The sequence below is a fragment of the Gorilla gorilla genome, chromosome 3 (genome assembly GCF_029281585.2).
Source record: "Gorilla gorilla gorilla isolate KB3781 chromosome 3, NHGRI_mGorGor1-v2.1_pri, whole genome shotgun sequence".
Classification (NCBI taxonomy): domain Eukaryota; kingdom Metazoa; phylum Chordata; class Mammalia; order Primates; family Hominidae; genus Gorilla; species Gorilla gorilla.
This window is the reverse complement of record NC_073227.2, coordinates 46,634,516-46,778,694: the sequence shown is the minus strand read 5'-3', so window position 1 is coordinate 46,778,694 and position 144,179 is coordinate 46,634,516. Positions and strand designations below refer to the sequence as shown.

At 42.9% G+C, this 144,179-nt stretch overlaps 1 protein-coding gene and 1 long non-coding RNA gene across 2 annotated transcripts; one reads left to right on the top strand and one right to left on the bottom strand.

Moving 5' to 3' along the window:
- Positions 1-45,571: 45,571 nt before the first annotated feature.
- On the bottom strand, positions 45,572-82,473 carry KLF3 (KLF transcription factor 3). The gene is made up of 6 exons (XM_031010254.3): positions 82,041-82,473; positions 65,837-65,932; positions 57,448-57,934; positions 56,633-56,783; positions 51,675-51,835; positions 45,572-49,524 (listed from the first exon to the last, which is right to left on the bottom strand). Exons 2-6 carry the CDS (start codon positions 65,891-65,893, stop codon positions 49,343-49,345), a joined length of 1,038 nt encoding a protein of 345 aa, XP_030866114.1. The 5' UTR covers positions 65,894-65,932; positions 82,041-82,473; the 3' UTR covers positions 45,572-49,342.
- A 9,133-nt stretch (positions 82,474-91,606) lies between these two features.
- LOC129533084 (uncharacterized) lies at positions 91,607-110,552 on the top strand. The gene is made up of 3 exons (XR_008679115.2): positions 91,607-91,910; positions 93,612-93,705; positions 110,489-110,552. It is a non-coding gene; the product is annotated as an uncharacterized lncRNA (long non-coding RNA).
- The last annotated feature ends 33,627 nt before the right edge of the window (positions 110,553-144,179 follow it).

Below are 144,179 nucleotides of genomic sequence, written 5' to 3'. Positions count from 1 at the left end.
GTCAGGAGTTTGAGACTAGCCTGGACAACATAGTGAAACCCTGTCTCTACTAAAAGTACAAAAATTAGCCAGATGTGGTGGCATGCGCCTGTAGTCCCAGCTACTTGGGAAGCTGAGGCAAGAGAATGGCTTGAACCTGATAGGCAGAGGTTGCAGTGAGCCGAGATCATGCCACTGCACTCTGGCCTGGGCAGCAGAGTGAGACTTTGTCTCAAAACAAAACAAAACAAAACAAAAAAAATGGTTTCATAAGGTTTCGTCTTTTTTTTTTTTTTAGACAGTCTCACTGCGTAACTCAGGCTGGAGTGCAGTGGTATGATCATAGTTCACTGCAGCCTTTATTGCCCAGGCTCAAGTTATCCTCCCACTTCAGTCTCCCAAGTAGCTAGGACTATAGGTATACACCGCCATGCTGGCTAATTTTTGTATTTTTTGTAGAGATGAGGTCATTATATTGCCTAGGCTGCTCTTGAACTCTTAGGCTTAAGCAATCCATTCACTTCAGCCTCCCAAAGTGCTGGGATTGCAGATGAAAGCCTCTGCGCCTAACCAAGGTTTCTATTGAAAACCAGCAGACCTCTGCATGCCCTTTTCCATCCAATTTCCTCTCCATGGAGGCAATTACTTTTGTTTCTTATAGCTGTTGCTTCTGGAGTTTGCCCCCATATTTCTAAATTATATGCTTATATCACTATTTTTCATATTCTCATCCATTAAATGGGTTTTAAAACTTCATAAGGATAGTGTGAGCATTAAAAGGAATTAATTCAGTTTGGGTGCGGTGGCTCATGCCTGTAATCCCAGCACTTTGGGAGGCCGAGGTGGGTGGATCACCTGAGGTCAGGAGTTTGAGACCAGCCTGGCCAACATGGTGAATCCCTGTCTCTACTAAAAATACAAAAATTAACTGGGCATGGTGGTGCATACCTGTAATCTCAGCTGCTTGGGAGGCTGAGGCAGAGAATTGCTTGAACCTGGGAGGCAGAAGTTGCAGTGAGCTGAGATTGGACCACTTCACTCCAGCCTGGGTGACAGAGCGAGACTGTGCCTCAAATAAATAAATAAATAAATAAATAAATAAAACAAAAGGAATTAATGCATTAAAAATAAGTACTTTTAACAGTGCCTGGCACTACTGTTGTTATATTGACTTTTCAGTTTTTGTTATTATCTCTTGTCTTTTTATTATAAAATAATTATGATTCAGTTTTGTTACACCATTTACACATCTTTCCCTGAACACCTCCTCCTGCCATCTGACAATATACCTCTATCATAAAGTAAGATTAATATTTAGTGTTTACATAACTATGATTTTAAAAATATCTATAGCTGAGCCACATAAAACATTAAGATATTTTCTTTCTTTTTCAATTATGTGTTTTCACTGGAGGTTGTCATCTCATTTTTTTTCTTTTTTGCTTAGTTTTCTATGTACGACAATCCCCCTTATCCATGGTTTCACTTTCTGTGGCTTCAGTTACTACATATTCAACCCCAAAAATATTAAGTGGAAAATTTAAGAAATAAAAAGTTTAGGCCGGGCGTGGTGGCTCACGCACCTGTGAGATCCCAGCACTTTGGGAGGCTGAGGCGGGTGGATCCCTTGAGGTCAGGAGTTCGAGACCAGCCTAATCAACTTGGTGAAACCCCGTCTCAACTAAAAATACAAAAATTAGCCGGGCGTGTTGGCGCATCCCTATAGTCCCAGGAGACTGAGACAGGAGAATAGCTCGAACCTAGGAGGCAGAGGTTGCAGTGAGTCAAGATCACGCCACTGCACTCCAACCTGGGTGACAGAGCAAGACTCTGTCTCAAAAAAAAAAAAAAGAATTATCCACAAGGTCTGTGCTCCCTGCCCGTTGGTTGCTTAGTAGCCATCTTGGTTATCAGATCAACTGTTGCAGTTATCGCAGTGCTTGTGTTCAAGTAACGCTTATTTTACTTAATAATGGCCCCAAGAGTACTGTGCCTAATTAAATTTTATCACAGGTCTGTACATATAGGAAGAAACATAGTATATGTAGGGTTCAGACTCTCTGTGGCTTCAGGCATCCACTGGGGGTCTTGGAACATATCCCCACGGATAGAAGGAGACTCCTTACCTCTACTGAAATCATCCCAAACCCTGCTTCAGAAATGGAAATCTCCTCTCCATATGTTCTGCCAGCGTAAACTCTTTTTTGGAAGATATCCTTCCTGGAGCTCTCTCTCCCCTTACTGCAGTCTGGACTGGCTGCTCTCAAAATCTGCCACCCAGCTGTCACCCTGGGATTTCCTTTTCTTAACCTCAAAATTCCTTTCAGTTCTCCTCTGTATTGGATCCTCCTTTTTTTTTTTTTGGTCCCATGACATCCCGTTTCTCATTTTACATTTTCATTTTGGGTGAACACATCCTCCTGCAGCTTCCAGATCATGAATATCTATGCAATTCTTTCAACCTCATACATGATTGATATTGGACTAGGTTTAGAATTCTAAATTGAAAATATTTTTTTCTTAGAAATTTAAAGGTGTTGCTCTCCTAGCTTCCAGTGCAGCTATTGGGAAGTCTGATATTTTACCTGTTTAATGAGGCATACTATTTCCTTTCTGAATGTATTTAGAATCTTCTTTTTGTCCTTGGAATTCTAGCGTTTTCTAATGATGTGTCTTGGTGTGGGACTTTCTAAACCCCTTATGTGGGAGACCCTGTGACGCCTCTCAATATGAAAACTCATGTCCTTCAGCTCTGAAGAATTTCCTTTTTTTTTTTTTGGAGACAGAGCCTTGCTCTGTCACCCAGGCTGGAGTGCAGTGGTGCGATCTCAGCTCACTGCAACCTCCGCCTCTTGGGTTCAAGTGATTCTCCTGTCTTGGCCTTCTGAGTAGCTAGAATTATAGGCACGCCACATCATGCCCAGCTGATTTTTGCATTTTTAGTAGAGGCGGGGTTTCACCATGTTGGCAAGGCTGGTCTCAAACTCCTGACTTCAGGTGATCTACCCGCCTTGGCCTCCCAAAGTCTGGGATTACAGGCATGAGCCACCATGCCCGGCCTGAAGAATTTTCTTGAATTATTTTTTGAATAGTTTCAACCCTTCTATTTTCTCTGTTCTCTCTTTCTGGAACTCCCATTTTATTTGAATATTATAGTTCTTCATCAGGTCTTTAATTTTTTCCTATATTTTCCATCTCCGAAATATTTTTTTACTTTCTCAAACTCTGAAAGAGTTTGTGTAAAATTGGTGTTATTTCTTATGGGTTTTTTTTTTTTTGTGTGTGTGTGTGTGTGTATTTTCCATCTCTGAAATTTTTTTTTACTTTCCCAAACTTTATCTTCTGACATTTCTACTTCATGTAACTTTCTAATTTCCTTCATTTTTTTTCTCTGGACACATCAATTATAGCTTTTTGAAATTTTCTTCTGCTTTTTAAAAATTATTTCTGCTTCTACTGAGCTCTTATAAAAATCTTATTTGTTTTTATCTCAGTTTTTCTATTAGAAAATTTCTCAGATGTTTGGTCATCCTTGACTCTTTTCTCATATTTAAAAGTGAAGCACTGAAAAGCTGATTGTAAGTTGTGTAGTGTGTGTGTGTACATGCATGTGTATATGTGTGTGCATATGTGTGTGTGTGTGGTGTGTGTGCATGCACATACATGGTGGTGCTGAGAGCTGGAGGGAGCTCGCCAATGGATGAACTTTTCTGTACAGTGATCTTGCTGGGCTGTTTCATTGGGAAAGTCTCATTTTGTAGTTTCTTTTGGTCTTTTCTCTTAATCTAGACAGTTTCCTCAAATCCTTTTTGATTTGAGAATTATAAACCTGACTGCCAGCATTCTGAGACTGGAGTGGAGGGAAGGGGATGAGCCCCACAGGGTGTAGAACTCCAGTTGATCCCCAGTTTTCTATATGGTGCCCTGCCGTGATGTCACTGAGGCTGGAGTCTCTCTGGCTAACCCTCTTTGGAGGGTCAACTCTGGACTTCTGAGACGGGAGATAGCGGTTGGCAGATCTGGAGGCATCTATGCGTCTCTGTTTGCACAGGCTTGTAACCAGTCTTCTGTTCTCAGCCTCAATTTCACCCTGGGCCACCAACTCCTGAGCCACAACTTTCTGAGGTTCTGTGTCTCAAATCATCCCGCTTCAGGCTGCCCCCAATTGGTTCTAGCTTCCTTTGGTCAGCTAAGCTGGTAATCACTTGTTCCGTATGCTCTCCAGCTTCCAAAATATTTCTTTTTCCTTTCCACTTTCTTTTTCTCTTTGTCCTTGTTAGTTAATATCTTTTTTTTAAGCCACTCTCTGTTATTTTGGTGGGACTGGTGAAGCTGGGGGCAAAACTGTAAATGATGTTTTTATTTTTTTATTTATTTTTATTTAGTATTATTATTTTATTTTTCATTCGGAGTCTTGCTCTGTTACCCAGGCTGGAGTGCAGTGGTGCCATCTTGGCTCACTGCAGCCTCCACCTACGGGTTCAAGCAATTCTTGTGCTTCAGCCTCCTCAGTAGCTGGGATTACAGGCATGCACCACCATGCCGGGATAATTTTTGTATTATTAGTGGAGATAGGGTTTCACTGTGTTGTCCAGGCTGGTCTTGAACTCCTGACCTCAAGTGATCTGCCCACCTCAGCCTCCCAAAGTGCTGGGATTACAGGTGTGAGCCACTGTGCCCGGCCTGATGTTTTTAATTTATCAAATTTAATGGGTCTTTTTAGTGATGGAATTCAAATAATGTAATGATGAAATATAAACTGAGCTGCATTAATTTAATTCTAATTAGATCCAGGTGACGGAGCACACGCCTGTAGTCCAGCTACTTAGAAGGCTGAGGCAGGAGGGTTGCTTGAGCCCAGGAATTCAACACTGCCATGTGCTTGATCACTGCTGTGAATATCTACTGCACTCCAGCCTGGACAGCATAGCAAGACACTGTTTCTATGATAAATAAATAAATCTAGCTGGACACAGTCTTAACTTTACATTTTTCTTGGGATGCAAAATTTGGTTGTTGTTATAGGATTGTATATTCCCATAAGTGTTCTATTTGTGTCAAGTATTTAGAATAGAAAAAAGAAACGCTAAAAATCAATAAGCCTGAAGGAATTAGAAGACAAACAAAAAATTTTACTTAAAGAAAGTATAATAGAAGAAAGGACATAACAAAGATTTCTTTCAAAAAGCCAAATGAACTAGATGACACTGTACAATTCAGCAAAGTGAAAAGTAAAGCCTTCATGAGGATGATCATGAACAAACCAGAGAAGGCTTACATCACCAATGCTGGAAACGGAAAAGGAAACTTCTCACCTTAGATGCTGAGATAGGAGGATTGCTTGAGCCCTGGAGGTCAAGGCTGCAGTGAGCTGTGATTGCACCACTGCACTCCAGCCTGCACAACAGAGTGAGACCCTGTAGTTGAAACCATGATGCTTTTTTTTTTTTTTTTTTTTTTTTCCAGCATAGGTCTTGCTCTAAAGAGCAAGGTCTGCTTCTGGAGACAGACAAACAGTTCTGGGTTCAATATCCATGTTGAAAACTCACCTGAGTCACTTTGGTCAGACACAGCTCTTGGTTTCTTTTGTAATCTCAGAATAGATTTGAAACGACTCCCTTCCTCACAATTATGCTTCCAGGTTATAATTCTGCTACATTTATTTATGTAGTTGCTTGTTTATTTAGCAAACATTTATTAGCAAGCAAGTCCAGAGCCATTTCTGCAGCTGGTTCTTTAAGGCTAAAAGAAGCCCCAACTCTCTGTCACTTTAGGTGCTTCGTCTACCACATTGCATGACAAGGTCATCCAAAGCAGACATGCTGAACCTTTAGAGACAGGATTCTGTTACCTTGACAGCTGGCATTGGATGGAGAGTGAGCTGTGATCCTCTGAGTCATGGCTTTACATGGAACCAGTTAGGGCTTTAGCCCAGAGCTATAGCTCAACAGTGAAGACGACAGGAGTCAAAGGTCATTATACTCTATTTGTGGAATTGTGCGAGTATCTGTAAAATACTTTAGCCAAGCCACAACACCTTTAACGCCCAAATTAGAGCCTATTTCTAAAATCCATCATGCTATTTGACAAGTCATTAGGATCAGAAATAATAACCTGTGTCTGACATTCCCTATGCTGATTGGCAACACAGTAGCTGTTGGTCAAGATACAAATAACTGAAGCATGTATAGCAGCTGCTGCTTGGGCACAGACTTCCTGGGTCGATTGCCCCATGACCACCTGGGTTAGAATTCTTGCTTAGAATTGACAACCAGGGCCTCGCACAGTGGCGTTTGCCTGTAATCCCGCTACTTGGGAGGATGAGGCAGGAGGATCACTTGAGTCCAGGAGCTCTAGGACAGTCTGGGCAACATAGTGAGACCCTATCTCTAAATACAAAAAATAAAAAGAGAATTGACCACCTGGGTTGTGGCTTAATGAAAGCAATACATATGATATCACACAGTATATATGGAAATATTTAAAATAAATTGGAGATATTGGAACAATCATCTCTGCCACATCTTAATTAATAATCTGGACAAGTTAGTCAACATTCCTGCACTTTCGATTATTCATTTGTTCATGCACATAGATTTTTAGGTCAATAAAATAATGTACATAAAGTACTCAGAATCATGTCTGATATAGAAAAAAAAAAAACCCACCCAATAAGTGGTAGCTCCTCTTACTAACTGTGTAGTGCATACCACTGTACATCTTCTACTTGCCTCTCAGAAAGCCTTGGCTCTTGTCCAAGTTTGGTCAACATGGAAAGAGAAAACTGAGGTCCACCCAGATATGCTACATGCTAGTACATGCTAAGCTGACACAGTACAAAGGCAAGCCCTAGGCTTACAAACTGGAAAAATTCATTTTCCTCAGTGTCCCCAGAGGTTATGCATGATAAGCTCCTTAGAGACTGATGTATAAATCAAACTTTCAATTTATAAATTATCATGAGCAATTTAGTTACCAAATGTATTGGGTATTTTAGTTCCTAGAAGTAAATGCTAATATCTTTAGGATGAGTTTATTTTATACAATGAATACATTCCTGAAGACTGCATTATTCAAAACTTATGTAACTCAAAGCAATTTTTCCCACATTAATACATTTAAAGTATGAAAGAGTAGATTTCCAGTGCACATAAATCTACACCAGTTGGGTACATAATTGCTTCTTAATGGTGCTTTTCATTTCTTCGGCATGATCTCTGATATTTTGCAGAAATCAATCTGCTGAATTATAAGCATATCATATCATAATGGCTGTCCGGTCTTCTGCAAAGCCTTTTTATGACATCTAAAGTGCAGAATAAATGCACTGCTTCTGGTGCTTTTCTGTGCCATCACATTATGAATGCTCACATGACATGGCCATAGGATGTTAACAAAGTATTTTCAATTATAATAACATTTCAATTGTCAACAAAATCACTTGGAGTCCTGAGCTATGTGAACAACGGCGTAGTCTATGAGATATCTGCAAAAGGAAGAGAGGATTTCTGTTTTAGAACTGAAGTGGCACGTTTACAATTCACTTGTCTGAGCAACTTTGACATGAGCAAATCTTCATTTTATTTTAATTTGGGGGATTTGCACCACTTCTCATTTTGAGCACAAAATGAAACCTTCTAAATGTTCTGTATTACACAATTTCAAATACATGTAACTCAAATTTACCTAAAACATGACTGTGTTGTACTGACAAATTATTGCCCTTTCCATCTTTTCTTTGTCAAGGAGGATTGCGTAGGAGAGAGACCTTGGCTTTGGAGCTACCAGGGAGATGTGCATCTAATTTAGTTCTTTGTCACTTACTAGTTGGGTGGGACTTCGTTTCCTTATTTGAGAAATGGGAATTATAAATGCCTGTCATAGAGGGTGATTCTGAAGATGAATGATACTATCAAACACTTACTAGGGACCTTCCTATAGGCCACCCAATTTATTTTTATTTTATTTATATATTTTTTTATTATTTCACTTTAAGTTCTAAGGTACATGTGCACAACGTGCAGGTTTGTTACATATGTATACATGTGCCATGTTGGTGTGCTGCACCCGTTAACTTGTCATTTACATTAGGTATATCTCCTAATGCTATCCCTCCCCTCGCCCCACCACCTGGCAGGCCCCGGTGTGTGATGTTCCCCACCCTGTGTCCATGTGTTCTCATTGTTCAATTCCCACCTATGAGTGGGAATGGTGTTTGGTTTTCTGTCCTTGCGATAGTTTGCTCAGAATGATGGTTTCTAGCTTCATCCATGTCCCTATAAAGGACATGAACTCATCCTTTTTTATGGCTGCATAGTATTCCATGGTGTATATGTGCCACATTTTCTTAATCCAGTCTGTCACTGATGGACATTTGGGTTGGTTCCAATTTATATATATTATTGCATTAATTTTACTGAAATTCCATGGAATAGACATTATTATTCCATAGAGAAAATAGGGCTCATGGAAGTTAAGTAATCTGACTCAGGCCAGATAGCTAATAAACAGCAGAACTGAGATTCAAACTCAGGTATGAACGGACTTCTTTTTTTTTTTTTTTTTTTTTTTTTTTGAGATGGAGTCTTGCTCTGTCGCCTAGGCTGGAGTGCAGTGGCGTGATCTTGGCTCACTGCAACCTCCGCCTCCCAGGTTGAAGCTATTCCCCTGCCTCAGCCTCCTGAGTAGCTGGGACTGTAGGCACGTGCCATCACGCCTGGCTAATTTTTTTTTTTCTTTTTTGTATTTTAGTAGAGACAGGGTTTCACCACGTTGGCCAGGATGGTCTCGATCTCCTGACTTCGTGATCCGCCCGCCTCAGCCTCCCAAAGTGCTGGGATTATAGGCGTGAGCCACCACGCCCGGCCAAACTGACCTCAAATCAAGACACACTCCTTCTTACTGGAACTAAATGAAATCATGTCTATATTATGTCCAAGAGTAATATCTGACATGCTAGCTGTAGGATCTTGTAAAAGAAGAAAGACAAAAATTTATAAAGAATAATATCTGTCATAAAGCAGAAAATAATAAATGGAAATTAGTATTACCATTATTATGGAAACCTTCTTCCCCATGTCCAAAACACACATACACACACACACACACACACACACCATCTGTACACTAGATTGCCTTAATCTTCTTCTACTCATTTTCCCACACAGAATGTTTATATACGTACACATACATATACACATACCTGTACATACATAGTATTGACGAGAGAAATGAAATTTCTCAAGGCCTTTCCAGAGAACTTACAAAGACAAATACCTACTGCTTTTCATCCCAATCTCTGCCTTCATCTTCACGTGTCATTGTCCATTTCCCTGATGATGTCTCGTCACATCATCTTCCCTCTGTGTGTGCGTGTCTTTGTGTCTGAATTTCTCTCTTTCATAAGTCCCACCAGATTAAGCCTACCATAATGACTTCGTTTCAACATGATGACCTCTGTAATGGACCTATTTCCAAAGAAGGTCACATTCTGAGTTACTGGGAATTAGAATTTCAATGTATCATTTGGGGGGGACACCCAGTGTGCAAGAGGGTTTGTGTGTGTGAGAGAGAGAGAAAGAGAGAGACAGAGAGAGAATACACGTGAGCAGAGCTAACACTGGACAAAAGCATTGTAGGAGTTGATATGGATTTGTTGTTGAAGCCCATTTACCTGCTAGAATCTCTCTTGGTGTCTGGCATGTTGGATGTGTTAACTCATAAATCTTAGGATTGCAAGTGACTCAACTTGAACTAGATTAAGCAAAGAGGGAATATATTGGGTTATATAATCAAACCATAGAAATGGCAGGGGTGGCCGGGTGCGGTGGCTCCCGCCTGTAATCCCAGCACTGTGGGAGGCTGAGGTGGGTGGGTCACTTGAGGTCAGGAGTTCGAGACCAGCCTGGCCAACATGGTGAAATCCCATTTCTATTAAAAGTACAAAAATTAGCTGGACATGGTGGTGCATACTTGTAGTCCCAGCTACTCGGGAGGCTGAGGCAGGATAATCGCTTGAACCCCAGAGGTGGAGGTTTCAGTGAACCGAGATTGCGCCACTGCACTCTAGCCTGGGCACAGAGTGAGACTCTGTCAAAAAAAAAAAAAAAAAAAAAAAAAAAAAAAAGAGCTAGGGAGGAGTAGCCTAGCCTTAAAGAGCCAGGGACTTGAACACTGTCATTGCTGTCATTTCTCTCTTTCTTTCTCAGCTCTTTTCTGTGTGCTGCCTTCTTTCTTCTGGCTTTCTCCATTGAGGGTGCAGGCATGATGTCAGACCACTCCTCACTTCAATCCTTGCAGCCCTATAACCAGACAATTAGGAGCAAAGCCTTCTTGATTGGTTAGGGAAGCATGCCAATATGCTCTTTTAGGATCACATGACCTTCCCTAAACTGATCCCTGAATGCCCACCCTTAAACCTGAGTCATATGCTTACCTCTAGCTAGGGGTCTAAGAATACTAGGATTGGCATTATTGAAGTTCGAGAGGAACAGTTCCCAAAGAAGGGGATACAATAAACAAGGCTTTAGGCATGTGTGCAGCCCAAGATAGAGCTTCAAATTTTGACTTCCTCTAAGCTTACCTACGGGGCTACTATACCCTAGTGGAGGGCGGAGCTGGGCTTTTGCTGTCCTGGAATCTCACTGCTGTCCCCAATTGTTGGGTATGGGTTGTGGTGGAGATTGCCTATCTTCACCAAACTCATTGCCTCCTTTCTCCTGGCACAGAGCTGCACTGTATTTTGCAGGCTCTGTTGAAGTTACATCGCTGGTAAGCACTGGCCAAGTAATTGAGTTACAGCCAAAGCGTGATTAGAAGTGACGTGTGCCACCTCTACATCTGATCCACAAAACCTCCCATTCCCCCAGGCTCTTCCTTGCTGCCAGTTCGAAGCAGATGAGTGTGGCAGCTTGAAGTCACGTGCGAAGTTGATGGTACCACAGGATGGAGGGAGCACAGGTTCCTGAATCTCTTCTTGGAGAAGGCCCATCTGCTCACCAGGAATCCCATTTGAGACTTTACATGAGAAATACACGTCTATTGTTGGAGCAATTACAAATTTCAGAGTTTGCTATAGCAGTGAGTGTTTCTCTAACCAACAGAATTTCTTCCCTTTTTCATCAATCCTGCTTTCCCAAGTAGCCACAGGGGATACTGGAGCCAACAGAGCTGGTTTGAATCCTGACTCTGTACTTACTAGCCAGCCACTCCGCATCTTTGAGTGCAGCCTTCTTCTTTATAGAATAATCATGCCTACTTCATAAGGCCAAAGTAAGCTTTGAACACTAGAGGGAAGATGCATGCTGTCATCGCAGAGTAGGTGTTGACCGTATTGTGTTTTTCAACTACCACAGGGTGACTTCATCCAAAATGACTTCCCATCTGGCTAGGGCTGCCTTGGAGAAATATCTTCTCAGCTAGGAGGTTCTTCAGTCTCAAGAGGCTTCCTGAATCAGAATGCTTTATGTCCTTGGGCTATGATAAAGTGCCATTGCCACTGATCCGTCATTCTACCAGGAGGCAAACCCCAGCAGATGGTAAATCCCCAGGTCTTGCTCTTGCTCTCTGGAGCTCCTCAGGTAGGAATAATTCCCAGTTCCAGGCTTGCAGCCCTCTGACTCTTTTTTATTCATTTACTCACTTATTCATTTTTTCATTCATTCATGCACGTGTCCACCTGTCTGCTTATCCATTCATCCATGCAACAAGTATTTACACTGTGCCAACTTTGTGCCAGGCAATGTATTGAGAACTAGAGATGCAGAAGTGAAAAGGAAAAGCTCTACTCACTCTCATCGAGCTTCCATTCTACTGAGAGGTCAGACAAGAGAGCGACAGACACTATGGTAGGAGTGAGTGCTACAGGGTGCTATGGAGGCTCAGAGAGGGCACTTAGTCTAGGGCTCGGAAGAGGCGTGCCACAAGTAGTGATGCCAAGCACAAGTTTTTCCTGGCAAAAGAATGGCAAAGCTGGTTCTACCACAACCACCAGCTACTCTTGAAATCAACTTTTTGGGATCTTCTACTAGCCTGCTGCATCATGTAGATATACCACCACCACCACCACATCTACCACCATCACCATCACCACCACCCCTACCACCACCACCTCTACCACCACCGCCACCACTGCCATCACCACCACCACCACCACGATTACCAGCACCACCAGCTCCACCACCATCACCACCACCTCTACCACCACCACCACCACTGCCACCACCACCATCACCACCAGCTCCACCACCACCACCACCAGTACCACAGTCATCACCATCACCAACACCACCCCCACCTCTACCATCACCACCACCACCACCAGTACCACCACCACCAGTACCACCACCACTGCTACCTCTACCATCACTGCCACCACTGCCACTACCACCATCACCACTAGCTCAACCACCATCATCACCACCACCTCTAACACCACCACCAGCACTACCACCACCAGCACAACCATCACCACCACCAGCACCAAAATCACCACCACCAGCGCCACCATCACCACCACCACCAGCACTACCATCATCACCATCACTACCACTGCCACCACCACCATCATCACTACCACCACAACTACCATGATCACCACTACCACCACCACCATCATCACCATCACCACCAGGACCATCACCACTGCCACCACCAATACCATCACCACTACCAACAGCACCACCAGCACCATCACTATCACCACCACCACCACCATCACCACCTCCATTACCACCACAACCACCATGGTCACCACCACCACCATCATCACCATCACCACCACCACCATCACCACCACCACCACTACCACCACCATTGCCACCACCAACAACATCATCAACACCACCAACACCATCACCGCTACCACCACAACCACCAGGATCACCACTACCACCACCACCATCATCACCATCACCACCAGGACCATCACCACTACCACCATCAACACCATCACCACCACCACCATCAACACCATCACCACCACCACCAGCACCATCACTATCACCACCACTGCCACCATCACCACCTCCACTACCACCACAGCCACCACGATGACCACCACCACCATCATCATCACCATCACCACCAACACCATCACCATCACCAACACCAACACCATCAACACCAACACCACCACCATCACCACCTCTGCTACCAACACAACCACAATGATCGCCACCACCACCACCATCATCACCATCACCACCAACACCATCACTACCACTACCACCACCACCACTACCACCACCACCACCAACACTACCACCATCACCACCTCCACTACCACCCCAACAACCATGATCATCACCACCACCACCGCCACCACTGCCTCCACCACCATCACCACTACCACCAGTACCACCACCATCACCGCTAACATCACAGCCTCCACCACCATCATCACCACCAACACCACCATCCCACCATTACCACCATCATCATCACCACCACCATCACCACCATCCCACCATTACCACCACCATCATCACCACCACCATCACCACTACATCACCACCACCATCACCATCATCGACACCACTACCACCACCACCACCATCACCTCCTTTTCTGAGCTGTGCCCTGCTGAACTTCCAAATTTCTTGAGAATATCGTCCCCTGGGGAACCCTATGGCTATTTTTACCTCTTCCATGTGTGCCTTCCTCCCCACAACCACCAGTATTCCACACAAAGGGGCATAAACATCTATAAGGCATTCTGTATGTATGTGTTTATACAGTCTTTATTTTTTTTTTTGACAGAGTCTTGTTCTGTCATTCAGTCGGGAGTGCAGTGGTGCAATCTTGGCTCACTGCAACCTCCGCCTCCCAGGTTCAAGCAATTCTTGTGCCTCAGCCTCCCAAATAGCTGAGACTCCAAGTGTCCGCCACCATATCTGGCTAATTTTTTTGTGTTTTTAGTAGAGATGGGGTTTCGCCATGTTGGCCAGGCTGGTCTCAAGCTCCTGATCTCAAGTGATCCGCCTGCCTCAGCCTCCCAAAGTGCTGAGATTACAGATGTGAGCCACCAATCTGGCCTATATAGTCTTAAACATGCTCACAATATATATGTTTATGTATCTTTGTAAGCATATGCCTAATGCCTAAAATGGAATATAGATGTATACATGTTTGCACAAATACACATATGTGTATATATACATAAGGCATATGCATACACTTGAAGAGACATATATATAATCTTCAAATTCTCAAGAAAACAAATTTTTAAATTGAGGTTACTACCTCAGAAACCAAACTTTATTAAATTTTCCCAAAAGCAGAAATAAAAGGCAGTCTATAGATTATTTTGCTATCAGAGACAACCAACAAGCCCAACAACTTTGGAAGTGCCTGGCTGATATGAAAGTTATTCTACCTTTTTTCCTTTTCTTTTTAATTAAAATTTATTTATTTATTTATTTAGAGACAGTGTTTCACTCTGTTGCCCAAGCTGCAGTGCAGTGATGCAATCACAGCTCACTGTAGCTGCAAACTCATGGGTTCAAATGATCTTCACACCTCAGCCTCCCAAGTAGCGGGGACCACAGGCATGTGTCAATTTTAAAATTTTTTTGTAGAGGGGGAGTCTTGCTAGGTTGCCTAGGCTGGTCTCAAACTTCTGGCCTCAAGTGATCTCCCACCTTAGCTTCCCAAAGTGCCAGGATTATGGGCATGGCCACTGTGCTTGGCTTACCTTTTTTCTTTGAAGAAGATGTTTTTATTGGAATAGAGTTAGCAGTTTCTTCCCTCCTCTTAGTATCTAGAATAATGAGCCTAGTGCGGTGGCTCATGCCTGTAATCCTAGCTCTGGGATTGTTAGAATTTCTGATGCCCGTGAAAGTGACCCTTAGGGTTGAGAGAGAGGAGAAAAGCTTTCTCTTAGATTTTATTAATAACCAAGAGAATTATGATGATATTAATAATAGCGATAATTAATATATAATTAATACATAACACTCCCTATGTGCCAGGCACCATTCTAAGTGTTTTGACATGTTGCCTTGTTTGTGCCTCAGTGTTTGAGATGTTATCTCGTTTATGTCTCATAAGTACTCTCTGAGGTAGGCTCTAATATGATCATCCCAACTTTACAGATGAGGAAGGTGAGGCACAGAGAGGTTTAATGACCTGCCGAAAGTTACAGAGCAGTTGCAGAAGCAGGATTCGAACCCCGGCAATCTGGCTCTAGATTGCCACATTACCCTTAGCAGTCCTGCTCTCACGCAAGGCAGCCCTGGAAGGACAGGAAGAAGAACCCTCTGAGCCGCGAGAAGGTGCTCCGAGAACCCTCAAGAGGACCCCGGCCCTGAACTAGAAGCCCCACGTGCCTGGGCCTCCCTCTCCAGCAGGGGGCGCACACAGCCCGCATTTTCTGGGCTCCTCTAACCACAGATACCTCGGCTTATTGAGAACTGGAACTCCTGACCTTTTGTGGGAAAGGCTCTGATCTCAAAACTTTCTCTAGCATTCTTGAAGTATTTACAGTGTACTAATCAAAGGAATGATCCGGTACATGGACATAACCAAGGGAATGATTCAGGACCGTTCTTGGAGGACCTACAATGTGTATCAATAAGCAGAAACCCAGGAAGCCTGTATAGGCCCCAAGCTTATAACAGCGCTGCCTGATTCCAGATGAACCACAAACACTCCAAGCTGGGGTTTTTCTCACCACACCCCGAAGACATTCTATTAAAATAGCCCTGCTCGTGGGTGGCCTCCCATGCATGAGTCCTCTCACATGGTCTGCGTGCTGATGGGGCTGTGCTGAACTCACCGCATTGGCCCTTTGGAACACGTGCTGAGGTGTTTTCTCTCTAGTGACCTTTGTCACATCCTTTGCAAGAAATTAGCTCAGAGGAGCAATCCCTGAAGGCCAAACCTCAACCTGCACCAGAGGCAGAGAGGCCAGGAGACGAGGTTTGGTAGAATTTGTACCTCTCACGGTGGTGGGAGGAGGAGAATGGCTCTGTGAAGCGCCCCTTCCACCCTTTTAATGCTGTGCAATAAAGACTGAGTTAGGGGCTCAGGCCTGTAATCCCAGCATTTTGGGAAGTCAAGGTGGGTGGACTGCTTGAGCCCAGGAGTTCCACACCAGCCTGGGCTACATGGCAAAACCCTGCCACTACAAAAAATACAAAAATTAGCCAAGCACGGTGGCGTGTACCTGTAGTCTCAGCTACTCAGGAGGCTGAGGTGGGAGGATCCCTTGAGTCTGGGAGGTGGAGGCTGCCGTGAGCCGTGATTGTGCCACTGCACTCTAGCCTGGGTAAGATCCTGTCTCAAAATTTAAGAAAAAAGAAAAGACTGAATGAGGGGGCTAACTTTGAATGGGGACCTCTCAGACTCAGAGCAGGAACAAAGTTGATTGCCCTGGGACTTTAAAAGTTTCTTCAAAATCCTATACATTTGTCAGCTGCTCTCAGGAGCCTTAGCAGGCTTCAGGGGTCTCTCATCCCCTCTGCTATGGTCTGAATGTTTGTGTTTCCCTAAAATCCATATGTTTAAATCCTACCCCCTAAGGTGATGGTATTGGGAGCTGGGTCTTTGGGAGGTGATTAGGTCATGAAGGCAGAGGCCTCCTGAATGGGAAGAGTGCCCTCATCAAAGATGCCCAAGAGAGACCTCCCACCCCTTCCACCTTGGGAGGACATGGTGAGAAGGCACCATCTATGAACTAGAGGGCAGAACCTCGCCAGATGCCAGCTCTGCCTGTGCCTTGATTTTGGAGTTCCAGCCTCCGGAACTGTCAGAAATGAATTTCTGTTGTTTATAAGACATCCAGTTGGCCGGGCGCGGTGGCTCATGCCTGTAATCTCAGCACTTTGGGAGGCTGAGGTGGGAGGATCACGAGGTCAGGAGATCGAGACCATCCTGGCTAACACAGTGAAACTCCATCTCTACTAAAAAAAAATACAAAAAATTAGCCAGGCGTGGTGGCGGGCGCCTGTATTCCCAGCTACTCAGGAGGCTGAGGCAGGAGAATGGTGTGAACCCAGGAGGCGGAGCTTGCAGTGAGCCCGAGATCGCACCACTGCACTCCAGCCTGGGCGACAGAGCGAGACTCCGTCAAAAAAAAAAAGACACCCAGTTTATGGTATTTTGTTATAGTAGCCAGAGTGGACAAAGATACCTTCCAAAGTGGTGTCCTTTCTGTATATACTTTGGCATAAGACATCGATTCAAAATTAAATGAGAGGGACCATAAAGAGAAATACTCCATTGCCAGCTTGCAGGGGAGGGCCATAGAAGATCGCTTGGGTTCAGACTCTAGTTCTGCCTCCTGGGGGCTGAGCAGCCCCTGGGGAAGCGATTTACTTTTCTCTGTACCATGGTTTTCTCACCTGAAAAATGAAAATAATAAAATCCATGCCACAGGGTTGTTGAGTGCATTCAACGAACCCATGCGTGTGGTCCTAAGTGCAGCGCGTGGCCTACACAGGAAGCACTCACTGAATCTTAGCTGTTGTGATTTCACCTATTCATGCAGGCCAGGACTCTGAGGAAAAAAGGAAATCTCTTGCTATTGTCATCTTTATTGATACTGCCACACTTTTTTTCTGCTCTGGGTGGCGCTGGCAAACTTCCTGTCTTCCCCAGGATAATTTGATACCCCTGCCCCCACCTCTCTCAAAGGCAAACACCCTCCTGCCAGGTAGCAACTGGATGCCATGCAGAAGTATTCTCTCCTGGAATCACATTCCTGGGTATTTGTCCTCAGGACCAGCCAGCTTGGAGTTGAGGTCAGTTGAAGTTCAAGAGGGCGTTTATTCTGACTTTTACTGTTTATTGATTTGCAGTACTTACAAGCCAAAGTGTTTGTCCTCCTGGCCTTCAGGGCCAAGGCTAAGGCCACAACAATGCAGCCCTTCTTCAGTGGCCCTGTTACCTTCCGGGAGCAGGCAGGGTGTGGCAAGAACCTCTGGGTGGCAAGAGCTCCAGGGTGTGGTGAGAACTCTGGGTGTGGCTGCCCAGGGCAGGCCTTGGAGAAAGCAGTTAAGAAACAAGCAACAAGGCTTGGTACCCCAGGTCTGAATGTTGGAGCCACCTGTGGTTCTGGCTCTGTTATGGAGTAGCTATGGGGATTCAAGTTCTCTGCCCCTCACTTTCCCCGGCTGTCCAGCACAATGGCAGCAGCAGTAACAGTAACAGTGTACTTTTACTGAGTACTTACTGTCCACACGTGGGACTTCGTAGCTCTCCCTTAACGGTTAAGACCAGCCACTGCATCTGCAATCTATACCCACTCTTACTAGCTTCGTGACCTTGGAGACACCGCTCCAGCCCTTGTTCCTCAACTTCTTAATCTGTAAGAAGTGGGGCAGTTAAGAGTGCCTTCCTCTTTGAATTGCAAGAGGATTAAATGAGAAAGCCCAGGAATAGTTCCCAGCCCAAGGTAGTAGTATGAGCAATACTATGATAAATTTCACATTCATGATCTCATGTCATTTTCATAGCAACAATGTGAAATAGGTTCTCTACAGGGGAGAGGCTCAGGGCACCCAGAAAGAAGCAAGCAAGGCTGAGATTTGACCCCAGGATTATATGGTTCTGAGTACCACACTCTGGATCTGAAATCACTGGGCCTTACTGCCTTTCATTTGCCAATGTCACCTGAAGAAACACTTATTGAGCAGCTTACTAGGAGCCAACCCGTTGTGACCATATTGAATTGGTTGAAAGTTCCAATTGAATACAGTTCTTAAGCACTAATGGAGCTTCTTCTGACCAGGCACTGGGCTGGGTCCTGGCTCTATTGCAGTGACAATGGGGAGTATGTAGGCCCACAAGAAGATCCCAGGCAAATCTGCAAACAAATAACAGCTCCTGTTAAGATCGAGCACCTTTGTAAGTCTCCATGATTCTCTCTGCTTGCAACTCCATTTGGAAAATTTCTTGAACTTCCTTATCTCCTTTGAGGGCCTTAAATAAAAACATCTACCTTCTTTTGCTTGAGATTCCCATTTCTAGATTGAAGTTTAAAATGAACTGTGGGCCGGGCACGGTGGCTCACGCCTGTAATCCCAGCACTTTGGGAGGCTGAGGTGGGTGGATCACGAGGTCAGGAGATCGAGATCATCCTGGCTAACATGGTGAAACTCCGTCTCTACTAAAAATACAAAAAATTAGCCGGGCATGGTGGCGGGTGCCTGTAGCCCCAGCTACTCCGGAGGCTGAGGCAGGAGAATGGCGTGAACCCGGGAGGCGGAGCTTGCAGTGAGCTGAGATCGCGCCACTGCACTCCAGCCTGGGAGACAGAGCGAGACTTCGTCTCAAAAAAAAAAAAAAAGAACTGTGAAGGCCAGGCATGGTGGCTCACGCCTTTAATCCCAGCACTTTGGAAGGCTGAGGCAGGCAAGTCTTATGAGCTCATGAGTTGGAGACCAGCGTGGGTAACATGGCAAGACTCTGTCTCTACAAAAAATGCAAAAATTAGCTGGGTATGGTGGTGTGCACCTGTAGTCCCAGCTGCTCAGAAGGCTGAGGTGGGAGGATGGCTTGAGCCCGGGAGGCAGAGGTTGCAGTGAGTTGAGATTGTGCCACTGAACTCCAGCCTGGGTGATAGAGCCAGATCTTATCTCAAAAAATAAAATAAAATAAAATGAACCATTAAATGAAATGACACAAATAAAGAAACTGGAGAGCTGTGTATCAGTTTACCCTTGAAAGACTAGAAAGATTGGCTGGGCACAGTGGCTCACACCTGTAATCCCAGCACTTTAGGAGGCCAAGGCAGGCGGATCACCTGAGGTCGGGAGTTTGAGACCAGCCTGACTAACCCCATCTCTATGAAAAATACAAAATTAGCTGGGCGTGGTGGTGCGTGCCTGTAATCCCAGCTACTCAGGGGAGGTTGCGGTGAGCCGAGATCGCGTTATTGCACTCCAGCCTGGGTAACAAGAGCAAAACTCCATCTCAAAAAAAAAAAGACTAGAAAGATTTGATAAGGGTTCAAGGAAAGGAAAGGAAAGACCCTTATTGGGTATATACTGCTCTGTGTAAGGGCCTCCTTTAGGAAATGGGCTTTGGAAAATTGCTTCCAGATTCTGGAAAAGAGGTCAGGAAAATGTCACTCACTGAGAAACTAGGAAGAAAGCAGTTAATGAGGTGGACTATTTGCAGGTATAAACCACCCCCAAGATGAGTTGTAGACTGATGCCCAGAGGAGACTCAAAATACCAAAATCAAATCCATGCATTGATGAAACATGTATATTTACAGAACACCCTGTAGGTACTGTGTTACTTAGGGTTCTCCAGAAAAACCAAACCGTGAGACTAAGGTGTGACTAAACTGCAGTGAGTGGCATGCCCAAATTTAGCACTGTCCACCTGGGATCTAGTGACCAGGGAACCCAAACCACGAATGAGGAGGCTCTTCTGGTGCCTGTAGAAAAATCACTAGCACTGTGGGTAAGAACACGGACCCGGCAGCCAGATTGCCTCTTACTGTAGGAAATGCTCACCTTGAATAAATGCTTTACCCTCCCAAGGCCTCACATTTTGGAGCTCTTGGGGCGGCGGGGGGTTAAGTACATCTACTCCATAGATTTGTCATGAGGATGAAATGGGCCATCAGGTGTAAAGTGCTTAGAAGAGACCTGGCACATAGGAAGCCTCTATAAGTACCAAAGTGATAAAAAAATAATTCCCCATTTCTGGAGAGGCCTAACAAGCTGATATGGTTTGGTTGTGTCCCCACCCAAATCTCATCTTGAACTGTACTCGTATAATTCCCATGTGTTGTGGGAGGGACCCGGTGGGAGGTCATTGAATCATGGGGGCGGCTCCCCCATACCATTCTCATGGTGGTGAATAAGTCTCATGAGATCTGATGGTTTTATAAGGGGTTTCTGCTTTCGTTTCTTCCTCATCTACTCTCTCGCTGCCGCAAGAAATGCCTTTCGCCTTCCACCATGATTGTGAGGTCTCCCTAGCCATGTGGAACTGTAAGTCCATTAAACGTCTTTCTTTTATAAATTGCCCAGTCTCCGTTGTGTTTTTATCAGCAGTGTGAAAAAGGGCTAATACACAAGCCTAAAGGGGTTTCTCTGGTCCAGCGGGGGCTAGATAAACCTTGACCCATAGACCCACTGAGGATCAATGCCTGCTTGTAGGGCTGCATGCTGCCCACATGCTTTCGTGCTTACATCAAGGCTTTAGACCCTCATTTCAACGTGGACCATGTATGTAGGTTTCCCTGAGCCTGACAGCTTCTGTGTGCGCACAAGAAGATCAAAGTCCCTGCTAGGACATCAGAGGACCAACCCCCAAAGCAAATGACCCAGGTTTCCATCAGAAAACGGATGGTCCAATATCACATAGCAGCAGAACCAGGACCAGAATTCATTTTTCCTGGCTTCAGTCTTGGTCTTTTTACACCCAGAAAGGAAAATAAAATACTTCAAATGCACAAGAATAAAGTTTCGAGAATGTCAAGCTGCACTTAGAAAGACTTATTTTATTTTATTTTATTTGAAATAGTCTCGCTTTGTTGCCAAGCTGGAGTGCAGTGGCACGATCTCGGCTCACTGCAAACTCCATCTCCCGGGTTCAAGTGATTCTCCTGCCTCAGCCTCCTGAGTTGCTGGGAAAACAGGCGTGTGCCACCACTCTGGGCTAATTTTTGTATTTTCCTTAAAGACAGGGTTTCACCATATTGGCCAGGCTGATCTCAAACTCCTGACCTCATGATCTACCTGCCTTGGCCTCCCAAAGTGCTGGGATTACAGACGTGAGCCACCGCGCCCGGCCTTAGAAAGACATTTTTAAAGTACCCAGCAACTGCGGACTTCCATTTAGATTTTTTCTCTCTATACGGTCTTCACTCATGGGGTGTGGGCTCCCCCTGGATGGGACCCCAGAGAGGGTGGGTGGTCCAGGGTCTAGTGAGAATGGGGAAGGTGGGCCCAGAGGCCAGGCAATAAGACTGAGAGTGGACAGGCCTGGTTTTAGAATCTGGGGCAGGGGTTTGAGAGCACGTGGACTTGAGGAACCTGCAGGGCTTTGGAGAGATTGAGAAATGGGTTGAGTTAAACAGAAACTGGATGCCAGGTAGGCCCTCAAAACAGGAGCTCTTACACTTTTTCTGTTAGAGCTGCAAGGCATTCTGTGGTTAGGGAGAGAAGGGCCTGGAGGTGCTAGTTTGGGTGTGGCCTGGGAGATTAGAGGGTTGCTGATAAGGCTCGCAACCCCACCCACTTCCAAGACCTGGAGGTGTTAGAGCAGGACTCAGAGGATGCCATTCTATCAGAAAGGAGCTTAGGTTTGGTCCTATTGACAAAGCCTTAAGGGAACAGAGCCTCTGGGGAGAAAAGGGGCCTCTAGAATCCAGGAAATCTGAAAGAGCTGGAAAGCTTTCACTGTTCATATTCCATTCCATTCATTCCAATCCAACCCAACACATATTTACTAAGCATCTACCGTATACCAGGCCTGGGAATGCAACAACGAACAAGATGGACAGACTCTTCCTGCCCACGTGAGGGTTATAGCATACGCAGAGAGACAAATAAAAATGCAATGAAGCTGACATTTAATGACAAATTGCAGTGCAAGCCCTGAGACAGTTGTGATGAAGAATAAAAGAGGAAAGCTGGCCTTAGATGCGGTCATCCCAGGAAGTGACTTTTCCTCTGCCCAGTGGCAGGATGAGGGGCCCCCAGGGGATAAGTGGCTGCTAGTTAGCAACTCACCTCTCTGCAGTTCTCCTTTCTCCAGAGTGGGGCCCTTTCTAATCCTTTTTGCTTCGCCCAGCCCTCTGATGCATTTAAAATATTTTTTTCTTTTTAAATTACCGTAATCTAGATTTTCCAGTTTTTCTTGGCAGGATCTTTCATTTGCTGTAGGTTACTCCATCCTACACCGAAGTGGTAGGTTTCTTTTTCTTTCTATTTTAACTATACAAATTGTACTTGAATACAGGATTTTTGCAAAAATTAATTTTAAACAGGAGTATATACAGTAAATTGTGACAGTTCTTTTTCTCCCTTTTCACCAGACTTCCTGCCAATATAGGTAACTAAACCCTTTCACCCTCCTTGGTGATTCTCCCCAGTGTGGAGTTGTGACACCCTGGCCTCTCTCTCTGACTTTCTGCAGTGGCTGAGAGAGGAAAAAGGTGGTTTAACCTGGTTGGCAAATTTGGGAAAAATACTAGGTGTGCTCAGCCCAGGGTTTCCCTTTCTTCCTCCTGGGAGTGAGCTGTCTGCAAAAAACGCAAATGTTCCTCAGCCTCTACAGGCCCTCCCTAAATGTTACCAGCTCAGCCCCAATTCCCCAACCCCCAGTAGGGAAGGCCACTGCCAGTCCTATGCTGCCCTGACTGGGGACAGGTAGCCTGGCTAGATCCTGGGCCTCAGTTATTAACAGTAGGCCATCTGGACCTCACACTAAGCACGTCCTTCATCTTAGCCTTTATCAATAAAAAAGGGGAATATTTTGGAAATTATCTGATGTGACTTTGGTGGGACCGAATTCTCCCTCCAAATCTCAGCTTCAAGAGAAGCTAGGGAATGTAATTTTTAGTTTTCTAGACTTTGCAGTACAGGAAGATAAAGGATAGCAGAATTTGCCACCCCAAAATATGCCACTTGGGCGTAAGGATTCTTTCAAGCTAAAGACAAATGAGAAGAAGATACATGAAAAGCTGTCATCCTTATCCCTATTTGCCTAAAATCAGGACATAAATTTGAACAACAGTTAATCACTGACAATCCTAGAACCTTATCAGTGAAAAGACAGCATCAGAACATTCATATAACAAATTTTACTGACTGGTGCTGACCTTCCATATATTTACCTGTCCACAATTTGCTGCCCTAGAAACTCAAAGTTTTTCTGCTTTGTCTTGTTATGCCTTTGAAATTTATTGTTTTTTTTAAAGGTGCTATTAAGTCCAAGTTCTAGCCACCTGTTTGGGTTACTCATCCCTGAATTTCTCCTATGTGTATGCATATGTTAATAAACCTCTGTTGTTTCTCTCCTGTTCACCTGTCAGAGCCTCAGCTGAGAATGTAAAAGGGTAGAAGGAAAATGATTTTTTCCTCCTCGACAAAGGTATATTTAGAAACAGTAGTTTGGCTGAGCACAGTGGCTCATACCTGTAATCCCAGCACTTTGGGAGGTGGAGGCAGGCGAATCACTTGAGTCAGGAGTTCGAGACCAGCCTGGCCAACATGGTGAAACCCCATCTCTATTAAAAATACAAAAATTAGCCAGGCACAGTGGTGCGCACCTGTAATCCTAGCTACTTGGGAGGCTGAGGCAGGAGACTCGCTTGAACCCAGGAGGCAAAGGTTGTAGTGAGCTGAGATCACACCACTGCACTCTAGCCTGGGTGGCAGAGTGAGACTATGTCTCAAAAAAAAAAAAAAAAAGAAAAAGAATAAAGAAGAAAAAGAAAAATAAAAAAAGAAAGAGGTACCGAATTCATCATATCCGCCATGAGCATTAGTAATATGTATGATAGTTTATCTTTCGTCTCTACACCGTAGGGGCAGTTAGTATTTGAAGTGGCCTCATCAGGAGCCCACAGTTGAGGTGTGTGGCTCTTTGTGTTAAGGTTGTATCACTACCTCTAGTCACTGCAGTCAGCTGAATTTTACCAAGATAATCTGACAGTCGCTGCCCAGTCAAATTAGTTTAGATCCGTCTGTAACAGGTTCCTAGAAATTAGATATGTACGGATTAAATTTTGGATAAACACTATCAACTTACTTCCTAAATGATCTTTGTCAGTCTTCCTATTCTCAGTGTTTGAGAATGTCCTGTAGGCTCAACAACCATGGGCTCTCTTTCTTCTTCTCATTTGCATGTCCTTCTCATTCATTCTGAAAGTACAAATAGTAACATAGTGAAAATATTAACTGATTTGTTGAGCAAATTTCAAATATTACACTAGGCATTTTACAAACACAATTTCATCCAAACCTAACAGCCCTATCAGCTAGTTGTGAATTGCTCCTGTTTTGCAGACCAGGTAACTGAAGCTCAGAGAGCTTACATAGCTTGCAAGGGGGGCATAATGGTAAGGAATAAAACAGGAACGTGGACAAAGGCAGTCTGTTCTGAAGCCTGTACACTTAGGCACAAAGATGTCAAAAAGAGAGACAGATTTAATGACAAGGGGCCAGGCTGTAATCCCAGCACTTTGGGAGGCTGAGGCAGGTGGATGACCTGAGGTTAGGAGTTCGAGAACAGCCCGGCCAACGTGGCGAAAACCCGTCTCGACTGAAAGTACAAAAAAATTAGCCAGGCCTGGTGGGTTCCTGTAATCGCAGCTACTTGAGAGGCTGAGGCAGGAGAATCACTTGAGGTGGAGGTTGCAGTGAGCTGAGATCACGCCACTGCACTCTAGCTGGGGTGACAATCGACTCTGTCTCAAAAAAAAAAAAAAGATTTCATGACAAGGGCTGCTATTGTTTTTAGAATATTATTTAGTTAGTATTTGACTGTTCAAATGGTATCTCAGGCTTATAATTACAGAGTCTTTTACCCTCCAGCTGTGCAGAAATACTTATTTTTCAAATGGAAAGTTATTCTTAGGATTTAAGGAGCTTCCTGTGAACTCTGGGTGGAGTGGATTGATTTAATTTCTCACCTGAACTGTCTGCATGGGAGATGAGTGGAAGTATGATTGCCTCCGTTCTAGAACACAAAGAGAAGACCAATGATTCCCAGCTTCCAAGTGACCAGTTCCAGATTCCAATCAACAGGTTCAGCTCCTGATTTAATATTTGCCCTGATGGTAGTAATTTAGAGGAAGACACAGGTGTGTGTGTGTGTGACACATACACATACTCATGTCCCTTATTTAAATACAGTCAGGGCCGGGTGTGGTGGCTCACGCCTTTAATCCCAGCACTTTGGGATCCGTCCGCTGAGGCGGACGGATCATGAGGTCAAGAGTTTGAGACCAGCCTGGCCAACATGGTGAAACCCTGTCTCTACTAAGAATACAAAAATTAGTCAGGCATGGTGGCATGCACCTATAATCCCAGCTACTCGGGAGGCTGAGGCAGGAGTATCACTTGAACCTAGGAGGCGGAGGTTGCAGTGAGCCGAGATTGCACCACTGCACTCCAGCCTGAGCGACAGAGCAATACTCCGTCTGGGGGGAAAAAATTTTTTTTCATTAAGGCCAGGCGCAGTGACTCACACCTGTAATCTCAGCACTTTGGGAGACCGATGCAGGTGGATCACGAGGTCGGGAGTTCAAGACCAGCCTGGCCAAGATGGTGAAACCCCGTCTCTACTAAAAATACAAAAATTAGCCAGGCGTGGTGGCGGGCGCCTATAATCCCAGCTACTCGGGAGGCTGAGGCAGAGAATTGCTTAAACCTGAGAGGCAGAGGTTGCAGTGAGCCGAGGTCGCGCCATTGCGCTCCGGCCTGGGCGACAGAGCAAGACTCTGTCTTAAAAAACAAAAACAAAAACAAAAACAAAAACAAAACAGTCAGAATAGGAGTGCAAAGGGAGAGGCAGGATGTGTGTGCTTGTGATGGAAGGGCAGCAATAGCAATTTGGAGAAGTTGGCCCTGGCCATCATTTCTTGAAATACCAGGAGACTTTAAAACAGGGGTGCTCAATTTTTTGGCTTTCCTTGGCCACATTGGAAGAAGAATTATCTTGGGCCACACATAAAATACACTGACACTAACAAAACCTGATGAGAAAAAAAAATCCTAAAACATCTCATAATGTTTTAAGAAAGTTTACAAATTTGTTTTGGGCTGCATTCAAGCCATCCTGGGCTGCATTAGGCCGGCGGGCCACAGGTTGAACAAGCTTGCTTTGAAAGATGATGGACAGGCCGGGGGTGGTGGCTCACGCCTGTACTCCCAGCACTTCGGGAGGCCGAGGCAGGCAGATCACTTAAGGTCAGGAATTCTAGACCAGCCTGGCCAACATGGGTGAAAGCCTGTTTCTACTAAAAATACAAAAAAGCCGGGCGTGGTGGCATACGCACCTGTAGTCCCAGCTACTTGGGAGGCTGAGGCAGGAGAATTGCTGGAACCCAAGAGGTGGAGGTTGCAGTGAGCTGAGATGGCGCCATTGCACTCCAAGCTGGGCGACAGAGCGAGACTCTGTCTCAAAAAAAAAAAAAAAAAAAAAAGATGGAGAGTTCACAGGGTACTAGGACCAGCTATGAAGAGAATGATTTTAGAAGGCTCAGTAAGTTCCATCTGTCCTCTCCTCCCTCCCACCTCCATGCACACCTTACCCAACCCTCTTAGCTTCCAAAAGCACCACTTCCCTTTTCACTATTGAAGCAAAATCTCCAGAGGTGGGGCCTTTGGGTCCGTATTTCTCTAATAGGGCCTGCAGATGAGTTTGATTATCAGCCAGGTTTGCCCGCCTCTTGGGTCAGAGGTGGATTTACCCTGAAGCTAATGCATCTGCAGCTTTGGGGCTTTCCAAGTCCTGGCACGAGCCCCCATGCTGTGTTCCTTTGCCACTGAGGTTTGTGAAATCTATGGAAGTACAGCAAGTCCTCACTTAATGTCATCAATAGGTTCTTGGAAACTGCGACCTTAAGCGAAACGACTTATAATGAAACCGATTTTCCCATAGGCTCATAGATAAAAACAAGAATTAAGTTCCCATGGCATATATCTGGTTAGAAGAACATCATCAAACTTCTAAATAAAGACCAAAACACCTCTAATATTAAACACTGAAATAAATGTGAGCTATACATGCATTTAAGAAATATGAATAAAACCGGCCGGGCGCGGTGGCTCACGCCTGTAATCCCAGCATTTTGGGAGGCCTAGGCGGGCAGATCACGAGGTCAGGAAACTGCGATCATCCTGGCTAACACGGTGAAACCCCGCCTCTACTAAAAATACAAAAAAATTAGCCCGGTGTGGTGACGGGCACCTGTAGTCCCAGCTACTCGGGAGGCTGAGGCAGGAGAATGGCGTGAACCTGGGAGGCGGAGCTTGCAGTGAGCCGAGATGGCGCCACTGCACTCCAGCCTGGGCCACAGAGCCAGACTCCGTCTCAAAAAAAAAAAACAAAAAACAAAAAACAAAAAACGAATAAAACAAGTGAAATAATTATTTACCTTATTATTCCAGCTCTGAGTTGCAGGTGGTTGAAGCTGGTCCCGGGAGGGTAGGGCACACACGGTGGGAACCGGGGCTGGACAGGAGGCCATCCCATGGCAGGGCAACTCACAACCCCCGACACTCATTGATCTGGGGACAGGAGGCCATCCCATGGCAGGGCAACTCACAACCCCCGACACTCACTTGATCTGGGACCATGTAGATGCCAGTTAACCCAGTGTGCACAGCTTTGGGATGTGGTGGGGAAGCAGCGTGTTCGAAGGAAACCCATGCTGATGCGAGGAGATGTGCAACTCCTCCACACAGGCAGTGGTCCCGGCCAGAAATCCATTTTTTTCTCTCAAAGTGATATGGAAACAACGTTGAATGAAATGGTGTTATTTGAGGACCTGCTGTTCAATACTGAAACTGCACATTGGTTACGACTGCCCTCTCTTTCCTTTCTGACTTCCCCAAGTGTGAAGAGGCCTGGAACAGCTGTGCGCAGTTTGGGGAGGTCATCTAAGGGAATATTAACCTGGAAATTTCATTTCGTTTGGGTTTCGCAGGATATATTCGTGTGTTTCACGTCACTTCCATGCTGAGTTCTTGTCAGTTCATCCTGGTGTGGGAATAATGTCCAGGGAATACTTTCATCGCCCACTGGGTTGACCTGACCTGATTGGAGACATGAAGCTGGAGGACCAGAGGTGGTATGGTGATAAGAATGTGTCCTGTGACACCTCACCCAGATGTGCCAGTGGAAGAGAAACAAGGATTAAAACATGCAGGGACAGAGGCCAACCCAGAGAACACTCTGCCAGGCATCAGGCACGTACAGTGGTAAGCAGGGCACTCAGTTCTCATCAGCATCTGATTCATGCAGAAGTTCTTTCCTGTCAAGAATCTACTCAATAATGCAACACACATAATTAGAAATGAATCATATGAAATAGATGTTATCAGCATTTCTATATTTACAGGGCACAAACCTGTAGCAGTTCTATAAAAGTGAGTAAATCTATGTGTGAAATCATGTATTTTATGAATCTGATTATTAATAACAAGAAAGTGTGCGCCAGATGTGGTGTTCATGCCTGGCATAAACTTTGGTGTTCATCCCACTGGCATGAAATTTGGGAGGCCAAGGTGGGAGGATTGCTTGAGGCCAGGAGTTTGAGACCAACCTGGGCAATATAGCAAGACTCTGTTTCTACAAAACACACAAAAAAAAATTAAAAGAAAGAGTAACAAGGATGGGCGTGCTGGCTCACACCTGTAATCCCAGCACTTTGGGAGGCTGAGGTGGGCAGATCACCTGAGGTCAGGAGTTCGAGACCAGCCTGGCCAACATGGCGAAACCCCATCTCTACTAAAAATACAAAAATCAGCCGAGTATGGTGGCGTGCGTGTAATCCCAGCTACTTGGGAGGCTGAGGCAGGAGAATAGCCTGAACCCGGGAGGTAGAGGCTGCAGTGAGCTGAGATCACACCACGGCACTCCAGCCTGGGCGATAGAATGAGAGTCCATCTCAAAAATAAAAAGTAATAAAAAATAAATTTTAATAATCCATGCTATGGAAAGATTAACTTGTCTTTGTATTCTCTCCATATAAAAAACATTATAAAATTGTTGTCACAGAAAAAGGCTATAAAGGCTACACAGCCAAAAAATATGTAGAAAACAAATATTGTAGAGATGATCAGACAAGTCATTAAGAAACATTATGAGATTTGTCTAGATTTTGTTATGTTTAACACATCTATCATGTTTTAAAATTTATAGTTTATTCAGACTTTTTTCTCATTTGATATAAATATAATCATAACTGGTTTCATATTCATATTTTAATATTCTTTTCCTTAAATCTTTTACTCCTCTCACCTGCCTCCACCAAATATGTAGGTGTCAGGCCCCACAAAACCAGGACCTGTCCCTAAGTAAATTACTCTGTACTTCTGAAACTCATTTCCAGTGTGACTTCCCACCCATCTCCTTTCCTCCCACCCCTTCCAATAAAGTTGTGTTTCTCCTTGATTTTTTCATTATTCTCACTTAGCAAGATAATCTCTTATTGAATCCCAGCCAACTTGTGTTCCCATGTATTAAATTCTTGTAAAATCAGTGGAGTGATTTTTGCGATGCCTGGCAGGCAAAATACTTGTAAGCATATTATATTGGGTCTAATTAAAAGCTCAAATACAAGCAATTGTTCACTCCATTCTTTAAAAGAAATTAGCCAGATGACGCCTGTCTCATTTCAAATACTCAATTCAGCATTTTGCTCAACCGTTTTATTTTTAATAACAAGGAAGTTCTGACTGGTAAGGTTGAAAGCTTTTGCTTATTAAAAAAAATACAACAGATCGACTGGGCGCGGTGGCTCATACGTGTAATCCCAGCACTTTGGGAGGCCGAGGTGGGTGGATCAGGAAGTTAGGAGATCGAGACCATCCTGGCTAACATGGTGAAGCCCCATCTCCACTAAATATAAAAAAAAATTAGCCGGGCATGGTGGTGGGTGCCTGTAGTCCCAGCTACTCAGGAGGCTGAGGCAGGAGAATGGCGTGAACCTGCGAGGCGGAGTTTGCAGTGAGCAGAGATGGCGCCACTGCACTCCAGCCTGGGCAACAGAGAGAGACTCCGTCTCAAAAAAACAAAAACAAAACAAAACAAAAAAACAGATCTAGGCTGGGTTGCACAATGTGACATGGATTTTCACAGTAGTGTAGAAGTGTAGGAAAGCAACTAACATAACTATATGACTAGCATGTGACGGTACTAGATAGACATTTTACAAATGTTTTCTGGTCTAAATTGTTTTTTCTGCTGAGAACTGAGTTACTCATGGATAGACTAATGATGACCTTACGCTCTGAGCTGAGGTGTAAGTCTCTCTTATTTTCTTTTTTCCCTTCTTTCTTAGCCTCTATTCCCTTTTTCTTATCCCCGTGCACACCAGCTTTAATGTGTTTAAGCTGTGACCTTAAATATGCCTGTGTTCTTGTAAAGCATGTAGCTTTGTACATATATGTGTTTCTAATTTATATGAATGATGTGTGATATTAATACAATAGTCCCCCATTGTCTCTGGGGGATATGTTCCAAGACCTCCCATGGATACCTGAAACCTCAGATAGCACCAAACCCTATACATATTATGCTGTTTGTTTGTTTGGTTTTATGTTTTTTTGATCCAATAGCCTAGAGGGCTACTAAATTAATAACGGGTGGGTAGTGTAGACAGCATGGATAGGCTGAACAAAGGGATGATTCATGTCCCAGGCAGGAGAGAGCAGGGTGGTACGAGGTTTCATCATGCTACTCAACATGGCATGCAATGTAAAATTTATGAATTGCTTATTTCTGGAATTTTCCATGAAATATTTTTGGGCCATGGTAACTGGAATTGTGGAAAGCACAAAACTATGGATAAGGGGAAACTATTGTATTTTTTTCTAGTTTTCTTACTCAATGCTGTTTTTGAGGTCATTGATGTTGATTTACTTGTGTTCTTAGGACAGTCCTTGAATAGATATTGGAAACATCTTCTCCTACTCTGTTAGCTCCTGCTAACTTTTTCTGCTGAAATAAATTAATTTTGATATAGTCAAACCTATCAACATTTTGCTATGTGGTTTATACATTTTCAGGCTTGTGGATATCTCTCCCCACTTGGAGCTCACAAGGATGAATGCCTACATTTTCTTCAGCTAGGTTTCAGTTTATTTCTTTTACACCAGACATCCATCTTTGCACAGGAGATAAGGGAGCAAATCCAGCTTTGTTTTTCCCTAAATAGTGATCCAGTTCTTTTCATGTCATTTCCTAAAGCACTTCTGTTTTTCTCCATTAATGTTTGGCACCACCTCTCTTACATCTCAAGAGCCCAGAGGTGCAAGGGTGCACAGTATTTCTCAGTTGTCTACTCAGTCCTATTGGTCTATTTGCCCCTACCTAGTATATTACTCAAACAAAATCTCAGACACATGGAAACTGGATAAAATGCTACTAAGTAACTCCTGGGTTAACAAAATCATAAGACAAATAAAATACTTAGGGCTGAGCAGCAGCCCCACCTCAGGACTCTCACTATCCTACACGGCATCTCTGTTTGAATCAGACAGAGGCACCTGCTTTGGACAGTCACAACCTTGAGGGTCTATAAGGAGAGAGCTAGAGGTCCTTTTCTGCAAAGAAAAAGCTTTTCTTCCTTTCGACAGAGAGCTCTTCTCACCAGCTCATCCAGACCTTATGCAGTGAGCAAAATGGTTCACTCTGTGTGGCTGTTCTGCCTGCATGAATGACAAAATTTAGGGCGCCAAATAAAAGCAGAAATTAGAAAGACATTTATAACTTGATATGGTTTGGCTCTGTGTCCCCACCCAAATCTCACCATGAATTGTCATAATCCCCACGCGTCAAGAGTGGGGCCAGGTGGAGATAATTGAATCGTGGGGGCTGTTTCCCCCATACCGTTCTCATGATAGTGAGTAAGTCTCACGAGATCTGATGGTTTTATACACAGGAGTTCCCCTGCACCAGCTCTCTTGCCTGCTTCCATGTAATAAGTGACTTTGCCCCTCATTCATCTTCTGCCATGATTGTGAGGCCTCCTCAGCCATGTGAAACTGTGAGTCCATTAAACCTCTTTTTCTTTATAGATTACCCAGTCTAGGGTATGTCCTTATTAGCAACGTGAGAACAGACTCATACAGTAAATTTAAATACATTTGGTGCGGCACACCAACGTGGCACATGTATACATATGTAACAAACCTGCACATTTGCACATGTACCCTAAAACTTAAAGTATAATAAAAAAAACCCAAAAAAAACAAAAATTCTAAATACATTTCTTAAAAAAACCTCATGAACCGGGTGTTGTCTGAAAAATAAATAAATAAATAATCCAAGGAAGATTGAAAACAAATGAGTTAGGAATTATCTCAAGAAATTAAAATATATAACAACAATGCAAACTCAAACAAGAAGAAAGAAAATATAAATTAATGTATTAGATACCAACAAACAAACATAAAGCACTTTAGGATATTAATTAAGAAAACATGTGGTTGTTTGAAAAAAATTAGGAAGATAGACTTCTGGCGAAACTGATCAAGAAAAGAAGGAAGACATAAGTACACAAAATATGTAATAAAAAGGAAAACAGCTATAGACCTAGAGATTAAAAGAATTGTAAAATGCTATTATGACTGTTTTATAATAAATATGATAACTTAGATGAACCAGATACATTTCTGGAAAAATATAAAGGGCAACAATTGGTGGAAGAATAAGTAGAATATTTCAATAGAGTAATGATTATTTTAAAACCTCAAAGGGTAAGCAAGCACCCCCTCTGCCCAGAATTTGGCCCAGGCAGTTTTTCAGAGGAATCTTACCAAACTTTCAAGGAAGAATATCTGCCTTTTATAAGATGTTCCAGAAAACTGAAAGAGTGAAAGTTGTCCAACTCAGTTGAAATGGTCTATATAAACAGACAATGGCCAGGGTATATATAAAAATAGAACTCTGCCCCACAATCTGCAGCAACTAGCCCAGGAAGCTAACCCATTACCTACAGTAACTAGCCTAGAAAACCAGCCTGCAATCTACAAATTAGACTTGGAGGAAGTCAGACCACTATCTCTAGCAAACAGTCCAGGAAGCCAAACAATAACCCTTGTAACAATCAGTCCAAAATAGCCAGGACTTGATTAATAATTGACAGCATCCCTAATTTTTTTTTTTTTTTTTTTTGAGACAGAGTCTCACTCTGTCACCCAAGCTGAAGTGCAATGGCACGATCTCGGCTCACTGCAACCTCCGCCTCCTGGGTTCCGGAGATTCTCCTGCCTCAGCATCCTGAGTAGCTCAGAGTACAGGCACCCACCATCACGCCTGGCTAATTTTTGTATTTTTGTAGAGATGGGGTTTCACCTTGTTGGCCAGGCTGGTCTTGAACTCTTGACCTCAGGTTATCTGCCCGCCTTGGCCTCCCAAAGTGCTAGGATTACAGGTGTGAGTCACCATGCCTGGCCAACATCCCTGATTTTTGTTTCTGCTTCCAACCTACGACCAACCAGAGAAAGTTAAACATGCACCCTAGCCAATCACATAGGATACGCTGCTTCGAGTTAACCTGCTTCCGAAGGCTAACAGCCTCCAATAAGGGCTTACCTGTAGCCTTCCCTTTTTCTGCTCTGAAGCTTTCTCCCTCTTTTCCCTGCCTTTAAATCTCTGTCAAAATGCAAATGCTGGTGGCCGACTCCCTTACTAGCAAGCTCTGAATTAATTGCCTTTGTCTGTTCTCATTTGGTTGGTCTTCATTCATTTGCACACGGTTTATGAAGCTAATGAAACCTTGATCAAGTAATTACAAGCTCATTTCAGTTATTCCCATGGATATAAAATCCTAAATAAAACATCAGCTAGCCAAATTTTACGTTTTATTAAAACTACATATTTATATATCCTGTGAACAAGCAAGCTTTATACAAGAAATGCAAGGATGGTTCTACATTAAAAAAAAATCTATCACTGTCATTTATCATATTAATGGTCTAAAGGAGAAAAATCCTTTATCTAAATAGATGCAGAAAGAGCATTTGTTAAAGTTCAATACCTATTTACATGAAAACACTCAGAAAACTAGAAAAAGAAAGGAACCAGTTTTACCCAGGTAAATGTTATATGACAAAAATCCTATAACAGAAATCATGCTTATTGGAGCCATTTTAGACACACTTCCATGAAGATCACTATAAGACAAGGATGCCAGATGGTCGCTACTAATGCTTAATATGGTGTTGCATAATTTAGCCAATACCATAAGAAATGAGACAAGCATAAAAGAAATGAAGATTGGGGGGGGTTGGGGGAAAATTAAATAGTTATTACTGTAGTTATTACAGGTGTTAAAAACAATAACAGCAAACCAATAGCATCATCAGGCAAAGTAATAGAATTAATTAGCCAGCTCAGCCTGTTTGCCAGATACAAGATGATATTATAAAACCAATAATGTTCCTCTATACCAGAAACTAGAAAATATAATAGAAATCAAGAAGGAAGGGCAGATTTACTCTAAATATTTGTGGGACCTGGGGCAAGAATACAAGGGAAAATACCATTATGTATTTAAATATCTACAATTTGAAATCAAAGATACTTAAAATGAATTATAAATTTATTTACACGTTTGTACATTTAATAATAGTATCTATCAGCAAGCTCACCATTTGCTTGTCTCACTATACCAACATCTGAAAGAGGAGGCAGGGGGCCGTTTCTTTCTACCTCTGTGCCAGTTGGCACATGTCTAGGTCAGGTTCCCTGGTAATACATTCTGAGACAGAGATTTGCATGCAGGTGGTTTAAAGGGGGGAAAAACATCTGCAATAAATAAGTCTTGCGTGAAAGTGAGGGGAACAGGATTGGGCAGAGGGAGAAGCTAAGAAGTTTTATTTATTTTTTGGCAAAAATAAAATATTAAATGTTTTAATACAAATAAAACCACTTACAATTCTACTATTTAGTATCTATCTAGTTGTCGATGTAAAAATTCAATACCGTACTTCATGCAGGTTATGCCTGACCCCTCATTTTTTTATTTGTCTAGTTTTCAGCAGTTTGATTATGATATATCTGGGTAGAGATTTCTTTGGGTTTAATCTTTTGGGAGTTTGCCGACCTTCTTGAACCTGTAGTTTTTTTTGATCTTTCAACAAATGTGAGGAATTTTCAGACATTATTTCTTCAATATTTTTTTAGCACTGAACTTTCTTCTCCCTCTTTGGAATTCCGAATGTTAGATCTTTTGGTATTGTGCTACAGGTCCCTAGCCTGTGTTCATTAATTTTTCAATCTATTTTTCTCTCTGTTGTTCAGATTGGATAATTTGCATTGATCTATCTTCATATTACTCTTTCCTCTGTAACCTCCATTCTGTCATTAAGCCCATCCAGTGGGTTTTTTATTTTGAATATTATACTTTTTGGTTCTAAAATCTCCTTTTGATTCTTTTTTGTGTCTTGTACTTCTTGCTCAGATTTTCTAGTTTTCCAGTTATTCCAGGAGTGTTCATAATTGCTTTTAGGAGAATTTTTATAATAGTTACTTTAAAACCCTTTTCAGATAATTCCAACGTTTCTGTCCTTTGAGTGTTAGTGTCTGTTGATTTCTTTTCTCATGCAAGGTAAGATTTTCCTGGTTCTTGGCTATGCTGAGTAATTTTGGATTATGTCTTAGAAACTCTGTGTGTACTGTTATGAGACTCTGGTTCCTGTTTAAATCTTCTATTTTAGCTGGCCATCCACCCATTTAGATTTAGAGCACACATCCTGGCCCACTTTTGTGGGCTGTGGTTTGAATGTTAACTTAAATTTTGAAGGTTTGTAGTATGATTCTGGTCAGCCACAGTGTGCACAGAGGCCAGTTTGAAACATGGTGATATTCCATGCTGCAGTTCAATTCTCAAAGCTTCTTCTGTGTTGATTCTGGTCAGTTTGATGCTTGGGCTACCCACAGATGAGCCAGGGACTTCAGACGTGGGTTTAAAATATCCTTTCCTTCTGCTCCCTGCTCTCTATAATCCTCTCCCCCATTCTATAATTGAAAGCCAATGTGGTGGCTTATGTGCAGTAATCCCAGCACTTTGGGAGGCCAAGGCAGGCGGATGGCTTAAGTCCAGGAGTGCGAGACCAGCCTGAGCAACATAGCAAGACCCTTCATCTCTAACTTAAAAAAATTTTTTAAAACACTGTTGGCTGGGTACGCTGGCTCAGGCCTGTAATCCCAGCACTTTGGGAGGCCGAGGCGGGCGGATCACGATGTCAGGAGTTCAAGACCAGCCTGGCCAATATGGTGAAACCCCGTCTCTATTAAAAATACAAAAATTAGCTGGGTATCGTGGCGGGTGCCCGTAGTCCTAGCTACTAGGGAGACTGAAGCAGAAGAATCACTTGAATCCTGGAGGCGGAAGTTGCAGTGAGCCGAGATCGCGCCACTGCACTCCAGTCTGGGGGACAGGGTGAGACTCCATCTAAAAAACAAAACAAAACAAAACAAAAAAAACCACTTTTATACTCCAGGTAAACACTGTAAGAGGTGCAGCACCCCCCTCACCCATTGCCCAAAAGACCAGGAAGAGAATGGCTCTGTAGGCTGGACCCCTTTGATATAACTGTTATAGTCAGCCAGGTGCAGTGGCTCATGCCCAGAATCCCAGCACTTTGGGAGGTAATTAGCAGAAGGAATAGTGTGGAATGAATCCATTTATTAATATTGTGACTGGAACCCTTTTCCAGAAAGCCATTTTCTTAGGGCTTTGATTAATCCTGTTATGTCTTTAAACATACTTATAGTGTTCTGACAGTTCTACCATAGGAAATTCTGGTGTTGTGGTCTTTGCAGCATCTGTGCTTTTGCTTGTAATATATGTTTCTTTATGAGTTTTGTTAGCTTGGCTTGTGAACTTAAAGTAGAGCTTTCTCTGTGAAAATTCTCTGTGTCATGGGTTAAGTATGTTCTTCCAGCAGTGTTTTGTGTTTGCTTATGTTCAGAGATTTATGTAGAGGGTCTCAGTTTTAACTGTCCATCTCATTCAAAGTCAGGACTTGTCATGTGTCCCTCTATGACTGCTAAACTCAATCCCTTGCACAGAACAACAACAGAAACCTTAAGTATAAATCTAATTAAATATGTCCATAACCTGTACGCAAAACCTATAAAACACTGATGAAAGAAATCAAAGAAGACTTAAATAAATGGAGTAATAGGCCATGTTTTTACATGGAAAGATTCATTTGTTCTATAAATTCAATGTAATCCCAAGCAAAATCCCAGCAGGCTTTTGTTTTGAAAGACTGATAAACTGGTCCTAAAATTTAAATGGAAGCCCAAAGGTGCTAGAACAACCAAAATAATTTTTAAAAAGAATAACGAAGTTAGCGAATTCATACTAATTTGAAGACTTGTTGTAAAGCTACTGTAATTAAAATAGTGTGGTCTCGGTGAAAAGATAGACACATAGATTAATGGAATGCAACAGAGAATCCAGAAACTGACTCACACATGTATGGTTAGTTGATTTTTTGACAAACATGCAAAATCAATTTAATGGAGAAGGAATAGTCTTTTCAATAAATGGTGCTGGGACAATTGGACATACATATGAACCTTAATTCATAAATTATATCTATGTGCAAAGATTAAGCCCAAATAGGTCATAGATGTACATGTAAAGCCTAAAACCATAAGAAATCTAGAAGGAGAAAACAGGATAAAACGTATGTGGCCTTGGGCTAGGGAAAGATTTCTTAGAACACAAAAATTATGATTCATAAAAGAAAAAAATTGATAAATTAAACTTTATCAAAATTAAAAATATCTTCTATTTAAAAACCACTGTTAAGAAAATGAAAAGACAAACCACAGACTTGGAGAAAATATTAGCAAAACACGATGCATATCTAGAATGTGCAGAGACTTCTCAGAATGTAATAATAAGAAAACAAACAACCCAATACAAAATGTGCAAAAGATTTTAAGAGATTCTCCACTAAAGAAGATACAAGGCTGGCAAATAGGCACATGAAAAGATGCTCATCATAAGTCATGAAGGAAATGCAAATTAAAACCACAATGAGATACTGCCCCACCTATTCGGTTGGATAAAACAAAACAAAACACTTGACAATACCAAGTGTGGGTGAGGTTGTAGAATACCTTGGAATTCTCATACATTGCTGGTGGAAATGCAAAATGGCATAGCTGCTCTGGAAAAGAGTAGGGCAATTTGTTAAAGAGCTAAATATTTACTTAGCACACAATCTAGCAATCCCACTGTTAAGTACTTACCCAAGAGTAAGGAACACAAAACCCAAAAATTGAACAAAAAAGTTAATAATACCTGCACATGAATATTTATGGTGGCTTTATTCATAATTGCCTCAAATTGAAGATAATCCAGATATTCTTCCACTGGTAAATGTATAAGCATATTGTTGTATATCCTTATTCAATCATTAAAAGGAAAAACTTACTGATACATGTAACCACATAGTTGAATCTCAAATATGTAATGTGAAACAATAGACACCAGACTCAAAAAGGTGACACACACATATGTAAGAGGTGAAAGTACAGGGAAAATAAAATAGGCCTGGAGGACGGGTAATATAAAGGAGCCTGAGGGAATTTTAAGAAGGGATGGAATTGTTCTATGTCTTCATTGTAATGATATGACTGAATGTACACTAAAAAGAATGATTTTTATCTAAAGATACACTTCACCTGACATAAAAAAAAATAAATCGAGACCAGGCACAGTGGCTCACATCTGTAATCCCAGCACTTTGGGAGGCCAAGGCAGGTGGATTTCTTGAGTCCAGGGGTTCAAGGTCAGCCTGAGCAACATGGCGAAACCCCATCTCTACAAAATATACAAAAATTAGCTGGGCATGGTGGCACGTGGCTGTAGTCCTAGCTACTCAGGAAGCTAAGGTGGGAAGATCACTTGAGCCCAGGAGGCAGAGGTTGCAGTGAGCTGAGATGACACCACTGCCCTCCAGCCTGGGCAACTGAATGAGACGGTGTCTCAGAAAAAATAATTTTTTAAAATATATATATATTTATATACACATACACGTATACATATATACATATACATATGTAGATATATATTCATATACATATAAGCATATATATATATGTATGGGATGCCCAGCTAATTTTTGTATATTTTGTATATTACAGGTGTAATCCCATATATATACGTATGCATACATATATACGTATATATGTATGCATACATATAGACAAGTATATGTATGCATACATATAGACAAGTATATGTATTTGTATATCTCAAACCTCTTATTTATAGAAACCAGCAAATTTCCCCCTTCCTTTACCCATTGGGGATTTCTGGCTTTGCAAGTACTGAAGAATTAGCAGTATTTTTCTAGTGAAGGGGTGGATGAGTGTGGCCTAGGATGGAGGGGGAGGATATCCCAGCAGATGGCTCAGTACAGTAAAAGTATGAAAAAAATTCAACCCATAGCACACCTGGGTTGAAATTTGAGAGGAAGCACGAAATGTCCTGAGGGCCACCAAGGCCAGAGACCCATATAATAGTTAAGACAGCAGGTTCTGGACATAGGAGGCCTGAATTTGAAGCTGGTTCTTCCGCTTCCTATCTTTGTGACCTTGGGTAAATTACTTAATCTGTCTGTGCCCCAATTTCCATCTGTAAAAAGAAAATGATAATAGTTACATGCTTTACAGTGTTGAGAATTAAACTAATTAATGCCTGCAAATTGCTTAGAATACTGCAAAATATATAGTAAGTGTTCACTTAATGTTAGCTATTAGTACCCATTCGCTCATTCAACACACCTTCCCTAGCACACTTTCCAACACACACCCAGGCATGCTTTGTGCCTGGTGCTGGGGATTGGATACTGGACACCCAGAACAGGATCATATTAGGGTGATCTGAGATCTAGGGAGGGAAGGAGACAGATGGACTGACCATGCAGGGTGATAAGTGCTGAAAATTGAGGGAAACTCAAGGATTATGTGGTTACAGAAAGAAGTAGGGAGAGAGGGCCAGGCGCAGTGGCTCACGCCTGTAATCGCAGCACTTTGGGAGGCCGGGGCAGGCGGATCACGAGGTCAGGAGTTCAAGACCAGCCTGACCAACGTGGTGAAACCCTGTCTCTACTAAAAATACAAAAAAAAAAAAAAATAGCCAGGCATGGTGGTGTGCACCTGTAATCCCAGCTACTCAGGAGGCTGAGCAATCGCTTGAACCTGGGAGGTGGAGGTTGCAGTGAGCCGAGGTCACGGCACTACACTCCAGCCTAGGTGACAGAGCAAGACTCCATCTCAAAAAGAAAAAAAAAAAAAAAAAGAAGAAGTAGGGAGAAAGTATCTCTGCAGAGAGGGTGAGTGGAGTTCATTCAAGGAAAGCTCAAAGAATAGGTAACTTTTGAGTGGGATTTTGACAAATGAGTAAGAGTTTTGTAACTCCCTGAATGCCTTGTGCACCTATCAAACTCACTGAGTATGGGAAGTGTTTGAAGGTTCTTAGAAAAAAGCAGGAAAATGAAAACAAAAGTTTAATGATAAATGATGAGGCTTTAAAGGGGGTAGGGCTGAATTAAGAAGAACCAGCTTCAGTACAGTGAGGACCATGGAAGGATTCTAAGCAGAGGGGCATAACATGGTCAGCTCTTAGTGTGGGAAAGATGGCTTTGGTGTCTGGTGGAGAATGATTGAAGTGGGAGAGTGAAGACACTTCTGTTCTAGCCCCAGTGAGAAACACAGGAGCTCAATGGCAATGGACAGAACAGAAAAGACCGAGAAGTGGCCTCAGAAGCGATTAGCTGGCTGTGAAGGGGTGAGAGAGAGGTTAGGGTCACAGGTAGGAGCAGAACTCAGGCTCACCTATTCCTTAAACTGAGATGGATCACCAGCTTCTCTGAGGGGCCTGTTGGGCCCCCAAGAATGGAAATAAAAGAAATTCTTGAGTTCCTTTAAGGGGAATTCCAGGCACCTAGCTAGCCATGAGAAGTAAATGAGCAACTTGATAAGCAAGAAGGTAATAGTAGCATTAAACAATAGCCAAGGAAGTTAGAGTTACAAGATGTTTGTTTCCCTGTAGAAACTAAAGATAACATTTTAACTCATGTCCCTCAGTTGCTTTTCAGAAACCCAGAACTCCACCAAATGGAAAATGCCATCTGCTGGCATGTAGACCTCAGATAAGGGGGAACTAAAGACCAAGCTCTGACCACAGCTCTTTGTTCTAAAGTTCTTCCTGAGGATCCTGGAGGAAGTCACACCCATGGGCCAGACCTAATATTCATTTCTGCTGACCCCAAGTCTTCAGATAAATCTTTCCTTCCTTAATCAATTGCAAATCAGAAAATCTTTGAATCTCCCTATGACCTGTACAGCCCCACTGCAAGATATCCCATCTTTTTAGGCCAACCCAATGTATAAACTCCATGGATACATTTAAGATTTTGCTTATAACTTTTGCTTTCCTGAAATTTACCTTTGCCTTTAAAACCCTTGCTTAATTAAAAGTCACGGGGAAGGTTGGGTTTTAAGCATGAGCTGCCCAGTTCTCCTTGCTTGGTGCCCTGCAAATAAATGCCCTCCTTTCTCCTGCTGCAAAACCTTGGTGTGGATGTTTGGTTTTACTGCACTGGACTAGTGGACTCTAGCTTGGTTTGGAAACAAACTACCATCTAACAATGTCTTCAAAAAGACGAGCAAGTCCCAGCTCAGCCATGAGGATCTCATTCTGGTGGTGAATGTGTGGGTGGGATATTATTTTAGTTGAGGGAACACATGAACATAGCTTTGGAGATGTGTAACTGACAGGCAAGCTCTTGTACTTTGCAGCAGGAGGTGATACCTCTTCTGGAGCAGATCAGCAAGGCTTGAAAGTCCCCAAGAACCACCTCTCTGAGTTCTTTAAACACCAAGTTCTTAGACTGATGGAGTTCCTGAATCATGAGAAAAGGAAGAAACATCGAATTCATTAAGTGTATGCAGTGTGAAACAGCCATGATCCAGGAGCCTGAAGATCCAGCTTCCGTTTTCTATTCTTAACCCCACCACTCAGGGTGCCTGTAGGGAATGCAAAACCAGAGATATAATGAGCAGAAGCTCTCAAACCAATAAGCATATCTGGACTTGGTGAGAATCAACCTCCCACTTCCCCATGAGTCTAAAAATAATTCTAATTTACAGCACATGTTATTCTAATTTCGGAGTCACTCTCTCTACATACTGCACTATTACTAACTAGTGTGACTATGATCTGCTCAGACAATAGGAAATGGTACCAGGTTCCGTTTACATTCTTAAAATGAATGTACACTTGAAGGAAAATTCATTGTTGAGTTTTATGCGTACACACCGGTAAGTCAGGTCTCTAGTAGTTTAACTTTTACATGTATATGTGTATGTATTTACTTCCATCTCAATCCATTGTTTTGATAATTGAATTGGGAGATCATTAGGCAGAGACCGCTCCCATGCCTTGGTTTCCTGTGTAAGCAAACCAAAGCCCAGATCAGAGTGAATGATCATAGCCTAGGGAAACAATCTTAACCAATCAGAAACTGCCAACTAACCTCTAACTACAAACTTTCAACTTCAACCATCAAATAATTTGTTTTGCTTCTGAGAACAGCTTATTCAGTCTCCTGGAATCAGGCAACTGTTTGCAACTGGTACTGCCAGATTCATGAATTGCTGTCTGCTCAAATAAACTCTTTTAAGATTTTAATGTGCCCAAGTTTATCTTTTAGCAGCATCCGTCCCTGAACACAGCCATTTCTTCTCTTTCAGATTAGAATTGATAATCTTACTTGGCCCCCAGTAAGCCTCCTAATCCTGCTTTCTTAACCTGATAGCATTTAAAATATAGTCATCCCTCGGTATGAATGGACCCCCAGGGGCACCAAAATCCTCAAATGCTAAAGTCCCTTACATAAAATGGCATAGTATTTGCACAACTGATGCACATCTTCCTGTATATTTTAAATTCTCTCTGGATTTTATACCTAATACAATGTAATGCAATGTAAATAGCTATTATACTGTGTTCTTTTTATTTGTATTATTATTGTAGTGGTTTTTTTTATTTTTCCTGAATATTTTCTGTTCGCCCTAGGTTGAATCTGTATTGGGGAATCCATGGACACAGAGGGCTGACTGTAATGGGAAATGGTTATATATATTTTTTTGTTTGGAACATCTTAACTTTGTTCAACCATTTTCCCCAAAGAATTTAGTTTCTCATAGAATCCACATTTGTTACCATCCTGATCATTCACCCGGGCAGAATCCAGCTTGTAACAATTCTTCCTAGAAGGATGGATCTTACTTTGAACTCAGCAAGTGTCAAGTCATGCATAAGAAATATAATGAAAGGATTGGCTGGGCACGATAACTCACTCCGGTAATCCCAGCACTTTAGGAGGCTGAGGTGGGTGGATCACCTGAGGTCAGGAGTTTGAGACCAGCCTGGCCAACATGGCGAAACCCCGTCTCTACTAAAAATACAAAAATTAGCTGGGCATGGTGGCGCGTGCCTGTAATTCCAGCAACTACGGGGGCTGAGGCAGGAGGATCGCTTGAACCTGGGAGGTGGAGGTTGCAATGAGCCAAGAACGTGCCATTGCACTCCGGCCTGGGCAACAGAGCTAGACTCTGTCTCAAAAACAAACAAACAAACAAAAAAGAAATATAGTGGAAGGATTACAGCCAGTCAACTGGACTAATTCAAGCCAATATTCCATTAGGATTTATAGTCATATACACTTGCTTTTGATCTTGCAATCAACTATATTGGTATAAAAACAGAGAAGTTCCCCAGAGAAGGCTGGAGAGTGCCCCAAAGGCTGAACTTAGCCTTCTCCCAACCTCCTTTCATCTCCAACCTGTGAAAGTAAGTCATGTGGGAAGTGCTGGCCAGACATTATCTTGTGTTTTGCTAAGATGAAGTCCAGGCTGGAGGAAACTGCTGAGATCTAACAAGCTAGCCTCAGTTTCAATTACATTGCACGGATGCAGAGGGAAGAGGAGAGGTAATTACATTTTGCCTTAAACAAAAGAACTCTAAATCCTTGGCTGGGTGCAGTGGCTCATGCCTGTAATACCAGCACTTTCTGAGGCCAAGGCGGGTGGATCACTTGAGGTCGGGAGTTTGAGACCAGCCTGGCCAACACGGTGAAAACCCATCTCTACTAAAATTACAAAAATTAGCTGGGCACAGTGGCGTGCGCCTGTAGTCCCGCCTACTCAAGAGGCTGAGGCAGGAGAATCGCTTGAACCCAAGAGGCAGAGGTTGCAGTGAGATCACAACATTGCACTCCAGGCTGGGCAACACAGCGAGACTGTCTCAAAACAAAAACAAAAACAAAAACAAAACAAAACAAAACTCAACTCTAAATCCCTATCGGAAACTACTTCTTCTTCATGTGATGCTGGAGAATGCAGTGTCCATGAACATGGTTACTAAAGGCTTGAAAAATAATTACTTTTATCCAGAATTATTTACTTTAATGCGTTATTGTTCTGTTCCTCATTCCCCACTCCCAAACATGAGAGTCTTGATATTTTACTCTAAAAGTTTAAAGTATTATACACATGTGTCTTTTAATACAAAACGCTGCAAGTTCTTTTTGGAAGCAGGCAGGGGGTCATAAATAACAAATACACGAAGTATTTCAAGAATGAACTAGGTGAGTTTGTAGATTTTTGCTGGATTGTCTGCAGTTTTATGATTTCAGCCTAGAAGACTTCCTGTTGGCTATTTTCAGAAAGCGAGGGACATAGCTTGAGGGCTGAGTTAATTCCGTTAGTTCATCTTCCAGTTAGATCTATTTTTCTGTCCCTCCATCAACAATAACTGCCCATCAGAGTAAGTAAAGTTCTAAGCAAGGGTTCTTACATTGCTCTGTAAGTTTTGCTCTAGTGATCACTGCATATGAAGTAATCACATGATCACATTTAATATTCTGATGGTTTTATTAACAAGTATATAATATATATTGCATACTGTATATAGTATATGAGGACTGTACAGTACAAATTTATGTTCACAGTTTGACATGACAAAATGTCATTACTGAATTCCCATTGGACTACAGAGTAGAAACAGAGAAGGTACATTAAACATTCACATCTTTAGTAAGAAAGATTACCAAAATGTTTCAGTATCTGCAAGTATACTAATGCATGCTAAAAACCTTTACCCATTCAGTCTTATTAGCTTATAAAATATATTACACTTTATTAAAAATTTCTGCATAGTTTATACAAGTATTAAAGTACTGTAAATGTAATAATCCTGCTATATTTGCAGGTATGGTTTAAGAGATGCTAAGCAGAAAGATTATTTTGACCCTCTAACACTAAGTACATAACAGAAAAAAAGTGCTAGTATTTGTAAAACAATATTGTTGTAGCCCTCGTTTAATGCATGTAAAGATGGCTTTGTAAATGTATTGTTTAGGTGAATTTGCGATCATTTAGCAATTGTTAACCTTGACCAAGAAGAGAATAAAGACAGCTCGGAGCAACTTCATGTATGACAGCAATTCCTTCAAGACAACTGTATATTTTCAAACCAAATTATTTTAAAACCTTAGATCTTTCAGATTGTCTTTACAACAATCTAATCAGGAATGATGCGCATATATACAGTATCAGCAAAATAGTCTTTCAAATTCCACATTAGTGCAATACTGATAGTGCAGATGGGTGTTTAATAAAATATACATATACATATATAGTTCCCCTGTAATTCTGTTCCAAGGCTCTTGAAACTTCTGTGTATTTAGCATCTCCCTAGTTGAATATAGCTATGCTGCTAACACATTCTCCAAACCAAGCAATTTAGAATGTTAATGCCCATTTATGATGTAGATTCACATAACTCTAAAATACGATGGATTCTGATTCTTCTGACTTCTCTAGGATGACACTTGGGTAACAACTGAAGAAACTCTATAACAAACAGAATTTACGTAATAGCAACTTCATGTTTACAAATCATTCTCATTAATTTAAAATATTGCGATTGAAATCACCATTGATAGTAACATAACACACATCATTAAAACATGTTCAAGGGCATCTAATCTTGTATTTGAGGTCTTCCACAATAACAGCTAAAAATGACTAAGAGGCTAAATTTCTCAACTATCATAGTAAAATACAAATATATATATAAGAAAAGTTTGGTAAGGGCCAATTGGTAATGAAAGCATATTGACCAGCATGGGAATAGAGAATGGCCGCTCTGGGTTGCTTTTGTTCAGAGTTAAAACGGATCTTTGTTAAATGAACTGTTAACACAATCTAAGCAAGCTGAACAGTAACGTTAAGAGTCTTTGCAAGGTCTTGCTTAAAATCTTTTGAACAAAATTTAAATATGCCACAGCAAATGCATCAATTCCATGAGATGCCCATGAGGCTATTCACTGAACTCAGGCTCAAAGCTGATCCCAGATCAATCTGATCCTTTCTCGCCCTTTCCCCACTTCTCTATGGATTGGAACACACATAAACTGGTTACCTCGGTCAAAACAAAAAGATTTTCCTTGCATTCCATCTTGATTCTTGTGTGTTGTGAAAGAACCATCTCAAGAAATAAACATTTTGCCATGAATATGACTAAGCATTTACAATACAGACAATATCTACTTTTCAAAGAGCCATTTTATCACTCAATTCATGTCATAGTTGCAAAAAAGAAAAACTTCAGCTGAAAAAAAAAATTCTCTTTGCCTTTAGCTGAAAAACAAAACAAAAAAACAGCCCAATTAGGATGTTTTAGTATCCTAAAGAAGTTTTGCAGTGCTTTAAAAAAAGGAAAATCAAACCCAAGTGCCAAGATAACACATTTCTTTGCATTTCTTAACTACATTTCTTTACAGCTGGTTCACAGGGCAGATGAGTGGGACCTCTTAGCCTCTTAGGTGCACAGTCCCTACAACTTTTATTAACATAGTGCCATCAAAGTAAGCTCCCCACACAATTCACAGGCCTCCGGAATCACTCATTCACAGATGTTTTAAAAATGATCAAACAATGTATTCCTCCCAGTTAAAGTTGTGTTGGATCCTGAGTTGCGGCTGGGATGAATCTTCAGGATTTCATTCTTCTCTCTTCTCCTCCATTCTTGATGAAGGGGAATTTGGTTATATGCACCCACATTTAACTACTGTTGCTCACTTTCTTCAAATTCAGGACCAATGACATTTCTATGTATGAATTATTTTTATTGGCATTTAGACTATGGTGCTCAAAAGCCTGCTTTTGAATAACTTCCCCCAATAATGGTGCTATTTATCTTCAACATAAACACGAGCCATTATTTTCAGTTTGTTCTGACACTGAAATAGTGATAGGAAATTGCCAACTCTAACAGTAAACTTTTGGGAATTTTTGAGCTACATATATGAATCCCTGATCTGTGGTTTTCTATATTTTTTCATAAATTCCCAAAATAAAGGTATGTGTGCTTCACAACTAGTTATATTTACAAATAGTGTCACTCAGGTCTTAATTGAATCAATCCATTAAAGCATTAGCAGATGCTTTATGGTATGTGTCATGAATACAAATGACAGCCAATTTGGCACCTTAACAGCTCACACAGAAGAGTTTCTGTATAAAAGCTATGTGATTAATTTGATAAGGGAATACAAGTACCACTCAACATTTCCCTGTTTACAAAAAAAGCTATAAGCAGATTGGGTAAAAGAAGAACCATCCATACTCTTACCCAAAAGATTTCTTACCATTACTGGGCAAATATTCCATGGAGTCCCTACTATCAATGTTTGATGATCTCATATTAAGGACATTGTAGGAATGGAGATAGTTGCATGGATAACCCCATCGGTATATGGCTTTGCAGCATGGTTCTACAAAGCTGAGTATGCACAGAGACTGAAGCTCTGGGAATGCTGCACACAGCTAACAAAATGTTGAAACCTCACTGACAACCCCTAGCCCAGGAGGAATTGCCTCTTCTGCTCCCCCTGCTAAATGGCCCTCTCCTCCGACTCCATGCTATGAAAACACAGCACCCTTCCCTTGAACTGCTACACATCACCCACCTAGATCGAAAGTTTGGGCTCATCTCCCATTGATGGCAAAGACCTCCATATGAGCTGCAGGCACAAAGGAGGGCAAAGAACTCGATTCAGATGAAGTCTAAGATCCAGGTTGACAAGATTTGTGAAGAATGACGGAAGAGGTGACTGCACTAGCTTGAAATCTGGCTGTACTTCTGGCTAACCGGTGCAAGGGGCCACACTTGTTTTCACTGTCAAGCATAAAATATTATCACAGGGCAGAGGTAAGAATGTCTCTGGCAAGGACTAGCAGTCTGGATACTGTATTTCTAATACATTTACTCTGACATTCTTTTGAGGAATACATGGAGAACTGACAATTGGTTATGTTAGTTTACATGTTCCCTTGTTCTTATTACATTAAACGTATCTGTAAGAAGGGTTTGCTTAGCATCCCCAGAAAAAAAAAAAAAAAGTGTTCACATTCTTTAGGTCTGACCCGTGGTAAGGAGAGGGAGGATTAGAGAACATCTACTACTGACCATATGGAAGTTTTGGATGATATAAATTCAGAGATTCAGACCAGCTGAATCAAATTAAAATGTACATGTAAAAAATGTGTTAGATAATGGGAGGCAGGACAGAGAGAGAGCCAGGTGAGTGGGGAGTCACGCTGAGGCAGGACACAGGCAATCAGACTAGCATGTGGCGTTTCCTATGGAGGGCAAGATGGTCAGAACGGGAGAAGCTGCGGTCACAGTCCGGGCACTGGAAAGGTTTGATTCCAGTATGTTTTCGGAAATGTCTTGTTAGTTCATCAGACCGAGCAAACTTCCATGTGCACCCTTCCCATGTACATTTGTAGGGTTTTTCTCCTGCAAAAGGAAAAAGAAAAGAGCTATTTTTTTTTCTGTAAAGTTAGTAAAGATCTTTGAGCTAATGCTTGACAAATATTATTTCCAAGATATGTTCATACATTTGTTCTTCAATAACACAGTGCATTATAAACTACTGCAAGACAAGCAAGAAAAAAATGAACTAATACCGTAATGTTTCATTGGCTCTCTGCCAAAAAAACGGGAGGAGAATTTTAAGAGTTCTTAAAACACTGAAATCCATTCTGAGGGACTACCAAATAGTGAATGAACACATGGTGATCTGTATTTGCATATCTCCCAAATCTTAAACCTGCTTGGGAGCTTAATTATATGCAGTGCTATTCATTTAATGAGATAATGAGAACTCCAAATTGAAAGTTTGTGGGATTTTCTTAAACTTTTCAATAGTTTTCCAAAAATATGAAGTCTCTAACAACTGAAGTATCTGTTAGGGATTAACATCTTATTTTCTTGTTTAGTCAATAACAATTATGCCTAAGTATAATGCTTTAATTCAGGGGTACTAAAATATACGAATTCTTCCCCATCTGTCCTGAGCCAGGTTTTCACAACCCCCTCCTGTAGGATAAGGATCATTTACAGATGAGGAACAAAAGCTCCTTGTGAGAAAATGATGGGGAGAACCAGGATGAAGGGAGACCCTCACAAATAAAAAGGCTGTTATGGCAATCTTACATTTTAAATTAGTCATAAGGGTCATAAGTATGACAAAATTAACTCCCATTTAACACCCTTTGTTCTCTAGAAGCCTTGAGGGATTACCATTCCTTGGCATTTGAAAGAGATAGGCAGGATTTCTATTATCTGCTTCCTGGTACAGAATACACACACAAAGAGGCATTTTTTTTTTCCTACATCTAAACTGTCACCCAAATATTCAATGTCCTTTTAATTTTAGGCTGGAAGTGGGTAACATCCACCTCTTGGGTCCCACTAATGCCTCAACGATGCCCTCAGTAATCATCGATTCGCACTGCTGTTTGGGCGTTGCTCTAGATACAAGGCTATCACCCTCAGCTCTCTCTGTGGGTGTTAGCTTCCTCTGCCTCCTCCCAGGATTCACTTAAAAACTTCACTTCCATTTTGCCACTTTCCTTCCCTTTTCTCTTCCAAACCTCAGATTCCTCTTTGTAAATTTTCTGAGTAAAAATGATTTGCAAGACTCAGAAAAGCAACCTACACTGCTAAGGAAAATGTACACAGATGCAAACTGCTGTCAAACTAGAATTTCACATCAAAGAGTTTGAGGTGAGATGAGTCTTACTGTACATACATCACCACTACTAATGGTCAATCAGGCTGTTAAAAGATGTCATTTTTAATATTTTTTAGAGACATGGCCTCCCTATGTTGCCCAGGCTGGACTTGAACTCCTGGGCTCAAACAATCCTCCTACTTCCACCTCCCAAGGAGCTGGGACCACAGGTGCACGTCACTGCACCTGGCTGTTAAAACATTTTTGTATTATTTCCTTAAGATGTTTTACTACCAAAATGTTTGGCACTGAGACCAATTTCACATTTTTCTCGGCCATGTAATGACTTTTATATGATCTGGCTGCTCATGCTCTATATTCAGTATTGGGCGAGATGGAAGAAATCCTAGAACAAATATGGTAGGCAACGGCGTAAGAGTTCCCTCAAGTTTAGAAGACAAATATTAACCACATTTCTTCACTTTTCTTTCCTTCAAGGACAGTCTTCTATTTGAATTGTGTTAAACTGCTGCATTAATTTGTGCTGCACAAAGACTGTTCGCTCTCATGAATTTACAATGCAGGTATGTGAAACAGCTCATAGGAAGGCCACATCCTTGACTGTGAAAGCACTTCCCCCATTCCAGCGGCGAAGGCTCCAACCCTTTCTCCCTCCTTTGCTAGAGAGCACAGAACTGCAAGTGATTGTGAGTGGCCTTGTTTTGGGGATTACTTTGAATCTATTCTAACTTATTACAAAGGCAAATCATTAGCAATATCTTCATTCTGCACAACTAATCTGGAGAAGACACATCTGGAGATGACTGTGGTAACTTTCAAGATGCCTGAAAACTTTCATCATAACAACCTTTGCATTCCATTCTAATACTTCTTAAGAAGAAAGATGAAGTGGGTCTGGTGTTTCTATTACCTGTGTGTGTTCTTCTGTGTGCTTTCAAGTGGGAGCTTTTAGTGTACACTTTGTTGCATCCATCATAATCACATCTGTGTATCCTCCGCTTCCTTTGAGTATCCGGGGATTCCACAGGTAAAGGTCTCTTCCCAGGCTGCACGATGACCGAAGGGTGATTCCTGTGAAAGCCAAGGTTACAGGCCAAATGTTGAGAGCACGCTCTTCCTTTTTCATCAGTCTACTAAAAGCATTAACAACACTGGGCAAAAACAAACAAACAAAAAATCCCAACAAAATAAACAAAAAGAAATTAGCTGATCAACCCAAGAAGCACTGCTATATTCATTCAACAAACATTGAGTGAGCACCTACCATGAGCCAGGCACTGTGCTTGGCACCGGGACACAAAGATGAATAAAAACAGGGTTCCTGCCCTCGAGGAGCTCACACTCTAGGGGGAGACAGACATGGAGATAAGTAATGACAGTAAGAAGGGTTAAGTGCTATGCTAGAGGCAGGCGCCGAGTGCTGGGGAGGCTCTTTCCCTCAGTCAACTTTTGCCTACTTATAGAATCTTGTGGTTCTAGGCAATGCTGAACACTATATTTTTTCACAGGCTGCTCTGATTTTCATTATTGTTGGCTAGGGAAAAATGGAAAAGATCAAACTCCTAAGTCTCAGGAAACCACATTGTAGGGTATATCTACGTTTTTATCCTTTATGTAATTGGCATTTAATTGGAGTCCCTTAGAGACTGCCAATTCATGTGCAATTTTCAAATGCCGGCTCTTCCAAAAAACAACAAAAAAGTTGGCATTGCTGTCTTCACAAACTCAAACCTCCACTGTCACTGTGATTCCTGTATGAGGGAGAATTTCAATGTAGTGTTGTGGTCACCCATGATGCTGGCTCACGTGGTGCCGGCTCCCCCATGGCATGCCTGACGTTCTCCCTACCTTCCTGATTTCTCTCTCATTCCTGAGTTTGCACCTTCCCTGGGTGGATTAGAAACCAAATCCTGTTAAAAATCTTATAATCTAAGCTTTCTTTTTTTCAGCAAGAAGGTGGTGGAGAGAAAAGGGAGATGGAGGAAGAGCTGGGAAAAGTCTGTTAAGTTCCTCAGGCTTCCCCTGCTGATTAATGTAAGTAATTATAATGTTCTAATCTGCTCATTCACTTTCCTAATGACTAATTACTTGATATATCACAAGTGTATGTCGTTGGCCTCTAACTGTAATGAAAGACTTCTTTCTCTTTCATATTTGAATCTATAGCTCCTAAAATGTTCCATATAATACAGGACTACTTTGCCTAAGTGTCTGTGGAGAAAAAAGGTGTGTGAAAAGGAAAAAAGAATTTGATGAGAGTAAACACTCTAACTCGTGAGCTTAAAAAAAGAATAAAAGAAATTTATCCATAAAAATCAAAAGGGAGTCTCTTGATATAAAACTTGTCTTGGTAAATATTTGAATACACATCCCTTGTCAATCACTTTTTCAGGCATGCTAAGAAGTGACTAGAAAAAGAATAAAAGGTGTGTTTCTTAAGTGACCTTACTTCTCATGCTTTTTTTTTTAAAAAAATTATTTATTTATTTATTTACTGCTCATGCTTTATTATGAGCAAAGGAAACTGTCAGTTTTGACTCTTACCTTCCTACTCTAATACCTGGAAGGGTGGTAGAGATGGATAAAATAGGCCAAGTTTAGATACATGGAAAAGTGAACATAAAGTAGTGAGGAGGGAGAAAAGAACAAGGACTTCAATTTTATATATATATATATATATATATATATGTGCAAACAGCAGAGAACACAGCAAAGTGAGAGGTTTACAGACAGAGTTTTTATAAGGCTGAATTATTCATTTAAAAATCATTCAATAGAAAGAAAAAAGTTCAGTTTATTTTTAACTTTCAGCTTTAATGCCATCTAATGAAAATATTTCATCTCCATTAAAAGAAATTCAGGAAATAAAGTGCTGGGGTAGAAATTTAATTATTAACTATAAAACTTTTATATGTCTTTGGGATACTGGGAGACTATCTTTCTCAGATAACTTTAGAAATCTCTCCCAGTTATTGGATTTTATGGGTTGGGAATCTAACCGTTTCTGTGCAGTCATTCTGATTGCCCTTTCCAGTTGTTTATTTTACACATAAAGGTGCACTGAAAGGCTGTGGGCTCCAGTTACAAATCCCAGCTCTGTCACTGACAGTCTCTGTGATCCTGGACCAAGATCTCGCCCTCTCTGTGTCTTAGTTTCCTCTCTGTAAACTGGGGATGATAATAATGTTATCTCAGAAGGTTATATCTCGGAACAATGTCTGTTCCCAAGATAAAGCTATAAATGGTAGCCATGAATATTTTCAGGTTCAAAATAGTCCATTTGTAACTTTGTACCCTACGGTTGTTTAATTTCATGAGTTTTTTGAGGATGTCCCCAAACCAGGATATCTCTGCTTGAGCTGTGTCCCTCAAACATTCTGAGCACAGTTACCTGCCGCATCTCTGAAGACAATGATGTTGGTTTAGGCCAAGGCTAGATTAAGAGTCTTGGGATCTCACACTTTTTGGTCTCCACTCCCATTTTCAAAGAGATGGTCTGGGATTATTATAACCAAGAAGTTACAGAGCTAATACATATAAGATATCTGTCCACTGTTTTGAGTTGAGACAGCCCCTCTTAAGTTTGCTATAATTCGCATACACAACTCAATAGGGAAATCTGATCCTTATGCTTTTTGTTCTAAATATAGCTTTGTATATTTAGAACAAAGAAATCTTTTTGTAAATCTATAACAAAAAGAATTTGAGGTACCTTTGAGTGCCTTTATAAATAATCCTAAAGTTGCAACACCACAATCAAGCAAATGGATTTCAAAGCTGTACTTTTAAGTCTGCCTCTGGAAAGGAAGGGTTTCTTAAGGCAAATATTATTGGGGCTGCCTCACTGCAGTGGTACTGGGTGCCTAGTTTCAAGTGATTCTTTCCTGGCTAGCTGGTTTCTTACGTGGGCTGCTACTGGGCATACTCCAAGACGTTACTTAATCACATCTGTGAGAACATTACTTAAAGAGTACATGTCCCAGCTGTGGCTAATCTGTTGCATTTTTTTGAGAAGCAGAATGCATTCTTAGGTCAGCATTAAAATAAGCATATTACTCATTAATCATTAAAAGCCACTGAGCTTGAGATCATCAAAAGAATATTACTTAAAATAAGAGAAAAGTATTTTCTTTTGAGCAGCATTCAGAGCACAGAATATTGCCTTCAAATCTTCTTATGTAATGTTTTACATTGCAACTCATAATAACCCAGACTTTGGAATAACACTTGTCCAGTCAACGGATCCCTCCCTTGGAGGCAGTTGGTTTTATTTAGTTTTACAGCATCTCTTTCATCACCCATGCAGGAACAACTATAAGTGCAGGCCACGTTGCTAGTTACCTTGCCAGAAACATCCCTCAACATAAAAAAAGAGTTAATTCCACCTCCAAGATGTGTCCATTTTGCCTAGTCATTTTTTCCTTTCACTTGAGTGCATGAGCAGATGCAATGGGTTGGATATGACAAGATGGCAGGAAAAGCCCTGATTCGGAAGCAGGAGATCAAGCCCAAGGCCCCTCAGTTGTTAGCAGTGTGAATATTGGCGAGTTATCTAATGTCTCAGGTAATCACTTCGCCTTTTGCTCCGACTCCCACATGCTTGTTGTGGAGGAATAAAATAATTCCTTTGAAAACACCTGGGAAGGTTTTTTTTGAGGGAAGAGGGCACTATGCAATTGTGAGGAATAATGAAATATAATTCCATCAGAGACTCTCTCCCTACCTGCTGATGAAGTCGGCTAAGGGTTATTCTCTTCTTCATCTATTGGGGAGCATATGACAACCCAAACCAAAAATGACTATGATTGGGTGCAGTGGACAATTAATCCATGAGCTACTATGAAGGTACCTACCCAAGCTGAATGTGGATACAACTAGGATATATTTGAAGTTACCATAAAATAGTTATTCTAAAATCAGAGAATTCACATTCTGCTGTAGAGTTAATTGTGAGAGGGAGCGGGGTACAGGGGGTAGAGAAGATAAAGGAGAAAGGTGGGTAGAACATTTATTCAAGTTGGAGGAAAATGATGCAGGAGGACAATGGAAGGGACCCTGTGGAGGTAATCATTGCCTTTGTACTAGGAAGCTGGCTGCTGAATCCAATGTTGAAGCACCATAACACAAGACAATCACAACTACAATTAATAATGAAAACAGAAATGGGGGCAGCAAGATTAAGTGACTAGTCCAAGATCATACATATGGCAGAGAGCAGAGGTGGGATCCTTGTTGGACCCGAAAACCATCTTCTTAGCAACTACAAACCCAGCCTTCAGTGTAATCACTGGTGGAGGTCAAGGTTATCTACAGCAGGATCCCACAAATGAGGTTACTGAAGCTGTGTGTGGCAACTACCACATTATACCATGTTAGACCTATAAGAAACCACCATTCAGGTGCTTGGATGCTGACCAACACTGCACAGCCTTCCTACTGGATAGCAATTCTACAGGATACTATACACTCTGTAAGGACTATGTGTGTCCACATGAAAACTTTACATGATCCACAGAACACCAAGTTTAATCTATACAAGGATTCTCATCATGGAAAAACTAAGTATACATAGCCTGGAAGAATGGAAAAAAAACAAAAATAATTCATGTGGTAAGGTGCAAAATCATGGATGACTGATTCCATGAAAACTTGATGTAACTTTTGTCATAACGTTGTCAGTGTAACAGCATATTGTTTTTGGAGAGATTCTCCCATCTTGACCAGTGGTACTGGACCAGTGGCGGCCACAGATCACAAGCCGTTCCTGGTCATCCACACCACATCACACGTGTGAAATCTTGTGCTTCTGCTCCAGGTTCCAAGATGCACGCTACTATGCAAATGCTGGGTAGACCTAAATATACTTACTCTTGCAACAGTGCTTGCGGGGGGGACACTGAGTTCATTAAGGGGGGTGACATTTCTTCAGGATAATAATCTGTCCTCTGTGGTTCGATCCCAGGTTCTATTTTAATTTTTTTCTGTGATATAGGCTTCTCATATGATTCAATTACAGGTACTAAAAAATAAAAATAGAAAAGTCACTTCATGTACAGTTTACCAATTTCAGCTTTTAAAAGCTTACTGCATAGCTCCTACCTACAACACAGATATGACAGGTTTATTTGCCTTTGGCAGATTATAGCAGGAACAAATCTGTGGGAGATTCTCGCCTCTCCTGACCATTATTTTGCCAGTAAGCAGCAAATATAGGGACCTGGATTCTAAGACACCAGCCCTGAAATGATTCGTTCTTATAATTCTGGATTATTTCCTTTCAACCCCTTAGTCCTCTGTCTATGACCAGCTGATAAACAAGGTAGCTTTTGATCACCATTAGTTTTCGCCGCGATCAAAAAGGATTTATTAAATGCCTTTTGTACCTAGAACCATGTTGGTATTCAAGAAAGCAACATAAAGTCAAGATTCTTTCTATCCCCAAGTTGACTATTACATAGTGAAAGTAATCATCTTATGGTATCAAACAGACAGCCTGATTCTTGGGATCTCTTCCAGTATCAACACTTTAGGGGAGGAAAAAAAAAAGGAAATGCCTTAGGCAGATGAGTATTTCCTTTGAAGAGTTCAACAGCTCTTGCCCCCATGCTTCCTCACCCACCCCATCTGGTGAAGCGCCAGTACGCTAAGCAAGTGCAGCAGCATGGAGCAGTGACGGAATTTACCTTGCATGCTACTACTGGAATTTTCCATCTCCTCCGATAAGGAGACCATGAGAGGCTGCTGGAGGTGACTTGTGTACATAAAGGGGACGGGCTGCACCACCACCGGCTGGATGACAGGCAGGATCCCCGGGCTCCGTATTCCATGCCGCGAGAGGGCAGCTGCCATCACTGGTGGCATGGACAGCGGCACGCCGAAGGGCTGCACGCCTGGAGAAGGGGGTGAGTATTTTTTTATCGGTGGGCTGGAAGAAGGCATGCTCAACCCAGGCGAGGCTCTCCGGTGTGAGGACGGGAACTTCAGAGAGGAGGGCGAATTCCCAGCCGACGGGGGTGAACTCCGCTTGTTCACCGTGAGGTCCACTGGCTCCATCTGTATTCCGTGCGACAGACCTTCTGGGGTCTGAAAGAACTTCTCAGGCAATGGTGTGGAGTAGATGACCCCATACTTGTTAGGCTTCATGGATTCCATGTAATTAGATGGGTATGACTATTAGAAAAGAAAAGGAAAACGTGTCAACAGCCAAATAAGTCCATTTACTTGAAACATGAATTAAGAAAAATATGCTAACAAGGCACTTAACAATTTACATGGGCTTTACAAAATAGTTTAGATTTCGATATATATGTGACCTTAAAAAAATGCTCAGAGAGGTGGTCTCAACATTAAAAATGCAATGAGAGGCGGTCTCAAAAATATTAAAACTAAGATCAATGTGGTCACTACTGCAGACGAAAAATCTGAAATTTAATCCTAAGATGATTCCTGTGTCAAACATTAAGGCCGATACCTGGCAAAATTCTAAGACAGGTGATAGCCCAGGCTTGGGGGCCATTATCATTAGGAGTCAGAGCTGGGGATCACAAGAACCAGTCAAGCCAAACCAACCTGGTTGCTTTTCTGGTGGGGTTTCTTGATGAGCAGGAGATGCTCTCTAGCTTTGATGTCTAACTTCGGCAGGACAGTTCTTTCTCAGGGTAAGTAGTGTCTTCAACTTCAGCAGGACATTGATTTCTCATCATACTTGTGTATAATAAGCAAGAATGGGGCTGCATGATAGGCAGTACCTTTCATCTGATGGGCTTCAGCAGCTGTACAATCCATGCCTAGGACTGGCCAACAATCCTAGTCAGCCTGGAACTGTGCTAGTTTCAGCACTGAAAGTCCCACATCCCATGAAACTCTACAGTCTCAGGCAAACCAGGAGGGGGTCAGTCACCATACACACCTTTGTACTGAAGGCCACCCTCACTGCGGCAATGATGTCCTTGGCCCTAACTTGCTCAATGTTCTTATTCAGAATCTGAATGAAGCTGTAGACTTGAATGGCAAGTCTGTGGATGACACGGAACTATAAGAAACAGCTAACGTGATATGACTCACATAAGGAAATGCGGTGCTCAAAGTCATTCACACAAGCTGAGGCCCTGTGTTCTCTCCTCTATACCCTGCTACCCACTCATCAAATGAGGCTGGGGCACAAACAAGGGAGTGCAGAAGAGACAAAAGAGTCTGTTTCCTTCCCAAGATCTGGTCCACAACTGACCTCATTTATCTTCAAACACCTTTCTCTCTTTAAATATCAGGATAACCTAACTTTCATCTGCCAGCTTTAAATACAAACCAGTCATCATAATTTCACACAATGGGCACTATCCTTGACCATGGAGTTCACCTAAATTACTTCTATTCCTTAACTAACATTTTGTTGTAAATTTTCTTTGTAGAATGCAACCTAATTTTTAATTTTAAAAAAATTAAACTCAACATAAACCATTATCTTTACTAGGCATTTTAGGGAAACTGAAATTTTGCATGTCAAGCCTGCTTACCTGCAGAAAATTCTTTGTACTTGAATGTCTGACAGTGACAGTGACAGTGATAAACAACATATTGTGCTTCTCTTCCAGCTCTAATACCCTATGTGTTTAAGAGTTAGAGGCAATACTAACTTGGGATGCAACCAAGAAAACCCAATGGTGCCTTGTAATTAAACAGCGTAAATGCACTATTAATTTCTGGGTCTCCTTGGCCCCTCTGGTGGCCACTATTGTGAGTTATGACTGTGGGGCAGCAGTGGTTTTGATAGGGATTCCTACTGAGATCACCCTCTTTCCTCTCTGGGCTTGGTCTGGGCGAATCCTCGGCTGGTTATGCATTGGAATCATCTGTGTTGTTTTTAAAATTCCAGATGCCCAGTCCCTGCTCCAGGCCTGCGGAGCAGCCTGTTACAGAGGAGTCAGTCAGTGAAACTTTATCACATAACTGTGTTTATCTTTATCTGGTTTGGATGTCAGGTCCTCATGGTTAAGATCAAGGTTATGGGATAACCTACACAACGAGCTTATACACATGCCATCCTGGAAATCCCTTCTTGTCCCTGCTTATACAAAAGATGCTCACTGTCACAGGCTCTAATGCTCCCAACCAGAGCTTCTCAAACTTTACCGTGCACATCCATCTCCCCGGAGCACTCGTTAAAATGCAAATTTTGAATTACCGGGGAGTGGACCAAGGGAACTTAGGCTACCTTTTGAATAGCAATGCTCTAAATGACAGAGATAGAAAATAAAGATACTAAAGGTCTATTTAAAGGAGGGAAAAAGAATTTTCTTTTCTTTTTCTTTTTTTTTTTGAGATAGGGTCTCACTGTTACTCAGGCTGGAGTGCAGTGGTATGATCATAGCTCACTGCAGCCTCGACCTCCTGGGCTCATATGATTCTCCCAATTCAGCCTCCGGAGGAAGTGGAACTACAGGCACATGACACCACGCCTGGCTAATTTTTGTATTTTTTTGTAGAGACTGGGTTTTGTCATGTTGTCCAGGCTGGTCTCGAACTCTTGGGCTCAAGTGATCTGCCTGCCTCAACCTCCCAAAGTTCTAGGATTACAGACATGAGCCACCACACGCAGCCAGTTTTCACTACTAACACTGCTTAAAAACAAGAACATGAAGGATATAAAATCAGAAAACACAAAATGCATAAAAACGGCTTTGAGTTATAGATCAAGGATCAAATGAAGAAAAGATTCTCTACCTTTCTTTAAAGCCAGGCATGCACAGTACCAACGCAAGAGGTCCAAAAGATAGCAACATTAAGTATTAAATAGATTTAAATTTAAATATTAAGATGGGTATTATTAAAAGAGGCACAAGGTTCATTAACAACAACAACAAAATAAATCCATTATAAATCATGTACATTGGAGGGTTTCAGGGAGTAATTAAATATAGGAAGGAGAATGATTTCGCCTAGTCTTAAAGTCTAATGTGCTTTATATAATTCTCCAAAGGGCAATGGTTCTGGTACTAGGAAAAAACTTTAGGAAATGGGAGGCAGCATTGTTTCTATTGACGAAAATGTAGCTTCTCCCTTATTTTCAGCCCTGTTCTTCCAAGACCTCCCTATGACCTAGATTTTAATGCCAACAGTTATTGGCAGCTAAATGGGAAGCAAAATGAGGACACAGTTTTATTGCTGTCATTGCTGGATTTTTCTATGCATGGGATGAGTTTTGGGAGAGTAGGAATTTAGAACCTCCAGATTTGCAAATTTAATAATATTCTCAGGTTTCTCAAGCCATTAAGACAGAAAAAGCCACACATAAAGCTAAGCTTTATCAACATTATGCGGTTTGCTGATAAGTCTGTTCTCAAATGAATGCCCTCATTCCCTCTATTGGATGTGCGATTATTGTAAGGTACAAGACTAACTGTGGGGAGAGACACATTTGGACACAGACACCCAACTCTGGGCAGATAATTAACTGTTTCCAGCCCAACTGCCTCACAAAAGGGTGAAGACATGTGGTCCCTCAAGCTGGTTCACTTTATTTGGGTGGTGCACACAAGCTTTTGCAATCAGCTTCCAACAATCTGGTGCCGTGTAGGGACTGACACGGCAGGGTGTGAGCTCTGGGCAGGTACAACCTGGTAACAGTCTTCCCCGCTCTGTTCCAGACAGTTCCTATGTTCTATCAAAGCAATGCATACAAGCATGGCTGTACTGGCCCCCATATCCAAATCAGAGACAAATGTTGATGAAGCAAAAAATGTGCCTCTGGCCACGGATGGACCTCCAGTGCCCTCTGTGCATGCTGCTTAGTCCAAGAGACACTGTGTCCTGGAACAGAGCAGTCCAAAGACAAGACACAGACATGGGTCTTTCCCGCTTCTGCCTCTGGCCCCCACTAGGGATCTTAAGAGCTTAAAACAACGGGCTGGGCCAGGCATGGTGGCTCACACTTTTAACTCCAGCACTTGGAGAGGCTGAGGCAGGAGGATATCTTAAGGCCGAGAGTTTGAGACCAGCCTGGGCAACATAGTGAGATCCTGTCTCTACAGAAAAAAAAAAAATGTAGTGGGGCATGGTGGTGCTTGCTTGTAGTCCCAGCTACTTGGGAGGCTGAGGGAGGAGGATTGCTTGAACCCAGGCGTTTGAGGTTGCAGTGATCTTGGTACTGCATTCCAGCCTGGGCAACAGAGCAATACCTTGTCTCAAAACCAAAACAAAACCAAAAAAAAAAAAAAGACACACAAAAAACCAAAACAAAAAAAAACCCCACAAAACCACTGATCTGCTATAAGAGTTATTTCCGTCTGTAACATGTACTCAGATGTTCACACCCCTGCACAGTGTGCATTTACTTATTGACTGCTGCTTCTCACTGCACTGTGAGGTGATGAGGGCCTGCAATAGGTGCTCAATTAATACTTGATAAATGTGTAGTAAATTAACACACTCTCTTAGCAGGTTTTTATTACTGATAAAGTGAAGAATAATATACTAATTATTTTGAACTTTGAAAAAGTGATTTTAATTGCAACAGGGAAAGAGGTACCACGTTTGGATAATTTCCCAAAGCTCTATCACTTTATGCTAAGGTGATAATTGCAATAGTTTCTCATTTTATGAGGAATAGTTTTGGCGAGCTTTCCATTATAAGACAGTTTCAGTGGACGGAATGATGGAAACATGGATGAAATCTCTATTTCACTATTCATCAACATGAAAAAAAGTGAATGTCCATGACAGGTCAAGTCAAAAGAATCTTCATCCAAGAGAGGGTTCCAGGCACAGGAAGGCATGGTGCGTGTATAAACACACACTCTGGGAAGAGCAAATGGCATGCACCCCCATGCAAACAGAGGTAGAAAGCTCTCTTTCCACCAGGCTTGAAAAAGCCATGAAAAGTTTCTGTTAGAAAAGAGCAGAGGAAATTACTGATGTGACATACTTTCCTATCTATAAGGAGTCTGTTAGATGACCGAAGATAACAGAATATTATTAATCCTTTCTTCAAAAGTAATCTTTCCACAGGAATAGAAGAATACTTTTAAAGTTTGTTTTTTGATTTGTTTTGTTTTTTTACAATTTGTTTCCTTGCTCACTTCCTGAATTAAATCCTTTAATTTTCAATCTTTTGGGAAATGGTAAAAAAAAGATTTATGTACATGCGCATTTTTTTACACACAGTTTCATATTTTATAATTTTTTCAAAAAAAAACAGAAGCTTGGGGAGCTGCTGGTGATTTTGCCAACACTGGCTGGATGTAAGTAGCAGAGACTGAAGGCACAGACTTGGGGAGGGAGAGTCTCCTCTGTTCCTCATTCTAGCAAATTTTAACAGGGTGACCCCAAGCCTCAAAGCACAAGGCTAGTGGAGAACAGTATGAGGGCTTATATTTGATTAAGAGGGAAATGACACGTCCTCACTTTCTCTAACCTATAGCAAAAGCACAAACAAGCGATTGTTTCTGCTGTGCTATCCTTTTAGGGGGTGGGAAGAGGGGGAGAAATAAGTTACCATAAAATATTTTTATTCATCTATAGAAATTAAAAATACTTTTACAAATGTCCTATTGTGCCTTAATGTTTACAACGTTGACTTGAAGAGCCAAAGACTTTGACCTTCAGGTCAAAGACTGAATTAAAAAGAAAAAGGAATAATAAATGAGGTTCAATATACTTCACCTATGAAGGCAGGAAAGACGAAATTTGAACACTTAAGAGTGGAAACAAAAGCTTTTTAATTTGTTTAAGTAAAATCATTTTAACACCCCACTGCTCAAATGTTTCTGTTAACTGAGGTTGCACTGAATTAAGAAAAAAATACTTCCTGCTGAAGAAAGTTAAAACCAAAAAAAGAAAAAGAAAAAAAAAACCTTCATTTTAAAGGACTGACAGTAACTTTTGGTGAAACTAAATTCTAAAAGTGTCAGCTGCAGTTGAAATCTAGCACATGAAGGAGAAAAAGACCATTAACTGCAAAATCAGTTCTACATATTTTAACTTCATGTATTAATACGTTACAACAATACAAGTTTAACAGTTACTTCAAATTCGTTTTATTCCACATTTTTTTTTCGGTTAAGTGCATTTCCTTGCACTTAATTATATATATCACACCAATTTAGCAATGTGGATCTTCATTTTAGCTTTATATTAGACTCTTGAGCCTTATGTTCATGCTTGATTAAAAGCACTGGAAGTACATTGAACAGTAAAATGCCTCACTGATGGCTCTGCACCAATTGTAAAATGAATCATATTCTCCAGTGCTAAAAACCTATTCCTATTTCAAGAATATAATTAATGGGGAAATTTTATACCTTCATTTTCCTCTAACGTGATCATGTAGTGATGCCGGGGAGGGGGATTTGATGAATACAATGACAGCACTGAATAACATTCGAAGTAATTTAGTTTTTTGGCCAGGAGCGGTGGCTCATGCCTGTAATCCCAGCACTTCGGGAGGCTGAGGTGGGTGGATTATCTGAGGTCAGGAGTTCAAGACCAGCCTGGCCAACATGGTGAAACCTGGCCTCTACTGAAAATACAAAAATTAGCCGGGCGTGGTGGCGGGCGCCTGTAATCCCAGCTACTATGGGGGCTGAGGCAGGAGAATCACTTGAACCTGGGAGGCGGAGGTTGCAGTGAGCTGAGGTCACACCACTGCACTCCCGCCTAGGCGACAGAGTGAGAGTCCATCTCAAAAAGTAATTTAGTTTTTTGATTAATAAAATCCTTATTGCTCAGTTGCTACCATATTCAGACACTTGGTTATTCAGTTATCATGCTGGAATGTAAATGTTATTTCCTTAAAGCCCCTCTGACTTAACTTGCATTATAGATACTGGTAAACACTTTACTGGCTTAGTAATATCCATGGCAACTCAGCTCCAAGGGCCTCGGCGTGACCCCCGTGTCTTGTATAAATATTTTTGGCAGGAACCTCCAGAGCCCATGCATAAGGATGATCTAATTTTGCAAGCGTGTCATTACCAACCTTCAGATACACAACTCGGGCCAAGTTTTCCCCCTTGTGAATATTTTCCAAGCCCGTGGAAGAAAAGAGCAAGACAGAGTGGGAGCATTGCCTTGTTATTCAATATTCACTCAACCAGAATCCTCAAGTTGAAACCACTCCCTGCTCTGAAGTCAGACAGCTTCCTCTGTCACCATGTCTCACCTTCATGGCACTGGTGTTGTACCTGCAGAAACCCCAGACTCCTCACTAGTCCCTGGCGGCCTAAAAGCAGCCAGTGGCCTGGCTCCCATGAGGGGGTGGCTTAGCGCTAAGGTGCTGAAAAGGACAATGAACGTAATTCCTACCCAGCCAGACTCTTCCAAGTAAACGAGATTCCGTCCTCACTGCCAAGTCTTTCTCTCGCTGGCTTCCCTCAGTCATCTCATATAGTTACAGCTCCATATGGCTGTTGTCATTGGTTTTTAAGCAAATCATCCTATTCTTAATATATTTTTACACACAAAAGGGCTGAGGAATTTTTGTAAACTTACTTCTGTCATGAGAGGATTCACCTGTGGCCTAAGTTCTATGCTGATCATATCTTAGGGGGACACCGGGCACGGGTCTTAAGGAAGCGCAGATCCCATTTAAAGGATCCACAGCTGCTAGGACAGTATTTAGCTCACTCATACCTGGTGGCGTTGAGAAAAGTTTGCCTATGAAATGCCTGTCAAGCAATGAGTGATTTTTTTTTTTTTTTTTGAGACGGACTTTCGCTCTTGTTGCCCAGGCTGGAGTGCAATGGTGCGATCTCTGCTATCTCGGCTCACCGTAACCTCCGCCTCCCAGGTTCAAGCGACTCTCCTGCCTCAGCCTCCCGAGTAGCTGGGATTATAGGCATGTGCCACCACGCCTGGCTAATTTGGTATTTTTAGTAGAGACGGGGTTTCTTCATGTTGGTCAGGCTGGTCTCAAACTCCCGACCTCAGGTGATCCTCCCGCCTCGGTCTCCCAAAGTGCTGGGATTACAGGCGTGAGCCGCCACGTCCGGCCATGATTTCAAGGAATAATTCAACACACAATAATGTTATCATCACTTGGAAAAAATAAGGCGAGGTGTTCAATCTTGGAAAACTTACCACTGAGACAGGGTCCATGGCCTCTTGCTTGACAGGAACTGGGTCAAACATGAGCATTCTTTTAGTTAAACCTTCTAGGGTGCTCTGGTGTTCGGCCTAGAAAACAAAACAAGGTATCCATCTAAGTCTCAAGGTGACTTTAAATACAAACTAGTAAAAATAAAATATAGCCTGGGCAAGGTGGCTCACCCCTGTAATCCCAGCACTTTGAGAGGCTGAGGCAGACGGATCGCCTGAGGTCAGGAGTTCGAGACCAGCCTGGCCAACATGGTGAAACCCCGTCTCCACTAAAAATGCAAAAATTAGCTGGGCGTGATGGCACTCGTCTATAATCCCAGCTACTCGGAAGGCTGAGGCAGGAGAATCGCTTGAACCCAGGAGGCGGAGGTTGCAGTGAGCCGAAATGGCACCGCTGCACTCCAGCCTGGGTGATGGAGCGAGGCACTACCTCAAAAAAATAAATAAATAAATGAATAAATAAATAATAAAATGAAATATAATACTCCTCACCCCACTTCTCTACTCCTTTTTCTCCCCTACCCCTGGAATGGCTGGAATTTGTTTCCCTTACCTATGAAAGATGCCATTTACATAATTAAAACCAGACTCCATGGTCATAACCAGATGAGAGCCAACCAGCATTTCTAACTCAATACAGAAACCCTGACTTTTCTGCAACACTATGTACAGCCCCTTCTGAGCGCCAAAGCTTGCTTGGGATTGCCGTGCAACTCTTTAGGGGTTCAGATTACATATGATTGTTAAACACCTTCCCTTTTCCGCGATGTCGGTCACAGAAAAATTAGGGGAAAAAAAGACAAGCAGAAAGAAAACCTAGAACCAACCATCATTAAAATTTCATTTTTATTCTAACAAACCCTCTTTAAAACTGGGCTCACAGTGTACATGGTATTTATTACCTAACATTTCACTGAACAATTTATGTGAAAATGTTTCTTTTACAGTAAGTATGGTTCTGCACCATCAAATCCCCCGTGCCACTGTGTGAACACATCAGTTTACTTAACTTCTTCCTCTTTATTAGGCACTTAGGGTTGCTTCTAAACTTTCGCCATTACAAACAGCAATGAGCCTCTTTAAATATATCCTCCTGCACACCATTAATTTTTAGGATAAGTTTTCTGTAGGGGAATTCCTGGGTGAGAAGTATATACATTTCCCAAAGCGCCTGATGCATCACCTGGCAAAGACGAACTATTATTTTCATTAATAAAATACCACCTGTTTCCCCAAATCTCCACCAGCAACATGTGTTATCACTTGTGTTATAAAAGATAAACACCTTGCCAACTTGTTAAGTCTCAAGATGGCAAATGATTTTTATTCTAAATTGATTTGGTTATTGAAGTTATTTTTTTTCAGCTTTATTGACCATCTGGATTTCTTCTTTTGAGAAATGCCTACTTAGGGCTTGACAGCCTCCACCACTTCTTATTGTTTTCTAAGCACTTTTCACATATGAAGAATATTAGCTTGTTTTCACTCAGATTTCTCCTCATTAGGAAATGAGCCTATTGTAAAGGAAATGTCCACCTCGATCCTGTCCTGTCCTTTTCTTCTGTTGTTCTCTGCTTGCCATCCTTTCTATTTTCTTCTGTGTTCTGTATAGTCCACTTCTAACACCAATCTACATCCAGCCAACTGCTTCTTCACAGGACGAAATATTCAGTCTGCTCAATGTTCAAATGTGTCTCCTCAGTTACAGAAACACTGTCCTGCTACTAGACACACTTTCAGAAATCGACTTCAGGCACTCATTAGCCAAATTTGGTTTAAGTGCTCAGCGCTTTGGTTAGAGGTAAGGTCTTTATAGATCACCCTGGTTTGAGTGGCAAAGTGAACAAGTTCTAGAGTGAGTTCCAGCTGAAGAAGCTGCAGGAATCCCGGGTTCTGGATTACTTCTTGTATTTCAGTGTTAAAAACCCCCATCCCCACCTCCATGATAGCAATCCTATAATTTGTTGTGTTGGTGCTCTACGGGTTTATACTAAGATATCTTCATATACAATGATGGAAGTGATACTATGTCGTTCTTGTGCTTCGTTGATTCATTGAAGAAAGCCTGTTTTGAATCTCACGACAACACACGAATTTCATCAATAACTCGACATAAGGCCTTGACTTCAAAATTGTATTTTCCTCCATCACAGGGTGTATTGTAATCTGCAAACACAATTTGATACCAAGCTGCTCAAATCAATGGTGCTACTACCCTCTTATGTATTCCAGCAAGAACTAACCGCAACAGCCAGTGAAAAATAGATGATTTCATAATGAGGGATGAAAACGCTTTTGTGTCTTGGGATCTATTATTAACCAGTTCCCAGCCTAGCAGCTGTACGGATGAACATGGTTCTAAGAATTGTTGTCCAGTGCCTCACAGTGGACCATAAACAAAAGATGTGAGGTCTCCTGCTTACATCAATGAGGTCAGATCATTTAGCAGCCCTGACTCACGGCTGGTCACCCTGTGGCAGCCTCCCACCTCCTCACCCCCAGCTTTTTACACTGAATTCACTCTTCCAGACTCATCTATCCCACTAGAGAGTATCTTGATGCAAATGCTTCCAAATTAAAGCATTCACATTCTCAGGTGTATAAGGAAGGAGCCATGGTTTTGAGACTCAAGCAGGCTACAAACTAACGCAGCCATGGGGCAAGAGTGATCATTTGTAAAATGCAGAGCATGCCTCCCTATCTGCTTCTCAAGGATTTAGGTCTATCAAATGAGATTAAAACACACACACACACACACACACTCTCCTTTTGCCCTCATTTATATCCATATGCACATAAAATCTGGATGTATATTCCGTACACACAACACTAAATGTGTTGGTTCCAACTTCCGGAGCAAAAATGTCTGGTGTTTGCCTCTTTGCTAACATACACTAGCCTTAGAGGTCTATCCCCCATCCTTAAATAAAACTCAGACTAGATTCAGTTTCAAAGTTAACAGCTGCCTACATCCTGTATGAGGTCTCATATAAGGCCTTGACACTTCACAACTGTACCACTGCAACAACAGCTTCTGAGCGAGGCCAGCATCTCCACACTTCATGTCATCCTGCACTCTTTACGACCACTAATTGCAGCACAGCAGAATAAATTAAGATGATGGGCTCTGGAGTTCCTTTTGGTTCAAATTCTAAGTCTACCATTTAGCTCACACAGCTTTCAATGACTTTGTCTAATGGCCACAGCAACGACTACTGAATCCTTTTAGAAATGAATTACACATTAATGTGCTACATCTTTTTATCATTAAGACATTATTTAAATCACTATTGTTCTTTAATTTTTTGTTTTATCTAAGTTTAAGGAAATGCAAGACTTGTAATCCTAAGAGAAACACAGTCTAGTATAAAACGCTGGCACTGACTGGGCGTGGTGGCTCATGCCTGTAATTCCAGCACTTTGGGAGGCCGAGGTGGGCGGATCATTGAGGATAGGAGATTGAGACCAGCCTTGCCAACGTGGTGAAACCCCGTTTCTACTAAACATACAACAAATTAGCCAGGTGTGGTGGCGCACGCCTGCAATCCCAGCTATTCGCGAGGCTGAGGCAGCAGAATCGCTTGAACCCAGGAGGCGGAGGTTGCAGTGAGCCCAAATAGCGCCACTGCACTCCAGCTTGGGCAACAAGAGCGAAACTCTGGTCTCAAAAAAAACAAAAACAAAAACAAAAACAAAAAAACACTGGCACTAACAAAACCTGATTTGCTTTTACTAAAAAATAATTACAAAGGTATGTTTATTTGCCCAGAAATGTACCTCAAAGTAATCCAAATGTTGATGAAGGGATGTTCTTATTACAGAAGTATTTAAGTTAATAAACAAAGAAGGAATGATAGGATTAGAATACCTATTTTTGAAATTCCTAACTAAATAATGCATCCCTGGACATTAAAAAAAAAGTCTGTGCAAAATTCAAATATCACAAAGAATAGAATCAAACTCACTATTTCACATGTCTACAAGCACTTTGTTTCCAATTTGGTAGCTTCTGATAATAGCTTTTAAATGATGATGCTTTTAGTGATAGTCACAGGATATAAAACAAGAAGATAAAGGACATGCAAAGAAAATGTCTGGAACCACACAACCGAAACTGTTAACAGGAGCTTCTTGGGAGTGGCGGTGGGTGGGACAGCTTTCTACACATCTGTGTTCTATTTTTAAAGTTTATTATTTATATGTATTTTTATTTTGAGATGGAGTCCCACTCTGTCACCCAGGCTGGAGTGCAGTGGAACGATCTCGGCTCACTGCAACCTCTGCCTCCTGGGTTCAAGCGATTCTTCTGCCTCAGCCTCCCGAGTAGCTGGGATTACAGGCACGCACCACCACTCCTGGCTTAGTTTTATACTTTTAGTAGAGACGGGGTTTCACCATGTTGGCTAGGCTGGTCTCGAACTCCTGACCTCAAGTGATCTGCCTGCCTCGGCCTCCCAAAGTGCTGGGATTACAGGTGTAAGCCACTACACCTGGCCAAGTTTATTATTTCCATAATCAAAACTTTTAACAAAGACAAGATGGGGAAGCCAAGCTAGGAAGGAACCAAATTTAGAAAGAGAATCAAACACATGAACAGAAATGAGGCTTCTGTTTATGTATTTGCAAAAAATTTCTATACTTTGCACCCATATCTCTGACTACAGGGACCACTTATGTCATTGGTACTGATTTGTTTACAGGTTCTGATCTACAATAATAAAAGAGTGACCGTACAGTCTTCAACGTGCCTTCCACATAACTGAGAAGTAACTTAAGCCCTGGAAGAATTAGGGTCCCTAAACTTGGCAGTCTTTGGTACCCATGGGCGGCTCAGTGCACTGGGGTTATTACCATTCTGAAAGAATGCTAAGTAAACCACAAATGCTTAGAAAATCTATCATACAGTACTGACGGCAATCAGTAGGTGGCGCACTAAAACAGACATTAGAGACCAGGACACCGGCAGTAAATCAATCCAGTTGGCCAACCTCTCGGTCTTTAAACCTAGTGGGTTTTAACCAGGCTCAGGAATTCTATTAATCATTTTATGTGGGTATCACAGAGAAGAGGAGGCTCTAAATGTGGTTCTATTTTTTTCTGACGACTATTTTCCAATCATAAACACATTGACATCTTCATTATATTTAACTAGCTTAGCTAGCTTTAGAAATACATTAGCTAGTCTTAGAAATACATTCTAATGCTAAACTAAGCAATACCAGGATAACAAAACTGCATCCAAAAGGGGGGTGAAGGGCAAAATTGTTTTTATGAAAAATTCTAAGTTATTGAGGTGCTTAAAAGCAAAAATATACAGGAACATCACCACCGCCAAAATAATTTTCCATAACTGGAGCAAATGCCATCTTCCCCAGCTGTGTTATTTTGCAGAGAAAGGCCAATAAAAATGAATGGTCCTCAAAAAGGAGAAACAGATTTCCCTTCATGCTCTTTCCACCTACACTTCTGACTTTTCAGATGTTAAAATAAGGGTCAAATTTCTGTCAAAATGCAAGACTGCGTGATTATAGATTAAAAGGGTTGGTGAATCATTGACATGAAGTTTCAGAAGTAATGCAGTCCTGCTTTGGAGCCCTATCCAGTGGTGTCTGAGGCCTATGCACAATGGCTTTATGGGGTGGGGGGCGGGGCTGCAGGTGAGCTGCAAGGCTTAGAAACACACACACAGTCCTTCATGGAAGACGAGGTTAGGGGGTTACTAAACCTCCTCTGAAAGCAGCTTGCCTGGAGGCTAGAGCATGATTTATTACAGAAACGACCTTACAGACAACTGCCTGCCCCTTCCTGAGGGAGGAGGAAGGTGGAGAGAGAATGTGTACGTATCAGGAGCAGTTTCTTCCCTGTTTCTTGGGGTTAGAGCAAGACCTGCCTCTGACGTTCCTTCTCATCTCCCTATTTCTTCCTTTCTCCATGCCCTCATTTCTTCCCACAGATCCTCAAAGGGTGCCTGCATTATCTTCCCCAACCCAGGACTGACCCCGAGGCTCCAAATCACCTGCCTTCCTCCAAGCAAACTTCCGTCTCCCAGCTGGCCTCGGCTAGGCATACGGAGCAACACACTAACACACCATCGCTAAGCCTCCCTTTCAACTCTTCTAAGTTTTTGGATTTTTAAAAGAGAAAACATGTTATCTTCCCCCACCCTTACTCCCCAAAGGAACTTAAGGCAAAAAAAGAAAAAAAAAAAAAAAAAGGCTGTGTGTGCATGTGTGTGTGTAGTTCTTGGCTAGGAAAACTGGGCAGGCAAGCAACATCCCTGTAGCTAAACTTCCTTTCCAGAGAAACTTTTCTCTCTTCGTTTCTTTACCCAAATCCTTCAAAATCCCCCAATGGCTCAAGTATTATTTAAGGACAGTTGCCCTAGCCAGAAATACAGGGGACAGGCAACAGATGTCAGCAGGCATTTTTAAGCTGGAGGCTCCCTGAAACAAAGCTAAGCACTGGCACCTACCTGGAATTTCCTACCTGGACATTCTTGGAAATTTTCATGCCACTCTGTGATTTTCACCTGTCTTACTCTTCTATGACTGGTTTGAAAAGGAGAAAAATTCCATGCGGTGTTTCTAAATCTTCGCCCCTCACGAATTAGTTATTTTGCATTAATGTGTATTATAAATGGGAAAGAAGTTAATTAGTTCGTTTCAGATGAAATATAATGATCCAGTGAGCAAACAACCCACCCTCTCTCCTCTCTCTGCTAACAAGCCACCCAATTTTACTTTCCTGCCTCCACCCATCTGCTCCACCCTATGGAGAGTTGCCAAGGCAAGTCCAACTTGTCCAAACAGGACATGGCTTCAGATAAGATTCTGCCCACACCCTGTACTTCGGAAAGACCAAGTGAAGCAATTGATTTTGCTTGTCAATAAGGACAGGTGCAAAGGTAACAACCAAGCAGAAGCCTGACAAGTTTCCAAACTGAGGCCTGGCAAAGTGGGGCTGGGGGCGGGGATACCCACACCCATGCTACCCTCTAAGTTCAAGGCCATCTGGCTAGTGGCATTCTACACCCTTCTTAGAGAAACTGCAGCAAACTCGAATCATTTTCCCTACTAGGGTTACACACTTGTTTATGCTCTCTGACAATTTTGTGTTTTAGTTTTAAGGGCAGGCAACCCAAGATAAATTGAAAAATACCCATAATGTCTAATCCTGCTGTGTACATATCTCACAAGGCCTCGCCTAAGCCCTCACAATTCTCCTCTGTGAAGTGTTATATAATCAAATCCAGAAGGGCTGCGTGAGGCCACACTGCCTCTCATCTGCCTCTGCTCAGTGCCCTCCCTATCACTGGAGACCCACCCAACTCCACCCTAAGGAGCCTCCACCCATGGGGCCCCACCCTGCAGGGAGTGGGAGGTTGGGAGGGACCAGTTGGCGCTGGGCAGCAGCCAGTTCCTGGAAATTCCGGCCTGAACAGGGATGGTTAGAATCTTAAAAATAACCAGAAGGAACCGTGGGGCTGTGATCATTCCTCTGCTCCTGAGGATTCTCCACTGAAGTTCCTCCCAGAGAGCCACTGAAACTTTGGATACAAAACCATGAGCGAAGCCTACCCTCTCCCTTTAAAAATAAGCAGAAAAGAAACAGAAAAGCATTTTGAACCACTGCTATCAACGTGGCCCAAACCAACCCTACCCCTCCTTGTTCCTGCCTCTAAGGCTGCCCCCTCCCCGCCTCCCATTGGCCTTATTTTCTGGTCCTTCACCATGGAAACCTAGAGGCCATCTCTGAAGCCCTCCTCACCTCCTTTGCTCTCCCCTCCTGCCTCGGGGGCCAGGCCCTCAGCGCCTCCCACCTGCGTTGCTGCAGCTTTTCCGCCACTGGTCTCCCTCAGCCTCTCCAGTCCAGCCCTCGCCCCTTGCCACCCACGTTTTTCACAGATCTCTTCTCATCCCACCCTTCTCCAGCTCACAAACTTCCCTCCCGTGCACTCCCCGGGTCTGACAGTGGGCTCAGGCACCCATGCTTGGCACCCCGCTCCCTACCAGCTGCCCCCTGCTCCAACAAGTGCCCTTCATGCCGGCTGCCCTGCCCACCCCCAGGCCTTTGTTCATTTTTGGCCCTGATGCTGGGCAACCGGCAATGGAATGCCCCCTCCCCTTCCGGCTTATCTAAATCCCCCTAATTCTTCAAAGACCAGCTCAAGGCCCTCCCCACTCTGTGCAGCCAGCTGATTGCTCCCTGGGGGATCCAAGGCCGCCTCTTCTTACCTAGATAGGCTAGGCCTTTTAGCTTTCCCAGTGGTGTGTCCCACACCACCACCAGTACTGGGAAGGACAGACAGGCAGGCCTCAGCCTTCCTGAGAGGGCTCCCTCCCCACTCCCCACAGGAGATCGGGCTTGTTCCCTGAATGAAGTTTTTATGTCAAGCCTAAGGAGTTAACATAAGAGCACTTAGCTCATAGTAGGAGTTCCACAATCATCTCCCTTTCCCTCTGAATGCACTTGAAATCTCCCTTAAACAAGTAATAGGGATGAAGGGCCTAACTCTAAGGGAGACCTAGTAAACCAAACTTCCTAAGGAAAAGTTATTGCCCCTAACCTTAGCCTGGCCCATCATGTGTACTCCAGAGACCTTATCAGTACCATCTTCAAATAATTTATTATTATCCACTCAGTGAGGTCGTCTAAACAAGTCTAGTGTCGAGGTCTCTACTGTAGTTTAAAATCTAAAATAGAAAAAAGAAAGCGAGAAAGGGAGGAGAGGAGGCAGGTGGGGGGAACTGCATGGGGAAGGGGTGTGTGCACAAACACAGGTTTTTGAAAAGGGATCAAGGAAGGCAAGGGGCTAAGTGATGTCATAGGTTTCCTGCCAATCACCACCACCTTCGTGATTGGTAATCCCCAGGCGCTGTTTAATGTCAATGAGGTGGTTACTACCTTCCCGTTTTACTGAAAAGAACACTCAAACAGAGAGGTCAAGTAACCTGCCTAACATCACACAGCTGCTAACTCGTAGAGCCAGGACTTGAACCCAAGGTAGTCTGACTTAAGACTGGTGGCCTTGGCACACCACTCTTCCACCTCCCCAGGCAGAGGACAACATCACACCACCAACAGTAAGTACATGATAGTGATTTCTGTGAACAGGTTGGTCCCCGGAGAAGACAGAACGTGGGGACGGTCTGTTTACATTAGTGACAGTTTCCACTCCTTCCAACTGGCCCCTGCTGCCCACCCTGTCTCAGTACGCACACTCGGATGCAAGATCAAAAGACACATTCTGAAGGCCCCAAATTAGGCAATTATTCTTCCTAGCCAGTGCACCTGCATTGTCGATATAACTGCTGAGAAAAATTGGCAGCTTAACCCAAGTAAATACGGAAATCCTCATAATAACTGTACAAAGGTGGAAGGGTCAGGTCCTCATCCCCATTTTAGAAATGAGGAAATGGAGGAACAGAGGTGAAATGACTCGCCCAATTTCACAGAGCTGGTTGGAGCTGCAGCCAGGAACAGAAGCGTGTCTGCCTGCAGACCCGGGCACTTTCTGTTCTGCTTCAGAGCCTGTGCTGTGGGACCGACTTTTAGGTAAAATCGCCTAATGCTGGGGTCTTTCCCCAGTAGGGAGGGTGTGGGTGTGCACAGCCACACTGGCCCATGGGAAGCAGTGCCAGGGGGAGGTTCCAGCAGGCAATTAAGATTTCAAAATGCCTTTTCAGGTTAGATCACTGTAGATCTACTCCATCCTATGGCATAACTCAGAGTAATGATTGCACATAATTTGAGATTAGCTCTAATAAGTAGGTACTCAATAAATACTTGTGAGATGAATAAATGAATGGATGTCAAACTACACTTCTCACATGCTAGGATAAATTAAGGGCAAGGGCCCTGGAATGATGGTACACCAGGTGTCCTACATGGAAACTCTGTCCAGCGGCTGGTGAAGCCAGCCTGAAACCTCATCTTCTAAAATGCAAAGTAAATGTGAAAACTTTGGGAGCCTGGGAGAGAAAAACTCCCTGGTTTGGAAACTCAGCGGAACAGGAACTCGATCTTACAAATGAAAGAGGCTTTGGAGTGTGAAGCTTTGGAAGGTACCAGGGATGCAAAGTACAGGAACAGATAAAGGAGTGGATTTCAGTGATTACACTTAAACAACAGTGGTAGTAGAAAGAACAGCATATAGGCCAGAGGAGAAAAAACCCCACACTTGATTTGCAGGTCGCTCTCCAGGGCAGAATCCGCTGACCTCAATACTCATTTGATCTCTTATGTCCAGATTTGGCCAAACTCCACCGATTTGGGTTGAGACTAGCTCTGGGCCATCCCTGGCAGGATCCACAAGCCTTCCAGAGACTGGCAACCATCTTGAGGATGTCCCAGACTAAGCAGGGCAATTCTGGGTCCTCCTGCAAAGGGTCTGCCTCAGGGAGCGCCCCCTTACAGGAAACAGGGTAAGTAAGAGCCAGACCCAGGGGTTACATGAAATGCATGGGCTAGAGGGCCACTTAACTTGCTCTCTTCTGTCTCCAGCCCTTCTAAATAATTAGATAGAGAAATGATAATGAATTCAGCCTGCCGACACAATAGAGTGAGTTTCAAAAACCTCCAGGAGCCTGTTTTGCTAAAGAAAGAATTTTACTACAAACTCTCTGGCCAACGGATACAAAATGCACAGATCATTTTTTTATTTTCTTACTGTTCCAGAGAATATGGTCACATTACAGAATTAGGACAGGGCCAGTTAAGAGGACATCTTTTTTTTTTTTTTTTTTTTTTGAGACAGAGTCTCACTCTTGTTGCCCAGGCTGCAGTGCAGTGGCACAATCTGAGCTCACGGCAACCTCCACCTCCCAGGTTCAAGTGATTCTCCTGCCTCAGCCTCCTGAGTAGCTGGGATTACAGGCGCCCGCCACCACGCCCGGATAATTTTTGTACTTTTAGTAAAGACGGGGTTTTGCCATGTTGGCTAGGCTGGTCTCGAACTCCTGACCTCAGGTGATCCGCCCACCTCGGCCTCCCAAAGTGCTGAAATTACAGGCGTGAGCCACCGCGCCCGGCCGAGGACACTATTTTTTTGCTTTGGAAGAAATGAATCCTAGTTCTGGTTCAGAAACTGTCAACAGCGTTGTGCCTCTTCTATGACTACTAAATTTCGAGCAAAGAGAGCTGAGTTGGGGGGAAACGCAGGGCTATCCCCGCCTTCAGACAATGCTGTCCCTTATCAGGGTAGACTGCTGTCTGGTTTCCTGTCTCCAGCTCGGGCATGACTGCTTAAGATGAGAAACATGGTCTAAGAAAGCAACAGAGAGGTCTTGAAAATGAGAATGCTAGCGACCACCATAACCCTCTTCCAACTCACTCCCAAGAGGAATTCTGACTAGAATATCACATACTAGCAAACTAGATATCAATTGTTTTAAGATTCTAGGGATTTGTTTTTTTAAAAAGCTAGAACCAATGATAAATGATGCACTTCAGAAAGAATCCAAGTTCCAGAATAATGTAATTGTAATTCCTAGTACCTTAAAGAATGAGGTTGTGTGTATTTTATTTTTCTTAAACTCAACTGGGTGTGAAAACAGAGAACAAGAAATGCTGCCTAAGAAATCTGTCGTTTTATAGCAAAAATGTTGATTTGAAAATATTAAGAAGGCAAGTATCTCAAGGGGGGATGGAGACACAATGAAATTAAATTAGGAATCATGGTTTACATGGTTAAGAAATAAAACTCTTGTTCCCATCTTTTTGGTAATCATAGCAACTATAAGATAGGGTAATTTTCCCCAACTATTCAGCTTAGCATTTAGAAGCTTGCAGAATTTTTTTCTAATAGAATATATTAGACCCTAATTATCTCTATTAACCACTTCATCTCCCTGCAAAAGAGAGAAGAACGAACTTGGGGAAAGCCAAATAAAGACTCTGTTTACCAAACCTAGTTAGATTGTTAACAACTTTGGAACCAAAACAAACAAACAAAAAAATCTGCTTCGATTGGAGTTACTTATGAATTTTAAGCTTAAAAGTCTCTTGTCCTACAGGTCAGCTAAGTATTTCCAGCTGCTTTTCCCAAAGGAGAAAGAACTTATTGGGACTTCTAAAACTCCCAGCTTTTTTCATAGAAGGTTATCAGTAGCCAACTATTTGATACTAATAACTCTCTTAATATGATATTTTATACTTTCCATTTATACATAAAGAATGTGGTGGAAAGTGACATTTAAAACGCACCATTATCATCAATTTTGGGGAGAAGAGAGCCTGATTTGCTGCTTCAGCAACTCTTTAATTCCACAGAGATGCTGTAGATGATTCCTTTTGATTAAAAAAAAAATCCCCAAGTAAGTTTACAAAAGCACTTTCCAAAACTTTTCTTTTTCAACCAAATATTTCCTTAAATCTTTGTTTCTCAAGAACCAACAGAAAACTAATATTAAGGCAGGTCTTAAACAGTTATCCTAGAAATTCATTAACCCACAACTGATAGAATATTTAAAAAATAATGAAAAATATTATTGTAAAACAAAAATGAGAAGAGCATTCTTCTTGTTTTCAAAATAGAAGATTAAGATTTTCCAAACAATCTATCATTAAATGAATTTGTTAATGCCAGTTCTCCTTTGAGCTTTTTAATTCTTAAAAACGGGTTGGAAATGAGGTGTAGAATATTGCACAGTGAAATCTTTGTCCTTAAAACATTATCCTGATATTTAAATCTTTGTCCTTAAAAAGAAATAATCCTGGGATTTTCTCAATGTCTTAGGCTTTGCTTCAATGATTTTTCTAAAGATTTCTCCTTCCAAACATAAGCAAGACTTAAACTAAGGCCAGGCTGCCAACATCGCTTAAATTCTCCATCCACGGAAGCCACCTGGAGCAGCCTGGGTTAAACGTGAACGAGGGTGGGCCACATCTTTCAGATAATGCTAGGTCTTCTAAACTGTAAGGTGTTAATCCTGATCCAAAATTGACAGCTTCAGGGCAAAATGCCTATCTTAAAACAAACGCCCTAACCACTTCAACACAAGAATTACAAACAAATAAAAACAAAACTCCTTTAGGTTTCTTTGCCAAGATGGACCCGCATTTCCCCAAATCACAATCTAGCAATAAAAAATTTAAAAAGGTAAAAGCGTTTATTCACCCAGACAAATGCAGTGGAGCAAAGGGTGTACGTAAAAAGGTTAACTGACTTCTCATTATGACATAACACAGGCGTCTTAAGCAATATCAAGTGTGTAGAGACATGATAACTCCATGGGTGGGGATACGGAGTTTAGGGGCAGGGACCTCAGCCTGGTCTGGGCTACTGATCTACCAGAAAACAGCCTGAAACAGGAAAGAGCACACATATGCCACTTGGAATGTATGACGCAAACCCCAGCCTTGAAACAAAGAACAGGAAACAGCTCTGCTGGCTGTGCTGGAGAGAAAGCACAGAGAAACATTTAGCCGGCCCTCCCTGACCCTATATTCATGAGCAGCTGGAGTTTTTTAAGACAACAACAGGGGGGTGGAGGTGTTTGTTCTATGGGTGTGAATAATAACACCAGCTTTATACAGGGGACCTGCCCTATTTACAAATAAGAGCTGCCACATACAGTAAACATCATAAGTGAAATGTGATTTTATCATATTCAAGCAGCAGAGACCTTCCTAATGAACACTAGCCTCCCTCCTGATTTCTTTTGTCCCTTTCTGCCCCATTCCAATGGCTAGTCCCTAGCTCTGATCAAATTCCGAGTTAGGGTAATGATTATGGTTCAGCCTCAGTGCATCAAGAGGAAAAAAGATAGAGCACTGCTGTTAGGAATTCAGATTACAATTGGGGTACCCCACAGAACCAAAATTGGAGCAATTGTAAGCCTCCTTTAGTCACAGAACTAAATTCCAAGACAGACTGTGGGACATCTACAGTAACCCAAAATTTTCACTGTCTTTTTCAAATGCAGTTATACACATTTTTGCAGAGCTGCTCATCTGTTCAACATATACACACGTTTACAGAAATTCGCCTTTTAAGAATGTGATTCTGTTCCTGACATTTATCTAAAAATTATTATACAATCTGCACACCAGAGTACTAATTTCTAGAAGTCATTCTAAAATGTCTATTTTCCCTTTGGGTTATTTTTAAGATAGTAAAATCCATTCACAGTTCCTTTCCCATTATTTCTCTTTACTTTGTTAGCCAGGACTGTTTAACTCAAGCTTACGTTATCAGAGATTTAAGAATGTGGTGTGTGCAGACTAAGTACAGGTAAGGAAAAAAAAAAAAAAAAGAAAAAAAAAAAGGAAAAAAAAGCATCACTGTGCCCATAGCAACAAGAAGATTGGGTTTTAATTTAGAAACTTTGCAGTGAATAAAACAATAGCTTTCTGCAAAACTCTGTTGTTGTTTTGTACCTGACAAGGTTTTGTGGTCTAAACAGTTACTTTTCTTTGTTATTCCCATGTTGAGATTTTTATACTTGCATTCTCTTTCATGCAAGCTAAATGTTCTTTACAATGTATCATCATTGAACTTACCGATAGTACATTAGGTTTTTTTTCTTCTAATAAATAGTTCTGCAGCAAAGCCCACTGACTGCAGAAATGAAGATACCAGTTTCTCTAGGGAGTTTAATTTAATCGAACATCTAATTTCAGGTTTCTATTAACAGCCTAAGGTCAACTAACATACCTCTTTTCAAACCAGAAGAAATCACTCGTGGACACTTTCCTTAAACACTATTACTAACTCCAAAAAATTTGTAGATACTAATGCTAGCAGATTGTTTTTTCCCCTAAAAGCAAGTCTTCTTCCCTAGGGTGAGGCAGATCATCCAGATGAATTTCTCTTATAAAAATGCTCCTCAAATTCATACAGAAAAGGATAGCACAAAACTGCTGTGTGGAAAAACCTATAATGAACAACTGGCCTATTCCCCACTTGATTTTGCTGGCATATTTCAGGTACTTGTCAGAATACCACTTCATACTTTTTCCCATATACCAGACTCTTGTGAGAATATAATCAATATATTTAAAATGTCTTGGGTGATATTAATGGAAACATAAATTCTGAGTAAGAAATTCAGTGGTTAAGTGTAAAATGTTTATTTTAGTGAAATACAAGAAGGTGAGCAATTTCCAATTTCCGTTTAACTTCACTTATTAAAAATAAGTCTCATTCACATTCTTCTAGTATTATTGTATACTGCTATAAAATTTAAACCAGAAAAGTGCTTCTCCTTGTCAGTAGCTATCTGCCCAAAAAAATGAATATGACAATTCCAGATCTTATCTGCCATCTCTAAGAAAGCCACTTGGAAATGTTAGGTAGGTCCCATGGGTCCTGATCCAGGGATCTGTCCCTGGGTCCCCATCAGGCTCGGCTGCAGGCAGTTGCCTAAGGCGTCCTCCGCCTTCAGCCACGCTGCAATCCTTGCTCCAGGCACTGCGGCAGGTTCTCTCCATGCCCCCAGGAAGACTCTCCAAACCCGGCCAGCTCATTTCTCCTGCCCCGGAGGATCCAGACGCCCTGGCAGCTCCTGGGCTCCAGAACCGAGAATGGGATGCTGCCTCCAATCCCAATTGCCCTAAGTTTCTTTCCAGAGGGCCGGGAGACTGCTCCAAGTTTGCTGTGGCGGGCAAGCGGCCGCGCGCCGTGTCCTGGGAGGGGGGCGGCGGGGGGCGCGGGCGGAGGGCGGGGAGGGGAAAGACGCGGGAGCCTGGGCTGTGGTGGTGGGGGGGGGGGGCACCGGGAGGGGGAGGAGCAGGAGCGCGCGGCCTCGGCGCTACCTTTCTCCAAACAACGTTGCCACACGCGGAGAGCACGGAGATTTCTGGGGCTTTGGAGGGAATCGTGAGCGGGCGGGAGGAGGCCGGGGACCACACAGGTGAGCCCCCGCCCGCGCCCTGCCCGGGACGGCGGCGGGCGGTGCCAGCCCCGCTCCCCCGCACCCGGGGTCCGCACGGTGCCTCTCCTCAACCCCTCACTTTTCACCGCGAACCCGTGACCCCCTCCTCCTTGCTTGCTCTCCGCCCCCACCCCGGCTAAGTGGAGCCGCCGCACTTTCCCAAGCCCGCAGGCGCCCCCCCACACACCAGCGCTGCACCCCCGACCCATTCCCCGCGGCCCCCTCCGGGAGAAAAAATGAAACCAGACTGGCCGAGGAGGGGGGCGGCAGGGACCAGGGTGCGGAGCAGAGGTGAGGGAGACGGGACTTACTTTGCGAGGCGCGGTGCAGGGCGCCGCCGACGAGAAATAAAGGCCCCGATACGGGCTGCCTGGAGCCCCCCGAGCGCAGCAATGTCAGGGCTCCAGTCCGGGCGGCGTTGGCGGCCGCAGGGGACGGGGACGGGCGCGCGTGCGGCGGGCGCTCTCGCTGCGCTCCGGCTCGGGCCCCGGCTCCGCGCGGCTCCGCTCCTGGCTCCCCTCTGGCTCCTGGCACCAACTCCGGGCAGTCACATGACGCCGGCGCCGCTCGCTCTGCGAGCCTCCCGGGGCTGGCGGGGTAAGTAGAGGCTGGGACCCGGGGTGGGAGGGTCAGGGAGGGGAGAGGGAGCCGCCGCGGCCGCCCGGGCTGGGCGGGTCCCCACCCACTTGGGTGGAGGCAGCCGCCGGAGGGGTCGGCCGAGTCACTCGCGCAAACACGCACCCCGCCCTGCGCCCTTCCCCCGCCACCCCCGCCTCCCGCGCCGCCTCCGCCCCGCCCCGCCCAGTCACCCGGGGACGGCCTGACAGACACTCATTATTCCCCGGAGCCGGGCGCCGCCCCGCCGGCCCAACCTGTCCCACGAGGCGCGGCGCGGCCGTGGGGCTGGGCGTGCGCGGCGCGGCCTCCGCCCCCCGCCCGGCCCCGCGCCCCCGCCCGCGTCCCCGCCCGCGTCCCCTCCCCGCGCCCTCCTCCCCGGAGTCCGCGCCCCGCCAGCCCTCCCGCCCGGCCCCGCCGCCTCGCCGCCGCCCGAGCCCGGGGGGAAGGAAGGGCGGCGCTGCCCGCTCCGGGCGTCACACGGCTGCGGCCCGCTGCGCTGCTTCCAAAACACACAGCCGGGCTCGCGGGCGAGCCGAGGTGGGGGGCGCGGGCGGCCAGGGCCATCGATCAGCCGGCTCCAGCGGGAAGGGCGGCCCCGGGCGCGGCGGGAAGGGCTGGGCCCCGCGGCCGGCGCGGCGCGACGCGGCCCCTCCTCGGCTGAGCGCACTCAGCTCACTGCAAGAGAAAAGCCGAGCCGAGGCGGCCGCGGTGCAGGAGCGAGTGGGCCAGGCGGGTTCGGGAGGGGAAGAGCGGCCGCTGGGGCGCGCCGAGCCTCCCTGGCCCCGAGTCGCCGGGGTCAGGGGACACCCTGTAGGCGCGCTCTTTCTTTGTGCCCTGGGGCGACGGGTCCCCCTGGCCGGCGGCCCAGGCGGCGCCCCCCGCCTCGTGGGACTTTTCTTTGAAGGCCCGGAGACCCCTGGGGCAAACCTCCCACGGGCCAGGCCTGCCGCTGGAGCTAAAAAGCGGCATTTGCGCAGTTGGGCTTGCCTGGAAACTTGGCAAACTTTGGTCGGATCCTCCCCTGCAGAGCGAGGGCCTGGCCTGCCGACCCCCTCATTTCAAGTCGCTTCTAGGGACCGAGCGCCCTAAGCTCACTGGCCTTCAGGGTGCTGCGAGCGAGCGGGGCGGCACAAAAGCGCGTTCGGTCCAAGCCAGGCCCCTTCGAGGACTTTGTGTAGATTGGTACCTAAGTTTAATGCCTTTTGAGTTTCTTTTTAAACAGTATTAATGTAATAATTAATGTGATAAGAAGAACAAAGGACAAATTCGTTCGATTGTTTTAAGTTCTGTGTAATGTTTAAAACCGCCCCTGCTTCAGTGTATGGCTTATTGCTTCAAGATGTTTTAAAGGCCCTTTAAGTTGACCCATCTCGCTTTGATGCTCGTCCAGACATCGTGCTGCTTAAAACGGAGTGATAATAGTATACTTCGAGCCGCTTCATGTAGCTACACAGTATTGTAAAATTAGTACTCGGTAACCTCAAGTAGTGAAATCGCATATTGTAAATAACGCAAGTCCGGGAAAGGCCACGTGGAGGATACCCAGAACCGACGCCGGCTCATGGGACGTCGTGCTGTCCCATAAGCTTCATCTTTAAAGTGTAAAGGGTGTGAGTTTTTTTTTTCTTCATAATGAATAAAAGACATTCCAGAAAAAAAAAGAGTTGGATTCGTGTCAATTACTAATTGCCATTTATTGATCACTGACATCATTAAATGTCTGATTGGCTGCCTTAAGGTTTGCATTAGCGGAACACCCTGTTAGGAATGGCTGCTGAAACTGGCTCATAGTAGGTGCTCAAAAAAGTACGTTTTTTTCTCCAGGGACACAGTGACGAAAACTTGAAGCACATAAACCATGTTTTTTACCTTGTTCATGTGGGTGTGGACGCAAAGGGGAAGAGCGAAATAGGCCTGTCGGAGAAAAGTGTGACCCAAGATAAGAAGGGAGTAGTTTTGATATGGAAGGGGCAGGCGGCAAAGGAGAAGAAAAGCCATTTTAAAAAGTTAATTAGTGAACACTGTGTTCGGTGCCCTGTGGGAAGCTGCTCAAATGCAACTTGTCGGAAATGAATCTATCTAGTGCTGGGTAGTTCAGTGAAGGACACCATCATTCTTCAAAGTGCCCAACAGGGTGGGACGCGGTCGCTCACGCCTGTAATCCCAGCACTTTGGGAGGCCGAGTTGGGTGGATCACTTGAGGCCAGGAGTTCGAGACCAGTCTGGCCAAGTTGGCGAAACATCGTCTCTACGGAAATTACAAAAATTAGGCATGGCGGCGCACGCCTGTAATCCTAGCTATGTAGGGAGGCTGAGACAGGGTAATTGCTTGAATTCAAGAGGTGGAGGTTGTAGTGAGCTGAGATCATGTCACCACTGAACAGAGTGAGACTCTGTCAAAAAAAAAAAAAAAAAAAACAACAGAAGCACCTAAGCCTTTCTTCTCGCTAGCAGGGCATAGCCCATGTTTCACTGAGTCCTGGACCTCCTTGGTCACTACCCACTCTCTGACCACTATGCTGGCCCAGCCTGTTGCCACCATGTCTTGTTGGTCATCCTGTCATCCTGTTTGCAGTATGGGCTGAAGCATGAAAAAGGCATTGGAGCACGGGAGTAAGAGTGCCCTTTCCAAAATGCAAGCCTGATCATGTCAGTCCCTTCAATGGCTTCCCATAGGATGAAGTCCTAAGCTTTCCATCCCTGCTGGCCTGGCCTCTGCCTGTCATTACAGACACTTCTTCCTCTTCTCTCTTCCTACTCTTTTCCAGCAACGCTGAACTTCTTTCCGTTCCTTTCTTCCAACTCTCTCTTCCCACCTCTGGCCCTTTGCACATGCTCATTTTTCTAGGTAGAAAAGCCTTGTCTTCTCAACCTGACCGCTACTCCCATTTCCCTAAATTCTATCCATCGTTTCAGTCTTGACTTAAATGACATTTTCTCCAAATATGTATTCTCTCACTGCACCTTTGGACAAGTTGAGGTGCTCTGGTAACATCTAGTGGGGCGTGATGGGAGATGTTTGGGTCATCGGAGTGGATCCTCCTATTTCCCCTCTTGTAACACTTTTCGTTCTTGTAGTTGGCTATTTAATGATCTCTCTGTGGCACTAGACTGGAAACTCTGTGAGGGCAGGGACCTTGTCTTTTCAGCAAAAGTGTATTCCCAGGGCCCAGATGTTCAATGAATATTTGTCAAAGGAATAAATGTGGTTTATGAGTTGCGAGGAAGGAGGAGTCATTCTGAGCTGAAGAGGTGAGTGGAGGCTATCGGGAGGCAAGTGGCAGTGAACTATACCTCCATCAGTCCAGGGGCTTTGAAATGGTGAAGAGGAGGGAAGAGGGAGTTACCCCCACTGAGTGCTTTTAAGCAACAGAGTGAGATAGTAAAAGCGATGCCTGGGTCTTTTTAAAATTCCTAACACTAGCACAGTGCCTGGAACATGGTCAGGTGTTCAGTAAGTCCTACATGACAATCTCAAGTGTGATCTTTGCGGTAGCTGCTTTGCGCTTTTTCCTTGCTGACAGCAGGCCAGTCTGGTTTAGGTGTGGGAAGCCTATCCTCAGTGGAGGATACCCATGCCTGGTCCCAGCAGAGGAACCCTGGTTACTCCCAGCCAATCCCAGTGTCTTTTGCCAGTGACTGGTTGGAGGGTAGGTATGTAACCTAGTTCTAGCAAGTGGGACATGAAGGGAAGTGTGCTGGGGTTTTTTTCCTGATACAAGGAAATCCCCAGACCTGCTTTGGAAGCTGTTAGGTGAGGATGTGATGCTTGAAGCTGTGGTAGCCATCTTGTATTCGTGAGAGAAAGCCAACGTTTCCGTTTCCATGTGGATAGTTTTTTTTTTTTTTTTTCAAGTCATTCTGTTTTCAGTTCAAATGTTACCTCCTCAGGAATGACTTCCTTGACCACACAATTTAAAACATACCCCCCTTCCTCTTTGCTATGGTTCAGATATTTGTCCTTTCCAAATCTCGTGTCGAAATTTGATCCTCAGCGTTGGAGATGGGGGCCTGATGGGACGTGTTCGGGTCATGGGAGTGGATCCTTCATGGATAGATGAACACTCTCCCTGAGGATGGGGAATAAGTGAACACTTCCTATGTTAGTTTCGGAGAAAGCTGATTCTTAAAAAGAGCCTGGGCTAGGCGTGGTGGCTCACGCCTGTAATCTCAGCACTTTGGGAGGCCGAGGTGGGCAGATCACCTGAGGTTAGGAGTTCGAGACCAGCCTGGCCAACGTGATGAAACCCCATCTCTACTACAAATACAAAAAAAGATAGAAGCCAGGCGTGGTGGCGGGCGCCTGTAATCCCAGCTACTTGGGAGGCTGAGGCAGAAGAATCGCTTGAACCTGGGAGGAGGAGGTTGCAGTGAGCTGAGACTGCACTGTTGCACTTCTGCCTGGGCAACAAGGGCAAAACTCCGTCTCAAAAAAAAAAAAAGAACAACAACAAAAAAACGAGCCTGGCACTTCCCTCCTGGCTCTCTTGTTTCTCTCTTGCCCTGTGATCTCTGCACACACTGGCTCCCCTTCACCTTCTGCCATGCATGGAAGGAGCCTTCCAACCAGCAGAACAGTGAGCCAAATAAATGTGTTTTCTTTATAAGTTACCCAGCCTCAGGTGTTTCCTTTACAGCAACACGAAATGGACTAATATGCCCATTCATTGTTTAGTCATTGTCCTATTTTCTTTTCTTTTTTTTGTATATCGTTAACTAAAAACCCCCTTTCTTTTTTTGTTTATTTGCTACCTTTTTTTCTTATTAGGATGTGATCTCTGTGAGAGCAGGGACATTGTTTTATTCACTTTTTCTCAAGCTTCTAGAACAGTGTCTGACAAATAGAAGTAGAAGGTGTTCCATAAGTATTTGTTAATTAATGTATGACAGCTAAGCTACCCCAGGACAATAACACCATGTTGAAATGGATTCAGGGGCTAGTGGACACAAGCCACTGCAAACCTCCACTTTCTCTTTTGTGACTTACATCACAATATATCCCATCTCAGGCAGTCTCTTCCTGCTACACAAATATATTTTCTTGAGATTTCTTATTTCTTTTCCAATCTACTTTAGAGCTTTTCTGTTTCTTCCCAGGGCATTTCTCCTCCTCGTTGATGACAGACAAAGCTACCAAGGCAGAAAAGTGTCATGTGCTTGTGAATTTACGAGCAGCACAGATACATTTACCTTAAAGGAAAACAAAGCTATATGATTTGAAGTAAAATTAGAAATGCTAGTCTAAGGATTATCCATCTCTAAAACATTACAAAAGCTCTGGAGATTCTCTGCATCATCTCTGCAAGTTTCCACCTTTATTATCTATCCATCCATCTAATTTAGAATTGCCAGGAAATACTGAGGTTGAGTTAGGTGACCGTGAGTTCTGGTGAAGATCAGACTGGATGTATGATCCACTCCCACCTCCAGAAGCTCTCAGCATTTCTAGTGCAGGTGGACAGTTGTCTTGGATTGTGTTTGGCAGGACAGTGCAATCCAAGGACAGTGGCACAGTGGAAATGTTGGTTCTTGGGATCTAAGTCAGAGAGGTAAAACAGAATAAGGCTGTGGAGAAATAGCCAAGGGACTGGTGAACTGGACATTCCGAATAGGTTGAAGAGTGGGTGTCTTGGGAATAATGGAGGGAGTGACCTGGAAGGTTAGGAGGTGAGTTGTCAGAGAATGGGGACCTACCTGTAAGTTTAGTATTTAGAGGTGAAGCAGTCCTAGGGGATGGTGCGGTCCAGGGAGTGCCTGCGGAAGTGGGAGAACTAGAAGGGAGTGGAGAAGGTCCCTGAAGATGAAGAGATGAGTGAAAAGAGTGACTGGGGTGTTAAACATGGTTCCTTGTGGATCCTGAAATTACTCAGAGCTATGGCCAGAGTAAGACTTAGGCCCTCAAGTCATGTCTTAATTCCATAAAAAAAAAATTAAAAATTAAAAAATTGTCTGAGAAACATGGAAGATAGCCGCCAGGAGAGAATGGTTAGAAGATATCCTGCTTTTTCTATAGTTAAATCTGCTTTCCTTGAATCATGATTATTCAAATTAAAAATAATCACTTGGGCTGGGCGTGGTGGCTCACGCCTGTAATCCCAGCACTTTGAGAGGCTGAGGCAGACAGATCATCTGAGGTCAGGAGTTTGAGACCAACCTGGCCAACATGGTGAAACCCTGTCTCTACTAAAAATATAAGCATTAGCCGGGCGCTGTGGCATGCGCCTGTAATCCCAGCTACTCTAGAGGCTGAGGCAGAAGAATTACTTGAACCCGGGAGGCAGAGCTTGCAGTGAGCCGAGATTGCATCACTGCACTCCAGCCAGGGCGACAGAGCAAGACTCCATCTCAAAAAAAAAAAAAAAAAAAAAAAAAAAAATCACGTGTATTTCATTGTTTATTGGTTATTTTGCAAGTAAGTAAAATATGTCAGTAGTTTTATTTTCTACTTTTTATTGAAAATATATTATTTCTGCTTTATTAAGAGTTTCAATCAACTTTTGGAGACCTGTGGGAGACCTGTCAGGGACCTTAAAACATTATTTATACTATGACTTCAAAGAGAAATGATTTATAATTTCCAAATCAGTGTCCTACACATACAAAGAGACTGCACCTTCTTGCTGAGTTGGAGACTACCTAGATTTTTCCTGTGCTGGTAGTCAGAGTAAGTAAAGAATGGGAGACCCACAAAGTAAGAAAAACTACCTCTCTTGTTTTGGAATGAGGCTGTTTTTCAACTATTTTGGAGTAAGGTGGACTCTTTATGTTTCCAGCCCTCTCCTCTATGTTAAGGAATAATTATTGGCATTTAAATCTTGAGTTTAATCTACTTCAGTTAGTATTGCTTGAACATTTACCATAGGTCTCGGGTGGGGGTGATAGTGCAAGAAATATGTATGACATAATCCCTGCATTCAAGGAATTAGAGAGAATATATGTATTATTCTGCTTAATTATTACACAATGCAGAAATAATAATATAATGAATACAATTTATTTTATTTTATTTTATTTTATTTTATTTTTGAGACAGAATCTCATTCTGTTACCCAGGCTGGAGTGCAGTGGCACAATCTCAACTCAGTGCAACAACCTCTGCCTCCTGGGTTTCAGCGATTCTCCTGCCTCAGCCTCCCAAGTAGCTGGGATTATAGGTGTGTGCCACCCTCGGCTAATTTCTGTATTTTTAGTAGAGACGGGGTTTCACCATGTTGGCCAGGCTGGTCTTGAACACCTGATCTCAAGTGATGCTCCTGTCTTGGCCTCCCAAAGTGCTGGGATTACAGGTGTGAGCCACTGTGCCCGGCCAAGAATATAATGAATAAAATTAAGAAAAGGACAATGATATGAGAATTAAATGGATAAAAAGGTAAATTTATTTGTCCAAAATATGAGTAGTAATGTGTGGTTTGGTTTTTGTCTTCAAGGAGCTTACAGTCTTGCAAAAGAAATCACATCTGGTCAGGAAATCCTCAAAATCTTCATGGAGGAGGTGATATCTGTGTTAGAACTTCATGGCTACAGAAGGGGCTAGAAATCACATTTTAGGATCTGGAAAGGGCATGGAGGCAAAGGGTCCAACAGGAACCTGGGTCACTTAGGAGTGGAGTGAGATAAGGCAGGAGAGGTCAGTCAAGGCCATGTTGTGGAGAAAATTGGAATTTGACATTGGGAAACCACAGAAGGTTTTTAAGCAGGTGAGTGGCATGATAGCATATAAAAATGACATGAAGTTTAATGTCAATATAAAGCTCCAACAGTGCAGAGCAGAAGGCAGCAAGCAAAGGGTGCATTCATCTATTCATGTATATATACATATGTCATCTCTCTCTCTCTTACCCTGTACACACATGCACATGTACATGTGCATGTGTGAGCATTTTTCTACCTTAGTGACTAAGCCAGCAAAGAGGCAGTGTGTACACTGTGCTCTAGGGAAGTGGTCTTGCCACCTTTTCTTTTCTGCTCATTCCAAGTGCATTGCATGCCCACACTTCCAAAACCCTGAAGTTTGAAGCATTTCCCTCCATGTAAAAGCTCAGTTGCACAGGCTCCCCTGGTACTTGGCTGGGAAGAGGACTTCAGCCTTTTATTCCTTGGTCTCCCAACCTGGCAAGCCATTCTGCATTCACAAATGCTTTGGAAGTTTTGCTGATCTGTCCTAGAAAAAATTAAACACATGGTTCTCCCACGTGAACAGTGGAGAGTTCTTCATCACCCTGGCAATTAGAAAAGATTTGCTAATACACAAAAACATGAAAATGATAATAAGCTCATATCCAAGTGATAGGAGTAGGGGGGATATTTTTTCTTTGCCTTTCAATATTCTGGGTTTTTTTCTTTAATGAGCATGTATTCCTTTTGTAATAAGAAACAAGTGTGTTTTAAAAAATAGCTAAAATGCCAGGCATGGTGGCTCACACCTGTAATCCCAGCATTTTGGGAGGCTGAGGTGGTGGATCACTTGAGGTCAGGAGTTCGAGGCCAGCCTAGCTAACATGGTGAAACCGTGTCTCTACTAAAAATACAAAAATTAGCTGGGCGTGGTGGCATGTGTCTGTAATCCCAGCTACTCTGGAGGCTGAGGGAGAAGAATCGCTTGAACCTGCGAGGCGACTTTGCAGTGAGCCGAGATTGTGCCACTGCACTCCAGCCTGGGCGACAGAGTGACTATCTCAAAAAAAAAAAAAAAAAACCCGCTAAGAAAGAAAGAAACGGGCAAGTTGTGTATGATTAAGTGTCAGATCTGAAGCACAGTTTTGCAAGTTGGCCCTTTGAAAGCACCTCAGAGCCAGAGGTGCAGTCTTTTGATTGGGATTTTGAAGGGGGCTGAGTCTAGGGGGGCAGGAGGTGGTGAAGAGGGAGGCTCTAGGAATCAAGGGCAGTGAGAGAAGGCAAACGTCTTTTATTGACTGTGGGGTTTTTTTTGTTTGTTTGTTTGTTTTTTTGAGATGAAGTCTAGCTCTGTCGCCCAGGCTGGAGTGCAGTGGCATGATCTCAGCTCACTGCAACCTCCGCCTCCCAGCTTCAAGTGATTCTCCTGCCTCAGCCTCCCGAATAGCTGGGATTATGGGCATATCCCACCACACCCGGCTAGTTTTTGTGTTTTTAGTAGAGACAGGGTTTCACTATGTTAATCAGGCTGGTCTCCAACTCCTGACCTTGTGATCCGCCTGCCTCGGCCTCCCAAAGTGCTGGGATTGCAGGCACTGCACCCGGCCGACTCTTTGGCTTTTTAAAGACCGCTTGGATAGTTGGACCTGTGCTGGTTCTTGGAACTGGAATTTCTTCTTCAAAATAACACGTACAGTATTTACTTGACAAACCTTTCCAAAGAAGAAAAGCTAAAAACAAACACAAAAAAACAAAACAAAACAAAAAAGAAACACCAAAACCAAAAATAGAAAAGCCAGCAAACTAGAATGAGTAGAGCCGAAGTTCCTATTTCTGAAGAGATAGGAATATATTAAAACTCCTGGATCAAGGTCCATTCATCCTCTCTGGGGGTCTTTTGCCAGGATCTGTTGATTCGACGGGAAACAGAGGTGTCAGCAGTTGTGGATGTGAGTATGAGAGATGACCTGCAGCCCGCAAACACCATTAACGTGTCTGGTGTGTTGTCTCAGCAGGAGGGGCTTCTAGCTGCTCCGCTGTTTCTTTCTGACCTGCATCTGCTTGTCTGTTATTGTTCATAGGTTTTCTGGGTAACTATAAGCAACGGCCTTGTTAGTTCCTCTTGAGATTGCCCACTACTCCCCACCCTTATTTCTCACCTCCCAGCATCCTGTTTGTCTCCCTGACTCTGTTCCCCGCCCTGTCCCCACCCTTACAGAGCTACCAGCCCTTTTAGCCATGTTTTCTTCCCTTAGCTCATTAATTTTAACCTTTTATTAAATGTTCTCACATCAAACAAGGCACGTCATCTATCCAATTGTTTATTCATTAATTTGTGCTTTCTTCTATCGTGAATATCTTTAAAATATGTCCAGATGTATATTGCAGTGTGTCTTCCCTTCCTCCCCTTGTCTTGAAGATACTGTTATATACCTAATGTAAATGACGAGTTAATGGGTGCAGCACACCAACATGGCACATGTATACATATGTAACAAACCTGCATGTTGTGCACATGTACCCTAGAAACTTAAAGTATAATAAAAAATAAATAAATAAAAATTTAAAAAAAAATAAAAAAAAGAATGGAAGAGGATAAAAGAAAGTATGGACAGCTTTGAATTATGTAAAAGGCTTTTTTTTTGGTGTGCTTTGCTCTTAAAGTTACTTGCTTATGATAGGAACAAGAAATCTACAATATATATTGTGTTCATGCTCACATCAATATGTTTAGTTTATTAGATTTTCCAGAATATTTTAGCCCGTCAATAATTTTTGGGTTTTTTTTGTTTGTTTTTTGAGACAGAGTCTTGCTCTGTCACCCAGGCTGAGTGTAGTGGTGCAATATCGGCTCACTGCAACCTCCGCCTCCTGGGTTCAACAGATTCTCCTGCTTCAGCCTCCCTAGTAGCTGGGGCTATAGGCGTGTGCCATCATGCCTGGCTAATTTTTTGTGTTTTTAGTAGAGATGGGTTTTCACCGTGTTAGCTAGGATGGTCTCGATCTCCTGACCTCATGATCTGCCTGCCTCGGCCTCCCAAAGTGCTGGGATTACAGGCGTGAGCCACTGTGCACAGCCCAGCCAGTCAATAATTTTATGTGAAGTGTCTGGACTTACATTCAAATTTTTCTCATTGCTGTTGCAAATGGGTCTATTAACTATGAAACGTTGTAGAGTCTAGCACTTCAGTTTTGCAGGTTTATGAGGAATATTTAAACATTTTAAAAAATCATCATAAAAGAAGTCATCAGTGCTCTAGCACAACTAAATATATAATTCTGCCTAGTAGTCATGGTATCTTCACAATAGAGAAAATTCACTTTCTAGAAAAGAGAAACATTTAGTTTTTTAAAAAGGAGGGAAACACTTTCAAAATTTGAGTACAACTTTTGCTACACAGTAATGTGTCTAATCAGTTTCCTTTTCTGCACTAAAGATAAGGGAAATGGATTCAAAAGAAGCAGGAATGGATGACGGTATTCTAAACTCATATCAATATCTTGTTTCTTTTGCTATTTCATCAATATCTGAAAAATAAGATTTCCCCTCAGATTCACACGAATGTGTCTCCTTTTCCATGTTTGTTTATTTTCTTATGTGGCAAATTGTTTCAAATGCAATTGATTTTCTTTCATTCATGCCTATGAAGATGAGGGCATCTTAAAGGAGTTCCGAAGATTTAGGAGGAAACAGGAGAAGTCTTGAGGAGCATTTATCACCACCTCCCAGGAGAGACACTCTTGGTAGGATATCAGCTTACTTTCTCGAACCACATATCTCAAGGTGTTCCCAGTTGTGATGCATTTGAAAGTACCTGTCTGAAGTCCAGTCCTCAGGACTTTTCAATTTTCATTAGGTGGTAGTTATCAAATGAGTAGTGTAGTTTGGATAATGACAAAATTAGTCACATTTATTAATGTATTTCCCTTAACTTTCTTCTGTACCTGCAGAAGTACCCTTAGATCCAAACAAACAAACAAACAAACAACGCCCCCCCCAAAAAAAAACCCAGTTAATCTAGACCATTTGGTACAGATGACTGACAAAGATGCATTGTATAATTCAGACACAGCAATTGCTGTGTCTGAGATCTCGGCTCACTGCAACCTCCACCTCCCAGGTTCAGGCAATTCTCCTGCCTCAGCCTCCCGAGTAGATGGGATTACAGGTGTCCACCACCACACCCGGCTAATTTTTGTATTTTTAGTAGAGACGGGGTTTCACATGTTGGCCAGTCTGGTCTCGAACCCCTCATCTCATGATCCACCTGCCTCGGCCTCCTAAAGTGTTGGGATTACAGGTGTGAACCACTGCACCCTGCCAACACTGTTGATTATGTTATTATTTCAATTCCAGATAACAGTCTTAATTTCTGTCTCTCTCTCTCTTTTTTTTCTCTTTCTCTCTTTCTTTCATACAGAGTCTTGCTCTGTCTCCCAGGCTGGAGTACAGTGGTGTGATCTAGGCTCACTACAACTTCTGCCTCCCGAGTTCAAGCTATTCTCCTGCCTAAGCCTCCCAAGTAGCTGGGATTATAAGTGCACGCCACCATGCCCAGCTGATTTTTAAATTTTTAGTAGAGATGGGGATTTCACCATATTAGCCAGGCTGGTCTCAAACTCCTGACCTCAAGTGATCTGCCCACCTCGGCCTCCCAAAGTGCTGGGATTACAGGCGTGAGCCACCGCACCTGGCCCAGGTAATGGTCTTTCTATTCCATCATCTTTAGAAATTAGGAAAGGAAGGCAAAAATTTTTAGCCTGTTTTAAAGAAAACCTTTCCTGTATCATTGTTTTAAACAGATATGTGTATCATTCACCTTTTCTTTTCAAATCTGAAAAACAAATTCTCCAAAAAATTTTTAAATTGTTTTTATACTCTAGAATTATTACCAGCACAACCACTCTGTGCACTTTACATTTCTAGTTAGCAGCTGGGCGCGGTGGCTCATGCCTATAATCCCAGCACTTTGGGAGGCTGAGGCAGGTGGATCATTGGAGGCCAGGAGTTGGAGACCAGCCTGGCCAACATGGCGAAATCCTGTCTCTACTAAAAATACAAAAATTAGCTGGGTGCAGTGGCACACACCTGTGATCCCAGCACTTTGGGAGGCCGAGCAGGGGGCGGATCACTTAAGGTCAGCATTTCGAGACTACTCTGGCCAACATGGTGAAACCCTGTCTCTAGTAAAAATACAGAAATTAGCCGGGTGCAGTGACGCATGCCTGTATTCCCAAGCTACTCAGGAGGCTGAGGCAGGAGAATCGTTGTTGCAGTGAGCTGAGATCGCGCCACTGCACTCCAGCCTAGGTGACAGCAAGACTGTCTCAAAAACAAAAACAAAAACAAACACAAACACAAATACATTTCTAGTTTGCTTGAACTCTTGTAGTTGTTTATAAGCTACTTAGAGCAAGGGCTTTGTCTTTTTTATAGTTTCTGTTACAATTTTTATACTTAACAGACAGTTCTATATTTTTCTAACAACTAATTTCCTTGGCCATAAAAATAACTTTTCTTATTCTTTTCTTTTTTTTTTTTTTTGAGACAGAGTCTCACTGTCACCCAGGCTGGAGTGAAGTGGCGCAATCTCAGCTCACTGTAACCTCTGCTGCCTGGGTTCAAGCCATTCTCCTGCCTCAGCCTCCCAAGTAGCTGGGATTACAGGTGACTGCCGTCGCGTCTGGCTAAGTTTAGTATTTTTAGTAGAGACGAGGTTTCACCATGTTGGCCAGGCTGATCTCGAACTCCTGACCTCGTGATCCACCCGCCTTGGCCTCCCAAAATGCTGGGATTATAGGCGTGAGCCACTGTGCCCGGACATATACATGACTTTTAAAATTTGAATTTATTTCTCCATAAATAGGATGCTTGTACTATTATTTATCTAATATTGATTTGCATTTTTATATCTTATACCTTATGGCTTATCACTTGCTTTAGTACCTCTGTTATATTCTTGAAAGTATAAACTTTACTCAAAATAGTATAATTTAAAGCTATTTCTCAAGGAAAATATTAAATATAATTAAATTTAACTATAATATTTAATAATTACATATATTTAAAGTATTATAATTAAGAGTTTCATATAAAATGTCCTGTTATATCACATAAAAATGGATGTCCTATTGAAAGGAGAAAAATTATCTTGTCCCCTTTGTAGAGCATGCGATGGGGTGTGGCTTGGACTCGCTTCTTCGCTGCCCTGCTCCTCAAAACCCCTAGGGGTGGCTGGGCACGGTAGCTCATGCCTGTAATCCCAGCACTTTGGGAGGCTGAGCTGGGCAGATCGCTTGAGGTTAGGAGCTCGAGACCAGCCTGGCCAAGATGGTGAAACCCTGTCTCTACTATAAATACCAAAATTAGCTGGGCGTGGTGGCACATGCCTGTATCCCAGCTACTCAGGAAGCTGATGCAGGAGAATTGCCTGAACCTGGGAGGTGGAGGTTGCAGTGAGCTGAGATCACACCACTGCACTCCAGCCTTGGCAACAAAGCAAGACTGTCTCAAGAAAAAAAACAAAAAACAAAAAACCCTAGGGGGAGCAGGCAGATGGGCAGGTCATGGGGAGTGTGGACTCCAGCCCCATGGCAGTGTCTAGGGGTGAATGTTTACCGCTCCTGAAGCCCCAGTGGGCGTGTGTTACCATGTGCTCTTTTAGTTTAGCCATCCGTAGGTGGCTTGTGTCAGTCAGCTCAATGAGACCCCCTGCTTTATTGCAAGGACAGAGGACTTTCTGCATCTTGGGGTTTCTTGCCTTGGTGTACTAGAAAAATTGGATCACACATGGGCTTGGAGAATGAGTGCAAGGTTTTTTGTTTTTTGTTTTGAGACAGAGTCTCACTCCGTTGCCCAGGCTGGAGTGCAGTGGCACCATCTTGGCTCACTGCAACCTCTGCCTCCTGGGTTTAAGTGATTTTCCTGCCTCAGCCTCCCAAATAGTTGGGACTACAGGCATGTGCCACCACACCCAGCTCATTTTTGTATGAGCTTTGGTAGAGATGGGTTTTACCGTGTTGGCCAGGCTGGTCTCGAACTCCTGATCTCAAGTGATCTACTTGCCTCAGCCTCCCAAAGTGCTGAGATTACAGGTGTGAGCCACCACGCCCGGCCTGAGTGCAATATTTTATTGAGTTAAAATAGCTCTCGGCAGGTGGGGGAGCCAGAAGGGGGATATAGTGAGAAGGTGGTTTTCCCCTGGAGTCCAGCCACTCAGCAGCCTGGGCCCTTCTCCGACCACTCTGGCCAAACTGTGTCATTCCCCCGGTTGATGGCCTGCCAGTGTCTGTCGGTGTACTCTTATGCCAGTGCATTCCTCTGCTTGTGTTCTTCCGCTGGTGTGTTCCTCTTAACGTCCAGCCGCTTGTGTCTCTGCCTGCTAGGGTCTCAGGGTTTTTATAGGCACAGGATGGGGGCATGGCAGGCTGGAGTGGTCTTGGGAAATGCAACATTTAGGCAGGAAAACAGAAATGCCTGTCCTCACATAGGTCTGTGGGCACAGGCTCATGGGTGGAGCTCTAGCCAGGGACCACACCCTTCCCTTCCCTACACTTCCCTGCCCTCCTCTAGTATCACTGTTATATCACATAAAAATATTAGACTGGGGGTTAAATGAAGAATGCTTACTGAAATAGCCAAGGACTGACATTCATGCTTATGTGTGAGGTTAGGAACCACTCTCCTGCCTCATCCTAACTACCTTTATTTATCATATTGCTTGGATGCAATTATATGAAAAGAAATATAGCAACAAGATTTTTAAAGGTCATGTGAAGATGGGATCAAGCAGCTAGAAAGCCACTTGAGGAATATTACACTGCTTTTTCCCATTAAATTAGAGAAAAAAATTTTTTTTTTTTTGGAGACAGGGTCTCCCTCTGTCACCCAGGCTGGAGTGCAGTGGCACAGTCTCAGCTCACTGCAGCCTTGACCGTCCAGGCTCAAGTGATCCTCTCACCTCAGCCTTCCAGGTCGTTGGGACTACAGGCACACGCCGCCATGACTGGCTAATTTTTTGTATTTTCACCATGGTGCCCAGGCTGGTCTCCGAACCCTTGAGCTGCCTCGGCCTCCCAAAGTGCTGGGATTACAGGCGTGAGCCACTGTGCCTGGCCAAGAGAAAAGAATTTGATTGACATTGGCTCATGTTTCATATCAAGTGAATCAGAAGAATCAGATATTTTTTAAAAAATTATTTTTAATTCTTTATGGTATTCCTTCTACCTATGATTGCACAAACACACATTAACTGTTTGCCAAAGCCCACAAAACAGCTGAAGTGTATTTCTTGGTCCTGCTGCTGATCTGGTTATCTGAGGCAAATGCCTACTTAATCAAAAAAACAGCAAGAGGGGAGCCAGGTAAGGTGGCTCACGCCTGTAATACCAGCACTTTGGGAAGCAGAGGCAGGAGAATCGCTTGAGCCCAGGTGTTCAAGACCAACCTGGACAACATAGTGAAACCCTGTCTCTACAAAAAATAGAAAAATTAGCCAGGTGTGGTGGTGCGTGCCTGTAGTCCCAGCTACTCAGGAGGCTGAAGTGGGAGGATCCCTTGAGCCTGAGAGGTTGAGGCTGCAGTGAACCATGATTGTGCCATTGCATTCCAGCCTGGGCAAGAGAGTAAGACCCAGTCTCAAAAACAAGAAAAAGAACAAGTGGCAAGAGGAATAGTATGAAGCCTTGGGAAGGAAATGCCGCTGGGCATTAATCAAATAGATATTATTCAAAAGTAGGGCATGATGGATATTTATTATACTGGTGTTAACAGTAAAGTGATACCTTTTGGAAGTGACAGCATCACTTTGAACTATGTTATTGTAGTTCTTCTCTATTTCCCACTTTGAGTAGAACTTGTGCTCAAGTTGTTAATGTTAACAGACTTGGATTTGCCAGTGCCTTCTCTGGCTCTCTGTGCTTTCAAGGCTGGGGTTGTGTGTAAATGCTGACTGTGTGTTTTCCAGTGATTTAATTAAAATCTCTTTATAATATTTGCTGGATTCCAACCTAGATAGGGTAGAATTAAGTGTTTTTAAAAGTTCCTGTCCTCAAAGAGTTTTTAACCTAGAATAGAAACCAGATAAACTCACACAAAGATAACTAATGGTATGAGGAAGTAAGCGATACATTTAAAAAAAAAAAAGTCCCTAAAGAAAGTGGTATTACTTTATTACTTTGGCTTCAGAGGATGAAGAAGGCTTCATGTGAGAAGAGGGGTTTGAGCTGAGCCTAGCAGGATGGTATTTCTGGAAGTGATGCAGAGACCAGTGTGGTTTCAGCAGATGGATCCTGTGGGGGACTTGGGGAAATGAGGTTGGATTGGCAAGAGAGAGAGCTATGCAGTGCTTAAATTTAGGCCAGGGAGTTTGGATGTTAAACAATTAAGGATGTACTCTACCAAAATTGGATTTTCCAAGACCAGCATGGATTTCATGACATTTTGCCCTTTCCAATTAAGGTGATTTAAGTGTGACAATATTTAAAGTTTAACAAAGCTTATATATATATATATTTAAAAATCAGGTAATACATATTTTTTTCAGACTGTGTTCTAATTTGGTATTTGGAAATAGAATCATTTATCCAGTCTTCAAATATTTGCTAAATATCTGTGCCAGGCTCAGGATTGGACATTTATGGAATAGGTCAACAATTATTTATTAGGTGCTTACTATGGGCCAGGCTGTGTTCTAGGCACTTAGGATACAGTATAGAGCAAAAAGAAAAACACTTGCCCTCATGGAGCTTTTATTCTAGTGGTATGTTAGTTTACTAGGGCTGCCATAGCTGGATGGCTTAAACAACAGATGTTTATTTTCCTGCAGTTCTATAGGTTGGAAGTTCATGATCAAGGTGGTGTTGGCAGGGCTGGTTTCTTCAGGGGAGCTGTGCGGAAAGGATCTGCTCCAGACTTCTTCTTGTTGACTTGTAGATGGCCCTCTTCTCCCTTTGTCTTCACATTGTCTTCCCTCTGTCTGCATCCAGATTTTCTCTTAAAGAACATCGGTCATATTACATTAGGTCCTACTCTAATGACCTCATTTGAACTTAATTACTTCTGTAAAGACCCTATCTCCAAATACAGTCACATTGGGCTGGGCATGGTGTCTCACACCTGTAATCCCAGCACTTTGGGAGGCTTAGATGGGCAGATCACTTGAGCCTGGGAGTTTGAGACCAGCCTGGGCAACACAGCAAGACCTTGTCTCTACAAAAAATACAAAAATTAGCCAAGCATGGTGGTGTGTGCCTATAGTCCCAGCTTCTTGGGAGGCTGAGGTGGGAGGATTGCTTGACCCTGGGAGGTTGAGACCAGCTTGGACAATGTGGCGAAACTCCATCTCTACAAAAAACTAGCCAGGTGTGGTGGCGTGTGCCTGTAGTCCCAGCTACCCAGGAGGCTGAGGTGGAAGGATCATCTGAGACTGGAAAGTCGAGGCTGCAGTGAGCCGTGATCACACCACTGCACTCCAGCCTGGGTGATGGAGTGAGACCTTGTCTCAAAAAACAAGCAAACAAACACAACCCAAATGCAGTCATATTCTTGGATATGAAGGGTTAGGACTTCAACATGAATTGTGGCTAGGGACACAGTTCTGCCTGTAACAAGTGGAAATTGGTGATAAAGCAGTGAATAAACCCTACAAGTTGGGTGGTCGTTTGCAATGTGGCGGGCATTGTACCAGGCATGTTTGTGTGCATCATTTCATTGAATGCTTGTAACCAACCTGTGAGATAGGTGTTGTTATCTCCACTTCACAGTGAGGAAACTGAGGGCAGACCACGTTTGTTCATAGGGAGGTTTGCTTTTGTGATAGTATGTTTAATGCTTTCATTGGGTCAAAGCCTTGGAAATAGAAATTGAGCTACAGCTAAATGTGTAGCTGAATTCATGGCAAATTCAGATTCAGAGCAGACCAAAGTCTGGATGTTAAAATAGAGCTGGGGGTGGGGAAGGTTTGTTTGTTTGTTTTACATTAGTTTCTAAGAATAAAACCAAAGATAGGAGTTTTTTGTTGTTGTTGTTTTCGTTTTTGTTTCGAGACAGAGTCTCGCTGTGTCGTCCAGGCTGGAGTGCAGTGGCACAATCTCAGCTCACTGCAACCACCACCTCCCAGGTTCAAGGGATTCTCCTGCCTCAGCCTCCCAAGTAGCTGGAATTACAGGTGCACACCACCATGTCTAGCTAATTTATTTTTGTATTTTTAGTAGAGACGGGGTTTCGCCATGTTGACCAGGCTGGTCTTCAACTCCTGACTTCAAGTGATCTGCCCGCCTTGGCCTCCCAAAGTGCTGGGATTACAGGCATGAGCCACACACCTGGCTAGGAGTAATCTTTACAATTAAGTATGTTTTTTTCTCTGTAGACAGTCCAGTATATTATATAATAACATTTTTATATATAATAAAACATTATTATACAAATTTATAATGATAATTCTAATAATTTATGATAAATATATAATCATTTTACATATAGCCTACATTTTATATAGCACTGATCATTTCCTTTTGATTATCTAGATTCAAAGAAGTTTATAGGTCATTTTTGACCTGTACCTTTTGATTTATCCCCAGATTAGCAGCCTGCCTGGGCACTCCTCCTGTGGGAGAAATCCTCTTTGCATCAATCAAAAGCTTTGCTTTTGATTCAACCCTGCAACTCCTCTGGTGGGCAGATTCGGATTCAGCAAACACTTATGGAGGTCCTGCCCACCATGTAGCAGGTCATTTTACATCAATCCATGTTTCTCAAAAATATGGAAAAGCAAAGGATAATATGGTGCATGTTCTATAAACATCCATTTTATTCCATTATTTTATGAAATAAAAATCTAAATTAACTGATGAATAATTTAAAACAGAATTTCAGCATTGAGACAATGTAGATATATATTATGGTATAAAATGAAGCATTTGCATGAACTTTTTAGCTAAAATCTGTTTCAAAGAAGTTGCTTTTGTTTTTAGTATACCTTGAGTTCAACACAGATGTGAATGCCCGCTTTTTCCAGAAGGGTTCTTGGGAGAAAACACTGGAGAAGTTCTAAGCACTTTTTTTTTTTTTTTTTTTTTTTTTTAGAGATGGGTTCTTATTCTGTTGTTCAGGCTGGAGTGCAATGGTGCAATCATAGTTCACTGCAGCCTTGACCTCCTGGGCTCAAGTGATACCCCTGTCTCAGCCTCTCGAGTAGCTGGGACTACAGGCATGCGCCATCACACCCAGTTTGAACACTTTATTCATCCAAGTTTCATAACAACCATATGAGGTGTATAATCCTCATTTAAGAGATCAGAAAACAGAAGCTGAGATAAATTATCTTGTCTTAGTTAATACAGTAAGTAAATAGCAGAGGCAGATGTGAAGCTTCCTGGCTCTAATTCCAGGGCATTTCCTATTGCACTAAAGCCACTCCTTGGATGAATAGGCTCAGTCCTCATGGGGCTGGGTAGGTCTCACAGCTCTGCATTTCTGCAAGTACCACCCTCCTTCATTCATGAATTCATGCACTTACTTACACTTTACTCAACAAATATTTATTGGGAGGTAAATTTGGGCCACACTTTATTCCAGACCCTGATGACAAGGGGGTAGCAATGAAGGCATAGCTCATTCCCTCATGGAGCCTGCATTCTAGTGGGAGAACAGATATTCAACAAATAGTTACCAAAACATTTTTCAAAACTGTAATAAGAGTTATAAAGGAAAAATACATGGTACCAGAAGACGAATAAAACAGGTGAATTAATCTAGACTGATGCTAAAGGTCTCTTTCAGAAAGTTGACCTTTGAGATGAAGTTTCAATCATGAATTAACTGGGGGAAAACTTATTTGCACTTAAAATAGTTACAAATTACCATCCTAAAAAACCCTTCATGACAATTCTGTCTATCTCCATTAGATTTCTTCTCTGTTCTACAAGATCAAATGCTCACTTTCAGGTATCACGTTTATTCTCTTCTATTATATTGTTCCTACTGTCTGTCCATCCATCCATCCATCCATCCATCCATCCATCCATCCATCATCTATCTAATTAACTTTCCTTGAGCACCTAATATAAGCCTGGCACTGTTGCACCCCAAGTTCTTTATTTTTTCCTCTCTCTTCTCCTTTTTTCTTTTTGACTTCTTTTTTTTTATCTACCCCTTTATATGATTCTTGAATCTTCTATTTTTGACACCTATCTTTGATGTTATTCTCTTCCCAGTTCTCTTCCATCTCCTCCACCTTGACTAAAAGTATAACTACTCATTCTATTTTCAACAAATGGGTTCTTCACATTTTTATGAAATAAATATTTTTCTAATCAGGTGCGAGAAAATAGATGCTTGTTTGTTTTTACTTGTAATTTCCTTTTTGGTTTTATCGGCTGATTGTAGTTTCTATCTCTTAATAAAGAAATGCCACTAATATAAAACAAACTTTTTGGGGGATATCCATCTATCTATCTCTATCATTTATCTGTATTTTGGATCAGTTCTTTTTTTTCACTATAAATACCTGAAGGTATACAGCTCTATTTGTTTCACATAATATAGCATCTGGAGCTAATGATAATTGCTTCCCAAACTTTTCACATGCTTTAAAAAGAGGTACATCATGGCCGGGCACGGTGGCTCATGCCTGTAATCCCAGCACTTTGAGAGGCCAAGGTGGGCGGATCACCTGAGGTTGGGAGTTTGAGACCAGCCTGACCAACATGGAGAAGCCCCGTCTTTACTGAAAATACAAAATTAGCCGGGCATGGTGGCACATGCCTGTATTCCCAGCTACTCGGGAGGCTGAGGCAGGAGAATCACTTGAACCTGGGAGGCAGAGGTTGCAGTGAGCCAAGATCACGCCATTGCACTATCATCTTTTCTAGGCCTGCTAATATGCTTGTTCTACCTCTGATATAAATGTACAAATAGATTCAGAAATGCATAGCTCCAAGCTACCCTTCTTTCAGCTTCTTCTATCAAGTTCTCTTTGTCTTCTCTGTCATAACCTGAACATGAGAAATTGTGGTCAATGATTATATAGCATATCAACTATTTAGGCAAACTGCAGGAAAAGTTCTACACTTTGTTCTCTAGCTGCATACAAGTCAGTCAAATTTACCAAATCTTTGGAAAGTCTGAAGACCCAGAGTATACTACATAGTAAGTTCTACCTATCAAATGTTAAGTAGAGGGGACATCACCTTATAGTCATGATGGAATAATAATAGCCTGACCTAACTGCCCATTATAAATTATTGTAATTAATAACTGCTTTTGGACATTGAGCAACAGTCTATATATGACTGTGATCCCTAAGAGAAGAGAAACAAAGTGAATTCAATGACTGCCCTGGTTTTCTGTCTGAAAGCAATTTCTAGACCATGGATCCAGGAAGGAGGGATATGAGCAGATCCTAGTAGCCTCGCTGAATTGATGAGATGAAGATCAGAGTTTGGGGAGGCTGAGGTGGTGAGAGGTACTGGGGCAGAGTTCTGAGAAGGAGGAAGCTATGCAGAAAAAGAGCTCCAGAAATATGCATAGGAATCTCTTGAATTTTTGCTGAGTGTTAGGATACAAGTATGTAGAATGATGCTCTACAAGTCTGGGCAAGAAAAGACTTTTTAGTTGTAAGCTGAATAAACCCAGAGCACACATGAAATGGGAAAGTGTTTTTTGTCTGACTAGCCAAAGGGGAGTCCTCATTCAGCCCTGAAGCATTCAGTGGAGACCTTGGAGGCATCACAAGTTAGAAAATAGGGCTGAACTATCCTTGGAGTGAAGGGTACTCTAGACCAGGGGTGGACATTTTTTGTTAAATTTTCAGAGAGCAAAGATTTTAGGCTTGTGGGTCGTATATTCTCTGTCACAACTAATCTATTTTAGTGTGAAGGCAGCCATAGACAACAGATAAGTGAGTAGGTATGGCTGAGTTCCCATAAAACTTTATTAACAAAAATAGGTGGCTATCCTGTAGGCTGTAGTTTGCAGACCTCTGTTCTAGAACAGTGCTGTCTAGTAGAAATATAATGCATGCCACATATATGGTAAAAAGAAATAGATAAAATTAATTTTAGTAATATATTTTACTTAACACAGTATATCCAAAGTGTCATCAATATGTAACCAATATAAAATTATTAATGAGATACTTTGCATTCTTATTCTCATACTAGGTCTTCCAAATCCAGTGTGTATTTCATGCCTTTATCACATCTCAATTCAGATTAGCCGCATTTCAGTAGCCACAGGTAGCTAGTGACTATCTTATTGGACAGCACAGCCCTAGCCTCTCTCTAGTAAAGCTTAAAAACGGATCTTGAAGATTAGCACTTAACTTCACTGCCTAGCAAAAGAAAGTCCAATACTAATTAAAGGAAGACAACATAATGCAGACACTTAATAATGTAATGATAACAATGCCAGCATCAAACACAATCACTAGATATGCTAAAAAGCAGAAAAAAATACCTGTAACAAGAAGAAGAATCAGTTAAGAGAAACAGAACTGGAAGTAACAAGGTAATGGAATTAGCAGACAAGGATGTTACAACAAATTTTATTAGTGTGTATCAATATTTAAAGGAAAACACAAAAAACAGTTGGGTATGGTGGCTCATGGGGATGATCCCAGCAATTTGGGAAGTTAGAGTGGGAGGATTGCTTGAGCTCAGACGTTCAAGACCAGTCTGGGCAACAAAGTGATATTCCATCTCTACCAAAGATAATTTAAAAATTAGTTGGGCGTGGTGGTACATGCCTGTGGTCCCAGCTACTTGGGAGGCTAAGGTGGGAGGATCATGAGGTTGAGGTTGTAGTGAGCTGTGATTGTGCCACTGCGCTCCAGCCCGAGTGACAGAGTGAGACCCTGTCTCTAAATAAAATAAAATAAAATAAAAATAAACAAAAACACAAAAATAATCAGAAAAAAATGAAAGATAAAAAAGAACCATGGTGAAAAAAATACAACATCTGAAATGAAAATTTCACTAGATGGGATTAATAGATTAGGCAATGCAGAAGAAAAGATTAGTGAACCTACAAATACAGCAGCGTTACCTATGCAAGATGAATCACAGAAATAAAAAACTGAAAAAAAAATTAGTGAACAGAGACCCAGTGATCTGTGGGATAATATCAAGCAGTCTATCATACATGGAGAAAAGGATAAGGGACAGAAAAAGTATTTGAAGAAATAATAGCTGAAAGATTTCAAAATTTGATGAAAACTATTTCGTAAATCTAAGAAGCTTAATGAACCAGGAGATGAAATAATTTCATCAAAAAAATTAAGGTCTAGGTATGGTGGCATGCACTTTTGTAGTCCCAGGTACTAGAGAGGCTAAGGTGGGAACATTGTTTGAGCCTAAGGTTTGAGACCAGCTGGGGCAACATAACAAGACCCCATCTCCAAAAATAAAATGAAATAAAGAAACAAAGGCACATAATTAAGTTGCTGAAGACCAGTGTTGCACAGAAAATCTTAAAGGCAATCAGAGAAGAATACACATTATATACAAAACAGACAATGGAAGGATCACAGACTTCATTTCACCTCCAACTTTGCAAGCCTGAAGACAATGAAATAACATCTTTAGAGTGCTCAAAGAAAAAGGCAGCCTTGAATTCTATATTTAATGAAAACATCTTCAAAAACAAAGATGAAATAAAGTTTATCAGACATAACTTGAGGGAATTTGTTGTCGGCAGATATATGCAACAAGAAATGTTTAAAGGAAATTATTCAGGCCAAAGCAAAATGATACCAGATGGAAACTTGAAAGACACTATTTCAGAAGTAGTAAATATGTGGACAAATAGAAAAGACTTTGTGTCCTTATTTTTAAATTTCTTGAAAAGCTAATTGACTGCATGAAGCAAAAATAGTAACAATGTATTTTTGAGATATATCAAATATGTATTAATAAAAGTAAAATATTTGACCACAGCTTTAAGGACAGGATAGGGAGAAATGGAAGTCTATATAGATGCCCCTTAATTGATGATGGGGTTGCATCCTGATAAACCCATCGTAAGTAGAAAATATCGTAAGTCAAAACTGGCATTTTAGGGACACCATGGGATGCAAAACCATAAAACACAGTATCAAAAAACACTGGCAACACAGTACACTGTAGAGTATCTGTTGTTTACCTTCGTGACTGCATGGCTGGCTGGCAACTGTAGCTTACTGCCACTGCCCAGCATTGCAAGAGACTATCACACTGCATATTGCTAGCCAAGGAAAAGATCAAAATTTAAAATCCAAAGTATGATTTCTACTGAATGTGTATTGCTTTCCCACCATCATAAAGTCAAACCATGGTAAGCCTGTAGCTATAAGAGTTTTACATTACATATTAAGTAGCATAATATTAGTTGAACATGTATAATGAGTTAGAAATATGTATTATAAAAAGTAGGAAAATCATGAAAAATAAAATAAGTTTTATATATATACTTAAACATATATGTGTGTTTGTGTATATACATATATATATCCAGCAATAGAGATAAAATGAAATATTAAAAAGCACTAATTAAATCAAAAGAAGCAGAAAAAAAGAAACAAACAATAACAAGGAGAGATGAGTCTAATAGAAAACCAATAGCAAATAGTAGATTTAAATTCAGCCATACTGATAATTATGTTAAATGTAAGTGGTCTAAACACTCGAATTAAAAGTCAGAGATTGTCAGACTGGTTACGAAAAGTAAGATCCTATTATGTGCTGTGTACAAGAAAACCACTTTGTAGAACAGAAAGTTAGAATTAAAAGGATGGAAAAAGATGTACTATGCAAACATGAATTACAAGAAAGCTAGACTGGTTATGTTACAGCAGACAATATAAAAAGGAATGTTACTAGGAATAAGGAGGAACTTTTCATCATGATAAAGGCGTCAATTCATCAGGATGATATAAGAATCCTAAATGTACTAGAGCTTCAAAATACATGTAGCAAAACTTGACAGAACTGAAAGGAAATTTTAAAAAACCCCACAGTTACAGTTACAGATTTCAATACTCTTCACTTAGCAATCAATAAAGAAGTAAGACAGAAAATCAGCAAGGATGTAGAAGACAGCACCAGTCAACTGGACCTAACTGGACTCTGTCCAATGACAAGAGAATACATTCTTTTCAAGTTCACATGGAACATTAACCAAAAGAGACTAAATGTTAATCATAAACAAGTTCCAACAAATTTAAAAGTATTGAAATCGTAGAGTATGTGCTCCACCCATAATGAAATTAAATTAGAAATAAATAACAGCTATTTGAGAAATCTCCAAATATTTAGGAATTAAGCAATAGACGACTAAACAACACATGGGTCAGAGAAGAAATCACAAGAGAACTTAAAAAATATTTTGAACTGAATAAAAATGAAAACATATCAAAAGTGTGGGATGTAGATGTAGCTACAGCAGTGTCTCAAGGGAAATGTAAAATATTAAATGTTTATATTAGAAAATAAGAAAGGTCTAAAATTAACAATCTAAGATACTGCCTTAAAAAATCACGACACGGAAGACAAATTAAACCCAAAGAAAACAGAAGGGAGAAAATAACAAAGACAAAAGCAGAAATCAATAAAATATAAAACAAAAATAATACAGAAAATCAATGAAACCTAAAGCTGGTTCTTGGAAAATTTCAACAAAGTTTATAAACTTGTAGCCAGATTTGTTAAGAAAAAAAGGGAGAAGACACAAAATATCATACTAGAAATGAGAGTAGGACAGATGCTACAAACATCACAAGGAAAATACATGAATATTATGAATAACTTTATGTCAATAAATTCAACAACCTAGATGAATGGACAGTTCCTTAGAAAATACAACATACTGTGTGTGACTGAAGAAGCAGAATAGCCCTATATTTAGTAAAGAAATTAAATGTGTAGTTTAAAAACCTCCCACAAAAAAACCTTGAGGCCCAGATGGCTTCGGTTGTGAATTCTATCAAACTTTTAAGAAAGAAATATACCAATGTTTTACAAACTCTTAGAAACTAGGAGGATGAAATACTGCCCAGTTCATCTTATGAGGCTAGCGTCATCTTGGTATGAAATCTGATAGATATTACAAGGGGAAAAAACTTCATAAACACAGATGTAAAAATCCTTAGCAAAATACTAGCAAATTGTGTGCAACACTCTCTTAAAGAAATAATGTGTCATGGCCAAGTGGGGGTTATTGCAGGAATGTATGAGCAGCTAGAGGAAGACCATCGAAGGTGGGGGTGTATGATGATGGGAAGAACAAATAAAAGTAAGAAGAGAGCACCTTTGGCTCCAATCATCTTGATTTCTATTTTGACTGTGGTCAACATTGCCAAGCATTTACCACATTCCAGGAAACATGTTCAGAGCTTTATGTGGATTCTTTTGTTTAGTCTTTATTAGAACCCCATGAGGTAGGTACTGTTGTAGTGGGCATTTTATAGATGAGTAAACTAAGGCACAGAGAAATTTGAGAACCTGTCTGCAGTCCCCTGGCTGTTAAGATTTGGACCGATGCTTGTCTGACTTCAGACCCTGCACTCTTTGTTAATGTGACACTTTGCACAGAACTACTCATTTTCTTTGCTTTTGCCTAGCAAGGCTTATTTCATCAATCTGAAACACCCACTTTTTTGGTCCATAATTAAGAACTGATCTCTGAATCAAAATGCTAACTACTTTCAAATGCAGAATATTTCCAAAATAAAAGTATGTTTCTTAACTTACAAAAGTCATAACGGGACACTGGGAGATATGTTCCATTATCCCCTCCTCAATTTTGATGTGGTTACAAATATTGTGGTGTCCAAGAAGTGGAAAAAAATCCTTTCCCCCGCTATGTGTAGAACAAAATGCTTTTACTTTTCACTGTGTGTAGACCTAGATTTCAATGCTGGCACTGTGGCTTGATGGCATGTAGACCAGACCTGGGCAAGTTATTTAAGCCCGGTGAGCTTCATTCCCCATTTGTAAGGTTCTGCCTTCCACACAGGATAGTGTGAGGATTAGAAAGCTATCCAGCCACACTTCAATTTTCTTTTCTTTCCTCTGCTTTTCCCTGGCTTTTTCTCCTCGATGCTGCTTCCCCGGAGTCTCAGAAGTTTGAGTCTCTCAAGAAAAGTGTTTATCAAACTTTTAATTTTTTAATTTTTATTTTCTATATTCACCTTATCTTACATAATTTCAAAGTTGTTTTGACCATTGTCCACTGTAAGAAATATGCTTTACTTCATAAACCAGTATTTACATTATACACAAATGTATGTATAATGAACATGATCACCCAATTTACAGTACACACTGGGAAAGTTATTATTTTGAAGGTAGCAACCATGCTGGGCCAATAAGAATAAAGCAGGGTGTTCTGGGCAAATTGGGCCACATGTCCCCAAATCACTTGACCTTATGTATTTGGATACATTCTGTTTTCTTGTATTCTAGCTAATTTAAAAAATGCTTTTCAGGACTTATTACATTAATTTTATAACCCACTAATGAGTCTAAACCAAGCATTTCTGATTACCTCTAGAGAATAACTTGTCTGACTACCAGTATTCTTGGATGCAGAAGTGCTGAAGATGAGCACACACACGTACGGAGAATTTCTGGAGAATTCAGCTGCTCAGAACAAGGTGCATTCCAATTGCCAGAGCTACACTCATTCTAACTCCCTTCATTCATTCTCTACCCATTCTTTCATTCACTGATTTGTCAAATGCTTTGAGCACATGCTGTATTACCAAATGCTGGGAGCTATCAGACACTGGGTGCTGGGACGTAGTTTCTGCCCTTGAGGAGTTCCTGTGTTCTAGTGGGGCTGACACAAAAATAATCACAGGACAGGGAGATGAGTGACACCTTAAAGGTGAACAAAAGGCCTTGGGAACATGGAAGAAAGATCCACCAGCCATGCCAGGGAGAAGGAATGGGTTCTGAGGAATAGAGTTAACATTGAAATTGAAGTTCTTGAGCAAGATGTGGATGGACTCGGGGAATGAGAGGAGCTACTCAAACCAGCCAGCACGCTGCTCAAGGCAGCTCACAAGCCGGTGTACACAATATTTTACTACTAGAGTTAGTGTGTATGTGTATCTATTTCTGTTGTTTTTCTCAAACTTAGTTTAAACTTCATGAGCTTATGTCACTTCATGACACCCCCTCTATGTCTATCTCCCCAACCTAGTTGTTTTTTTTTTTTTTTTTTTTGAGACAGTTTCGCTCTTGTTGCCCAGTCTGGAGTGCAATGGCGCGATCTTGGCTTACTGCAACCACCTCCCAGGTTCAAATGATTCTCCTGCCTCAGCCTCCCGAGCAGCTGGGATTACAGGCGCCCATCACCATGCTCAGCTAATTTTTGTTATTTTTAGTAGAGATGGGGTTTCACTATGTTGGCCACACTGGTCTCGAACTCCTGGCCTCGTGATCCGCCCGCCTCGGCCTCCCAAAGTGCTGGGATTACAGGCGTGAGCCACCGCACCCGGCCTCCCCAACCTGGTTTTTTAACATACAACGAATGGGTGTGAGTTCCCTCTTCTTTCTTCTTTCACCCAACTTATCCAGCTCTCTTTTTCTTCACAGCACTTTTCGTCTCCTAAGTGTACCATATAATTGACTTAACTGTGATGTTGACTATCTCTTTCTTCCAGAATGTAAGGAGAAGTTTGGTCTGGATTTTTTTTTTTTTCTACTGTGGTGTCTCCCGGTTCCTAGAAAGGTGTCTAGTACGTACATAGTAGGTTCCTGATAAATGCCGGGAATGCCTTGAAAGGGTTAGCAAATTTCCATATCCAGGACATAGTTACTATCCTCTCAGGTTGGAAGGAAAGTGTAACGAAAAATAAAGGCCTACAAAGGATTATTTCTAAAAGCATCCTTTTCCTCTCCTCGCTTCAACAGTACTTATTGGTCATCTGCTCTGGGTTAGCCCTGCTCTGGGATTTCAAGAAGAGCAAAAGAGATCCCATCCTATTTTCATGGACGTCTCCTGCCAGAGTGGAAGCAGATGTTAATGAACTATATTATTGAAAATTTGGGATAACTGCTAAAGAAAACAAGTGGAGTATTTTATGCTTTTGTTATGAAAGCATGAAATAGCAGCACATGACTTGGCCTGGGATGTCAGGGAAGTTATTTTTAAGCTGAGTAGAAGTCAACTCAGTGAAAGAAAAGAGTGGGAGAGAGAGCATTCAGGCAGAAGAAATAGAATGACAAAGGTCATGGTATGGGAGAGAGAATGGCTGAGTGTCCCAGGTGTGGTGGGAGCCAGGGTGAGGGAAGAGGGGCTCAGCATCATAGAGGAGGTAGGTCAGGCAGACCGCCCAGTTGGACACATGCACCAAGAGGTTGGCCTTTTAGCCAGAGAGCAAAGAGCAGCCATGGGCAGGTTGAGAGCTGGTGAGTGAAGGGATAGTTTTGGTTAAAGCATGGACAGTGGATTGGAGAGTATGGCAGAGAGGATATAGGGAAGCCAGGTAGGAGAGTGCTGCCATGGTCAAAGCAAGATGCGATAGTTGGAGTGGAAATGAAGAGAAATGGGCAGATTAGAGAAATATTTAGGAGATAGAGTTGAAGTTAATGGCTGTCCTGATTCCAAAAAAAAATAGGTGACAGCTTGTCCGTATAAAGTTTTGAATGTGTCTATAAACCAAAATGTAAATAAAGCAGCATCTTGACTTGTTTGTCCTTATTCTCTGTGATATGTCAAAGATATTGATTGGTAAAGAAATAAGCCCAATCTGCAGTAGATCTAGGAGCCTGCCTCTGGCTGGTGGGCCTTCTGGGAAGGAAAATGAGAAAATACTATTGGGAAGTCCTAGTGTAATTGAGGGAGAGATAATAAAAGGGTGTGTGTGTGCGCACACTCTGGTTTGGAATCATAGAAGCCTGCCTCACCTCTTTTATGCCCTTTCTTCTAGGCCTGCTTCTTTCTTTCTGCATATACTTTTCAGCGTATACCCGTTAAAATCAGTGGTTCTTTTTTATTTATTTATTTATTTATATATTTATTAATTAATTATTTTATTTATTTTTATCCTTGCCAGCAGGAAGTAAAAAATAAGTGGTTCTTAATGTTCCTTGTCCTCTATCCTGAGAATAATGCACAACCAATAAGCATAGAACATTTTATATTACATGTCAGGGGACTTGGGACCACAGATTGAGAATCTCGGGACAGCAGAGTTTATAAAAAGGCAATTCATAGACAAAAATACATTTAGTCAATAAATATGTGAAAAGCTGGTCAAGTGCATTAACAACAACAACAACAAAAAGCCAACAGAACCAATCATGAGATAGCATTTTTCATCTCTCAGATTGGCAGTTTCAAAGGCTTGATAATCCCCACCTTTGGCCTTTGTGGGCAGAGATGAGCACTCTTGTATAACCCTGGGTGAACATAAAATGAAACAACTTTTTAGAGAGCAATTAGGCAGTAGTTTTCAAAATTTTTAATGCATAGTTTCTTTAACCTACTAATTCAAAGTCTAAGAAACTATCCTTTAGGAAAACAAACATAGATGTCCAAATAGTCAAGGATGTTCATTGCAGCAACAACTAGAAAATTAGGAACTGCTTGAATGACCACCAACAAAGAAATGGTTCAATTAATTTTTAAACATACCCATCCATACAGTGGAATGCTGTGTAGCCAAAAAGAATGAGATCTATCTGTACTGATAATTAAGTGAAAAAGGCAAGTTGCAGACCAACATATGTGGCACAATATATTCTGTATTAGAGAACTCACAAAACATTATTTGTGTTGGACATAAATGCTTTTTATTTATTTATTTATTTTTCAGACGGAGTCTCGCTCTGTCGCCCAGGCTGGAGTGCAGTGGCACAACCTCGGCTCACTGCAATCTCCGCCTCCTGGGTTCACACCATTCTCCTGCCTCAGCCTCCCGAGTAGCTGGGACTACAGGCGCCTGCCACCATGCCTGGCTAATTTTTTGTATTTTTAGTAGAGACGGGGTTTCACCGCAGTAGCCGGGATGGTCTCGATCTCCTGACCTCGTGATCTGCCAGCCTCGGCCTCCCAAAGTGCTGGGATTACAGGCGTGAGCCACCGCGCCCGGCCCATAAATGCTTTTGTATATATTTGTATATGCTTAGATAAAATATACGTGGATTTCCCTGAAACTCATAATGAGGATTAACTCTGGGGAGTAGGATTTGGTTGAGGGGATCGAAATATTCTTATTTTAATTTTATGCACTTCTGTACAGTTTGAACTTATTTTAACAGGCTTTACTGCATAACCTTTTTTTCTTAAAAAACAAAGATATCATAGGAGTTTCTGACCTTGAGATTCTTTTCTGCTATAAAGCTCTATTTTAAAATTTGAGCTGGAGGAAGAGGCAAACTGTGAGATGTGCCTCAGTCTCCTCCCCTGATTAAAATAGTTCAGTGACATCCCAGTGTTTTGGGGATCAAGTCCAAACTCCTGAATGTGGCACTGCAGGTTTTCTTGATCTGGCAATGTGTCTGCCTCTTCAGTATCTTCTGCAACCCTCCAACCCATAGACTGTGTTCTCACTGGAACTCACTAGGATGTGGGGTTCTCCAGGTGCTCTGTCGCCCAGGCTGGAGTGCAGTGGCGCGATCTCGGCTCACTGCAACCTCCTCCTCCCAGGTTTAAGTGATTCTTGTGCCTCAGCCTCCCGAGTAGCTGGGATGACAGGTGTGCGCCACCAGACCCAGCCAGTTTTTTAGTAGAGACGGAGTATTGCCATGTTGGTCAGGCTGGTCTTGAACTCCTAGCCTTAAGTGATCCGCCTGCCCCGACCTCCCAAAGTGCTGGGATTACAGGCATGAGCCACCGCGCCCAGCCAGGATTCTCCATGACTTCTGACACGCTTTAGCTTTACAAAGGATGCTCGTGGCCTGTAGTGGCATCCTCAGCTGCCAAGCCTCAGTGTAAGTGTCACCTTATCCAGAAGATCTGGCCCACTCACCTTCTCTACCTGTTTGGGTACAGTGCTGCTCCTAAATGCTCGCAGGTACCCCAGGCGTACCTTGTGTGTTCTATCACTTGTGTCCTCCTGGGTATTAGTCTCCTGTTGCTGCCTAGGTGACCCTGAAGGCAGAGGCTGTGCTTTGTGTCTCTGTGTCCTTATTGCATGCATGGCTCACTGCCTGGCCCCAGGAGGCCCTCCCTCAGAAAGCATCCACCCCCGATCCCCACTTCATGGGATCCACTCATTGGCAGCCTCAAAGAAGTAAGAGAGACTGAATTTAAAAGTCCTTGCAAAGGCTGGGCGTGGTGGCTTACGCCTGTAATCCCAGCACTTTGAGAGGCCAAGGCGGGCCGATCACAGGGTCAGGAGATCGAGATCATCCTGGCTAACATGGTGAAACCCCGTCTGTACTAAAAATACAAAAAATTAGCCGAGGGTGGTTGCAGGCGCCTGTAGTCCCAGCTACTCGGGAGGCTGAGGCAGGAGAATGGCTTGAACCTGGGAGGCAGAGGTTGTAGTGAGCTGAGATCGTGCCACTGCACTCCAGCCTGGGCGACAGAGCGAGACTCCATTTCAAAAAAAAAAAAAGGCCTTGCAAATGACTTCTTTACATAGAGCCTAAATTAAAATTTGGAATCACAAAACACAGCATTTTATAATCTGGAAAGGATTTAGAAGTTATCTAGGGAGGTTGTTTTCAATCAAGAGTTGGTGGACTAGTACAAGTCTGAGGCACAGTTTTCACACTCCAGGACAAAATGAGAAAAACATGAGCAATGGAGCAGACAAAAAAATAAAAATCAGGATAAATGCATTACATTTAATGATGGTTTCTTATTCAGAGAGTATGTTGCCCTCCTCCCATTTTAAGGTTATTTATGGATGATATGCTAGTATGTGGTGGTGTTGTGTTTTTATTTCCTTGGTAACCCTGCATTAGTTGTTAGTTCCTTCTTGATTTTTTTTTGTTTTAGTTTAATTGGTCTATTAAATCTAAAAGTCTGGAAACCCTAGCTCTTGTGTCTTTACCCTCAGAACTGAGATCCAGAGAGATGATGACTTTGCCCGTAGACCAAAGAAATACATGTTTCAGTCCTGTGTCCTCCTGCTATGGTATGTAGTGCAGTTGTGTACTTTAAAAAATATTGTCTATATTTGGTGTGATTGGTTTTCTGTTCAGCATTTTAAATTCAGAAATGAACCAGTCAGTTAACATATTTGTTGTATTGCAATTGGAAACAGTCTTGCTCTCTCAGAAGCGTCTGTAACCATATGGTATTACTGTCTGTCAGTATTTGGTGAGGTTTTAAGAAATGTCAGAGTTCTGAAGTTATATATTAAATATATGTAATGTTATTATTGACTTTGATATGAAAATAAAGACTGTTCTCTTTCAATTTTTGAATGCTTACTAAGTTTGAAGATGCTGTAAGCACCTTAAAAAAGAATGTAAATGACTGAATTTGGCTATTGCTGTAATTCTGCTTTTTAACATCTGAATACTGTTCAACTGAGAAATTCCACTTCTAAGAGCTTATCATAAGAAAATAATGAGAGATACATTATGCAGAGATGTATGTATAAAGCTGTTCATTAAAGCATTTGTGTTAAACATCAGAAATATCTTAAATGCCCAATAACAGGAAATTGGTTAAATACATTTTGTTACAGTAACTTAATGAAAAGTACTTTGGTTATTAAAATGGCTGTACAGTGGACCCTTGAACAACATGGACCCTTGAACTCTGCAGGCTCATTTATGCATGGATTTTCTTCCTCCTCTGTTGCCCTTGAGGCAGCAAGACCAACCCCACTTCTTCCTTTTCCTCGGCCTGTTCAACATCAAGACTATGAAGATGAAGAGTTTTTTTTAATTTTATTTTTTGAGCGGCGTCTCACTCTATCTCCTAGCCTGGAGTGCAATGAAGTGGTCTTGGCTCACTGCAACCTCAGCCTCCTGAGTAGCTGGGACTACAGGCGCGTGCCACCACACCTAGCTAATTTTTGTATTTTTAGTAGAGATGGGGTTTCGCCATGTTGGCCAGGCTGGTCTCAAACTCCTGACCTCGTGATCCACCCACCTTGGCCTCCCAAAGTGCTGGGATTACAGGCGCGGGCCACCGCACTCGGCCAAAGATGAAGACTTTTATGTTGATCCATTGCCACTTAATGAATAGTAAATATATATTCTCTTCTTCATGATTTTCTTAGTAACATTTTCTTTTCTCTAGCTTACTTTATTGTAAGAATACAGCATGTAATACATATAACATACAAAATATGTATTAATTGATGGTTTATGTTATTGATAAGGCTACTGGTCAGCAGTAGGCTGGCAGTAATTAAGTTTTTGGGAAATTGAAAGTTATCTACAGAATTCTGACTGCGGGATTTGTGCGGGATAGGTACCCCGAATCCCTGTGCTGTTCAAGGGCCAACTGCATTTTTATTTTTTATGTTCTTGTCTAAATTTTCTAATTTTATTTACCACAATTATATTGTACTTATGTAACTAAAAAGTGATAAAATTTGACTAGCTCAATGCTTTGTACAAATAATATTCCTTATTTGTTTTTCATTTGCTTTTTTTCAACTTGACATTGTTGATTAATATAATTTGACAGCCAATCAAAGTTCAGTAAATGCAGATTCTAAGTTTTAATTTTTTGATTTCACCTTTTACATGTTCTATTTTTATGTAGTTTTTCTTTCCTGAGACTGAACTGCTGTAAATCAGCACATAGTCCAACGGGAAGCCGTCATTTTCACTGTCAGCACTGTGCTCTCATGCAAGTTCTTATTGGAGGTTCTAATTAAATATCAATAGGGTCAAGCACCATAAACTCAAAGATCTAGAAGACATTTGAAGAAGCAATTGTCTAAATATTTCTTTCTTTTTTTTTTTTTGAGATAGAGTCTCACTCTGTCTCCCAGGCTAGAGTGCAGTGGTATGATCTCGGCTCACTGCAACTTCCGCCTCGTGGGTTCAAGTGATTCTCCTGTCTCAGCCTCCCAGGTAGCTGGGATTACAGGCACATGCCACTATGCCCAGCTAATTTTTGTATTTTTAGTAGAGATGGGGTTTCACTATGTTGGCCAGGCTGGTTTCGAACTCCTGACTTCAGGTGATCTGCCCGTCTCGGCTTCCCAAAATGCTGGGATTACAGGCGTGAGACACCATGCCCAGCCAATATTTCTTTTTTTCTCTAGACCCAACTGCATCTTAGCTCAGAGTAGGAATATTGGCCATGGGATTTTCTAGGCTTGCAGCCTGTTGGCCTAAAATCTAGAAATAATAGCATCCTTAGTATTTCCAGCCCCAAAGTAGTCTTCTTGAAAAAGGAAGATAGTAGGAGCTTGATTACATCGTGACTGTGTATGCCTGTGTATGTGCCCACTTGTGTGTGTGCCAGAGAGGGAGGGAAGGTGAGTTGGAATGGGTAAAGGGGTTTCTGGTATCTTTGGCACTAGGTTTGCCTTTTTATAGCTCACAATCTCCAATCGTTCTTCCTAGTGTGTCCGGAATTGGTGGGTTCTTGGTCTCACTGACTTCAAGAATGAAGCTGCGGACCCTCGCGGTGAGTGTTACAGTTCTTAAAGGCGGTGTGTCCACAGTTTGTTCCTTCTGATGTTCGGTTGTGTTCGGAGTTTCTTCCTTCTGGTGGGTTCGTGGTCTTGCTGGCTCAGGAGTGAAGCTGCAGACCTTCGCGGTGAGTGTTACAGCTCTTAAGGTGGCGCGTCTGGAGTTGTTCATTCCTCCTGGCGGGCTCGTGGTCTCACTGGCTTCAGGAGTGAAGCTGCAGACCTTCGTGGTGAGAGTTACAGCTCATAAAGGCAGTGTGGACCCAAAGAGTGAGAAGTAGCAAGATTTATTGCAAAGAGTGAAAGAACAAAGTTACCACAATGTGGAAGGAGACCCCAGCAGGCTGCCACTGCTGGCTTGGGCAGCCTGCTTTTATTCTCTTATTTGGCCCCATCCACATCCTGCTGATTGGTAGAGCCCAGGGGTCTGTTGTGACAGGGCGCTGATTGGTGCGTTTACAATCACTGAGCCAGACACAAAGGTTCTCCAGGTCCCCACTAGATTAGCTAGATACAGAGTGTCTATTGGTGCATTCACAAACCCTGAGCTAGACACAGGGTGTTGATTAGTGTGTTTACAAACCTTGAGCTAGAGACAGAGTGCCGATTGGTGTGTTTACAATCCCTGAGCTAGACACAAAGGTTCTCCACGTCCCCACCAGACTCAGGAGCCCAGCTGGCTTCACCCAGTGGATCCCGCACTGCGGCTGCAGGTGGAGCTACCTGCCAGTGCCGCGCAGTGCGCGCGCACTCCTCAGCCCTTGGGTGGTCGATGGGACTGGGCGCTGTGGAGCAGGAGGCGGCGCTCGCCGGGGAGGCTCCTGCGGCACAGGAGCCCACGGAGGGGGTGGGAGGCTCAGGCATGGCGGGCCGCAGGTCCCGAGCCCTGCCCCTTGGGAAGGCAGCTAAGGCCCGGGGAGAAATCGAGCGCAGCGCCGGTGGGCCGGCACTGCTGGGGGACCCAGTACACCCTCCGCAGCCACTGGCCCGGGTGCTGAGCCCCTCATTGCCCGGGGCCGGCAGGGCCGGCAGGGCCGGCCGGCTGCTCCGAGTGCGGGGCCGCCAAGCCCACACCCACCTGGAACTCCAGCTGGCCCGCAAGTGGTGCATGCAGCCCCGGTTCCCGCTCACGTCTCTCCCTCCACACCTCCCTGCAAGCTGAGGGAGCGGGCTCCAGCCTTGGCAAGCCCAGAAAGGGGCTCCCACAGTGCAGCGGTGGGCTGAAGGGCTCCTCAAGTGCTGCCAAGTGGGAGCCCAGGCAGAGGAGGCGCCGAGAGCGAGTGAGGGCTCTGAGGACTGCCAGCACGCTGTCACCTCTCACTAGTAGCTATCCTACTTTTAAATAAAGAATTAGGCTGGGCACGGTGGCTCATGCCTGTAATCCCAGCACTTTGGGAGGCCAAGGTGGGTGGATCACCTGAGGTCAGGAATTTGAGACCAGCCTGGCCAACATGGCAAAACCCCATCTCTACTAACAATACAAAAATTAGCCAGGCATGGTGGCCGGTGCCTGTAATCCCAGCTACTTGAGAGACTGAGGTGGGAGAATCACTTGAACCCGGGAGGCGAAGGTTGCGGTAAGCCGAGATTGCACCACTGTACTTCGGCCTGGGCGGCAGAGTGAGACTCTGTTTCAAAAAAAAAAAAAAAAAAAAAGAATTGATTACTTGTTCTACATCTGATTCTCTAGATTGGAAGAGACACTAGGGCAGAACCATGTCTTTCCCTCTCTCCCACTATTTCCCCAGGGCCTTTTGTATATACAGTGAAAATTTCATAAATATTTGTTGAATGAATGCCTGTATGGGTTTTAAAAACCTGTCTTTCCCCTCTTCCTTTTTTTTTTTTTTTTAACCTGGCTAACAGCTTCTGTGGCTGTTGTAGCTTTTGTTCTTCTTCTTCTTGCTACTTCTTAAAGCCATTTCTAGAAGAGAACTACACCATCAGACTGAAAGAGGTACTTGGCTGCTTCTGCAGCAGAAGGTAGGCCCACCCTCCATCCGTAGTGATCTCAGAAGGGCGGGATCTAGGCCTCAGCCTTGTTTATGGGTTGAGGTTTGCTCCTCCTTTTTTTCTAGCTATTCCTATGCTCTAGGTAGTGCTGTGGCAAAAGCCAAGGATCTGTCTCAACGTCTGCAGTAACACAGGGCTGTCCTAAACACAGTTGCCTTTTTAGGAAAGCTGATTTGGATGAGAACAACCATCTTTAATTTGTGCAACGTACTGTGTTTTATCATGGGAGAGCATGGTGAAGGCACAGGTTTTTGTTCACTGCTGTTTCCACCCTTAAGGACCGTGTGTGAATGCCTGCTCTGTGAGCCCTCAGAATCTACTGGCCGAATGAGTGTGTGGAGGAATTGTGCTCAGAGCTGCTGTGTGTCATACTGTGTTTGAAGTGCTCCTGCAGCTATCATTCATCCAGTTAAGAATTTGAAGAAGTGTGTGCACAAAGGTGACACTTTGCTTATCCTTTCCCCAAAATTACAGTTCTAAAATTTTCCTATACAATCCTTCTAAATTGGATGACAATTGTCCCATTTTCCTTTGCAAGATGTACCAGACTATTAATATTGGTGACCATGGGCTAGGGAGTATGTTCTTGATAAATTTACAAAGTCTTCTGATCAACTATAGACTTTAAAAATATAACAAATCAATTTTTTAATAAAATACTCCCTCTCTCTCTGTCTCTCTCTCTCTCTATATATATATTTGCTTTTTGTTTTTTTTAGACAGAGTCTCACTCTGTTGCCCAGGCTGGAGTGCAGTGGCACAATCTCGGCTCACTGCAACCTCTACCTCCTGGATTCAAGCGATTTTCCTGCCTCAGCCTCCAGAGTAACAGGGATTACAGGCATACTCCACCTTCCCCTGCTGATTTTGTATTTTTAGTAGAGACAGAGTTTCACCATGTTGGCCAGGCTGGTCTTGAACTCCTGACCTCAAGTGATCCACTGCCTCGGCCTCCCAAAGTGCTGGGATTATAGGCGTGAGCCACTGCGCCTGGCCAAATGCTCTACTTTTTAATCAGTGTTTTCCAAAATAGGGATTTTTGCTATGTGCTTTAGAAATTAGAGAACAAATGGTGATAATATATGCTAAACTTAAAATTAGTATGCCTCCTTTTATAGACAACAAGAACTTTGTCACTTCCCAGTTTGTCTTGTCATTCAGTAGGCTCAGAGCTACGATCTGTGCCCACTCGTGCTGCCTATTCTTAACTTTGATTTCCTGAAGCAGCGATTTCATCTCCGTTTCCCCTCATCACCTGTTCTTTTAACTGTTTAAAAACAGCATTACATTTTGTTGCAAGTGGCCTCAAATTCTTTTTGGTAGAAAGGAAATTGTAACTTGTGAGAAGAAAAAAATTTTCCTAACTATTCTCAGGTGTGTTTAAGGGCTGCATTCCATGATGCTATCAGTGCCTTCTTTCAGCTCACAGGATATTGGCCATGTTAATGTGTCTGGTGTTGCTAGTAACACAGGCACCGGAAAATATGCACATTATGCTGGAGCATTAGAATGCAACAGAAAGAGCCCTGGGCTTGGAGTATGCAGAACTGGTTCTTGTTACAACTCCTCTTACTAGTGGGGTAAATTACTTAGCCTCCTTGGACAAGTTACTTAGCCTCTCTGTGCCTCAGTTTCTCTTCTATTGGGTATAAAATCACGTGCGGTACCTACTGCAGTGGGTTCTCATGATGTGAAATGACATAATGTATGCCAGTGTGTTTTGTAAACATTGCAATTGTCTGCACTTTTTTTTTTTTGAGATGGAGTTTCGCTTTGTTGCCCAGGCTGGAGTGCAGTGGCACGATCTCGGCTCACTGCAACCTCCGCCTCCCGGGTTCAAGTGATTCTCCTGCCTCAGCCTCCCGAGTAGCTGGGATTACAGGTGTGCGCCACCACGCCCAGCTAATTTCTGTATTTTTAGTAGGGACGGGGTTTCACCATGTTGATCAGGCTGGTCTCAAACCCCTGACCACGTGATCTGCCCTCCTTGGCTTCCCAAAGCACTGGGATTACAGGCATGAGCCACCGCGCCCAGCCAGTTGTCTGCACTTTTGTGTCCCCCACAAGTCTGTAAGTTCCTCAGAATCAGGGGCTGCATCTTGTTCAGATGTGTGCTCCCAGGGCCTGGTTTTTTGACCTAAAGATGCACTTTAAGAGAAGGTCCTAGGCCGGGCACAGTGGCTCATGCCTGTAATCCCAGCACTTTGAGAGGCCGAGGCGGGCGGATCACCAGAGGCTGGGAGTTTGAGATCAGCCTGGCTAACATGGTGAAACCCCGTCTCTACTAAATACACAAAATTAGCTGGGCGTGGTGTTGCATGCCTGTAATCCCAGCTACTCGGGAGGCTGAGGCGGGAGAATCACTTGAACCCAGGAGGTGGAGTGCAGTGAGCCGGGATCGAGCCACTGCACTCCAGCCTGGGTGACAGTGAGACTCAGACTCCAAAAAAAAAAAAAAAAAAAGTTCCTAAATGTAGCTGACACTGTTACTCATTGTTTTCTTGCAGAAAAGCCCACTGGTGTTTGTTTATTAACAAACCAGGTCATTGTTCAGCTGGGTTTCATTGAGTGCCTTCTGTGTGCTTTCTCTTACCCCTGGGGTGTTCAGCTGAGAAAGAAAGTATGGATGATAAGCAAAGAAAAATGGAAACCCACACATTATAGATTCATATGTGTCTGAGGTCACAAAATGGTGACTTAAGGGAAAAAATCTGCTTCTAGACATGCTTTCTTTGGCTCAAACACTAATTTTTAAAAATGTAAACCAACAATTTAAAATCCAGAAATTTGGATTTTGCTTTCTCTTGAAAATGTGCAGAGCTGGTCACACCAAGTCAGGCCCTCCATGGAGACAACGGAACAGTGCAGCACAGCTGCAGCCACTTCAGGCATGCCCTCGCTTGCTTACCACGGGGGTGGCCCCGTCCCTCCTCAGCCTCTCCCGAACACCAAGGCAGATAGGAAGCGCCATTATTATCACATTTGTTATGCTTGCACTTAGGTAGCATTTATTGCATACCAGGCACTAGTCTGAGCACTTTGGTTAACTATCATTCATCCGTCTATCTGTCTGTCTATCTGTCTATGTATGTATCTATCTCTCTGTCTATCTATCTATCTATCTATCCATCCATCCATCCATCCATCCTTCCATCTATCTACCTAGCTACCTACCTATCTATCTATCTTAAAGGTAAGGAAGGCTGGGTGTGGTAGCTCACGCCTTAATCCGAGCACTTCCGAAGGCCAGGTGGGTGGATTGTTTGAGTCCAGGAGTTCCAGCAGCCTGGCCAACATGGCAAAACTGTGTCTTTACAAAAACCACAAAAAATTAGCCAGGTGTGGTGGTACATGCCTGTAATCCCAGCTACTTGGGAGGCTGAAGTGGGAGGATCACTTGAGCCTAGGAGATCAAGGCTGCAGTGAGCTGTGATGAGGCCACTGCACACCAGCCTGGCCAACAGAGCAAGAACTTGTTTCAAAGAAAAAATAAATAGGCTGGGTGCGGTGACTCATGCCTATAATCCCAGCACTTTGGGAGGCCAAGCTGGATGGATCACCTGAGGTCAGGAGTTTGAGACCAGCCTGACCAACATGGTGAAACCCTATGTCTACTAAAAATAGAAAAATTAGCCGGGTGTGGTGGCACGTGCCTGTGGTTCCAGCTACTTGGGAGGCTGAGGCAGGAGAATTGCCTCAATTCTCAGGAGGTGGAGGTTGCAGTGAGCCAAGATTGCACCACTGCGCTCCAGCCTGGGTGATAGAGTAAGACTCTGTCTCAATAAATAAATAAATAAAAATAAAGGTAAGGAAAGTGAGGCACAGTTAGTGTGTGGTGGTCTGGGATTCAAGCCCTGGCTAACTAGTTCTCCAAGTTCTTGCTCTTAATCACTCAGCTATATCAAATCTCAGTACTCCAGTTGTGGGGAAGATATGAGGCATCAAGCCTAATAGAAATGTAAACTTGTACCTGAGTCTCTTTTCCAGGACACCGTGTTCTGTTTAATTAGAGAGGGAGTCATAAACGAAGTGATTTTGTAGAATTTTTTTTTTTTTTTTTTTTTGAGATGGAGTCTTGGTCTGTCGCCCAGGGTGGAGTCCAGTGGCATGATCTCGGCTCACTGCAACCTCCACCTCCTGGGTTCAAGCGATTCTCCTGCCTTAGTCTCCTGAGTAGCTGGGACTACAGGTGCCCGCCACTGCAACTGGCTAATTTTTATATTTTTAAGTAGAGACGGCGTTTCACCATGTTGGCCAGGCTGGTCTCAAACTTCTGACCTCAGGTGATCCGCCTGACTTGGCCTCTCAAAGTGTTAGGTGTTTACAGGCATGAGCCACTGCGCCTGGCCTGATTTTGTAGAATTGTAAAGATAGAATCCAGGCCTAAATTGTAAAGATAGAGTCCATGCAGAAACCTCTTTGGAGATCCAGGGGTAGCACACATTGAGAGAAAGAAAGGTTAACTTCCCCAAAGACGGGTGCAAACAGAAGATAAACAGGAGGTGAGGTGCTGCAGCGGAGACCCATGACTTGTAGCTTGGATCAGATACCTGAGGAAAGTAGACTGACCTGGGTGCGTTAGGGAGGGCGGCAATAAGGCTGAAGTCCTGTTTGACCAAGGTGATGTGGGCTGAATCGGCATCCTTACAGGAGGCCTGCTGAACTTCATTCATTGCTTTCACAATATAAGAAAGTCAATTTTGTAACACAGGTGTCCCTATAATACTGGCCTGACTGTTTACTTCTGCTTCAGTCCCTGAGCATGTGAGCAAATACTTCAGGCACTATAACGAGCAGAAACTTGAGACAGAGCTTATCTTGTAATGCTGGGTCTTGCATCATATCCAGGGTGTGGTGTTACTTTAGAAGGCAAGTTAAATAATTACGTGTTTTCAGATTGAGCAAACAGTGCATGTGCTCTGAGAAGGCTAAGGATTCATACTTTGAGAGCCCAGTAAATTAACTTATTCAGTGGGATGGTAGGCTCAGTACCTGGGTGTGTCAAATGGTCTCAATATATTACATATAAAAACATACACACACATGCATATACATACATACACATATGTGTGTGTACATAGATATGTATGTGTACATATAGATATATACATATGCATGTGTATGTATAGATATATACATATGCTTATGTTAAATATTTATGTATCACCTTGTATATAATCATACTTACTTACAAAACAGCCCGGAAAAGCTTGGAGATGTTAAGTGAATCAATTAAAGCGAATTCAGGCAAGCCTCAGTCATTGACCCACCCAATGTGTACTGTCTTTATGACATGTGATATATTTAGTACAGTACTTTGTGTTTTTGATGTTCCCTAACAACATAATAAAGTAAAAAAATTAATGTTGAGAAACATTAGGGTCACCCTAAACTGCCTTCTTTAGAAAATACAAATGTGACATTCTTTCATTAGTTACATTATTCTCTTATTCTATTGTTATTAATTCGTTACATTCTTTTAAATAGCTACATTTTTTATTCTCTTATTCTTTCTTTCTCTTGGACAGAGAGATTGGAACTGTGTCTAACTCTGTCATGTAGTAACTATTGTCATGTAGTAAATGTTCATAAGCATCAGTAGTGATGATCTGCAGCCCCACCCCTGCCTGGTCTCTGTTTCCTTGGTTTATTGCTCTTAGATAATTTCTTCCTTTTTCTATTTTTGCATTTTCAAGAACAATGCAAGGCATGATAGTTATCTGATTCAGGACTTTTAAAACACACTTGAAATATGACAATTGCTTGTTATTCTAGCTCGATAACAAATCTAAGGGCAAGCTATTGAGCACTGATTTGTCCTTTTCTTCCTCATTCCAGCTGCTATGGACCTAAAGTGGAGGGCTTTGAAATTTCCTGCTTAATTGGGCTGCATGTCATTGCTGTCCTTAGAAGTTGCTCCGGGATGCAGGTGCTGGTTTCTTGGATCTCCTTTGCTGGAATTTTGCATGTCTTGTTTTGTTGTTGTACCAGCTTTGTGGATAGGCCAACATCCTTAGCTTGCCCTGTGGGGAGTGGGGTGGGACACATCTTGGATTGCTCTATTCCAGGGATGTCCAACCTTTTGGCTTCCCTAGGCCACATTGGAAGAAGAAGAATTGTCTTGGGCTACACATAAAATACACTATCACTAAAATAGCTGATGAGTTAAAAAAAAAAAATCGCAAAAAAATCTCATAATGTTTTAAGAAAGTTGATGAAGTTGTATTGGGCCACATTCAAAGCTGTCCTGGGCCACATGCAGGCTGAGGGCTGTGGGTTGAATAAACTTGCTCTATTCCCTTTGCAGTAGATGCCATCTGAGTATGGGTCTCCTTTGCTTGGGTCATTCACATGTTCTGGACTTTTTATGCTCCTTTTGGAAGGTCCTCAAAGGTCTGCATAAAGACTTTTGGTGCACTTAAAGCTATGCTAGCAGAAGCGTGAAATCACCTCCCAAAGGAAGTAGGTCCTGCCTCCTCAGAACCAGAAAAGGGAAGGCCATAACTGGAGCAGTAACCTACTGCAGCCAAGTCTCAGTTTCCTCATCTGTAAAGTGTGAGAGTCAGGCAAAATTGCCTCCAAGATCCTTTTCTGCTCGAATATTCATTGAGCCAAAGAAGGTTAAGAACACATATAAATTGAGAATTCTGTAATTTTAAGATTCATTTGGAAAAATGGCACCCTGGCACCAGCCATCAGGACTAAGATGGAGAGTTTGCAGTCAAATGAAATTAAGGTTGAACCCAGTTCTGCCAGTTCCTTGCTCCATAACCCCTAGAAAATTACTTCTGTCTGAGCCTTGGGATTCTCTGTCTCTTTTTTTATTTATTTATTTATTTTTGAGACAGAGTCTTGCTTTGTCACCCAGGCTGGAGTGCAGTGGTGCGATCTGGGCTCACTGCAACCTCTGCCTCCTGGGTTGAAGTGACTCTCACGTTTCAGCCTCCCCAGTAGCTGGGATTTCAGGCACACGCCACCATGCCCAGCTACTTTTTTGTATTTTTAGTAGAGATGGGTTTTTGCCATGTTGGCCAGGCTGGTCTCGAATTCCTGACCTCAAGTGGTCCGTCCTCCTTGGCCTCCCAGAGTGCTGGGATTATAGGTATGAGACACGGCACTTGGCTGGGATTCTCTCTTTAAAATGGAAATACTGCTATCTACAGAGCAGCACTGTTGTAAAGATTTAGTACACGTTCATAATACATTTGAGGTGCTACAAGCCTAGCTGGCACATAGCAGTCATTCTGAAAATGGCAAAAGTTACTAGGATGACAGTAATCTTATGATTACTTGTGGCTACATGGTTTTTGGACTAGCTAAGGGTTTGAAATAGATGCGATCTAAGGAAGATGACATATGCAGAATTCTTTGAAGTTAAAGCAAGGCTGAGAATGACTGAGGGTAGAGCAGCTACTGAAATAAATGATGCAAAGGATGTGATTTTTAAAATTCAGATGAGGGTCTGGGCACGGTGGCTCACGCCTATAATCCTAGCACTTTGGGAGGCCAAGGTGGGTGGATCACCTGAGGTCAGGAGTTCGAGATCAGCCTGGCCAACATGGTGAAACCCCATCTCTATAAAAATACAAAAATTAGCCAGGCATGTTGGTGGGTGCCTGTAATCCCAGCTACTTGGGAGGCTGAGGCAGGAGAATCACTTGAACCTGGGAGGCAGAGGTTGCAGTGAGCCAAGATTGCACCATTGCAATCGAACCTGGGTGACAGATTGAGACTCTGACTCAAAAAAAAAAAATCAGTTGAGGGGCTCTGATGGGCAAGATAATTTATTCATTTATTACCCATGTATACACTTGTAACAGTGTCAATATTTTGATGAGAAAATCTCATTATCAGTTTTGTGCCTTGTCCATGATTTATCTCCTGGATACAGTCATTTTTTGTATTCAATGATGGTGATAGGCCAGGCATGGTGGCTCATGCCTGTAATCCCAGCACTTTAGGAGGCTGAGATGGGGGGACCGCTAGAGCCCAGGAGTTGGAGACCGAGTTGGGCAACATAGTGAGACCCCTGTCTCAAAAAAAAAAAAAAAAATTAGCTGATGTGCATGCACCTGTATCCTCTCAGCTCCTCAGGAGGCAGAGGCAAGAGGATCACTTGAGCCGAGAAGTTTGAGGCTGCAATGAGCTATGATTGTGCCACTGCACTCCAGCCTGGGTGACAGTGAGACTCTGTTTTTTTTGTGTTTTTTTTTTTTTTTTTTTAAAGATGGTATATTGATGACATATTGTCTCAGTCCATTTTGCATTGCTACTCAATATCTGAGGCTGGGTAATGTGTATGTATATATATATAGAGAGAGAGAGACAGAGAGACAGAGACAGAGAGAGAAAGAGAGAGGTTTATTTGGCTCATGGTTCTGTAGGCTGTATCAGAAGCATGGCACCTGTATCTGCTCTCATGAGGGCTTTAGGAAGCTTCCACTCATGGAAGAAGGTGAAGAGGAGCTGGAGTGCGCAGATCACATGGCAAGAGGAGGAGCAAGAGAGAGAGAAGGGAGTTGCCAGACTGTTTTTTAACAATCAGATCTGGAGGGAACTAATAGAGGGAGAAGTCATTCATTACCAAGAGAAAGGCACCAAGCCAAGATTCATGTTTGGGCCCCATGACCCAAACACCTCCCACCAGGCCCCACCTCCAAACACTGGGGATCAGATTTCAACATGAAATTTGAAGGGAACAAATGTCCAAATGATATCACATATGGTTACTTTTGTTATCCATATAGAGACGAATGTATCTGAAAAGACCAACCCAGGATAAGCAGTTCTTTTTTCCAATACTCAAATATGAAGTTTGGCTTTATTTTGCAGCTACTATCAATATTTATTACACCCGTCAAGTTTATTGTTTCTGCAAATATCTGGACTCCTACCTTAGTTTAGATCTTCTTTACCTGGGCTCTCTCCTAGGAGATGTTTCATGTCCTCGAAATTCTTTGCAGAATTGCTTGTATATGAGCATATTTGTATTTTGGAAGAATGCTGGCCAGAGAAAAGGGATAAGACTCAAAACAACAACAACAACGACACACAAAAAAGCCAAGAACTGCTGCTGAGAGTGTCCCAGACTAGGGAAGAATAAAAATGATGTCACAAGATGGAAAGATGGCATAACACAGGCACAGAGAGGTCGCTAAGTACCCATCTACTTCTGCAGCTTTCATACAACTTCCATATATTCTGCTCCCTCTAACACACAACGTAATGGTTAAGTCTCTTTGGCAAGGTTTTCACGGTTTCAGATAGCTCTTTATGACATAGCCCAGGGTCTGGTTGAATGGTCTGGAGGATCACTGGTGAGTGGATGTGGAGACTTTGCGTGTTTCCCTTTGTCCCTAGAAAGGGCACTTTTGCTGTTTTACAGGAAGCCTAAAGTGTCAGAGAGTAAAGTTTCCAGGGAAATAAATGAAAATTGATTGGCCGGGCGCAGTGGTCACGTCTGTAATCCCAGCACTTTGGGAGGCCAAGATGGGTGGATCACAAAGTCAAGAGATCGAGACCATCCTGGCCAACGTGGTGAAACTCCGTCTCTACTAAAAAAAACACAAAAATTAGCCGGGCATGGTGGCATGTGCCTGTAGTCCCAGCTACTCAGGAGGCTGAGGCAGGAGAATTGCTTGAACCTGGGAGGCAGAGGTTGCAGTGAGCCGAGATTGAACCACTGCACTCCAGCCTGATAACAGAGAGAGACTCCATCTCAAAAAAAAAAAAAAAGAAAGAAAATTGATTTTGACACCAACAACCTAAAAGTGTAAAGTAAAAGTGGCAGGAAGAGATTTAAAAATAAAAAAGAAGGAAAAGTGCTTGTTTTCCAGGTTTCATTTGCAAAGAGAATAAGTCCTTTGTGTCTGGCTTTGCCTAAAGGCCAGCAGGGGCCCCAGGGCCACACCCTAATGTGGTTTTGGCTCCATTCACTCTCTTCCTGCTCCTTTTTCCTCCTCCTCCTCCTCCTCTCTCTCTCATGCACACACACACACACACACACACTCATCTTTAAAAGGCACAACCAGGGCTGGGCGCAGTAGCTCACGCCTGTAATCCCAGCACTTTGGGAGACCAAGACAGGTGGATCACTTGAGGTCAGGAGTTCGAGACCAGCCTGATCAACATGGTGAAACCCCGTCTCTACTAAAAATACAAAAATTAGCTGGGTGTGGTGGCACGCACCTGAAGTCCCAGCAACTTGGGAGGCTGAGGCAGGAGAATCGCTTGAACCCAAAAGTGGAGGTTGCAGTGAGCTGAGATTGGGCCACTGCACTCCAGCCTGGGTGACAGAGTGAGATGCTGTCTCAAATGAAAAAATAATAATAATAATAAAAGGCACAACCTTTATTATATCCCTAGTGTCAGGATGTGGAACATCTTAAGGAGATGTTGACTATCATAAATCTAGACTGGGAAAGGAAGTGGATTTTAGATGAACCTGATTTAAAAATACGAAACTTCTCTCTTTTTTTTTTTTTTGAGACGGAGATTCACTCTTGTTGCCCAGGCTGGAGTGCAATGGCGCGATCTCGGCTCACTGCAACCTCCACCTCTCGGATTCAAACAATTCTCCTGCCTCAGCCTCCCAACCAGCTGGGATTACAGGCATGTGCCACCACGCCCAGCTAGTTTTATATTTTTAGTAGTGACGAGGTTTCTCCATGTTGGTCAGGCTGGTCTCGAACTCCTGACCTCAGGTGATCTGCCTGCCTTGGCCTCCCAAAGTGTTGGAATTACAGGCATGAGCCACCGCGCCCGGTCAAAACTTCTCGTTTAAAAAGGGAAAAAGATAAATAAATAAATAGAATTTGCTCAGCCTCTGTTGAATCCAAAGCTACTATTAGTCTATGAGGCAGTCAAAAACACAAAGTTCATTCATTCAAAAAATTATTCTGTAATGCATGTTGGACATGGAGGTCTGGAAGTTTACCTTCTGGTCTGGGAGACAGACCTCACTTACATGAAACAACTAAGGAGTAATCCGGTACAACCAGAGAAGGGGAAGTCAGAAGAATACATCAGATCATCAACAGACAAATATCCAATGTCCATCCATAGGAGGAATGGCTAGATGAAAGTGGTGGTTTCAAATGGTGGAATATTATTCAGCATTCAGAAATAATCAACTAAATCTATGTGTAGTTACATGGATAGGTCTCAAAAATTATTTAGTGACTAAAGCAACTTTTAGGATATGTACACCATTATACAAAATATGTTTTATAAACCCACACATAATATTATTTTTAGTATGTGTGTCTGTGTTTCCTTTTAAAGCTCTGGAAGAAAACACATTGAATTCATGATCATGGTTAACCTTTGGAGAGAGAGAGGAGACCAGGATGAAGGAGCCAGTCGAAGGTATCCTTAGTTTGACATGTTTTGTGTTGGTTTGGTATTTGGTGTTTTACTCTGGTGACTAGGAGTCTGGAAGCCCAGTTTTCTTCTGCAGAAAGCAGTTGAGGATTTTGTAAATATCCTGCCTTCTTCTAATAGACCACATGACTTCCTGGTAGTCAGAGGTCCAGAGAGCTGGGTCTTTCCATTATTTGAAGTTTCCAGCATAGTAAAAAATGAAGAAAGCCAAAAGAATGTTACAGCCAGCACAGGCACAGTATATTTTTAATGTTTATATTTAGCTGTTAAAGTTGTGTGATGAATCCTTCCCCTTGACTCTTGTTGGCATGTCTGTATGAGACCATCCAAAGACTACATTTTAAACCTTGAGCCAATGGTCTGCCCGCTCACTCCTCCAAGTGGCCCTGCTGCTGGCCCCAAGGAATCAGAAAAAGGCCTTGTATAAAACAGGCTGCCTGACTGGTGATGGGAGGGTGATAGAGGCATGTTCTAGTGCCTTCAGCTCTTTCCCCAGGGTGTAAATTCTCTCCTAGGCCTGACAGTTGGATGTAGAACTTCTCTCCTGCAAAATGGGTTTATTTCAGAACTATGTGCTGTTCTACAACAATGAATGGAAAAAATTTTTACCTTCCTAACCATCCTCCCCGCCCTCAATTCAGGGCATTTAAGGTCAAACAGGCTTTTAATACACACACTGTGCCCGCTCCACCCAACTCTCCCTCCCACCATGCCCAAGGAGAGAATTTGGGCCAAATGTATCACTACAGTTTAATAGACCTGTAAAATGTCCAACCATTTTATTTTTGGAGTAGGAAATGTTCATCCTGAGAAAAAGTTGCAAAGGGACGTAAATATTAAAAGTATGCATCTATTTCACTTTTTAGAAGGGAAATGGATCTCGTTTTAAAGTCTTTATATCTGTACTTGGCGACATTTTTGCATAAATATGTAGAGAATTAATAGCTTCAGCCAATTACGAACACGCTTTTGAGATGTTTTAAAGAAGTCTGTCCCTCCAGTCTACCTCTTTTTAATATTAAGAGTTTTATATAAAGTGTTCTCATTATGAAAGCACTAACTTGTCATTTGAAAGAATAGATTCATCTCAACAAATACACTCCAAAGTTAACCAAATGCTAATGCACATTTTATTGGATGAAAAGACAAACAACATAATTATACTTGAATTTCAGGGAATCAAAAGTAGTACAACAGCGTGTGCACCAGACTCCAGGGCAGGGTTCGTAAGTTAGCCATACACATGCTCATTTTTCCAAGCTGGGGAAGTTTGCTAAAATGAGCTGAGGGCTACTTCACCAGACTGACAAAAAGGAAAATGTCTATCAGTTTTTCTTTTGTTCTCTCTAGATCCTGTTCAAGTGTACACTGAGCCAGCAGGTTCACCAGAAAGCTATTGAGCATTTGCTGGAACACATTATGCAGGGTGAATTTCTTCTGGAACGTTGCCAAGGATTTTTTATGCTTCTGTGGCAGGCATTTCTTGAACATTGTCATTTAGCCAAGCAAAGAAGATTTTCTTAAAGGATAGAAAATGTTTAAAAATTTTTGTTTGTTTGAAGATAGGTTAAATGGCTATATGATCTCAGGATAAGACAGAGAAAATCACTTATTCCTCTAAGTGATCTGATTAGGTTAGTGATGTTTTGCCTTTAAACAGATTCATCATTATTCCTAAAGTATTGCTATATTAATACTGTCTTCTAGAAAGTATCCACCAGTGCCTACTTTTCTTTGATATCATTAGCTGTTTTTCGAAACTGAATTTGCTCTTCAGAGATTTGTCATATGTTTGCGTATAAGGAACTACTGGTAATAGCCAAGAAAATTTGGAGGTGCAGAGAACATGCTGAAACAGAATTTTTCACTTTCAATTCTAGAACTATGCCATAAAAAAATAAAAAAGGAAAATGTAAAAATGTCTTTATATTAGAGCAGATATTTTAAAAGTATTGCAAATTCAATGATAAATTCTAAGGTTAAAATTGGACACGTAAAAAATACAATATATAAATATCTCCCCAGAAATTATTATCTAATGAATAGTAAAAGCTGACTACAAGCCATGTCATTTTAACAAGGTTTAAATAGTACCAAGATTCTCATCATATGTTCTGGGATACCCAGTGATGTACAAGGGTTCTCTCTAAACATGGGGAGGAAAAATTCCAAATATAAAGATTTGAATCTTGTCTTTGCCATTCACTAGCTGTGTGATCTTGGGTAAGCTACCTGGTTTCTCTGAGCTTCAGTGTCATCTGTAAAACAGGAATAATAATACCTAGCTCAGAGGCGGGCATGGTGGCTCACGCCTGTAATCCCAACACTTTGGGAGGCCAAGGCAGGTGGATCACTAGGTCAGGAGTTTGAGACCAGCCTGGCCAAGATGGTGAAATCCCGTCTCTACTTAAAAAAAAAAAAAATAGCCAGGCATGGTGGCAGGCGCCTGTGATCCCAGCTACTCAGGAGGCTGAGGCAGGAGAATCGCTTGAACCCGGGAGGCGGAGGTTGCAGTGAGCTGAGATCTCGCCACTGCACTCCAGCCTGGGCAATAGAGTGAGACTCCACCTCAAATAAATAGGTAAATAAATAAATAAATAAAAGTAAATAAATAAATAAATAAAAAATAATACCTAGCTCATGGGCCTGCTGTGGGTGTTTGTAAAGTATCTCAGTGGTGCCTACATATTGTAAAGGCTTATGAATATATTAGTTCCTTTCTCAACTTCCTCAATTCATTCCACCACTACAAGTCAATCTAGAGATTAAAACAGGCAAAACTGTGATCTACGTTAGGATGAGGTTGTTTGAGTGGTGGTTTATTTCTGACTGCTTCATTTTATACTTGTATTTTAAATATACAAGTTTTTGTAAACATTCCTAAAACAAAACAGATCTGTTTTTATTTTGAAGAAGATCGGACTGATTCTGATATAATGTTTGGAGAACTAAATTATACACAGAATTTTGTCTCTGAAGAGTTAACTCTATCATGAAAATGCACTCAGTGAAAAGCAAACATCATGCCACCTTTCCATACACGGTGTTATGTGTATTTGAATGAACGCATATGGAAAAACATGGCAATTCTTCTTTTATGCCTAAATCCTATGGAATTTGCCGCCTCCTGTATTTAAGTTTGGGCTGTGATGGTAAACTTGGTTCCCTTCAACTGAGTGTTGTTATGTCTTTGGCACATTCCCACAGCCGAACCTCCCATCTGTAACCTGCACCTGCAGTTCACAGGATTCAGCTCGGAGAGCTCTGTACTTCCGGGCCACTCAGGTATTTGTTAGTGCAGACTGTAAGTTTCTACCCCACAGTTTCTCCACCAGTTTAGATACTGCAAACATTTGGGTTTTGCAGTTTCTGCAATTTTTGTTTGGGTTCTTTAAAAACAGCTCTTCCCCCACCCCTGGCACACCACCATCTCTCCAAGGCACTCATTGTGAGATGGGAAGCCTGGCGCCTGTCGTTTGTATTCCAGATCGAAACTAGCAGAATTGAGATTTTCCTCCCTTTTTAGTGCCATGACAAACAAAAGAGGATATGACATGTATTTATTGTTTGGTAAAATGCAGAAGTATCAATTCCAGGAGACGTTGCATTTCCTTCATCTTTGCCTTGAGTTGTTTATGTGAACTATGGCCCTGTTTGTAGGAGACAGAGAGAAAGTATGAATTCGGTGGGAATGACGGGGGTTGGGGGGGTTGGGGGGTGGGGAGGAGGAGGTGGTGTGGGAAAACAACTCTCTCTTTTGCCATGAGGATCCAATTCCTGGAAAGAGCACGGTTAATGGCAAATAAAATTTCCTGGTCTTTGGGGCCAAGATTTGTGTTGTGTGAGTGTGCTTTATAAGCCTGTCACTGTTAGATGCAGGCTTATGCTTTTACGGCTGTCTTTAGCCTTAGCTTTTGTGGTTCTTCCGCCTGTACAGTATGCTCTTCCAAGGCGACTGTGGCTCATTGAGAGACCAGGCTAAAGCAGAATAGAGCAGATAAACAAATTCATAGGAGTCAATAATTTAATTTTTTTAATTTTTATTTTTTTTTGAGATGGGGCCTTGTTCTGTTGCAGAGGCGGGAGTACAGTGGCACGAGCACGGCTCACTGCAGCCTTGACCTCTGGGCTCAAGCAATCCTTACACCTCAGGACCCCACACTCAGCCCCCCGAGTAGTTGGGACTACAGGTGTGCATCACCACACCTAGCTAAGTTTTAAAATTTTTTGTAGAATCCACATCTCCCTATGTTGCCCAGGCTGGTCTCAAACTCCTGAGCTCAAGTGATCCTCTGGCCTCAGCTTCCCAAAGTTCTGGGATTACAGGCATGAGCCACTGCACCCAGCCACAATTTAATTTCTTTAAAAAACCATTTCAAAAGAGAATGTCAGAAAAACATGTGGCCAAAACAGCACCCACCCTTAAACAGATTCTTGATTGAGGGGTGGAGCTGGAGGCAGATGTAATACATCAATAGGGGTTCTTAAATATTCTAAAATAATTATTGGAAAGATAGTACTGAGGCGGCATGGGTCAATCTGATGCTTCTTGATCACACTGAGGCTTGAGTTAAGGTCTAGGGAGTTTTCAGCACGGGCATCAGAATTTCTTTTTGATCCCTCTTCTCCTTTACAGTGGTTTGAGATATGTCTTCTTCGTGATGCTTGTGTGAGAGTAAAGGAGGACTCCAAACAAACAAATGCAGATAGCCCAGGGTGGAAAGGGCTGTAGAAGGGGTGTGTACCTGCCACACTTAGGGCAGCCAATCCAGAAAGGCTTCATTGAGGAGGTGTTTTGCAAATAACTAGATAAACAGGAAGTGAGGAGGAAGTGGTGGTGACGGGATCCTGTGGAACTAGTTTGGGCAAAGAGAAAAAGCATATGAAAACTAATAATAATAAGAGTGCCTAGCACTTGTTGAGAGTTTATTACAGGCAGCTGCTCTGCTAACTATTTTACATAGATGATCTCATTAAATTCTCACAACAAAAAACTTTGGGTCCAATTTCATCCCCATTTTAATCCAGAGAAAATCAAGGCAGAGCAAGGCTATGCTACTTACCCTCAGTTGCACAGCTAGTAAGTGGTAGAACCAGGATTTGAATCTCAGAGTCCAGTCTCTTAACCTGTTTTTGCAGAAAGGATCTGCTCTGTTTGGGCCCTATTAAGGAGCTTGGTAAACTTAGAGCCTAGCCTGCTTCCTAGGTGGGAGATTGTTGGATTTTTACCTGGGAAGTGATATATTTCCTAATCACAAGCCTGATCAGAATTTTGCAACTGGGGTTTCTGGAGTGGGTGGCCAATGAGGGATGGGAGGGTACAAGTGAAACTTCAGTGATTTAAAAAATTCTTTTGCTTATCTCTATATGGGAGTAAAATTTTTCCTAAAATTTCCTAAATTTTTCTTCTAGGCATATGTGTATGTGTGAAAGGTAACTTGTAGGTGGCCTGGGAAATTAGTTATGTGTATGGGAGGGCATGCTTGGGGGCGGGGGCACAGTTAGAAGTTAGAAGGCAAGAGATATCGATGATGTTGATGATGACAGCAAATATTTAATTAAGCACTTACGTACAGTGGAACTTATGTGCTACTCTGTTCTTATTTAATCCTCTCAATGGCCTGAAGAGATAGATAATCATACTCTCAACTTTCAAATGAAGAGACTAAGGTTCTCAGAGGTGAAATAGCTTGTCCAAGGTCACACTGCTGGTAAGAGGCAGAGCCAGGATATGGGTCTGTATGATTTCAGAATCTTTTTTTTTTTTTTTTTTTTTGAGATTGAGTCTTGCTCTGTTGCCCAGGCTGCAGTGTAGTGGTGCGATCTTGGCTCACTGCAACCTCTGCCTCCTAGGTTCAAGCGATTCTCCTGCCACAGCCTCCTGAGTAGCTAGGATTACAGGTGTGAGCCACCACACCTGGCCAATTTTTGTACTTTTAGTAGAGATGGAGTTTCACCATGTTGGCTAGGCCAGTCTCGAACTCCTGACCTCAAGTGATCCACCCGCCTCAGACTCCCTACATAGCTAGGATTACAGGCATGAGCCACTGGGCCTGGCCTTATTTCAGAATCTTAACCCTTAAACTCTGACCGCATGCCCTAGTGAGGGAGGCAAGCATACCCAGAGAGGTCTTAAGATGCCTGAGGTGCCAGGAGAGCATGGAGATGCCTGGGAAAAAGTGTCATATACATTTGGAAACTTGAAAATTGACATATGATAATGGACTTTAGGAAATGAATGTGTAGAGGAAGAAGTCAGGTGATGCTGGTGTCCTGGGGACCACTCCACGGAAGGAGAGGACACTGGGAATAGAAGACCTTTGAAAATCGTGATGGGCTTGAAGATCCCAGCGCAGGTCCCACCACTTATTTGCTCTCACCTGGCATCTCAATCTCTGCATCTGTAAAAATGAAGAAAATAATCCATCTCCCTGGATGACTTCATGAGATTTTTTGTAGTCATCAGTGAGGTACTGTACATAGACGTGCTGTAAGGACGAAAAGTTCTTCACAATAGGATGCATGGGAAAGCAAGCAGGGAGCAGTGGAGGAGGCTGAACCCAGCACGTGGGCTGAGGATGCTGGGAGGGAACAGGGTTGGGGGCTGAATCCTAACAGGAGGAAGCTACTGAGCTGCTCCTGTAAGTTGGGCCTGGATGGAAACCCTGGAAGCAGTAACTCCAAGAAAGATTCAAAAGTGGGACAAGAAGAGCAAGAACCAGGAACGGAAAAACTCCAAGGAACATGAGTGAAGAGGTAGGTGCTGCAGAGGAGCCCTGGTTGGGGTGTCTAAGTCAGGGATTCCTGCCCCAGCTCTGACCTGAACAGGTTCTTTGACCTTGAACACATGGCTTCCACTTTCTGGGCTTTGGTCTTCTCCTCTGTGAAAATGATAAAGTTGGCCTAGATGAACCCCACAGCACCAACTAGGAATGGCAAATACTGCTATGTCTTAGCCCAGGTCCAGGGCTGTGTGGAAGTGATATGGGAGGGGTACAGGGATGGGTAGAGAAAGGCAGGGTCCCTCACAAGGGCTCCACCCTTGGGCTTGAGCCCACGGACCTAGGTGAGGACAGGCACTCCTGTTTCCTTGCCCAAATGTTGCATTTTCCAAGACCACCCTGGCCCGTCACGCCCCCAATCCTGTGCCTATAAAAACCCCAAGACCTTAGCGGGCACATACACTAACAGCTGGACGTCAAGAGGAACACACCAGCAGAAGCACACACAAGTGGCTGGACATCGACAGGAACACACTGGCAGAAGAACACATAGATGCTGACAGACCATCAACAGCAGAATGACGTGGAGAAGAGCCTGGCTGCTGAGCGGCCCGACTCCAGGGGAAGACCACCTTCCCACTCCATCCCCCTTCTGACTCCCCATCTATCTGCTGAGAGCCACCTCCACCATTCAATAACACCTTGCACTCATTCTCTAAGCCCACACATGATACGATTTTTCCGGTGCACTAGGGCAAGAACCCAGGATACAGAAAGCCCTCTGTCCTTGTGATAACGCAGAGGGTCTAACTGAGGTGATGAACACAAGCTGCCGGCAGATAGCAAAGCTGAAAGAGCGCACTGTAACACACGCCCACTGGGGCTTAGGAGCTGTAAAGACTCAACCCTAGATGCTGCTGTGGGGTTGGAACCCACGCTCCCCGTGACCTGCCCATCTGCCTGCTCCCACTAGGGGTCTGAGTAGCAGGCACCAAAGAAGTGAGCCACGCCCTCTTCGCACACCCTTTGAGGAGGACAAGGGAACTTTTCCTGTTTCAGAAAGTTGTGTTGAGAAGAATGGCAAGGCTAACAGGGCAGGTGTCCGGGTGGAGGGGCGGAACTGGCTGTTGGCATGTGGTGTGGTGGGGGAGATGCTTCATCCGGGTCTTGCATTTGTTCCCTCTGACACCAGCCTCGAAAAAACAGGACACTCACAGTTCAGGAAACTACCAAGGGTCCAAGGAGAGGCCTTGCTTGGCTGTGGTGTGGTCCTGCAACTCCAGGGCAGACCTAGACTCATGGGAAAGTCCCTGCTTTGTGATGAGGCTGAAAGAGGATGAGTGGGGAGTGGCCGGAAGAAGAAAGGTGACTCCCAGGGTCTGGGCCAAGGAAGGGTTTTGGAAAGGAAAGGGGACTCAAAACAGGGCATGCTTGGGAGGAATTAAGGCTTTCAACCCTCGCCAAGGCGAATAACATGAGACTGTAAGTTAGCTATATATAGTGTGTAACCTGAAAATGCCTCCCCTTGCACCACTTGCACTGTTGAACTTACAGTGAGTCCCTCTGTGGAGGGTGGAGTGGGGGAAGAGGTTCTGCTGGGGACAGACAAAGGTAGGGAAGCACTCACTGGCTTTGAAGAACTTCCTTGCTTTTTATGCCTAGGGTGTAACCAGAGACCAGTGTCAACAAGGAATCTGGCTTGGAACGCTTTTGTCTGCAGCCCTCTTTGGATCGTGACTTGCTCTTTCAGAGGTCAGTGAATTGTAAATTGTGTAATTTCAGGATCTGCCTATGCAGGGTCAGGAGACTTTTGAGGGGGGTGGTGGGAGAGGCATGGGTGGTGTCACTCAGACACCTAGGAAACTCTTGACCTGGTCTATCTTTAAGACCAGGTCAGCCACATGAAATCCTTACGTTGACAGGAGGGCAGAAAATATATGTGGTTTTGGGTGTTAACATCTGAATTTGCTGTAGCAAATGGATCTCTGGCAAGTCTCTGAAGTAAAGTAATTTCCTAAGTTGAGAGGGGGCAAAAGCAAAACAGTCAGTTACTTGGTATGCTTAATCACACTTTTCTGGTTGTAACTGTGTGTTGTGGCCTATGAAAGACCACACTCTGTGCTCTGGGGAAGGGTACTAAGCTGGGAGGTCCTAAAGGTTGGGGCTAGGTCTTGATCATTTTCGATCTGCATTTCCTCTCCCCTACCTTCGGCTTAGCAAAGGATTTGACATTCATGCATGCACTCAGCAAAAATCGACTGGGTATTTATCTTCTTCCAGCCACTGTGTTAAGTCCTGGGGCCATAGATATGTACAGAACAAATCAGCTCTTGCTGTCTCCAGAACTTAATCTACCGGGCTAGGGGGAGGCAAACAATGAAATTAACATACGATATGTCAGTTGGCAAGACGTGCTACCAGAAAAATAAAATAAAAATGAAGAGGATATAAGAGAGAGGGGTGGTATCTCTGGGGAAGGGCAATTGGAGCTGAAGTGAGGGAGCGAGCCTGCTGCCCGCTGAAGGAAGCCGTCCAAAGCAGAGGGGGTGTTCTGGAAAGGGTGGAGGGAAAGTGGCAGAAGGTGAGGTCAGAGGGGAATCAGAGGCAGAGGCCATGTAGACCTTGTGGGCCTCATGGGTCACTCTGAGGATTTGAATTTTTTCTCTTTATGAGATGGGAAGCCTGTGGAGGGTTTTCAGAAGCAAGACAGGATTATTCTGGCTGCTGTTTTAAACAAATTGAAGAGGGCAAGGGTGGAAGTACGGAAACAGGATACAATAATCTAAGCAAGAGATGATGGTGCCTCAGACTAAGGGTTTACCAGATTCTAAATATTTTGAAGGAAGAGCTGGCAAGATTTTCTGATGGATGGAACTGGAAGGAAAGAAGTAAAGATGAGTCAACATCTTCAGTCTGAGCAGCCGGAGGGATGAAGCTGTCCTTTACTAAGACGGAGAAAGCTGGTGGAGGAACAGGTTGGGAGGTAGGGGATTCAAAATTTGGTTTTGGAATTGTTAAGCCTGAGATGCCTCACAGAGTGGAGCTGTCTAATGGGCTGTTGGATACAGGAATCTAGAGTTCAGGAGGGAAGATGGGGCCATAGATATAAACTTGGAAGTGGGCAGTCCATGAAAAATTAAAGCTATGGATGGGACAAGGTCACCTCACAAGAAAGTATAAGTAGAAAGAAAAAGCAAAAAAGAAATCAGTGACTGGCCTTGGGTCCTCTAACATTTAGTGGTTTGTGGTATGAGAGGAAACCAGCCAAGGGGATGAGGATAACCAGTGAGACAGGAAGAGGACTGAGAGAAAATGGTGTCTTGGGGAACATGGGAAGAAGCTGTTTCAATGAGGGAGTGTCCAATTAGGTCAGATGCTGCTGACAGATCAAGTAGGAGGAAAACTTAAAATTGGTCACTGCATTTACAACATGGAAGTCATTGGTGAGTTTATAATAGTGGTATTAGTGGAATTGTGAGGATGAAAGGTGAAGTAGTTTCAAAACAGAGTGGAAAAAGAATAGGTGGAGATAGTGAATATGGAAATTCTTTTAAGGAATTTTATATAAAGGGAAGAAATAAATGGAGGCATTTGCTGATGGGAGAAATGCCCAGTCTCTAAAATGGCTCAATAGCAATGCCAGGAGCTGGTTTTCAAACAGTGGGTTGTTCTATTTTGAAGCAGGTAGCTAAGAAGAACTCTAGGAGCCTCGCCTATGACTCTACGATGGGCTTGCCAAACACTCTACACGGCATCCCTATCTGTCACAAATCCCTCTAGCATCATTGGATCAGCAGATCGTATGAGCTAGGGCATCTTGCGTGGCAGCTTGGATCTGCTCCAGAGCTCTCTGTTCTGGGCCCCACACAAAACTGACAGCCTCTTAAGTCACTCAACACGTTGGTAGAAGAAGTATTCCCCAATACAGCTTATAGTTCTCCAAAATCCAAAGAGGCTCACTAAGCACTGTATCTCTTTCTCAGCCCTAGTAAGTGCAGGGTGTAATAACTTGTTTTATTTTTATTTATTTATTTATTTTGAGATGGAGTCTCACTCTGTCACCCAGGAGGGAGTGCAGTGGCGCGATCTCAGCTCACTGCAACCTCTGCCTCCCGGGTTCAAGTGATTCTCCTGCCTCAGGCTCCTGAGTAGCTGAGACTATAGGCACGCGCCACCATGCCTGGCTAATTTTTTTTTTTTTTTTTTTTTTTGTATTTTTAGTAGACATGGGTTTTCACCATGGTGGCCAGGCTGGTCTCGAACTCCTGACCTCCTGATCCGCCTGCCTCAGCCTCCCAAAGTGCTGGGATTACAAGCGTGAGCCACTGCACCTGGCTAATAACTTGTTCTTTATCTTACAGGGCATGTCCCAACATGCCTTAGACCATTGAACCCCTAAACATTTCACTAGTATGGGAGACATTGCAGGATCCTTTCACAAGAGGGTGCAGCCTGTGGGGTCTGAGAACTGGCTCGGATCTGGAAACTGTGGGTCCATCAACTTTCTTGACAGCTCTTGATTTTTTAAATCGTTGTACAAGTCATGCAGTACCCTCACTGGCTGCTTGTCTATCTCACTCATAGGAACACCACGCTCTATTAGCCATCATCAAAAACTCTGTGGACTGAAGCACTCTGGCCTTGCTGGCTGTTATGGTTTATATTCATCTTGACTCTGATGGTTAAGAGCAGACACCTGGTCTTTGTTATTTTGAAATCCTAGCATCTTCATTGATGCTAGGGAGCCCAGTTAAATGGCAGAATCACCTATTCTTACCCTGGCCTACAGTGGACAATCATTACTAAGCTTCCCAAAGATGTTGTCACCCCTACACCGATAGATGTTCTTGCCCCTCACTTATATATTTGAAGGGAATGTCCCTGAACCCTCCCAGGAAGTCCAGATGTCACATAATAAGTTTGTTCGAACAATCCTATCTCCCTGAGCAGTCTGACCCCTTCCTCAATTTTCTGCCAAGGCACTGCAGCCTCTTCCTGTAACTTACTGTAAGGCATTATCATGTCCAAGCCTCAAGAAACCATTCAGAAACAAATTAATACTACCTCCAAGACAGTTCCTGAGTCAGTAGTTCCCTCCCTCTCCTATTTATCATCCTTCCAAACAGTCCCCAGTGTGTCCCTCTAGTTCATGCTGATACCAAGCCAAGCCCTGTAGCTCTTTCTGAACATAAGGTGTTTTCTTCTGCATCCAGGTCTGTATTTCTCTACCTGGACTACCCTGAGAGCTAACCCCAGTTATTGGTCTGGAAGCAACGAATGAAGGCCGGGGCAGAGCTTGAGGAGGGCAACATCATTTTGTCACAGTCACCATCAAGAATCTAGTTGCAGGCTGGGCGCTGTGGCTCACGCCTGTAATCCCTGCACTTTGGGAGCCGAGGTGGATGGATCACTGGAGCCCAGGAGCTCAAGAGCAGCCTGGGCAACGTGGTGAAAGCCCATTTCTACAAAAAAATGCAAAAATTAGCAGAGTGTGTTGGTGCATGCCTGTGGTCTCAGCTACTCGGGAGGCTGAGATGGGACGATTGCTTGGGCCTGGGAG

Bases quoted from the DNA above. Each gene is read 5' to 3' on its own strand.
- KLF3 (XM_031010254.3), bottom strand. From the start codon at position 65,893: ATGCTCATGTTTGACCCAGTTCCTGTCAAGCAAGAGGCCATGGACCCT. The intron at 57,935-65,836 runs GTAAGTTTTCCA...CTTTTCTAATAG, and splicing joins CCATGGACCCTGTCTCAGTG to TCATACCCATCTAATTACAT. The intron at 49,525-51,674 runs GTAATAGAAACA...TTCCTTTTGCAG, and splicing joins ACACAGAAGAACACACACAG to GAGAAAAACCCTACAAATGT.